The 144,179-nt window shown below is 47.9% G+C and overlaps 2 protein-coding genes across 4 annotated transcripts; one reads left to right on the top strand and one right to left on the bottom strand.

Moving 5' to 3' along the window:
* Positions 1-35,781: 35,781 nt before the first annotated feature.
* LOC134936496 (zinc finger protein 501-like) lies at positions 35,782-87,678 on the bottom strand. 3 transcript variants are annotated; one of them, XM_063931554.1, is made up of 5 exons: positions 87,181-87,678; positions 81,873-81,943; positions 61,161-61,287; positions 38,646-38,723; positions 35,782-37,194 (listed from the first exon to the last, which is right to left on the bottom strand). In XM_063931554.1, exons 2-5 carry the CDS (start codon positions 81,918-81,920, stop codon positions 35,900-35,902), a joined length of 1,548 nt encoding a protein of 515 aa, XP_063787624.1. In that variant the 5' UTR covers positions 81,921-81,943; positions 87,181-87,678; the 3' UTR covers positions 35,782-35,899. The 3 variants fall into 3 exon arrangements, with proteins under 3 accessions (XP_063787624.1, XP_063787625.1, XP_063787626.1); XM_063931555.1 differs by lacking the exon at positions 87,181-87,678 and adding an exon at positions 83,050-83,148; XM_063931556.1 differs by lacking the exon at positions 81,873-81,943 and having other exon boundaries at positions 87,181-87,677.
* A 97-nt stretch (positions 87,679-87,775) lies between these two features.
* LOC134936494 (oocyte zinc finger protein XlCOF6-like) lies at positions 87,776-133,816 on the top strand. Its single transcript, XM_063931553.1, has 4 exons — positions 87,776-87,880; positions 92,061-92,167; positions 120,710-120,797; positions 131,177-133,816. The coding sequence occupies exons 2-4, from the start codon at positions 92,096-92,098 to the stop codon at positions 132,793-132,795; spliced, it is 1,779 nt and encodes a 592-aa protein (XP_063787623.1). The 5' UTR covers positions 87,776-87,880; positions 92,061-92,095; the 3' UTR covers positions 132,796-133,816.
* Positions 133,817-144,179: the final 10,363 nt, after the last annotated feature.

Here is a 144,179-nt window from a genome sequence, read left to right as displayed (position 1 = left end):
TAGAAGATGAGCCTTCTGTAACCACCACAGGAGAGATACCCTTGTCCTTGGAGATAGGGTTATCCGCTGATGCATCTGAAGATGCGATCCGGACCATTTGTCCAGCAGATCCCACTGAAAAGTTCTTGCATGGAATCTTCCGAATGGAATCGCTTCGTAAGAAGCCACCATTTTTCCCAGGACTCTCGTGCACTGATGCACTGACACTTGTCCTGGTTTTAGGAGGTTCCTGACTAGCTCGGATAACTCCCTGGCCTTCTCCTCCGGGAGAAACACCTTTTTCTGGACTGTGTCCAGAATCATCCCTAGGAACAGTAGACGTGTTGTCGGAATCAGCTGTGATTTTGGGATATTTAGAATCCACCCGTGCTGACGTAGCACTACCTGAGATAGTGCTACTCCGACCTCTAACTGTTCCCTGGACCTTGCCCTTATCAGGAGATCGTCCAAGTAAGGGATAATTAATACGCCTTTTCTTCGAAGAAGAATCATCATTTCGGCCATTACCTTGGTAAAGACCCGTGGTGCCGTGGACAATCCAAACGGCAGCGTCTGAAACTGATAATGACAGTTTTGTATCACAAACCTGAGGTACCCTTGGTGAGAAGGGTAGATTGGGACATGGAGATAAGCATCCTTGATGTCTAGAGATACCATATAGTCCCCTTCTTCCAGGTTCGCTATCACTGCTCTGAGTGACTCCATCTTGAATTTGAACCTTTTTATGTAAGTGTTCAAAGATTTTAGATTTAAAATTGGTCTCACCGAGCCGTCCGGCTTCGGTACCACAAACAGCGTGGAATAATACCCCTTTCCCTGTTGTAGGAGGGGTACCTTGATTATCACCTGCTGGGAATACAGCTTGTGAATAGCTTCCAATACTGCCTCCCTGTCGGAGGGAGACGTTGGTAGAGCAGACTTCAGGAACCGGCGAGGGGGAGACGTCTCGAATTCCAATTTGTACCCCTGTGATACTACCTGCAGGATCCAGGGGTCCACTTGCGAGTGAGCCCACTGCGCGCTGAAATTCTTGAGACGGCCCCCCACCGTGCCCGAGTCTGCTTGCAGAGCCCCAGCGTCATGCTGAGGACTTGGCAGAAGCGGGGGAGGGCTTCTGCTCCTGGGAAGAGGCTGCATGGTGCAGTCTTTTTCCCCTTCCTCTGCCCCTGGGCAGGAACGAGCGGCCTTTTTCCCTCTTGCCCTTATAGGGACGAAAGGACTGGGTTTGAAAAGACGGTGTCTTTTTCTGCTGAGAGGTGACCTGGGGTAAAAAGGTGGATTTTCCAGCCGTTGCTGTGGCCACCAGGTCCGATAGACCGACCCCAAATAACTCCTCCCCTTTATACGGCAATACTTCCATATGTCGTTTGGAATCCGCATCACCTGACCACTGTCGCGTCCATAACGTTCTTCTGGCAGAAATGGACATCGCACTTACTCTAGATGCCAGGGTGCAAATATCCCTCTGTGCATCTCGCATATATAGTAATGCATCCTTTAAATGCTCTATAGTTAATAATATACTGTCCCTATCCAGGGTATCAATATTTTCAGTCAGGGAATCCGACCAAGCCACTCCAGCGCTGCACATCCAGGCTGAGGCGATCGCTGGTCGCAGTATAACACCGGTATGTGTGTATATACCTTTTAAGATATTTTCCAGCCTTCTATCAGCTGGTTCCTTGAGAGCGGCCGTATCAGGAGACGGTAACGCCACTTGTTTTGATAAGCGTGTGAGCGCCTTATCTACCCTAGGGGGTGTTTCCCAACGTGCCCTAACCTCTGGCGGGAAAGGGTATAGTGCCAATAATTTATTAGAAATCAGCAGTTTTTTATCGGGGGAAACCCACGCTTTATCACACACCTCATTTAATTCATCTGACTCAGGAAAAAATAAGAATTTACTTACCGATAATTCTATTTCTCGTAGTCCGTAGTGGATGCTGGGGACTCCGTCAGGACCATGGGGTTTAGCGGCTCCGCAGGAGACAGGGCACAATAATAAAAGCTTTAGGATCAGGTGGTGTGCACTGGCTCCTCCCCCTATGACCCTCCTCCAAGCCTCAGTTAGGATACTGTGCCCGGACGAGCGTGCATAATAAGGAAGGATATTGAATCCCGGGTAAGACTCATACCAGCCACACCAATCACACCGTACAACCTGTGATCTGAACCCAGTTAACAGTATGATAACAACGAAGGAGCCTCTGAAAAGATGGCTCACAACAAGAATAACCCGATTTTTGTAACAATAACTATGTACAAGTATTGCAGACAATCCGCACTTGGGATGGGCGCCCAGCATCCACTACGGACTACGAGAAATAGAATTATCGGTAAGTAAATTCTTATTTTCTCTAACGTCCTAAGTGGATGCTGGGGACTCCGTCAGGACCATGGGGATTATACCAAAGCTCCCAAACGGGCGGGAGAGTGCGGATGACTCTGCAGCACCGAATGAGAGAACTCCAGGTCCTCCTCAGTCAGGGTGTGCCCCTGACCAAGTAGCAGCTCGGCAAAGTTGTAAAGCCGAGACCCCTCGGGCAGCCGCCCAAGATGAGCCCACTTCCTTGTGGAATGGGCTTTTACTGATTTTGGCTGTGGCAAGGCTGCCACAGAATGTGCAAACTGAATTGTACTACAAATCCAGCGAGCAATCGTCTGCTTAGAAGCAGGAACACCCATCTTGTTGGGTGCATACAGGCTAAACAGCGAGTCAGATTTTCTGACTCCAGTCGTCCTGGAAACATATATTTTCAGGGCCCTGACAACGTTAAGTAACTTGGAGTCCTCCAAGTCCCTAGTAGCCGCAGGTACCACAATAGGTTGGTTCATGTGAAAAACAGAAACACCTTAAGGAGAAATTGAGGACGAGTCCTCAATTCTGCCCTGTCAGAATAAAAAATTAAGTAAGGGCTTTTATATGATAAAGCCGCCCATTCTGACACACGCCTGGCTGAAGCCAGGGCTAATAGAATCTTCACCTTCCATGTGAAATATTTTAATTCCACAGTGGTGAGTGGATCAAACCAATGTGACTTTAGGAAACTCAAAACAACATTGAGATCCCAAGGTGCCACTGGGGGCACAAAAGGAGGCTGTATATGCAGTACCCCTTTTACAAACGTCTGAACTTCAGGCACTGAAGCCAGTTCTTTCTGGAAGAAATTCGACAGGGTCGAAATTTGAACCTTAATGGGCCCTAATTTTAGGCCCATAGACAGTCCTGTTTTCAGGAAATGTAGGAAAACTACCCAGTTGGAATTCCTCTGTAGGGACCTTCTTGGCCTCACACCACGCAACATATTTTCGCCCAATGCGGTGAAAATGTTTTGCGATTACATCCTTCCTGGCTTCGACCAGGGTAGGGATGACTTCATCTGGAATGCCCTTTCAGGATCCGGCGTTCAACTGCCATGCCGTCAAACGCAGCCGCGGTAAGTCTTGGAACAGACAAGGCCCCTGCTGGAGCAGGTCCTCTCTTAAAGGTAGAGGCCACGGTTCTTCCGTGAGCATCTCTTGAAGTTCCGGGTACCAAGTCCTTCTTGACCCATCCGGAACCACGAGTATCGTTCTTACTCATCTCCTTCTTATGATTCTCAGTACTTTTGGTATGAGATGCATAGGAGGGAACACATACCCTGACTGGTACACCCACAGTGTTACCAGAGCGTCCATCGCTATTGCCTGAGGGTCCCTTGACCTGGCGCAATATCTGTCTAGTTTTTTTTTTTTTTGTTCAGGCGGGACGCCATCATGTCCACCTTTGGTTTTTCCCAACGGTTTACAATCATGTGGAAGACTTCCCGCTGAAGTCCCCACTCTCCCGGGTGGATGTTATGCCTGCTGAGGAAGTCTGCTTCCCAGTTTTCCACTCCCGGAATTAACACTGCTGAGAGTGTTATCACATGATTTTTCGCCCAGCGAAGAATCCTTGCAGTTTCTGCCATTTCCCTCCTGCTTCATGTGCCGCCCTGTCTGTTTACGTGGGCGACTGCCGTGATGTTGTCCCACTGGATCAATACCGGCTGACCTTGAAGCAGAGGTCTTGCTAAGCTTAGAGCCTTGTAAATTGCCCTTAGCTCCAGTATATTTATGTGGAGAGAAGTCTCCAGACTTGATCACACTCCCTGGAAATTTTTTCCTTGTGTGACTGTTCCCCAGCCACTCAGGCTGGCATCCGTGGTCACCATGACCCAGTCCTGAATGTCGAATCTGCGGCCCTTTCATAGATGAGCACTCTGCAGCCACCGCAGAAGAAAACACCCTTGTCCTTGGAGACAGGGTTATCCGCTGATGCATCTGAAGATGCGATCCGGACCATTTCCCCAGCAGATTCCACTGAAAGGTTCTTGCGTGATATCTACCGAATGGGATCGCTTTGTAAGAAACCACCATTTTTCACAGGACCCTTGTGCAATGATGCACTGATACTTTTCCTGGTTTTAGGAGGTTCCTGACTAGCTCGGATAACTCCCTGGCCTTCTTCTCCGGGAGAAAACATCCTTTTCTGGACTGTGTCCAGAATCATTCCTAGGAACATTAGACGTGTCGTCGGAAAAAGCTGCGATTTTGGAATATTTAGAATCCACTCGTGCTGTCGTAGAACTACTTGAGATAGTGCTACTCCGACCGCCAACTGTTCTCTGGACCTTGCCCTTATCAGGAAAGCGTCCATATTTCTTTTAGGAAGAATCATCATTTCGGCCATTACCATGGTAAAGACCCGGGGTGCCGTGGACAATCCAAACGGCAGCGTCTGAACTGATAGTGACAGTTCTGTACCACGAACCTGAGATACCCTTGGTGAGAAGGGCAAAATTTGGACATGTAGGTAAGCGTCCCTGATATCCAGTGACACCATATCGTCCTGGTTCGCTATCACTGCTCTGAGTGACTCCATCTTGATTTGAACCCTTGTATGTAATTGTTCAAATCTTTTAGATCTCACCGAGCCGTTTGGCTTCAGTACCACAATATAGTGTGGAATAATACCCCTTCCCTTGTTGTAGGAGGGGTACTTTGATTATCACCTGCTGGGAATACAGCTTGTGAATTTTTTCCCAATACTGCCTCCCTGTCGGAGGGAGACGTTGGTAAAGCAGACTTCAGGAACTTGTGAGGGGAAGACGTCTCGAATTTCCAATGTACACCTGGGATACTACGTGTAGGATCCAGGAGTCCACTTGCGAGTGAGCCCACTGCGTGCTGAAACTCTTGAGATGACCCCCCACCGCACCTGAGTCCGCTTGTATGGCCCCAGCGTCATGCTGCGGACTTGGCAGAAGCTGTGGAGGACTTCTGTTCCTGGGAATGGGCTGCCTGCTGCAGTCTTCTTCCCTTTCCTCTAACCCTGGGCAGATATGACTGGCCTTTTGCCCGCCTGCCTTTATGGGTACGAAAGGACTGAGACTGAAAAGACTGTGTCCTTTTCTGCTGAGATGTGACTTGGGGTAACAAAAGTGGATTTTCCAGCTGTTGCCATGGCCACCAGGTCCGATGGACCGCCCCTTTATACGGCAATACTTCCATGTGCCGTCTGGAATCTGCATCACCTGACCACTGTCGTGTCTATAAACATCGTCTGGCAGATATGGACATCACATCTACTCTTGATGCCAGAATGCAAATATCCCTCTGCGCATCTCGCATATATAGAAATGCATCCTTAAAATGCTCTATAGTCAATAAAATATTGTTCCTGTCAAGGGTATCAATATTTTCAGTCAGGAAATCCGACCAAGCCCCCCCAGCGCTGCACATCCAGGCTGAGGCGATTGCTGGTCGTAGTATAACACCAGTATGTGTGTATATACTTTTTAGAATATTTTTCAGCTTCCTATCAGCTGGCTCCTTGAGGGCGGCCGTATCTGGAGACGGTAACGCCACTTGTTTTTATAAGCGTGTGAGCGCCTTATCCACCCTAAGGTGTGTTTCCCAACTCGCCCTCACTTCTGGCGGGAAAGGGTATACCTCCAATAATTTTCTATCGGAGGAAACCCACGTATCATCACACACTTTAATTTATCTGATTCAGGAAAAACTACAAGTAGATTATTCCCACCCTACATAATACCCTTATTTGTGGTACTTGTAGTATCAGAAATATGTAACACCTCCTTCATTGCCCTTAACATGTAACGTGTGGCCCTAAAGGAAAATACGTTTGTTTCTTCACCGTCGACACTGAAGTCAGTGTCCGTGTCTGTGTCGACCAACTGAGGTAAATGGGCGTTTTTACAAGCCCCTGACGGTGTCTGAGACGCCTGGACAGGTACTAATTTGTTTGCCGGCCGTCTCATGTCGTCAACCGACCTTGCATCGTGTTGACATTATCACGTAATTCCTAAATAAGCCATCCATTCCGGTGTCGACTCCCTAGAGAGTGACATCACCAATACAGGCAATTTGCTCCGCCTCCACACCAACATCGTCCTCCTACATGTCGACACACACGTACCGACACACAGCACACACACAGGGAATGCTCTGATAGAGGACAGGACCCCACTAGCCCTTTGGGGAGACAGAGGGAGAGTTTGCCAGCACACACCAAAAACGCTATAATTATACAGGGACAACCCCTTATACAAGTGTTTTCCCTTATAGCATTTTCACATATGTAATCATATCGCCAAATAAGTGCCCCCCCTCTCTGTTTTAACCCTGTTTCTGTAGTGCAGTGCAGGGGAGAGCCTGGGAGCCTTCCTCACAGCAGAGCTGAGCAGGAAAATGGCGCCGTGTGCTGAGGAGAATAGGCCCCGCCCCCTAAAACGGCGGGCTCTTCTCCCGGAGTTTGTGAGATCTGGCAGGGGTTAAATACATCCATATAGCCTCAAGGGCTATATGTGATGTATTTTAGCCATAAAAAGGTATAATACATTGCTGCCCAGGGCGCCCCCCCCAGCGCCCTGCACCCTCAGTGACCGCCGGTATGAAGTGTGCTGACAACAATGGCGCACAGCTGCAGTGCTGTGCGCTACCTTATGAAGACTGAAAGTCTTCTGCCGCCTGTTTCTGGACCTCTGGACCTCTTCAACTTCGGCATCTGCAAGGGGGGTCGGCGGCACGGCTCCGGGACGAACCGCAGGGTGAGACCTGTGTTCCGACTCCCTCTGGAGCTAATGGTGTCCAGTAGCCTAAGAAGCAAATCCATCCTGCACGCAGGTGAGTTTACTTCTCTCCCCTAAGTCCCTCGTAGCAGTGAGCCTGTTGCCAGCAGGACTCACTGAAAATAAAAAACCTAACTTAAACTTTTATTCTAAGCAGCTCAGGAGAGCCACCTAGATTGCACCCTTCTCGGCCGGGCACAAGAATCTAACTGAGGCTTGGAGGAGGGTCATAGGGGGAGGAGCCAGTGCACACCACCTGATCCTAAAGCTTTTATTATTGTGCCCTGTCTCCTGCGGAGCCGCTAAACCCCATGGTCCTGACGGAGTCCCCAGCATCCACTTAGGACGTTAGAGAAACCACTGGTAGTTTTTTCACACCCCACATAATACCCTTTTTTGTGGTACTTGTAGTGTCAGAAATGTTCAATGCCTCCTTCATTGCCGTGATCATGTAACGTGTGGCCCTACTGGACATTACGTTTGTCACGTCACCGTCGACACTGGATTCAGTATCCGTGTCAGGGTCTGTGTCGACCATCTGAGGTAACGGGCGTTTTAACGCCCCTGACGGTGTCTGAGACGCCTGAACAGGCACTAATTGATTTGTCGGCTGTCTCATGTCGTCAACAGTTTTTTGCAAAGTGCTGACATTGTCACGTAATTCTTTAATTACTACCATCCAGTCAGGTGTCGACTCCCTAGGGGGTGACATCACTAACACAGGCAATTGCTCTGCTTCCACATCATTTTCCTCCTCATACATGTCGACAATCGTACCGACACCCAGCACACACACAGGGAATGCTCTGATAGAGGACAGGACCCCACTAGCCCTTTGGGGAGACAGAGGGAGAGTTTGCCAGCACACACCAGAGCGCTATATATATATATATATATATATATATATATATATATATATATATATATATATATATATATATATATATATATATATATATATACAGGGATAACCTTATATAAGTGTTACTCCCTGTTATTGCTGCTGTATTATATATTAGCTGCCAATAGTGCCCCCCTCTCTGTTTTACCCTGTTTCTGTAGTGCAGGACTGCAGGGGAGAGTCAGGGAGCCGTCCTTCCAGCGGAGCTGTGAAAGAAAATGGCGCTTGTGTGCTGAGGAGAAAGGCTCCGCCCCCTTCAAGGCGGCCTTTTCTCCCGCTTTTTTCAGGAAACTGGCAGGGGATAAATGCATCCATATAGCCCAGGAGCTATATGTGATGCATTTTATTTAGCCATATAAGGTTTTTATATCATTTTTATTGCGTCTCAGGGCGCTCCCCCCCAGCGCCCTGCACCCTCAGTGACCGGAGTGTGAAGTGTGCTGAGAGCAATGGCGCACAGCTGCAGTGCTGTGCGCTACCTTATTTGAAGACAGGAACGTCTTCTGCCGCCGCTTTCTCCGGACCTCTTCGCTCTTCTGGCTCTGTAAGGGGGCCGGCGGCGCGGCTCCGGGACCCATCCAGGCTGAACCTGTGATCGTCCCTCTGGAGCTAATGTCCAGTAGCCAAGAAGCCCAATCCACTCTGCAGTCAGGTGAGTTCGCTTCTTCTCCCCTTAGTCCCACGATGCAGTGAGCCTGTTGCCAGCAGGACTCACTGAAAATAAAAAACCTATTTAAACTTTTACTTCTAAGCAGCTCAGGAGAGCCACCTAGCTTGCACCCTTCTCGTTCGGGCACAAAAATCTAACTGAGGCTTGGAGGAGGGTCATAGGGGGAGGAGCCAGTGCACACCAGCTAGTCTAAAGCTTTTACTTTTTGTGCCCAGTCTCCTGCGAAGCCGCTATTCCCCATGGTCCTTACGGAGTTCCCAGCATCCACTAGGACGTCAGAGAAATAGGAATTTGGTACCTACCGGTAAATCTTTTTCTCGAAGTCCGTAGAGGATGGTAGGGTCCACATTAGTACCATGGGGTATAGAAGGGTCCACCAGGAGCCATTGGCACTTTAAGAGTTTGAGATTGTGGGCTGGCTCCTCCCTCTATGCCCCGCCTACCAGACTCTGCCAAAGGAAACTGTGCCCGAGGAGACGGACATCTTCGATAGAAGGATTATACACAGATAGTGGTGAGATTCGTACCAGCTCACACATACAAGGCACGCCAAGCCAACGAAGCTTGAACACTCGGCAACTGCTGAAACATTAACTTACCAAGTAACAAAGCAGTACTCCACTAAAACAAAGTTGTACTGAACCAAATAACGTTTGCAGGAAAACGAAGCGCTGGGCAGGCGCCCAAAATCCTCTACGGTCTACCAGAAAAGGATTTACCGGTAGGTACCAAAATCCTATTTTCTCTTACGTCCTAGAGGATGCTGGGGTCCACATTAGTACCATGGGGATGTACCAAAGCTCCCAGAATGGGAGGGAGAGCTCGGAGGCTCCTGCAGAACGGATTGACTGAACTTCAGATCATCAGAGGCCAAAATATCGAACTTGTAAAACTTTGCAAACGTGTTCGACCCAGACCAAGTTGCATTTCGGCAAAGTTGCACTGCCGAGACACCCCGGGCAGCTGCCCAGGAAGACCCCACCTTACGAGTAGAGTGGGCCTTGACAGATTTTGGACACGGCAATCCTGCCGTAGAATAAGCATGCTGGATAGTGAACCTAATCCAGCGAGAAATAGTCTGCTTAGAAGCAGGACACCCAATTTTCTTGGGATCACATAGGACAAACAGAGAGTCCGACTTTCTGTGGCGAGAAGTTCTCTTCACATATATCTTCAGACCCATTACAACATCCAAGGACTTTGATGTAATTGAGGAGTCAGTAGCCACTGGCACCACAATAGGTTGGTTGATATGAAATGCCGACACAACCTTCAGAAGAAACTGCTGATGTGTTCTGAGCTCAGCTCTATCTTCGTGGAAGATCAAGTAAGGGCTTTTGCACGATAAAGCCCCCAATTCAGAAACACGTCTAGGAGAAGCTAAGGCCACCAACGTGACCGCCTTCCATGTAAGAAATGTAACCTCAACCTCCTGTAGAGGTTCAAACCAATCCGACTGGGAGGAACTGCAACACCACGTTAAGGTCCCAAGGCGATGTAGGTGGTACAAAGGGAGGTTGGATGTGCAGAACTCCCTTCAAAAAAGTCTGAACCTCAGGGAGGGCAGCCAATTGTTTCTAAAAGAAAATGGATAGGGCCGAAATCTGGACCTTCACAGATCCCAACCTCAGGTCCATATCCACTCCTGCTTCCAGGAAGAGGAGAAAACGTCCGAGTTGAAACTCCACCGTAGGAAACTTCTTGGACTCACACCAAGAGACATATTTCTTTCAAATACGATGGTAATGTTTAGACATTACTCCTTTCCTAGCCTGAATCAGGGTAGAAATGTCCTTCTTCGGAATGCCCTTCCGAGCAAGTATCAGGCGCTCAACTTCCATGACGTCAAAACGTAACTGCGGTAAGTCTTGATAGGCGAACGGCTGCAGCAGGTCCTCCCAAAGAGGCCTTGGTTCTTCTCGTAGAAGATACAGAAGGTCCGCGTACCAAGCCCTTCTTGGTCAGTCTGGGGCAATGAGGATCGCTTGAACCCTTGTTCTCCTTATGAGCTTTAGGATTCTTGGGATGAGTGGGAGTGGCGGAAACACATACACTGACAGGAACACCCACGGAGACACCAGGACGTCCACTGCCTCTGCCTGTGGGTCTCTTGACCTGGAACAATAACGCTGAAGCTTCTTGTTGAGACGAGAGGCCATCATGTGTATTTGGGGTAAACCCCAAAAGGTCTGTTATTTCCTTGAACACCTCCGTATGGAGACCCCACTCCCCTGGATGGAGATCGTGTCTGCTGAGGAAGTCTGCTTCCCAGTTGTCTACTCCCGGAATTAAGATGGCTGACAGCGCCAACGCATGCTTTTCTGTCCAGAGGAGTATTCTTGTGACCTCTGACATTGCCGCTCTGCTCTTTGTTCCGCCTTATCGGTTTATGTAAGCCATTGTTGTTACGTTGTCCGACTGTACTTGAATGGCCCGATTTCTTAGAAGAGGGTCCACCTGAAGAAGACCATTGTAGATGGCGCTCAGTTCCAGGATGTTGATGGGCGGGCTTGACCACCTTCCTTGGAAGGTTACTCCTCGAGTGACTGCTCCCCAGCCCCGAAGGCTGGCATCCGTGGTTAGAAGGACCCAGTCGTGTATCCCGAACCTGCGGCCCTCCAGAAGGTGAGGCAATTGGAGCCACCAGAGGAGTGAGATCCTGGCCTTTGGCGACAGACAAATTCTCTGGTGCATGTGGAGATGAGATCCTACCACTTGTACAGGAGATCCAGTTGGAAGGTCTGAGCATGGAACCTCCCATAATGGAGAGCCTCGTAAGAGGCCACCATCATTGCCAACAGGCGAATGCATTGATGAACCTACACCCAGGCTGGCTTCAGGACAACTCGGACCATAGCTTGCATCACCAACGCCTTTTCCTGCGGAAGAAACACCTTTTGAACGTCCGTATCCGGGATAATTCCCAGAAAGGACAACCTCTGGGTTGGTTCCAAATGTGACTTTGGAAGGTTCAGAATCCAACCATGACTCCTGAGGAGGTGTGGTGTGAGAACAATGGATTGCAGCAGCTTCTCCTTGGACAATGCTTTTATCTGCAGATCGTCCAGATATGGAATGATATTCACACCCTGTTTGCGGAGGAGAACCATCAATTCCACCATCACCTTGGTAAACACCCTTGGTGTTGTGGAGAGGCCAAATGGAAATGACAGTCCAGCAATGCGAAGTGGAGATAAGCCTGATGCGGCAGCCAGATCGGAATGTGGAGGTATGCATCCTTGATATCCAGTGATACCAGAAATTCTCCCTCTTCCAGACCTGATATCCCCGCCCTGAGAGACTCCATCTTGAACTTAAACTCCTTTAGAAAGGGGTTCAATAATTTCAGGTTCAGAATGGGCCTGACCGAACCATCCGGTTTCGGTACCACGAAAAGGTTCGAATAGTAACCTTTGTTCTGCATGTGAGGTGGTAATGGCACAATGACCTGTGCCTACACCAGTTTTTGGACAGCGTCCTGTAGTACAGTGCTGTCTGCCAACAGAGTTGGTAAGCCTGATTTGAAAAAATGATGAGGGAGACTTTGAAATTCCAGCCTGTATCCCTGGGATACAATATCACCCAGGGATCCAGGCCGGACGATACCCAGACGTGACTGAAGTGTCTGGCTCCCACTGGCCCCATCTCCAGACCGCGCGGTCCACGTGCATGCGGAGGACTTTGGTGTACCTGAAGCAGGCTTTTGCTCCTGAGAACCTGCAGACTTGTCTTTCAGCAGGTTTTATGGTAGAATCCATGAATCATGTATATTGCGTAAATATAATGAGACATCATCCCTATCCATCGTATCCAAATCCTCAAGTAAGGTAGCCGACCACTTTACCATTGCCTTTGCAATCCATGTGGTAGCAATAGTGGGACGTAATAGGACCCCTGAAGCAGTGTACATTGATTTAAGCGTGTTATCAATTTTTCTATCAGCCGGCTCCTCTAAGGCAGTAGATCCTGGAACAGGCAAAACCACCTTCTTTGAGAGTCTGAACACAGATGCGTCAACAATCGGCGGGTTTTCCCATTTTTTCCTATACTCCTCAGGGAAAGGAAATGCCACCTGGACCCTTTTAGGGACCTGATATTTTTTCTCAGGGTTTTCCCATGCTTTTTCAAATATAGCATTCAATTCTTTTGATGCAGGGAAGGTTAGCAAGGCTTTTTTATTTTCAGTGAAAAAAGCCCCCTCAACATGCTCAGGTGTGGTATCAATAACATTCAACACATCCCTGATAGCCTCCATCAACAATTGCACCCCCTTTGCAAAAGATGAGGACCCCCGCAACACATCCCCATCACCGTCTGTGGTGTCAGAATCAGTATCCGTGTTGTCTTGTGTGACCTGCACAAGCGCACGTTTGTGGGGGTATACAGGGGGCGTCGTGAGGTACCAAAAACCGGCCATACTACCATAGATCTCTGTAATACCTGGGTTGCACATTCATTACTTGCAAGCCTGTCAGAAATCTGAGAAATCCAAGATTTGATAGAGGAAAACCACTCCGGTTCACTTGCTGGTATCTGTGCTAAACCAGTGCTATCCTGATTACATGGAATGGGATCTTCCTGGGAGGATAAATCCTCTGCAGCATATGACACAGTGTTCCTGGACATTTGCTAAAGGAGACCACCAAACACTCCACACACACACACACACACACACACACACACACACACACACACAGGTGAGGGCAGAGTCGTCCCCGGCCCCAAGAAAAAGACAGAGATTGGAGCCAACCCACACACAGCACTTTTAACAAAGGGAGACCCCTTTTCAGCACTGACTGTGCACCTAAATAGGACACACAGTCTTATTACAGCCTCCCCTCCCTTCTACATCCCCCTGGTACCGTGTACAGATAGCTGGAGTTGCTGTGGAGGGACCTGTTCTTCCTCTCAGCGCTGTGCAGGCAGGAAAATGGCGCTGGAACGCTGCTGGGTCTGCTCTGAGAAGCTCCGCCCCCGTAATGGCACATTCTTCATAGATTATACTGGCCTGAGGAAAATATGCTGGCTGAGATCCGTGGACCCAGACAGGCTCCTGGACCAGTGTAGGGGGTAAGCGCTGGCCCAGGGCGCCCCTCACAGCGCCGCACCATGTGCCGCTGAGCCTTCACAGGAGCGTTGCGCTCCCTCCCAGCTGCCGCCATATTCACACCGCCCCCCCCGCTTGCTAGGGGGGGTGAGCACAACAAAGCCCCTTGCGAGCTCACTGCATTTGCCACGTTTGCGGGGTTGGTGGCTCGATGAGCTCACCACAGGTTCTATTTCCACCCTATGGCTGTCGTGGACACCCACAAACAGGAATAGACACTGTGGTTCGGCATTCCGTCGGCCGGCATTTTGAGCACTTGGGATTCCGGCATCGGTGTGGTGACCACCGGTCACATGACCGCATCTGTATATGTACATAATGAATAGTTCTTATAAATATAAAGTCCAGGGCCTATATACACAGCAATAAATAAAAAGAATACATAGAATAGAAGATTATTTTGCACAATGGGGGTCATTCCGAGTTGATCGCTCGCTAGCTGTTATTTGCAGCTGTGCAAACACATTTTCGCCACCCACTGGGGAGTGTATTTTCGCTTTGCAAGAGTGTGAATGCATGTGCAGCCGAGCTCTGCAAAAACAGTTTGTGCAGTTTCAGAGTAGGTCTGAACCTACTCAGCGCTTGCGATCACTTAGCCTATTCGTGTCTGAATTTGACGTCATACACCCGCTCAGCGAACGCCCAGCCACGCCTGCGTTTTTCCAAATACTCCCTGAAAACGGTCAGTTGACACCCAGTAATACCCCCTTCCTGTCAATCACTCTGTGGCAGCCAGTGCGAAAGAAAAGCTTCGCTAGAACCTGTGCAAAACCACATCGTTCGTTGTACCTGTACGCCGCGCATGCGCATTGCGGTACATACGCAGAAATGCCTATTTTTTTGCCTGATCGCTGCGAACAACGGCAGCTAGCGATCAACTCGAAATGACCCCCAATGTATCCAAATTACGTGTCATCAATTAGGAGAATCCGGGAATAAAGGCGGAATTGAAGCCTAAACGGAGTTGTGAGCACTATTACGGGAAAGATGGAAGATTAAAGTTCATACTTTTATCCCCTATAATTTACATTAATAATGTAAAATCTCATTGGGAAAACACATAGCGATATAAGCAACTGATTTGGACAACAATATTATGTTATATAAGCAGCTGTGTGCATCTTGTAACAGTTTGTATCAGTTAAAAAGTAATTACCTGGCCAGATGTAATTCTAGGATGTCTGATTGCTAGTTTGTCAAACCTCAACGTTCCCCATCCACAAATAATATTCAGTTTATAATCAAGAGCCAGACACTGTATAAGTAATACCCTCAGCAAATCCATGTCTTGACAGTTGGCTTCCAGGACACAGAATGTTGACAGTGTCATAAACACGAGAGAGAGAGATGATGTCATAATCATTCAACTTCTGAGACATAATGAAATTAATGGTCAGCCCACATAGTAACTGCAGTATACAAGTAACATGAAAGGGAAAGTGTCTAGCGTCTTATATTTAGTAATCAGCGGGTTGTCAAAGCCACCAATCAGTGGCAGGTTTAACAGATAGAGGCCATCATTCAGCATGGATCGCTACGGAGACAAAGTTTGATTGTCTCAAAACTGCTAAAACTCGCATGTGAAGAGCCGGCCTGAAATGGTAAAAGATGCCCAACGATGCGATTGCAACTCTGCATATGCATTCGCAGAATTGCGATACATATGCAGAAACAGAGGGGCAAATGTATTAACCTGGAGAAGGCATAAGGAAGTGATAAACCAGTGATATGTGCAAGGTGATATAGGCACCAGCCAATCAGCTCCAATATGTAAATTAACAGTTAGGATCTGATTGGCTGCTGCCTTCATCACCTTGCACATATCACTGGTTTATCACTTGCTTATGCCTTCTCCAGGTTAATACATCTGCCCCAGAGTACCATCGACTATTGCGGTTGACCCATGCCTACTCAGAAATATGCATATGCAGTCGCACTGGCGCATATTTTTAATCGTATATATATTTTTAATCGCATATTTACTTGCATATATATTCAGGGGGTATCAGATATACCTCCAGAAAACGGTCATGACTCACCTGCGTTTTCCCAACCACTCCCCACAAATGCCAGTCACTTCCTGTCAATCAATGTGTAATCACATCTCACTGAGCCTGCAAATGCACGGAATTCGAAATTCTGCCTTCATGCATAGAAACATAGAATTTGACTGCAGATAAGAACCACTTGGCCCATCTAGTCTGCCCTTTTTTTTTTAACCATATTTTTATCTCAAAACTTATTTGATCCTTATTTCTTTGTAAGGATATCCTTATGTCTATCCCATGCATGTTTGAATTGCTCTACTGTCTTAGCCTCTACCACCTCTGATGGAAGGCTATTGCACTTGTCCACTAACCTTTCCGTGAAGTCATTTTCCCCTCATATTTCTCCTGAACACCCCCCCCCCCCCCCCCCCCAGCCTCAGTGCATGTCCTTGTGTCTTATTGCTTTTCTTCATTTGTTTCCCTCCTGGACTGTGTTAAAACCCTTGATATATTTGAAAGTTTCTGTCATGTCCCCCTTTTCCCTTCTCTGCTCCAAACTATACATATTGAGATTTTTTAGTCTTTCTGCGTATGTTTTGTGATGTAGGCCATGCACCATTTTAGTTGCACTTCTTTGTACAGTCTCTAATGTATTAATATCCTTTTGAAGATATGGCCTCAAGAATTGAACACAGTATTCTAGATGAGGCCGTACCAATGACCTATACAGTGGCATTATTACTTCTTTCTTTCTGCTGCCGATTCCTCTCCCAATGCAGCCAAGCATCTCAGTCTTCCTCATTGCTTTGTTACATTGCCTTTAAGTCAACTGAAATAGTGACTCCTAGATCCCTTTCCTCCTCAGTAGTTTCCAGTATTGTGCCATTAATACTATATTTAGCCTTTGGATTTTTGAGACCCAAGTGCATGATTTTGCATTTTTGGGCATTAAACTGTAATTGCCACACTCTTGACCATTCCTCTAGTTTACCTAATGCCATTTGCAATGTCACCAATAAAGATATTAAAAAGCACTGGTCCAAGTACAGATCCCTGGGGTACTCAACTGGTAACATTTCCCTCCTGTGAATGCACTCCATTTACCACAACTCTGTTTTCTATCCTGCAACCATTATTGAATGGATTATTATCCATTCAATAATCCTAGTATCCAATCCCAAGCTTCCAAGTTTATTTAGCAGTCTGCGATGTGGAACAGTGTCAAAGCTTTACTAAAGTCTAGATCAGCTATATCCACGGCTCCACCTTTATCCACCACTTAGTTACACAGTCAAAAAAGTCAATAAGATTTGTTTGATATGATCTCCCCCCAGTGAATCCATGCTATTTGGGATCCTGTAAATTGCTGGATTTGAGATGATCTACAACTATTTCTTTTAAGAGTGTTTCAATCAATATGCAATATGTTCGCAGTCCTTGCCCTGTCTGGCGACGTTCAGCCAATTTGCATTTTTGCAATTAAGCGATCCATGCTGAACGCCATTATTTTGGCCGCGTGTCAGGTTTCCGGTGCTGGTATTTCGACTGCCAGCATGCTGAACGTTTCCCCACCAGATAAAGGGCTGACTCTACCATCACCGGACACACATGGTTGCAGTAAAAGATGCTAAAGCAGTCGCAGTAGAGTGCAACTCTAAATTAGGCCCTGAATAAATAAGATTTTACTCACCGGTAAATCTATTTCTCGTAGTCCGTAGTGGATGCTGGGTACTCCGTAAGGACCATGGGGAATAGACAGGCTCCGCAGGAGACTGGGCACTCTAAAGAAAGATTTAGGACTACCTGGTGTGCACTGGCTCCTCCCCCTATGACCCTCCTCCAAGCCTCAGTTAGGACACTGTGCCCGGAAGAGCTGACACAATAAGGAAGGATTTTGAATCCCGGGTAAGACTCATACCAGCCACACCAATCACACCATATAACTCGTGATAGGAACCCCGGTTAACAGTATGATAACTATGGAGCCTCTGAACAGATGGCTCGCAATAACAACCCGATTTTTGTAACAATAACTATTTACAAGTATTGCAGACAATCCGCACTTGGGATGGGCGCCCAGCATCCACTACGGACTACGAGAAATAGATTTACCGGTGAGTAAAATCTTATTTTCTCTGACGTCCTAGTGGATGCTGGGTACTCCGTAAGGACCATGGGGATTATACCAAAGCTCCCAAACGGGCGGGAGAGTGCGGATGACTCTGCAGCACCGAATGAGAGAACTCCAGGTCCTCCTCAGCCAGGGTATCAAATTTATAAAATTTTGCAAACGTGTTTGCCCCTGACCAAGTAGCAGCTCGGCAAAGTTGTAAAGCCGAGACCCCTCGGGCAGCCAGCCAAGATGAGCCCACCTTCCTTGTGGAATGGGCTTTTACAGATTTAGGCTGCAGTAGTCCCACCGCAGAATGCGCCAGCTGAATAGTGCTACAAATCCAGTGTGCGATAGTCGGCTTAGAAGCAGGTGCACCCAGCTTGTTGGGTGCATATAAAATAAACAGCGAGTCAGTATTCCTGACTCCAGCCGTCCTGGAAATATAAATTTTCAGGGCCCTGACTACGTCCAGAAATTTGGAATCCTCCAAGTCCCTAGTAGCCGCAGGCACCACAATAGGTTGGTTCAAGTGAAAAGCTGATACCACCTTCGGGAGAAACTGAGGACGAGTCCTCAATTCTGCCCTATCCATATGGAAAATCAGATAGGGGCTTTTACAGGACAAAGCCGCCAATTCTGACACACGTCTGGCCGAAGCCAGAGCCAACAACATAACCACTTTCCACGTGAGATATTTTAAATCCACAGTCTTAAGTGGCTCAAACCAATGTGATTTCAGAAACTCCAAAACCACATTGAGATCCCAAGGTGCCACTGGGGGCACAAAAGGAGGCTGAATATGCAGAACTCCCTTGACAAAAGTCTGAACTTCAGGCAGTGAAGCCAGTTCTTTCTGGAAGAAAATCGACAGGGCCGAGATCTGGACCTTAATGGACCCCAATTTGAGGCCCAACGTCACACCTGCTTGCAGGAAATGCAGGAATCGACACAGTTGAAATTCCTCTGTTGGGGCCTTCTTGGCCTCACACCAAGCAACATATTTTCGCCAAATGCGGTGATAATGTTTTGCGGTGACATCCTTCCTGGCCTTGAACAGGGTAGGGATGACTTCCTCCGGAATGCCTTTTTCCTTTAGGATCCGGCGTTCAACCGCCATGCCGTCAAACGCAGCCGCGGTAAGTCTTGGAACAGACAGGGCCCCTGCTGCAGCAGGTCTTGTCTGAGCGGCAGAGGCCAAGGGTCCTCTGCAAGCATCTCTTGAAGCTCCGGGTACCAAGCTCTTCTTGGCCAATCCGGAGCCACGAGAATAGTTCTCACTCCTCGCTTTCTTATTATTCTCAGTACTTTGGGTATGAGAGGTAGAGGAGGAAACACATAAACCGACTGGTACACCCACGGTGTCACTAGAGCGTCCACAGCGATCGCCTGAGGGTCCCCTGACCTGGCGCAATATCTTATTAGCTTTTTGTTGAGGCGGGACCCAATCATGTCCACCTGTGGTTTTTCCCAACGGTTTACCAGCATCTGGAAGACTTCTGGATGAAGTCCCCATTCTCCCGGGTGGAGGTCGTGCCTGCTGAGGAAGTCTGCTTCCCAGTTGTCCACTCCCGGAATGAACACTGCTGTCAGTGCTAACACATGATTTTCTGCCCATCGGAGAATCCTTGTGACTTCTGCCATTGCCCTCCTGCTTCTTGTGCCGCCCTGTCTGTTTACATGGGCGACCGCCGTGATGTTGTCTGATTGGATCAGTACCGGCCGATTCTGAAGCAGGGGTCTTGCTTGGCTTAGGGCATTGTAAATGGCCCTTAGCTCCAGAATATTTATGTGAAGCGAAATCTCCTGATTTGACCACAGTCCTTGGAAATTTCTTCCCTGTGTGACTGCACCCCAGCCCCGAAGGCTGGCATCCGTGGTCACCAGGACCCAGTCCTGTATTCCGAATCTGCGGCCCTCTAGTAGATGAGCCCTCTGCAGCCACCACAGCAGCGACACCCTGGTTCTTGCCGACAGGGTTATCCGCTGTTGCATCTGGAGATGGGACCCGGACCATTTGTCCAACAGGTCCCACTGGAAAGTCCTTGCGTGGAGCCTTCCGAATGGAATCGCCTCGTACGAAGCTACCATTTTTCCCAGGACTCGTGTGCATTGATGTACCGACACCTGTCCCTGTTTTAGGATGTCTCTGACTAGAGATGACAACTCCTCGGCTTTTTCCACTGGAAGAAACACTCTTTTCTGGTCTGTGTCCAGAATCATTCCCAGGAACAGAAGACGTGTCGTCGGGACCGGAGAAAATATATAACAAGTATATATATGGGCGCTGTGATGAGTGTGTTTTCCCTAGCAGCTGAAAAGATAAGCGGTAGTCAAACCCTTGAGAAAACAAGAAGAGAAGAAAATATACAGCGCTACTTGACACAGTATAATCTAAAAATAATAAGATTTTACTTACCGATAAATCTATTTCTCGTAGTCCGTAGTGGATGCTGGGGACTCCGTCAGGACCATGGGGATTAGCGGCTCCGCAGGAGACAGGGCACAAAAATAAAGCTTTAGGATCAGGTGGTGTGCACTGGCTCCTCCCCCTATGACCCTCCTCCAAGCCTCAGTTAGGATACTGTGCCCGGACGAGCGTACACAATAAGGAAGGATATTGAATCCCGGGTAAGACTCATACCAGCCACACCAATCACACCATACAACTTGTGATCTGAACCCAGTTAACAGTATGACAACGTAGGAGCCTCTGAACAGACGGCTCACAACAAGAACAACCCGATTTTTTTGTAACAATAACTATGTACAAGTATTGCAGACAATCCGCACTTGGGATGGGCGCCCAGCATCCACTACGGACTACGAGAAATAGATTTATCGGTAAGTAAAATCTTATTTTCTCTAACGTCCTAGTGGATGCTGGGGACTCCGTCAGGACCATGGGGATTATACCAAAGCTCCCAAACGGGCGGGAGAGTGCGGATGACTCTGCAGCACCGAATGAGAGAACTCCAGGTCCTCTTTAGCCAGGGTATCAAATTTGTAGAATTTTACAAACGTGTTCTCCCCCGACCACGTAGCTGCTCGGCAGAGTTGTAATGCCGAGACCCCTCGGGCAGCCGCCCAGGATGAGCCCACCTTCCTTGTAGAATGGGCCTTGACAGATTTAGGCTGTGGCAGGCCTGCCACAGAATGTGCAAGTTGAATTGTGCTACAAATCCAACGAGCAATCGTCTGCTTAGAAGCAGGAGCACCCAGCTTGTTGGGTGCATACAGTATAAACAGCGAGTCAGATTTTCTGACTCCAGCCGTCCTTGAAATATATATTTTCAATGCCCTGACAACGTCCAGCAACTTGGAATCCTCCAAATCGCTAGTAGCCGCAGGCACTACAATAGGCTGGTTCAGGTGAAACGCTGACACCACCTTAGGCAGAAAATGAGGACGCGTCCGCAGTTCTGCCCTGTCTGAATGGAAAATCAGATATGGGCTTTTATACGATAAAGCCGCCAATTCTGACACTCTCCTGGCTGAAGCCAGGGCCAGTAGCATGGTTACCTTCCATGTAAGATATTTCAAATCCGCCGATTTGAGTGGCTCAAACCAATGGGATTTGAGAAAATCCAAAACTACATTAAGGTCCCACGGAGCCACTGGGGGCACAACCGGGGGCTGTATATGTAGTACTCCTTTTACAAAAGTCTGGACTTCAGGAACTGAAGCCAATTCTTTTTGGAAGAAAATCGACAGGGCCGAAATTTGAACCTTAATGGACCCCAACTTGAGGCCCATAGACAATCCTGTTTGCAGGAAATGTAGGAATCGACCCAATTGAAATTCCTCCGTGGGGGCCTTCCTGGCCTCTTACCACGCAACATATTTTCTCCAAATGCGGTGATAATGTTGTGCAGTCACCTCCTTCCTGGCTTTTACCAGTGTAGGAATGACCTCTTCCGGAATGCCTTTTTCCCTTAGAATTTGGCGTTCAACCGCCATGCCGTCAAACGCAGCCGCGGTAAGTCTTGGAATAGACACGGTCCCTGCTGAAGCAGGTCCCGTCTTAGAGGTAGAGGCCACGGATCTTCCGTGAGCATCTCCTGAAGTTCCGGGTACCAAGTTCTTCTTGGCCAATCCGGAGCCACGAGTATCGTTCTTACTCCCCTTTGCCGTATGATTCTCAGTACTTTTGGTATGAGAGGCAGAGGAGGAAACACATACACTGACTGGAACACCCACGGCGTTACCAGAGCGTCCACAGCTATTGCCTGAGGGTCTCTTGACCTGGCGCAATACCTGTCCAGTTTTTTGTTGAGGCGAGACGCCATCATGTCCACCTTTGGTTTTTCCCAACGGTTCACAATCATGTGGAAGACTTCTGGATGAAGTCCCCACTCTCCCGGGTGTAGATCGTGTCTGCTGAGGAAGTCTGCTTCCCAGTTGTCCACTCCCGGAATGAACACTGCTGACAGTGCTATCACATGATCTTCCGCCCAGCGAAGAATCCTTGCAGCTTCTGCCATTGCTCTCCTGCTTCTTGTGCCGCCCTGTCTGTTTACGTGGGCGACTGCCGTGATGTTGTCCGACTGGATCAACACCGGCTGACCCTGAAGCAGGGGTTTTGCCAGGCTTAGAGCATTGTAAATCGCTCTTAGCTCCAGTATATTTATGTGAAGAGATATCTCCAGGTTTGACCATACTCCCTGGAAGTTTCTTCCCTGTGTGACCGCTCCCCAGCCTCTCAGACTGGCATCCGTGGTCACCAGGACCCAGTCCTGTATGCCGAATCTGCGGCCCTCTAACAGATGAGCACTCTGCAACCACCACAGAAGAGACACCCTTGTCCGTGGCGATAAGGTTATCCGCTGATGCATCTGCAGATGCGATCCGGACCATTTGTCCAGCAGATCCCACTGAAAAGTTCGTGCGTGGAATCTGCCGAATGGAATCGCTTCGTAAGAAGCCACCATCTTTCCCAGGACTCTTGTGCATTGATGCACAGACACTTTTCCTGGTTTTAGGAGGTTCCTGACAAGTTCGGATAACTCCTTGGCTTTCTCCTCCGGAAGAAACACCTTTTTCTGAACCGTGTCCAGAATCATTCCCAGGAACAGCAGACGTGTTGTCGGGGTCAACTGAGATTTTGGAAAATTCAGAATCCACCCGTGTTGTTGCAGCACTACTTGGGTTAGTGCTACTCCGTCCTCCAGCTGTTCTCTGGACCTTGCCCTTATCAGGAGATCGTCCAAGTAAGGGATAATTAATACGCCTCTTCTTCGCAGAAGAATCATCATTTCGGCCATTACCTTGGTAAAGACCCGAGGTGCCGTGGACAATCCAAACGGCAGCGTCTGAAACTGATAATGACAGTTTTGCACCACGAACCTGAGGTACCCTTGATGTGAAGGGCAAATTGGGACATGCAGATAAGCATCTTTTATGTCCAGGGACACCATAAAGTCCCCTTCTTCCAGATTCGCTATCACTGCTCTGAGTGACTCCATCTTGAACTTGAATTTTTGTATGTACAGGTTCAAAGATTTCAGATTTAGAATAGGTCTTACCGAGCCGTCCGGCTTCGGTACCACAAATAGTCAAGGTACCCCTCCTACAACAGGAAAAGGGGTATTACTCCACACTATCACCTGCTGAGAAAACAGCTTGTGAATGGCTTCCAATACCGTCGCCCTGTCTGAGGGAGACGTTGGCAAAGCAGACTTTAGGAACCGGCGAGGGGGAGACTTCTCGAATTCCAACCTGTAACCCTGAGATACTACCTGCAGGATCCAGGGGTCCACCTGTGAGCAAGCCCACTGCGCGCTGAAATTCTTGAGTCGACCCACCACCGCTCCTGAGTCCGCTTGTAAAGCCCCAGCGTCATGCTGAGGGCTTTGCAGAACCCGGGGCGGTCTTCTGTTCCTGGGAAGGAGCTGCTTGCTGCCCTCTCTTACCCTTTCCTCTGCTTCGGGGCAGATATGACTGTCCTTTTGCCCGCTTGTTCTTATAGGACCGAAAGGACTGCGGCTGAAAAGACGGTGTCTTTTTCTGTTGGGAGGGGGTCTGAGGTAAAAAGGTGGATTTTCCGGCAGTTGCCGTGGCCACCAGATCCGATAGACCGACGCCAAATAATTCCTCCCCTTTATACGGCAATACTTCCATATGCCGTTTGGAATCCGCATCACCTGACCACTGTCGCGTCCATAAACTTCTTCTGGCAGATATGGACATCGCACTTACTCTCGATGCCAGAGTGCAAATATCCCTCTGAGCATCTCGCATATAAAGAAAAGCATCCTTTAATTGCTCTAAAGTCAATAAAATACTGTCCCTATCCAGGGTATCAATATTTTCAGTCAGGGAATCCGACCAGACCACCCCAGCACTGCACATCCAGTCTGAGGCGATGGCTGGTCGCAGTATAACACCAGTATGTGTGTATATACTTTTTAAGGTAGTTTCCAGCCTCCTATCAGCTGGATCCTTGAGGGCGGCCGTATCAGGAGACGGTAACGCCACTTGTTTTGATAAGCGTGTGAGCGCCTTATCCACCCTAGGGGGTGTTTCCCAGCGCGCCCTAACCTCTGGCAGGAAAGGGTATAATGCCAATAACTTTTTTGAAATTAGCACTTTTCTATCTGGGTTAACCCACGCTTCATCACATACATCATTTAATTCCTATGATTCAGGAAAAACTACAGGTAGTTTTTTCACACCCCACATAATACCCCTTTTTGTGGTACTTGCAGTATCAGAGATATGTAAAGTCTCCTTCATTGCCGTGATCATATAACGTGTGGCCCTACTGGAAAATACGTTTGTTTCTTCACCGTCGACACTAGATTCAGTGTCCGTGTCTGGGTCTGTGTCGACCGACTGAGGTAAAGGGCGTTTTACAGCCCCTGACGGTGTCTGAGACGCCTGGGCAGGTACTAACTGGTTTGCCGGCCGTCTCATGTCGTCAACTGAATTTTGTAATGTGCTGACATTATCACGTAATTCCATAAACAAAGCCATCCATTCCGGTGTCGACTCCCTGGGGGGTGACATCACCATTACCGGCAATTGCTCTGCCTCCACACCAACATCGTCCTGATACATGTCGACACACGCGTACCGACACACAGCAGACACACAGGGAATGCTCTATTGAAGACAGGACCCCACTAGCCCTTTGGGGAGACAGAGGGAGAGTTTGCCAGCACACACCCAAGCGCTATAATATATATGGGAACAACCCTATATAAGTGTTGTATCCTTATAGCAGCTTAAATATAGTAATATCGCCAAAAAAGTGCCCCCCCTCTCTGTTTTACCCTGTTTCTGTAGTGCAGTGCAGGGGAGAGTCCTGGGAGCCTTCCTCACAGCGGAGCTGAGCAGGAAAATGGCGCTGTGTGCTGAGGAGAATAAGCCCCGCCCCCTATTTCGGCGGGCTCTTCTCCCGGAGTTTGTGAGATCTGGCAGGGGTTAAATACATCCATATAGCCTCAAGGGCTATATGTGATGTATTTTTAGCCATAAAAAAGGTATTATACATTGCTGCCCAGGGCGCCCCCCCCCCAGCGCCCTGCACCCTCAGTGACCGCTGTGTGAAGTGTGCTGACAACAATGGCGCACAGCTGCAGTGCTGTGCGCTACCTCATGAAGACTGAAAAGTCTTCTGCCGCCTGTTTCTGGACCTCTTCAATCTTCGGCATCTGCAAGGGGGGTCGGCGGCGCGGCTCCGGGACCGGACTCCATGGCTGGGCCTGTGTTCGATCCCTCTGGAGCTAATGGTGTCCAGTAGCCTAAGAAGCCAATCCATCCTGCACGCAGGTGAGTTCACTTCTCTCCCCTAAGTCCCTCGATGCAGTGAGCCTGTTGCCAGCAGGACTCACTGAAAATAAAAAACCTAAAAACTTTTTCTAAGCAGCTCTTTAGGAGAGCCACCTAGATTGCACCCTGCTCGGACGGGCACAAAAACCTAACTGAGGCTTGGAGGAGGGTCATAGGGGGAGGAGCCAGTGCACACCACCTGATCCTAAAGCTTTATTTTTGTGCCCTGTCTCCTGCGGAGCCGCTAATCCCCATGGTCCTGACGGAGTCCCCAGCATCCACTAGGACGTTAGAGAAATATGTATTTAATGTAAAAGGTTGTAAATATAATTACTTTTATACAATTAAAAATCTACACTCTAAGGTGTAGTATGTCTCAATAATGACTTCAGGTGGACTTAGGATCTATTAATACTGACATTAAGTAAACTAGGCACTCATTAGTATGATAAAACCAGCACAAACACAGTCATAATGATGGACCAGATGTAAATTAGTTCATCCAATTGGATGTGATTACCAAGTCTGTGTTCCGTTTAAAAAGGATCCCGTGGAATATGAGTCCGTATGGCAACGGCAATATTGTTGGGGTCCTGGTTCACAGTTCACTTGGAACTCCGTGTTCCATAAAGTGGATCCTCCTATAGATGTCGTAGGCAATGGCAATGCCGGTAGGGGTCCTGGTTCACGGAGGTAAAGATGGAAGCAGAGGTCCTGACTGCAAGTGATGGCGTAATGGTAGTGCTGGTCAGCATGTGTCCACACAGGTCTTTGCCTGTACCACAAATCTGAGGTACTCCTGGTGAGGAGGGTAAATGGGGACATGGAGGTACGCATCCTTGATGTCCAGGGAGACCATGTAATCCCCCTCGTCCAGGCTTACAATAACCGCCCTGAGCGATTCCATCTTGAACTTGAACCTCTTGATATAAGTGTTCAAGGATTTTAGATTTAAGATGGGTCTCACCGAACAGTCCGGTTTCGGTACCACAAACATTGTGGAATAGTAACCCTTTCCTTGCTGAAGGAGGGGTACTTTGACAATCACTTGCTGTGAATACAGTTTTTGAATAGCCACCAACACCGCCTCCCTGGCGGAGGGAGTTGCCGGTAAGGCAGATTTTAGGAAACGGCGGGGGGGGGGGGAGAGACGTCTCGAATTCCAGCTTGTACCCCTGAGATATTACTTGAAAAACCCAGGGATCCACTTGTGAGAGATCCCACTGAGCGCTGAAATTCCTGAGCTGGGCCCCCACCGTCCCCGGGTCCGCCTGAGCAGCCCCAGCGTCATGCTGTGGACTTACCGGACGCGGGGGAGGACTTCTGCTCTTGGGAACTAGCTGTGTGTTGCAGCTTTTTTCCTCTACCTTTGCCTCTCGGCAGAAAGGATGAGCCTCTAGCCCTCTTGCTTTTCTGGGGCCGAAAGGACTGTACCTGATAATACGGTGCTTTCTTTTGCTGTGGGGCAGCCTGTGGCAAAAAGGTCGATTTCCCAGCAGTAGCTGTGGACACGAGGTCCGAAAGACCATCCCCAAACAGTTCCACCCCTTTATAGGGTAAAACTTCCATGTGCCGCTTAGAGTCGGCATCGCCAGACCATTGCCGAGTCATAACCCCCTTCTGGCGGCAATGGACATAGCGCTTATTCTTGATGCCAGTCGGCAAATATCCCTCTGTGCATCACGCATGTATAAGACTGCATCTTTTATATGCTCAATCGTCAGCAAAATATTGTCCCTATCCATGGTATCAATATTATCCGACAGGGAATCTGACCACGCAGCAGCAGCACTGCACATCCAAGCTGATGCAATCGCTGGTCGCAATATAATGCCCGTGTGTGTGTAAATAGCTTTTAGGGTAGCTTCCTGCTTTCTATCAGCAGGTTCCTTCAGGGTGGCCGTATCCGGAGACGGTAGTGCCACCTTCTTTGATAAGCGTGTCAGCGCCTTATCTACCCTAGGGGGTGTTTCCCAACGTGACCTATCCTCTAGCGGGAAAGGGTACGCTGCCAATAACCGTTTTGAAATTATCAATTTGTTATCGGGGGAAGTCCACGCTTCCTCACACACCTCATTTAATTCCTCAGATGTAGGAAAAACTACAGGTAGTTTTTTCTCACCAAACATAATACCCTTTGGTACCTGGGGTATTATCAGAAATGTGCAAAACATTTTTCATTGCCTCAATCATGTAACGGGTGGACCTATTGGAGGGTACACTAGTCTCATCATCGTCGACACTGGAGTCGGTATCTGTGTCGACGTCTGTATCTGTCACCTGAGGTAGCGGGCATTTTAAAGCCCCTGATGACATTTGAGACGCTGGAACAGGCACAAGCTGTGTAGCCGGCTGTCCTATGTCGTCAAACCTTTTGTGTAAGGAGTTGACACTTTCACGCAAATCCTTCCATAAGTCCAACCACACAGGTGTCGACCCCGCAGGGGGTGACATCACGTTCACAGGCATTTGCTCCGCCTCCACATCATTTTCCTCCTCATACATGTCGACACAGCAGTACCGACACACAGCAGACACACAGGGAATGCTCTTACAGAGGACAGGACCCCACAAAGCCCTTTGGGGAGACAGAGGGAGAGTATGCCAGCACACACCAGAGCGCTATATATCACAGGGATATCACCTAATAAAACGTGTTTTCCCCTTATAGCTGCATAATATATTTATACTGCGCCTAATTTGTGCCCCCCCTCTCTTTTTTACCCTTTTCTGTAGTGCAGGACTGCAGGGGAGAGCCAGGGAGCTTCCTTCCAGCGGAACTGTGAGGGAAAAATGGCGCCAGTGTGCTGAGGGAGATGGCTCCGCCCCTTTTTCGGCTGGCTTTCTCCCGCTATTGTAAAAGTTCTGGCAGGGGTTAATAAGCACCCATATAGCCCCTGGGGCTATATATGGTGCCAGTTCGCCAGCCAAGGTGTTAATATTGCTGCTCAGGGCGCCCCCCCCCCCCCCAGCACCCATCAGTGACCGCAGTGTGTGGTGTGCATGAGGAGCAGTGGCGCACAGCTGCAGTGCTGTGCGCTACCTTGGAGAAGACAGAAGTCTTCAGCCGCCGATTTTCCGGACCTTTCTGGCTCTGTAAGGGGGACGGCGGCGCGGCTCCGGGAACGGACGACGAGGTCGGGTCCTGTGTTCGATCCCTCTGGAGCTAATGGTGTCCAGTAGCCTAAGAAGCCCAAGCTACCACCACTTAGGTAGGTTCGCTTCTTCTCCCCTTAGTCCCTCGATGCAGTGAGCCTGTTGCCAGCAGGTCTCACTGAAAATAAAAAACCTAACATATACTTTCTTCCTAGGAGCTCAGGAGAGCCCCTAGTGTGCATCCAGCTCGGCCGGGCACAGAAATCTAACTGAGGCTTGGAAGAGGGTCATAGGGGGAGGAGCCAGTGCACACCAGGTAGTCCTAAATCTTTCTTTAGAGTGCCCAGTCTCCTGCGGAGCCCGTCTATTCCCCATGGTCCTTACGGTGTACCCAGCATCCACTAGGACGTCAGAGAAATAGGATTTTAAATACCTACCGGTAAATTCTTTTCTCGTAGTCCATAAGGGATATTGGGGACAGATTAGTACAATGGGTATAGACTGTCTAAAGGAGCCATTGCACTTTACCTAGAACTGAGCTGTAGGAGGAGGCATAGAGGGGAGGAGCCAGCACACCCAGTTGAAAAAATGTAAACAGTGCCCGAAGGAGAATGACATACTTGAGAGAAGGAACATAACAAAAAGTGTGGTGAGATTGTCACATCAGCACACCAATATATAACTTAGCCAGCAACATCTGGCAACATTAACAGCAACCGCTGAAGAGGAACACATAACAGAGAACCTGCAGAAAGTCACCGCACAGAGGCCGGCGCCCAATATCCCTTATGGACTACGAGAAAAGGATTTACCGGTAGGTAATTAAAATCCTATTTTCTCCAGCATCCATAAGGGATATTGGGGACAGATTAGTACGACGGGGACATCCCAAAGCTTGCAGAATGGGCAGGAACGTGCAGAGACATCTGCAGTACCGCCTGCCCAAACTGGGTATCCTCTTTGATCAGGGTTTTAAACTTGTAAAACTTCAAAAAGGTGTTCTTCACCGACCAGGTAGCAGTTTGGCATAGTTGTAGAGCCGAGACTCCACGGGCAGCCGCCCAGGAAGAGCCCATTGATCTTGTAGAGTGGGTCTTCAGAGACTGTGGAACCGGTAAGGCTGCCGACGCATAGGCCTGGTTGATAGTAAGCCTAATCCAACGAGCAATAGACTGCTTAGAAGCAGCGCAACCCTTTTTCTGCGCATCATAGAGCACGAACAAGGAATCCATTTTACTGATCAGAGCAGTCCTTTTGATATAAATTTTCAAGGCACGCACAACATCCAATGCCTCCGGAGGAGCAGAAGTGTCAGAACTGGAAGGAATCACGATAGATTGATTCAAGTGAAGCGTGGAGACCACCTTCGGCAGGAACTGCCGTCTAGTCCGGACCACTGCTCTGTTTTCGTAAATGACCAAGTATGGACTTTTGCACGACAAGACCCCCAATTCTGAGACAGCCTAGCAGAGGCCAGGGCCAGTAACATCACCATTTTCCACATGAGGTACTTATCTTCTACTGTCGTCAGAGGTTCAAATCAGGAGGACTGTAGAAAACGAACACTACATCCAGATCCCAAGGTGCCGTAGGCGGCACAAATGGAGGTTGTATGTGAAGCACCCCTTGCCAGAAGGCCTGAAGTTCTGGCAAGAGAGCCAACTTCTTCTGGAAGATGGAAAGAGCTGAAATCTGGACCTTAATGGATCCCAGACGTAAGCCTTTATCCACTCCAGCCTGCAGGAATCGTAGGAACCTTCCCAAGTTGAATTCTGTAGAGGAAAATGTGCGTTCCTCGCACCAAGAAACATATCTCCGCCAGATATGATGATAGTGTTTTGACGTCACAGGATTTCTGGCTTGCACCATAGTGGCAATGACCTTTTTGGAAAGCCCTTTGTGAGCTAGGATGTTCCGCTCAACTTCCATGCCATCAAAAGAAACCGCCGTAAATCTGGGTAGACGAACGGTCCTTGTTGAAGAAGATCCCTTTCAAGCGGTAGAGGCCAAGGGTCCTCTACGGACATGTCCAGAAGAGCCGTGTACCACGTTCTTCGGGGCCAATCCGGGGCAATCAAGATTGCTTCCACTCTTTGAGGTCTGATCCGCTTGTGCACCCTTGAGATCAGCGGAATCCGAGGAATCAGGTAGACCAGCTGGTAAGGCCAAGGTGATGTCAGCGCATCCATTGCGCTCACCTGCGGGTCCCTGGTTCGTGAGCAATAGCAGCGAAGCTTCTTGTTGAGACGAGAGGCCATCAAGTCGATCTGTGGGCGTCCCCACCTGTCTTTAATTTGCTGAAATACCTGAGGGTGTAGTCCCCACTCCCCCAGATGGAGGTCGTGGCGACTTAGGAAGTTCGCTTCCCAGTTGTCCACCCTTGGAATGAAGATTGCGGACAGTGCTCTTGCATTTCTTTCTGCCCAAAGGAGTATTCTTGACACTTCTCGCATGCAGGCCTTGCTTTTTGTCCCTCCTCGTCGATTGATGTACGACACCACCGTGGCGTTGTCCTACTGCACCTGGATCGCCTGATCCTGGAGTAGAGGGGATGCCTGAATCGCAGCATTGTAGATAGCCCGAAGTTCCAGAATGTTGATCGGACTAAGGGCCTCTTGGGCAGACCACCTGCCCTGCAACTGTGCCCCCTGGGTGACAGCTCCCCATCCTCTCAGACTCCCATCAGTCGTGAGGAGGATCCAATCCTGAATCCCAAAGTGTCGACCTTCCAGCAGGTTGGAAGACTGTAGTCACCTCAGGCCTGAGGTGACAGCTGAATCATCCGGTGCATCTGAAGATGGGAACCAGACCACTTGTTCAGGATGTCCAATTGGAACGGTCTGGCATGAAACCTTCCAAATTGAATCACCTCGTACGAGGCCTCTATCTTTCCCAACAATTTTATGCAAAGCTGAATGGAGACTCGAGCAGGTCAGTGCAACATGCGAACCATTTCTTGAAGTGTTCTTACTTTGTCCTCTGGGAGGAACACTTTCTGTGCTACAGTATCCAGTAGCATCCCCAGAAACAGGAGCCATTGAGACGGTTCCAGGTGGGATGTCTGCAGTTTGAGAATCCACCCGTGGTGTGACAGAAGTTGGATAGTGCGATCTATATGGAGCAATAGAAGCTCCCTGGAGCTTGTTTTTATCATGAGATCGTCCAGGTATGGAAGAACATTGACCCCCTGGACCCAGAGTTGAAACATCATTTCCGCCATCACCTTCGTGGACACCCTCAGAGCTGTAGACAGGCCGAAGGGTAACGCCTGAAACTGGTAGTGATAATTTAGCAGGGCAAACCTCAGAGAGGCCTGATGAGGAGGTCAAATTGGGATATGTAGGTAAGCGTCCTTCATATCCAGTGACACAAGGAGTTCCTGTTGTTCCAGGCCTGCAATCACCACTCTCAAAGATTCCATCTTGAATTTGAAAACCTTCAGATAAGGATTCAAGGACTTCAGATTCAGAATGGGTCTCAAACTTATGAACAGACTGGGACTGGACAAACTTGTTGATGGCCAGCAGTAGCGTACCACGCATATTTTCTAAAGCTGGTAAGCTTGATTTGAAAAATCGTTGAGGGGTGGGGGGAGTACCGTCGAACTCCAGCTTGTTACTCTGAGAGATAAGGTCCTTTACCCAAGCATCTTGGCAGGAACCGTCCCAGATGTGGCTGTAGTGACGTAACCGAGCTCCCACCACGTGATCCCCTCGGGGTGGGTGGGCACCATCATGCTGAAGTCTTTGCGGAAGCGGAGCTGGTGTTCTGGTCCTGAGATTCGGCAACGGCTGGTTTCTTAGGTTTACCTCTGGAGCCTCTAGCTGCGTTGGAGGCTCCTCTGGCCCTAGATCGAAATCTGGAGGACCGAGAGGACTGAGTAGACACTGAGTAATCACTGTATTGTAGCATTTCGTATGCAGATACAGTCGCACAGAGTATATATGCATGCCGTATATCATTTTAATCAGCAGACGCTACTTGTGCATCCTAGCCACACAGTAATGCAAATAAGACGCAGTTTCATTCAACAAAGGCCCCCAACGTTAGCAGATCTGCCAGCTGACTCACACCAGGCATCTCCTGCTGCATGGCTTATTGAGGAAAGATGTATGAGGACGCACCTGTATCCAAGCAGAGGCAGAGCTCAGTGTTAGCGGCCAAGTGATTGCTGTGTGCGGGTTGGTTTTGCAGTAGTGTTCGGCATATGTGTAAGGAGCATTATGTGTCTTGTATAAATGCATTAATAATGTGAGGCATATGTGAAAGGGACATTGTGTGTGTCATTATGTGTATAAGGGCATTAATTAATGTGGGGCATATGTGTAAGGGACATTATGTGTATAAGGGCATTAATAAAAGTTGGCATAATGTGTAAAAGGCGCATTATGTTTATAAGGACATTAATAATGCATGTAATATGTGTAAGGGCATTACGTGTGGTATTGTGTGTATAAATGCATTACGAATGTGTATAAGGTGCTTTACTGTGCGGCGTAACGTATATAGAAAGGGCACTACTGTGTGGTGTAAATGTGAATAGCAATTCAGTGTGATGTGAATAAGACACTACTGTGAGGAGTAACGTATATAAGGTAAAGTGATACTACTTTGTGATGTAACGTGAATAAGGAACACTATCGCATGATAAAAAGTGAATAAAGTTGCACTACTGTGTGGCGTAATTTGAATTGGGGGTACTATTGTGCGCCCATGCCCCTTCCCAGCAAGAACACACCCATTATGAGGCTGAAGGCGCGCACTTTTCCTATTTAACATATAGGGGGTAGGAACACCAAAATAAGGACTGCTATGAGGTGATGGTGCAGGGTCAGAGGCAGAACTATCGGCGGTGCTAGGGGGCACCAGCCAAAATCTTGCCTAGGGCATCATATTGGTTAAGGCCAGCTCTGGGTCCCGGTTAGGTACGTCTAGCAGGTGGAGCTCCCGAAGGGAGAACCATGGATTTTGCAGCAGTAACTTTGGAAATCCATGCGTCCAATTCACCTCCAAAGAGCCATTCACATGTGAAGGAAAGAGATTCCACATTACGTTTGGAGTTAGCATCAGCAATCCACTGACGCAACCATATGGCTCTGCGCGCAGATACAGCCATAGCTGTGGTCCTAGAATTAATATTGCCTATTTCTTTAAGGGAGTCACAGAGGGATTCAGGAAAGTAACAGTATTAACTAAGGTCATATCACCCGAAAGACCTTCCTTAATTTGATTAGCCCAGGAATGAATTGCATGCGTCATCCAGCAACCTGCAATGACTGGCGTTTGAGCAACACCTGCAGCAATGTAAATAGATTTCAGAGTGGTTTCAAGTTTCCTATCTGCCGGGTCCTTTACCGTAAAGGAGCCCGGAGCAGGGAGTACCGCCTTTTTAGAAAGGCGAGAGACTGAGAAGTCTACTGCTGGAGACTCCTCCCAGAATTTCCTGCTTTCAGGGGCAAAGGGGAATGCATGCAAAAACCATTTTGACACCGGATATTTCTTATCTGGAGTCTTCCAGGCTATTTTAAGTCAGTCATCCAATTCCTTGGAAACAGGAAATGTGACTGTCAGTTTGTCTTGTGGGAGGAAAAATGACTTCTGAGTAGTAGCTTCCTCCAGGGGGAGCTTTAACACATCCCTAATAGCCAATATGAGGGGTTCAATACCCTGGGTAGGGGTGGAATCCCCACTGGGGTCCACATCATTCCCATCATCCTGTATATCTGTATATCATCATCAGTATCCGACTGCTGTAGTGCAGGTAGAGCACGTTTTTGTGCACCTGTTGCGGGGGCGGGGGGGGGGGGGGGACGTATAGCAGTTAGACTTGCCACTGCTTGTTGCAGTTCCCGAGTCTTATTTGCATTTGCAGTGAGCTGAGATGACATATCAGACATCATAGTTTTGATAGCCCCCAACCAGGAGGGCTCTGGACTCTCCCCCACATTATCTGCATTCTGAGATGACGGACTACACTGCTCACATGATATTGAGCCAGTTGAACTAGGAGAGAATCTAGCATTACATACACTGCATGACTTCTGTTTTACCATTGTGAATCAGAAAAGCAGGTATAATATACATACAGCACAGCCTGATATTGATATATTGCAAGCCTGCCTATTGCATGTGAAAGGAGACACAGGAGAGAGGACCCCAACGCCCCAGTGAGGCCGTCAGCGTTTTTATGTGTAAACGCAGTGAGACTGTAGTATGATAAAATCCCTCAGAGGGATGTTATTGTGCACTAGTATAGCGCTCTCCCCCTCTACACCCGGTAGCAGCGATCCAGGGACTGTTTGGAGGAGCTGTGGAGGCTGCTGCTATGCAGAAAAAGGCGCCAAAATGCAGCTGAGCCAGCTTTCGTGTACCTCCGCCCCCCGCCATGGCGTCGGAGCTACTTCTGTATATTTATATTGCCTATGTCTCCCAATATGTACAACCTCACATAAATGCTTGGTTTACTATATTTAGCCAGTCTCACGCAGGGGCTATAGCGGTTTCCCCCCAGGAGGAACCCGTACGCCACACCCGCACTTTCAGCCGCACAGTAAAACTGGGGGACCTCCGGTTTGTACTCACCGCCGATGATCACCTTCAGGCAGCGTTAGGGGTGTGCAGCGTGCTGCGGCTGCAACAGCCAAGGCGCCATGCCCCACTGAACAAACAGCCCCTCAGGACGGTGGTCCTGCAGCGGGGAAGCGGCTCTGCACCTCAAGAGGCCGGTGACCAAACCCCCCCCCCAATACTCCTACGGCGCAGGTATGCTGTTGCCCAAACAGCATACCGAAATAAATAAAACTTAAAAAGAAAATGAAGAAAAACTCTGGAGCTGCAGAGATGTGCATCCTCTCAAGAGGGCACTTTTTTCTAAACTGAGCTGTAAAAGGAGCCAGCACACCCAGTTGAAGAAATTTAAAGTGCACTGGTTCCTTTAGACAGTCTATATCCATCGTACTAATCTATCCCCAATATCCCTTATGGATGCTAGAGAAATACTGTATTTAAAAGTCCCATATTAGCATAATTTAAATAAAGATTTTATTTGCCTTTAGCAATATGTTACAAGAGTCAAATACAGACAAGAAGAGACATTTTCTAATGACTAGGAACACATATGGAACAAGCAAGAGTATTGCTGTCTACATCACTGCACTTTTGTTGTGAGTTCTCTCATGTTTAACCAGAACGGAGCTGTAAGTGAAACTCTTGCCGCACTCTGCACATGTGTACGGCCGCTCCCCTGTGTGAGTCCGCTGGTGTTTAACAAGTGATGAGGTTTGTGTAAAACGTTTCCCACAATCAGAACAAGAAAATGGTTTCTCTCCTGTATGAGTCCTTTGGTGATTTACAAGGGCAGATGTCTGAGAAAAGCTTTTCCCACATCTTCCGCATGAATATGGCTTTTCTCCAGTATGAATACGGACATGCTTCACTAGAGCTGAGCTGTGAGAGAAGGTTTTACCACAGTCCTTGCAAACATAGGGACGCTCCCCAGTGTGTGTTCTATGGTGGTTAGCCAAAGCAGACTTGTCCATGAAGGTCTTCGGACACTGGTTGCAGGCGTACGGCTTCTCCCCAGTGTGAGTTCTCTGGTGTTTTAGTAGAGCTGAACTTTCTGTGAAGCTTTTCCCACATTCCTGGCAAGCATACGGACCCTGTCCGGTGTGAACCCGTTGGTGCCGTACCACATGTGACCTGCGGATAAAACACTTCCCACACTGAGTACAGGAGTAGGGCTTCTCTCCTGTATGTGTCCTCAGGTGGGTGAGAAGATTGGAGCTCTGAGCAAACCTTTTCCCACACTTACTACAGATGTATGGACGCTCGCCCGTGTGTGATCGCTGGTGTCGAACAAGATGTAATCTGCATATAAAGCTTTTCTCACAATCACTACAGGTGTATGGTTTCTCGCCTGTGTGGGTTCTCCTGTGTATAACAAGCTGGGAGCTGTCCACGAAACTTTTTCCACATTTGCCACAGAAATATGGCCTCTCGCCCATGTGGATTCTTTGGTGCCGAAGAAGATGTGTACTGCGGTTGAAACATTTCCCACAGTCAGTGCATGTGTAATGCTTCTCAGGGAGGTGACATTTACAATCCGCCAGAAATTCAGACTTGGAGGTGCCAGACGCATTCCATGTAATTCCTTTATACTGGCCACTTATAACATCACTATGTGACTCTGTAAGACCTCTTGTGTCATTGTTATAGAAACGTTGGATGAACAGAGGTCTAAACTCTATATTCAGGTCTTCCCGCATTGTATTATCTGTATGGGAAGAAGACAAGTCTGTTCCATTCCATACCTCTAATGGGCTACCCTGTTTGTTGCAACAAGTGCTTTCTACTGTCCAGTATCTGGTGTAGGTCTTCTGCTCCTCCAAATACACCGGCAAGCACAACTGCTCCTCTTTAATCTTGATAGGTTGACGATCTGTAAAAGAAAAATATATAAAAGTTTGAGGCACTTCTGTCTTTCTATATCACTGTGATATGAGCTCCCGTCCTTTCCACTACACTGATCCATTTTCCATCCGAGTTGTTCGCTCGCTAGCTACTTTTAGCCGTCGTGCAAACGCATAATCGCCACCCACGGGTAGGTGGGGGGGGAGGGGGAGTGTATTTTCGCTTTGCAAATGTGCGATCGCATGTGCAGCCAAGCGGTACAAATTTTTTTTTTGCAGTTTCTGAGTAGGTCTGAACTTACTCAGCCATTGCAATCACTTCTGCCTGTCCGGTCCCGGAATTGACGTCAGACACCCGCCCTGCAAACGCTTAGACACGCCTGCGTTTTCCCTACCACTCCCAGAAAACGGTCAGTTGACACCCATAAACGCCCTCTTCCTGTCAATCTCCTTGCGACTGGTTGTGCGAATAAATTCGTCGCTAGAAGCATTGCACAGCAACGATGCTGTTGGTACCCGTACAACGCGGGTGCGCATTGCGGTGCATACGCATGCGCAGTAGAAACCCGATTGCTGCGAAAATAGTCAGTGTGCAATCAACTCGGAATGACCACCCATGTGCAGTGCAGGTGGAGCAGATATAACCTGTGCAGAGAGAGTTAGATTTGGGTGGGGTGTGTTCAAACTGAAATCTATATTGCAGTGTAAAAATAAAGCAGCCAGTATTTACTCTGCACAGAAACAATATAACCCACCCAAATGTAATTCTCTCTGCACATGTTACATCTGCCCCCTGCAGTGCAATATGGTTTTGTAAATTAGAGAACAATTTTGCTGCTGCGATCAGGCCTGAATTAGACCCTCAATCATCACGAGTGATCAGAGCACCGACTCCCATGAGCCCACCACACTCATCCCTTTACTGTTCCGAACATTCCCATCAGACTTCGGACGCCCCATAGGAGCAGAACATCTGGGTTGAGACACAAACAAACCATGTTGCAGGAGGTGCAAATACATTTATTTATTTGTTTGCATGTATGGTGAATACTGGCTGCTTTTGAATGGAGCCCACAAATACTGGACAGCTTTATTTTTACACAGAAGTTTAGATTTGTGTTTTGACACAACCCTCTAAAATCAAAATCTCTCTGCACATCTTATATCTGGCCCAACAGCAGCGCAGAATGGTTCTGCCTGAATCAGCTCAATATACTCTAATAGAAAGCAACTCTTCATTATTTTTTCTAGATTTTTATTCCTCTGGTTCACATCAGTGCAATGCAAATGTATCAACAAGGTCCAAGTGAAGCAACGAATTGTAGCCTTAATTTAAATACTGGAAATTATTGTAGGATATAGAAGCACTTTTGTATTAAAACAGTGATAAAATGGCAAAACTGACGTTATGAATACATTTACCTTTGGATCAACGTGAAAATACACAGGTCAGCCAATACCTTTATATCTGACCACTCACCCGTACATGTGGTAATGCCATATAACTCTTGGCCCTTTTGAATTCTCAATATAATTTCTGGCTTCTCCTGGATAAAACCTGTTTGGGCAAACAAAATATTTAGTCACATAGTATATATTAGTCTTTAGTTATACCAGTATGACTAGAACACCAGATACCTCTAAAGAAAAAGAGTAAAAGAAAAACATCCATTAATATTCAGTTCTAGATTTTTCTTTTATGGTGTAAACTGTATAACAATATTCGCACAATAGGACACTACATTTATACTAGTGTATAATAGCTCATTTTTCTCTTACGTCCTAGAGGATGCTGGGGACTCCGTAAGGACCATGGGGGTATAGACGGGCTCCGCAGGAGACATGGGCACTCTAAGACTTTAGATGGGTGTGAACTGGCTCCTCCCTCTATGCCCCTCCTCCAGACCTCAGTTAGATCCTGTGCCCAGAGGAGACTGGGTGCACTGCAGGGGAGCTCTACTGAGTTTCTCTGAAAAGACTTTTGTTAGGTTTTTTATTTTCAGGGAGCACTGCTGGCAACAGGCTCCCTGCATCGTGGGACTGAGGGGAGAGAAGCAGACCTACTTAACTGATAGGCTCCAGAGGGTCGGAACACAGGTGTCGTCCTCGCTGTTCGTCCCGGAGCCGCGGCGCCGTCCTCCTCACAGAGGATAGAAGCCGGGTGAGTATAAGAAGAAAGAAGACTTCACAGGCGACAGAAGACTTCAGATCTTCAGTGAGGTACCGCGCAGCGTTCACGCTGCGCGCCATTGCTCACACACACACACACACACACACACACAAGGCACAGCAAGGGTGCAGGGCGCAGGGGGGGGCGCCCTGGGCAGCAATAATTACCTCAAATAACACTGGCACAGGTATCAGATACTGCAGTGGCAGTATATTACAAAACCCCCGCCAGTATAAAAAACTTGAGCGGGACCGAAGCCCGCCGTCGAGGGGGCGGGGCTTGATCCTCCAGCACTAACCAGCGCCATTTTCTCCACAGCAAGCTGCAGAGCTGCTGCTCCCGGACTCTCCCCTGCTGAACCAAGTAACAGAGGGCAAAAACGAGGGGAGGGGGGGGGGGGGGGGGGGCGCATATTTATTTGGCGCAAAAGAGTGTATAATATATCTATATAAAGAGCGCTGTACAGACTGGGACTTTGTTTCCAGTGTCCAGTGGCGCTAAGTGTGTGCTGGCATACTCTCTCCCTGTCTCTCCAAAGGGCCTTATTGGGGGGCTGTCCCCATATTTGTATATCCCAGTGTGTGTGGGGGTGTCAGTACGTGTGTGTCGGCATGTCTGAAGCGGAAGGCTCGTCTAGGGAGGAGGCAGAGCAGATGATTGTGGTGTCTCCATCGGCACCGCAGACACCTGATTGGTTGGATATGTGGAATGTTTTAAATGCAAATGTGACGTTATTACATAAAATATTGGACAAAGCAGAGTCCAGGGAAAAAGCAGGGAGTCAATCCATGGATTTGACTGTGTCACAAGGCCCTTCGGGGTCGACTATGATGATGCAAGGTTACACCCAAGGGTGGCCGAGAGTATTCATTATATGATTTTTGCAATAAAAGATGTTTTGCATATCACAGAGGACCCCTCCGTACCTGACACGAGGGTCTGCATGTTTAAGGAAAAGAAACCTGAGGTAACGTTTCCCCCATCTCATGAGCTGAACGCTTTACTTGAAAAAGCTTGGGAAACTCCAGACAAGAGACTGCAGATTCCCAAGAGAATTATTATGGCGTATCCTTTCCCCTCACAGGACAGGTTACGGTGGGAATCCTCGCCCACGGTGGACAAGGCTTTGACGCGCTTGTCCAAAAAGGTGGCGCTACCGTCTCCAGACACGGCAGCCCTCAAGGATCCTGCTGATCGCAGACCGGAAACTACCTTAAAATCAATTCATACACATACGGGTGCCCTGCTCAGACCGGCAGTAGCATCGGCATGGGTGGGTAGCGCAATTGCAGCGTGGGCAGATAACTTGTCATCTGACAGACACCCTAGATAAAGATAGCATTTTGTTGACCTTGGGTCACATTAAGGACGCAGCGTTATATATGAGAGAGGCTGCGAGAGATATTGGGCTGTTGGGTTCAAGAGTCAATGCCATGGCAGTTTCGGCTAGAAGGTCCCTGTGGACCCGCCAATGGACAGGTGATGCCGATTCAAAGAGACATATGGAGACTTTACCTTACAAGGGTGAGGTTTTATTTGGGGAGGGACTCGCGGACCTGGTTTCCACAGCTACCGCGGGTAAGTCTTCTTTTTTGCCCACAGCAAAAGAAAACACCTTAATATCAGATGCAGTCCTTTCGGTCGCATAAGTTTAGAAAGGGTTGGGGCTCTTCCTTCCTCGCCAGAGGTAGAGGGAAAAGAACGCCTGCTACGGCTAGTTCCCAGGAACAAAAGTCCTCCCCGGCCTCTACAAAATCCACCGCATGACGCTGGGGCTCCGCTGAGGGAGTCCGCACCGGTGGGGGCACGTCTTCGACTCTTCAGCCAGGTCTGGGTTCAGTCGGATCTGGATCCTTGGGCGTTCGAAATTGTATCCCAAGGCTACAAACTGGAGTTCGAAGAAGTGCCTCCTAGACGATTTTTCAAATCGGCTTTGCCAGCTTCTCCCCCAGAGAGGGAAATAGTTTCAGCTGCCATACAAAAGCTGTGTCAACAGCAAGTGATTATCAAGGTTCCCCTAATGCAACAGGGGAAGGGGTATTATTCAACCCTATTTGTGGTCCCGAAGCCGGATGGCTCGGTTAGACCCATTCTGAATCTAAAATCCCTAAACCTGTATTTGAAAAGGTTCAAATTCAAGATGGAATCTCTCCGGGCAGTGATCTCCAGCCTGGAAGGGGGGGATTTTATGGTGTCGCTAGACATAAAGGATGCATACCTTCATGTCCCCATTTATCCCCCTCATCAGGCGTACCTGAGATTCGCTATACAGGATTGTCATTACCAGTTTCAGACGTTGCCGTTTGGGCTTTCCACGGCCCCGAGAATTTTCACCAAGGTAATGGCGGAAATGATGGTGCTCCTGCGCAAGCAAGGAGTCACAATTATCCCATACTTGGGCAATCTCCTGATAAAGGCAAGATCAAGAGATCAGTTACTGAGAAGCGTGTCTCTCTCCCTGAGAGTACTACAACAACACGGCTGGATTCTAAATCTACCAAAGTCGCAGTTGGTTCCGACAACTCGGCTGTCCTTTTTGGGCATGGTTCTGGACACGGAAAAAAAGAGGGTTTTTCTCCCAACGGAAAAAGCCCAGGAACTCCAGAACATGGGGGGTAATTCCAAGTTGATCGCAGCAGGAAATTTTTTAGCAGTTGGCCAAAACCATGTGCACTGCAGGGGGGTGGGGCAGATATAACATGTGCAGAGAGAGTTAGATTTGGGTGGGTTATTTTGTTTCTGTGCAGGGTAAATACTGGCTGTCAGTTCATCAATGCACTCGAGTATTGGGAAAGATGGTGGCGGCCTACGAGGCCATTCCGTTCGGCAGGTTCCATGTGAGAACTTTTCAGTGGGACCTTCTGGACAAGTGGTCAGGGTCCCATCTACAAATACATCATAGGATAAGCCTGTCCCCCTTGGCCAGGGTATCTCTCCTGTGGTGGCTTCAGAGTGCTCACCTTCTAGAGGATCGCAGGTTCGGCATTCAAGACTGGGTTCTTGTGACCACGGACGCGTGCCTCCGAGGATGGGGAGCAGTCACACGAAGAAATTTTCAGGGAATATGGTCAAGCCAGGAGGCTTGTCCACACATCAATGTGCTGGAATTAAGGGCCATATACAACGGCCTACAACAAGCGGAGAATCTTCTTCGAAACCTACCCGTTCTGATTCAGTCAGACAACGTCACAGCCGTGGCGCATGTAAACCGCCAAGGCGGGACAAGGAGCAGAGCAGCAATGGCGGAAGCCACCAGGATTCTTCGCTGGGCGGAAAATCATGTAACTGCTCTGTCAGCAGTCTTCATTCCGGGAGTAGACAACTGGGAAGCAGACTTCCTCAGCAGACACGATCTCCATCCAGGAGAGAGGGGACTTCATCAAGAAGTCTTTGCAGAGCTAACAAGTCGTTGGGGACTTCCTCAAATAGACATGATGGCGTCACGCCTCAATAAAAAGCTTTGGACGTATTGTTCCAGGTCGAGGGACCCTCAGGCAGTGGCGGTGAACGTCCTAGTGACACCGTGGGTGTTTCAGTCAGTCTATGTGTTCTCTCCACTTCCACTCATCTCAAAAATATTGAGAATCATAAGACGAACAAGAGTGCAGACAATACTCATTGTTCCAGATTGGCCTCGAAGGGCCTGGTATTCAGATCTTCAGGAAATGCGCACAGAAGATACGTGGCCTCTTCCTCCCAGGGAGGACCTGTTGCAACAGGGGCCCTGTGTGTTCCAAGACTTACCGCGGTTACGTTTGACGGCATGACGGTTGACAACCAAATCCTAGCTAGAAAAGGTATTCCGGGGGAGGTCATCCCTACTCTAATCAGAGCTAGGAAGGAGGTAACGGCGAAACATTATCACCGTATCTGGAGGAAATATGTATCTTGGTGTGAAGCCAAGAATGCTCCTACGGAAGATTTTCAGCTGGGTCGTTTTCTCCACTTTCTACAGACAGGGGTGGATATGGGCCTTAAGTTAGGCTCCATTAAGGTGCAGATTTCGGCCTTATCTATATTCTTTCAGAAGGAATTGGCTTCTCTCCCAGAAGTCCAGACTTCTGTAAAGGGAGTGCTGCACATCCAACCTGCTTTTGTGCCCCCAGTGGCACCGTGGGACCTTAACGTGGTGTTACAGTTCCTTAAGTCACACTGGTTTGAACCTCTTCAAACGGTTGAATTAAAATGTCTCACTTGGAAAGTGGTCATGTTGTTGGCCTTGGCATCTGCGAAGCGGGTGTCCGAATTGGCGGCTTTGTCTCACAAGAGCCCCTATCTGATTTTCCATGTGGATCGAGCAGAGTTGAGAACTCGTCCTCAATTTCTACCTAAGGTGGTTTCGTCGTTTCATATGAACCAACCTATTGTGATGCCTGTGGCTACGGGTGACTTGGAGGATTCCAAGTCCCTTGATGTAGTCAGGGCCTTAAAAATTTATGTAGCCAGGACGGCTCGAGTTAGGAAAACAGAGGCACTGTTTGTTGGCTGCATACAGGACAAAGTTGGCGCTCCTGCTTCTAAACAGACTATTGCTCGCTGGATCTGTAACACGATTCAGCAGGCTCATTCTACGGCTGGATGGCCGTTACCTAATTCGGCAAAGGCTGATTCCACTAGGAAGGTGGGCTCTTCTTGGGCGGCTGCCCGAGGCGTCTCGGCATTACAGCTTTGCTGGGCAGCTACTTGGTCGGGTTCAAACACTTTTGCAAAATTCTACAAGTTTGGTACCCTGGCTAATGAGGACCTCATGTTTGCTCAATTGATGCTGCAGAGTCATCCGCACTCTCCCGCCCGGTCTGGAGCTTTGGTATAATCCCCATGGTCCTTACGGAATCCCCAGCATCCTCTAGGACGTAAGAGAAAATAAGATTTTAAACCTACCGGTAAATCTTTTTCTCCTAGTCTGCAGAGGATGCTGGGCGCCCGTCCCAGTGCGGACTATTTCTGCAAGGCTTGTGTATAGTTGTTGCTTACATAAGGGTTATGTTACAGTTGAGATCAGTCTCTGGCTGATGCTGTTTTGTTCATACTGTTAACTGGTTTCGTATTTTCCATGTTGCACGGTGTGGAGGGTGTGGGCTGGTATGTATCTCGCCCTTAGATTAACAAAAATCCTTTCCTCGTACTGTCCGTCTCCTCTGGGCACAGTTCTTTAACTGAGGTCTGGAGGAGGGGCATAGAGGGAGGAGCCAGTTCACACCCATCTAAAGTCTTAGAGTGCCCATGTCTCCTGCGGAGCCCGTCTATACCCCCATGGTCCTTACGGAGTCCCCAGCATCCTCTACAGACTAGGAGAAAAAGATTTACCGGTAGGTTTAAAATCTTATTTTTTATTGAATTAAGAAGGTGACAACTGAACCAATATAATCAAATATAAATGGTTGAATCGACAGATAATCCAGTCTTTTTCTTTGAAAATGTTCTTCATAGGGGGGAATTCAATTGCAGGCGGGATTTTTTTTAAAACATTGGGGCAGATGTATTAACCTGGAGACAGCATAAGGAAGTGATAAACCAGTGATAAGTGCACCAGCCAATCAGCTCCTGTTAATTTACATATTGCAGCTGATTGGCTGGTGCGTTTATCACCTTGCACTTATTACTGGTTTATCACTTCCTTATGCAGTCTCCAGGTTAATACACCTGCCCCCTAATTCTTTATTCTATTTTACAAGGTGTAGTGTAAAAGAGAATTAAGGCTCTGCATCCTATCCAAACAAAGTAAAAACTAAAGGCGGCCACACACTAGCCGATGTTTAAATGTCATTGGTGAACGAGGGGGCGTGGCCACGGCAGCAACGGAGTAGGGAGCGGATCTCGGGAGCTCCCCGAACAAACAGATCCTAACACCCATCCTGACCCTCCTGGTGAGCCTGCCCGGGCTGCATACCTCCCCTGTGCTGCTGTGCGCTGCGGGACACCGTTTACTGCGGACTCCGGGACTCGAGGGACGGCGCCGGCTGACTTCCGGCCCTGCGGCCTAGGCCTCCTCTGGATCCCCGGCCTCGATTTCGGCGCCCTCGGCCGCGGAACGACCGGAGCTCGAGCGACGGGGTGACGTCGCCCACGGACACCCTAGGAGGACTGGGGGGTTGAGGCTGCCTCTCCTCTCCCTCATGGTCTGCGGCCCGGAGCCCTAACACCCGGAGAAGAGGGGAGAAATAACAGGTACTTCTGTGGAAGGGGAAGAGACATGCGGCCATTTTGAGAGAAGGGAAATTGATCTCCATGCTTGGAAGGGCTGCTTTCATCTGTGCTGCCCAGTGATTTATTTAGCTCACAGGATCCTATACTGTATACTGATCTCTCCTAATACTACCCTCCTAATAACTATGCTAATACCTATCTGAGATTGGAGACAAAATCAGCTATCTACATTGCACGGCCCTTCCAGTATAATATACAGGAACTGCATATAGTTCAGATCTGCCTACACTGCTGTGCTGCATCAATTACCCACAGTGTATTACGCACCATCATCCTACTTTAATACTCTGACATATTGACTGGACGCGGTCGATTCCCGCCACTGATCATACGCGGCCTGGCTACGTCCGTCATCTAGCCAAAATCCTACATTATAACCTTACTCTGGGAAGAGTGTGACTGCTCCCGCTCAGCATGGTGGGGGGCGGCCGGAGTGCGGCCGCGGCCAAACTTGAAAAATTTACCAGACAACCCAACCCTAGGGCTGCACCGGCTCCTTCTCATGAAGCCTCTCCAACGCACTCGACCTCCCCGCCTGAGACAGCGGTTGATTCCCCGGAAGCAGTGGGGGCGCCGTCTATTCAACAGGTGCTGGAGGCTATAGCCGGCAGTGAACAACGTCTCTCCGATAAGATGGAAAAGGTGCAGTGCGATCTCTCCCTGCTCCGCCAAGATGTACAGCGTATCCGAGAGCGAGTGGGTGAGGCGGAGACAAGGGTCTCCAACCTGGAAGATCTATGTGGCCCCCTTAAGCAGTCTGTATCTGGGGTGACCCAGCAGGTCTCCTCACTTCAAACCAAGCTCCTGGACATGGAGGGACGGCTGCGTAGGAACAACGTTAGATTCGTAGGCCTGCCTGAAAAAGAAGAGGGTTCACAGCCGGAGGAATTCCTCGAATCCTGGCTCAAAGAACTGTATGGCGCTGAGTCCTTTACGGCCCATTTTACGGTGGAGCGTGCACATAGGATACCATCTCGGCCTTTACCCCCAGGTGCCCCTCCTCGCACCTTCATCGCTAAATTCCTGCACTATAAAGACCGTGACTCGGTTCTCCGCTTAGGTCGCACGAAGGGCCCGCTGGTCCGCAATGGAGTCAGGGTTTCGGCCTTCCCGGACTTTGCCGCAGACGTCCAGAAGGACCGTGCCCAGTTTATGCCCATTAAAAGACGGCTGCGAGACCTCAACATTTCATACTCTATGCTGTTTCCCTCAAGGCTCCGAGTCGTGGCGGATGGGGAGACCAAGTTTTTCAACTCCCCTAGAGAGGCGGCCCAATGGCTGGACAGATATGCACCGGGAGCTCGGCAACTGGCTCCGGAGTGATCTCCTATGAAGACAGTCCGGTGCCTGGTCTACCGGAGGCTTGATCACGGTTCGGGGAGCCCCCTCTCTTTGCTCTTTGCATTGGTGGCTCAAGACTTGTACGGCCAAGCGGAGTTGGTTAGAGAGGTTGGAGGTTCAGTTTAGAATCTAGCCTTCCTAGCGCTTGGTAGTTAGCTGATTGTTCGGGATATAAGTATGCCGAAGTTTGGGGTGGTATACGGGGAGGGAATGGTTAATTGGGAAGCTGATAGTTGCGCTACCTTTTGCTGTTTTTGGGGTTTTATTTTTTTCTTTAGTTTGTTATTTTTCTTATTCAAGTATTTACTGAGGCAAGGATGTTTCATATTCAGATGCTATGGCTTACAACGCAGGGCTCATATATGTCATGTTTTATGGGTATTGATAATGCTTATACTCAAAATGTATTTTGGGAGAGGTCCATCCGGGAGGTGTATAGAGCTTGTAGGGGGTCATGATTGATCTGAAAATTCTAGCATGGAATGTTCGAGGTCTGAATAATAATATCAAACGTTCTTTGATACTAAATATGATTAAGAAATATGACCCGGATATTGCATGCCTCAGTGAGACCCACTTGGAGGGACATAGGTTACTGTCCTTACGGCGGGCCTGGGTGGGCTGGGCATATCATGCCTCCCACTCCTCCTTTTCTAGGGGTGTCTCTGTTCTGATTAAGAAGACAGTGCAATTCGAGTTGATATCGATTAAAACTGACCCGTATGGAAGATATGTATTTATAGAGTGTAAGCTGAACTCCCAGCCCTATTACATCTTAGCAGTGTATGTCCCCCCTCCTTTCTCATATAATGTACTGCAACAAGCTGCGTCCTTCATAGCCCCCTCCCCTAATACCCCAGTGATTTGCGTGGGAGATTTTAATAACGTCCTGGATCTGTCTATGGACCGATGGCATTCCCCACAGGCTGCGATGGTGGGAGGTGGTCCTACCAAGTTTGCGGATTTTCTCAATAGTTTGCAATGGGTAGATGTGTGGCGACTTCGTCACCCTGCGGTTCGTCAGTTCTCCTGCTTCTCCAGCACTCATGGCTCCTTCTCCAGAATTGACCTGATGCTGGTGTCCCCCACCCTCGTCCCTAGGATAATTGACGTCCACTACGAGGCTCGAGGGGTCTCTGACCACTCCCCTCTGATGATGACTATCGCTGTGGACAGTCAGAGGGGGCACTCCTATTGGAAACTGCACCCCTCTTGGCTGACCCAGCTCGGGAACTGCGATGACTTGGAGACTCAATGGGAGGGGTACTTTGGCGACAATGTAGGGTCTGCCCCGGGTACAGTAGTTTGGGACTCGTTTAAGGCGTTCTTGAGAGGCTCATATATTGGACGAATAGCGGCTCATAAAATGGCCTCTAGGGAAAGAGAACAGGCCCTTGAAAAAGATGCTAGAGACCTAGAGTCCCAATATTTGTCTGACAGCGCCCCCGAGACAAAGACACGATGGCTGGTGGCTCAGTCAGTTTGGTTGGCCCACCTGTCTGATAGAAACTCTCGCTCCCTTCTTTTCAAAGCTACAAATGTATATATGCAGGCTGATAGGACGGGGGGCCTCCTGGCCCGCCTTGTACATTACGATCGGCCTGGGACCACGATCACTCAAATGTCCGGAGCGGATGGCTCCTTTGTTGACACCACTCCGGACATTGCGCTGTTATTCCGATCATACTTTTCTGAGGTTTATAATTCACAGTTGCAGCGCTCTACTTCTGATCTTTCGTGCTACATGGGGGGCGTTCCGCTGCCTGCGCTCTCCTCCGAGGCCTGCGAGATGCTGGAGGCACCTTTGGCGCTTGAGGAGGTGACTGCGGCCATCGGTATGTCCCCTAATGGCAAGGCTCCGGGATGTGACGGAATTCCCTCCGAGGTGTACAAGAATCATATTGATTTTTTTGGCCCCAGGCTACATGCCCTGTACTTAGATATATTTGCCAGTAACGATCTCCCCCCCTCCATGTCAGAGGCAGTTATAATAGTGATCCCAAAACCCGGTAAAGACCCTAAATCTCTAGACTCCTATAGACCGATTTCCCTGATTCCCACCGATGCCAAGATCCTGGCAAAGATATTGGCAATACGGCTCAACACAGTGATATCCTCCCTCATTCACCCGGACCAGACTGGCTTCATGCCAGGAAAGTCCACGTCTATCAATTTACGTAGATTACATACCATTTTACAGCTCCCACACGAATCCCCTTCTGACTCGGCTGTGGTCTCGCTGGACGCGGCCAAGGCCTTTGACAGTATTGAGTGGGCTTATTTGTGGGAGGTCTTGGCTCGTATGGGATTTGGACCCAACTATATAAAATGGATTAAACTATTGTATCAACATCCGAGTGCCAGGATCTTGGTGAATGGCTATGTATCCCCATCTTTTCAATTGACCCGAGGTACTAGACAGGGTTGCCCTCTGTCCCCTACGCTGTTTGCCTTGGCCATTGAGCCCCTGGCATGCTTGATTAGATCGCACCCAGATATTGTGGGAATATGTACAGGATCACGTGAGGATAGGATAGCTCTCTATGCCGATGACATGTTGTTGTTTTTGCAGGATTACGCCAAGTCAATGCCCATCCTGCTGCGTGTGATAGAAAGCTTTGGAGATTATTCGGGCCTTAGAATTAACTGGCCTAAATCTTACATTATGCCAGTCATAGGCCCCCCTCCTGCTGTTTCCAGAATCCCCCTACCATTGAGATGGACGGTACAGTTTAAGTACCTTGGAATCCAAATAACTAACGACCCTTCTGATTTTGTCCCCCTGAATCTGGAACCGACCATGCAGTGGGTCATGGGCAAATCCAAGACTTGGTGTAAGCTTCCACTAACGGTCTCTGGCAGGGTTAATCTCATTAAAATGATTATACTGCCCAAACTCCTATATATCATTCTCCAATCCCCGGTATATATCTATCCAATATTTTTTAGAAAATTGAACAGCGTTCTGTCCTCACTGATCTGGGCTAATAAAAGACCTAGGATACAGCTAAATACCCTTACCAGACAGAGATCTGACGGCGGCCTGGCTCTACCTAACTTTTAGGTATATTACTTCGCTGCTCAGCTGACTCATATCACTATATGGGCACAGAACTCTGAGACTGACTCTTTGCATTGTGAGTTTATCCGCTGTTATTTTCCCCACCTCTCTCCTATGCAGGTGTTACTGAGTGGGAGCATAGCTAGGTTTCTTCCCCCTATCATTTTTCAGGCCCTAAAGATTTGGCGGGCCCTGAGAGACCTCTTGAGATATGACGACCTAGACCCGGATACCCCCTTGTGGTACTCTGACTGGCTCCCTGAACTGCATGCACTTGAGGGGCGGGAGGTGTGGGCCCCTAGATCGGTGATCTCTGTCTCTCAACTATATCTAGATAATACACTAAAATCCTTTCAACAACTGAGGGATGAGTTTGACCTGCCCAACTCCTACTTCTTCAGATACCTCCAGCTTCGTCATGCCCTCCAGACCCAATTTACTGAATCACCCCCGCGAATCCTCCCATTCCCCATCAAGACATTTGTGACCACTTTGGGTCAGGCTAAGATGGTCTCACTTGCGTATGGATATCTTCTTACCAAGCTCCATGAGGACCCTTTGACACGTCTCCGTGGAAAATGGGAGGAGGATTTGGGTCCAATAGATGAGGAGGACTGGGTCCTCGCTTTAGAATACCCTGCTAAGGTTACCAAATCCCTTAGATATCAGCAGATTCAATTCTTCATTTTACACAGAACATATATGACTCCAGCTAGGCTGGCTACATTCGGGACGGGTAGATCTAATCTCTGTCCTAAGTGTGGGGGGGCGGTGGGAACATACTGGCATCTAGTATGGGACTGCCCGAGGTTGAGGGTGTTCTGGTCGGGGGTCGGGTCAATTCTGGAGAGTACGGGAGTGCCTGGCGAACTGCTTACCCCACAATTCTGTATATTGGGAATGGGGTGCCTTGCTCCTGAGTCTGTTTCAATGGGTCTCTATGCTCTAAATGTATGTGCCTTGGCTAAGGTTTGCATTGCAAGACTGTGGATGGCCCCCAAAGGACCATTAATATCTGCACTTAGGGCCTTAATTAATGACACCATAACTAAGGAAAGATATGTCTACATGAAGCAAAACGCAACAGCTAAGTTTGAAAAAGTCTGGTCTCCATGGCTAGATTCTCCCCACTCTCATCCTGTTCCCCAGATACAGTAGACACTGAAGTGCAAGCATGTCAATAAATTACTATGCCTGAAAGCGTACTGAGATGTGACGGTTGGGCCCTGCGAGCCCAAATACTTACACACGTGTATGACTAGTGGAGCTCTGAATCAGATTACTCCTTTTTAAATTGCCTTCCTTGCCCTTCTCTTTGGTTGTTTGTTAGTTTTTTATAAGTTTAGAATACGGGTTTAAATATAAAAAATAATGAGGACTAATATAGTTGGGTGCGGATTTTGTAGACCATGAGACTCTGAACATTAGGAAATCCTTGTATACATCTTTATTGAAAATATTCTGATATCTCATTGATGTAAAATATGAGTAAAACATGGCTCTGACTCATGTGAATGTATGTAATGTTTGAGATATGATTATGTCCTGCAATGTCTGTACCTTTAATCTCCAGACTACTTAATAAAAATTACTTTATTAAAAAAAAAAATGTCATTGGTGAACGACTATATAGTTGAACGATATGGCGTTGAACGATATAATGTGTACACACTTAACATTATCATTCAACGATAACATTCAGTGACGTCACCGCCGGCATTCCCGAACATGCAGCTCAGTCCGACATTGACGGGTTGAGTTGCATGTAAGCTCAATATTGGTGAACGCTGAACGACGCGTGGAAGCGCGCATCGTTCACCAATATTCGATTTCAGGCTAAAAATAAACGATAATGACATAAATGTCATTATCGTTTATTTTTTTAGCCAGTGTGTACTCCCCTTAAGTCTGAAGTTAGCTAACAGTTAAATTAACCTAATATTACAAACAGGAGAGTAGCAACAGGTCCTAAGAGTAGCAACATCTCCTAACTGTCATTTTTCAAACACAGCATGTAATATGGCAGTTAGAAGCCGTTTGGTTGGTACATTATCACCGTGCTAGTTATCACTCTCCAAGGCTTGATAAATGGGAGCCTAATGTCACAACTGAGGGCCTGAGCTGACGGGAGGCAGCCACAGTTGTAGGGGCTGAGATGTACCGGAACCTGGGAGGTTGTATCAGACCCCTGGACATGTAAGTAACATGAATAATAACTGCCCGAAGGCGTGACCACGACAACTTGGATAAAAGTCAATGATGTTTATTATGACAACTCCGCAACACAGCAGCAGTAAAAGAAAACGTAAAAGTCAGCAAAGAATAAATACAGTTCCTGGGTACTACAGGATGGCAAGAGCCACAGGGCACTGGTAGTGTGAGATAGTTCTTATGATCTTCTAGATGGAAAGTCCTTACCAGGCCCGACTGTAGCAATGGAGATAACCCAGGATTGTGCCAGCTGGTGTTCCAGGAAAAGCTGGGTTGCTGAAGATAAAACAGCTGCTGTGGATACTGGCTGGAACCAGACTGTTGTTAGCACGGAGTGGATACTGGCTGGAACCAGTTAAATAATAAATGAACTTGGGAGCGATGAAATATGAACTGAAATGTAGAACTTGAGAGCGGAGAAATAATAATACCGGTGGAGAGTGGTAAAGTGTAGAAAGGACACCGGCCCTTTAAGGGAAGCTGTACTCTGCTGGAAGCTGAGCTGGAAGCAGGTAATGTTGTAGCTGGAAACAGATGAATCCACAATGGATTGGAGAGTCAGGCTACACCGCAGGTGGAATGCTGGTGCGGGTCTCTATGGTGGAAGTCTTGAGACAGGAGCTGGAACCTGGAAGACAATCACAGGAGAGAGACAAACAGGAACTAGGTTTGACAACCAAAGCACTGACGCCTTCCTTGCTCAGGCACAGTGTATTTATACCTGCAGCAAGGAAGGGATTGGCTAGGCAATTATGCAGATTATCAATACTGAGAACAGATTGGTGGAAATGATCAGCTGACAGAATCCAAGATGGCTGCGCCCATGCAGACACTTGGAGGGAAGTTTGGTTTGTAATCCATGTGGTAATGAAAACAGTAATGGCGGCGCCGGCCACCGGAGACAGGAGGCGCCAGGCTGACAGATGCACATCCAACCACGCGGACACAGCGGAGGCCGCGGCTGACGTAATCGCCACTCAGACACTCTGCATGCAGAAGTTCAGGGACGGCGGCGGAGGCCGCGGGAGACGCCATGCCAGGTGTAATATGGCGTTTACTGTGACAGCGTCCCAGAGTGACAGGAGAGGATACAGGAATGTACACATCAGGATAACAGATGGGATCCGGTCCTGGAGCGCTGAGCCAGCCTTAGGAGGCATCTGATGGGTAAGAAATGGCGTCCAGATACCCGGATCGTGACAGCACCCCCCCCTTTAGGAGTGGCCCCAGGACACTTCTTTGGCTTTTGAGGAAACTTGGAATGGAATCTCCGGACCAAGGCAGGAGCATGGACATCAGAAGCATTGGTCCATGAACGTTCCTCAGGACCATAACCCTTCCAGTCAATAAGATATTGTAGTTGACCGTAACGGTGACGTGAGTCCAGGATCTTGGCCACTTCATACTCAACGCCTCGTTGAGTTTGGACTTTCGGAGTTGGAGGAAGTGAGGAATGAAACCGATTCAAGATCAGCGGTTTCAACAGGGAAACATGGAATGTCCTGGGTATTTTTAAGAAGGGAGGCAACTGGAGTCTGTAAGCAACAGGATTAATGACTTGTTCAATCTTGAAAGGACCGATATAGCGAGGTGCAAACTTCATACTGGGAACTCTTAACCTCAAATTCTTCGTGGATAACCATACCCGATCACCCACCTTGAGAGCAGGAACTGCTCGACGCTTCTTATCCGCAAACTTCTTGTACCTGAACGATGCCTTGAGCAGAGCTGATCGTACGCTCTTCCAGATATTGGCAAACTGATGCAAGGTGATATCCACTGCGGGAACAGAAGTTGCTGGAAGCGGTTGGAACTCAGGGACTTTAGGGTGGAATCCAAAGTTAGTGAAGAATGGTGTTGAAGCAGATGAAGAATGATACTGGTTGTTATGACAGAACTCGGCCCAGGGAAGTAATTGAACCCAGTCATCTTGAGAGGAGGACACATAGATGCGGAGGAAGGCCTCCAAGTCCTGATTCACCCTCTCGGTTTGACCATTGGTCTGAGGATGGTAAGCCGTGGAAAACTTTAGCTTGACTTGGAGGACTTGACATAAACTTCGCCAGAATTTGGCTGTGAATTGAACTCCTCGATCTGAGATAATTTCTTCAGGAAGACCGTGGAGTCGGAAGATCTCTTGTATGAATACTTGAGCCAACTTGGAAGCTGACGGAAGACCGGTGAGAGGAATGAAGTGTGCCATCTTGGTGAACCGGTCAACTACCACCCAGATGGTATTGAACTTGTTGCACATGGGTAAGTCTGTAATGAAATCCATCGACAAGTGGGTCCATGGTCGACGGGGAACGGATAGTGGAACCAGTTGCCCCGCAGGCGACTGGCGGGATACTTTATGTTGGGCACACTTTGGGCAAGATGCAATAAACTCCAAGACGTCCTTTTTCAGAGTTGGCCACCAATAGGACCTAGAGATAAACTCCAGGGTTTTTTGGATACCTGTATGTCCGGCAAAACGGGAAGCATGGGCCCAATGCATGAGCTTCTTCCTTAGCATCGGCTTCACAAAACTTTTCCCTGATGGGGGCGTAGAGTCCATCCCTACCGTGGAGAATGCCAACGGATTTATAATAGGATGCTTGTCTGAAGACTCTGACTCATTTTCTTGCTCCCATGAGCGGGAAAGGGCATCGGCCTTGCGATTCTGAGAGCCCGGACAGAACTGGAGTTTAAAGTCGAACCTGGAAAAGAAAAGTGCCCATCTGGCCTGACGAGGGTTGAGACATTGTGCGCCCTTCAGGTATAAAAGGTTCTTGTGGTCTGTAAGTATGGTGATTGAATGAGAAGCTCCCTCCAACAGATACCTCCACTCTTCTAGAGCGAGCTTGATGGCTAGCAACTCCTGGTCGCCAATGGCATAGTTGCGCTCAGCTGGGGAGAACTTCCGGGAGAAGAAACTGCAAGGGTGTAAATGGCCATCTTTAGCCCTCTGAGATAACACCGCTCCTACTCCAACGGAGGAGGCATCCACCTCTAAGATGAAAGGAGAGTCGATGTCAGGCTGTTTCAGAACAGGCGCAGAGATGAACCTTTGTTTTAAAAGATGAAATGCTTGCATAGCTTCTTCAGACCACTTGGACGGGTTAGCACCCTTCTTAGTGAAAGCAGTAATAGGCGCCACAATGGTGGAAAAGTCTCGTATAAACTTTCGGTAATAGTTGGCGAACCCTAAGAACCTCTGGACCCCTTTGAGGGTTAAGGGTACCGGCCAATTTTGGATTGCTTGTAGTTTCTCAGGATCCATCTCTAGTCCGGAACCGGACACAATGTACCCTAGAAACGGAATGGACTTGACTTCAAAGACGCATTTTTCTAATTTGCAATAGAGATGATTGACACGGAGACGGGACAGAACCTCTTTAACCCAAAAACGATGTTCCTCTAAATCGTTGTCAAAAATGAGGATATCGTCTAGATAGACCACGACATGACGGTATAGAATGTCTCTGAAGATCTCATTGACAAAATGCTGGAAGACAGCTGGAGCATTGCTCAATCCGAAGGGCATGACGAGGTACTCATAATGTCCGTCACGGGTGTTAAAGGCGGTCTTCCACTCGTCACCCTCACGGATCCGGATGAGATTGTATGCACCTCGCAAGTCCAGCTTTGTAAAGATGGTAGCTCCGCTAACTCTGTCAAAGAGCTCAGTAATCAGGGGTAAAGGATAACGGTTCTTGATGGTAATGTCGTTCAAACCTCTGTAGTCGATGCACGGCCGCAGACCACCATCTTTCTTTTTTACAAAAAAGAAGCCTGCGCCGGCTGGAGAAGAAGAAGGTCGAATGAACCCCTTTGCTAGGTTCTCTTTAATATATTCCTCCATAGAATGCGTCTCAGGCAGAGACAACGGATAAGTTCGGCCTCGAGGTGGAACCTTCCCTGGAACGAGATCAATTGGACAGTCCCATTCTCTATGAGGAGGAAGGATATCAGCAGAAGCTTTACTGAACACATCCGTGAAATCTTGATATGGAGGAGGTGGAACATCAGACGACCTGGGGGAGGAAGAACAGACAGGCAATACTTTAAACAAACATGTCTCAGCACAGGAGGAACCCCATGCCAGGATTTGCGTAGTCGTCCAATCAATTGTAGGATTGTGAAGACGGAGCCATGGAAGGCCCAGGACCACAGGATGTGTGGCTCTTGGAATCACTAAAAAAGAAATAAGTTCGGAATGAAGAACTCCCACTCTCAGACGAACTGGTAGAGTCCTTAAAGAAATAACTGCATCAAAAATTTTGCTGCCATCCACGGCAGTTAAAGAAATGGACGAAGGAAGTCTCTCGGTGGGTAGGGACCACCGTTTAACATAGGCTTCGGTAATAAAGTTCCCAGCTGCTCCGGAATCAAGGAGGGCAATGACGTTCCGATAACGTTGAGCAACTTGAAGCGAGACTGGGAGATTACAATCTTGAGGAGATGGAGAGGAGATCATTACTCCTAGCCGGCCCTCTCCTTGGCGAGCTAGGATTTGGAGTTTCCCGGACGTTTGGGACAGGCATTAATGGTGTGAGACGGAGCTGCACAATAGAGACAGAGAAACTCGGAGAGACGTCTTCGGCGCTCAGCAGGAGTTAAACGGGAACGGCCAAGTTGCATGGGCTCATCTTTAGATGGTGACAGTTGACGAGGAGGAGGAGCAGAAGATTTTGGAGCAGATGATCTTCCACGCTCAGTTGCTCTCTCTCTGAAACGTAAATCAACTTTCGTGCAGAGTGAGATTAGCTCATCTAACTTAGAAGGTAAGTCTCTGGTAGCTAACTCATCTTTAATACGCTCAGATAAGCCATGCCAGAATGCAGCATACAGGGCCTCGTCGTTCCATGCCAGTTCGGATGCCAGGATCTGGAACTGTATCAGATATTGTCCTACAGTACGTGACCCCTGGCGTAAACGGAGAATCTCGGATGAAGCTGAGGTTACCCGGCCTGGCTCGTCGAAGATGCGCCTGAATGTTGACACGAAGGCAGTGTAGGAAGATAGCAGGGTGTCGGACCTCTCCCATAACGGTGATGCCCAATCAAGGGCTGAGCCACTGAGAAGAGAAATAATGTAGGCAATTTTTGTACGGTCACTGGGAAAATTGCCAGCTTGTAGCTCAAACTGAATCTCACACTGGTTGAGAAATCCCCTGCAGAATCTTGGAGATCCGTCAAATTTTGCTGGCGTTGGAAGATGAAGACGTGGAGCAGAAATGGGTAAGGTGGGTGGGGTTATAGCTGGAGTCACTGTGGTTGACGCACCAGACGCGCCTGATCCACGGAGAGTTGTCTGAATCCCATCCAGCCGAGTAGAGAGATCCTGGAGACAGCGGATGATGTGGCCCTGTGCAGCCTCCTGATGTTCTAGTCGGGCTGCCAGTTCTTGCATCGGCCTGGCCGCTTGATCCTGGTCTCCGGCTGGATTCATTAGGTCAGTGCTTACTGTCACAACTGAGGGCCTGAGCTGACGGGAGGCAGCCTCAGTTGTAGGGGCTGAGATGTACCGGAACCTGGGAGGTTGTATCAGACCCCTGGACATGTAAGTAACATGAATAATAACTGCCCGAAGGCGTGACCACGACAACTTGGATAAAAGTCAATGATGTTTATTATGACAACTCCGCAACACAGCAGCAGTAAAAGAAAACGTAAAAGTCAGCAAAGAATAAATACAGTTCCTGGGTACTACAGGATGGCAAGAGCCACAGGGCACTGGTAGTGTGAGATAGTTCTTATGATCTTCTAGATGGAAAGTCCTTACCATGCCCGACTGTAGCAATGGAGATAACCCAGGATTGGCCAGCTGGTGTTCCAGGAAAAGCTGGGTTGCTGAAGATAAAACAGCTGCTGTGGATACTGGCTGGAACCAGACTGTTGTTAGCACGGAGTGGATACTGGCTGGAACCAGTTAAATAATAAATGAACTTGGGAGCGATGAAATATGAACTGAAATGTAGAACTTGAGAGCGGAGAAATAATAATACCGGTGGAGAGTGGTAAAGTGTAGAAAGGACACCGGCCCTTTAAGGGAAGCTGTACTCTGCTGGAAGCTGAGCTGGAAGCAGGTAATGTTGTAGCTGGAAACAGATGAATCCACAATGGATTGGAGAGTCAGGCTACACCGCAGGTGGAATGCTGGTGCGGGTCTCTATGGTGGAAGTCTTGAGACAGGAGCTGGAACCTGGAAGACAATCACAGGAGAGAGACAAACAGGAACTAGGTTTGACAACCAAAGCACTGACGCCTTCCTTGCTCAGGCACAGTGTATTTATACCTGCAGCAAGGAAGGGATTGGCTAGGCAATTATGCAGATTATCAATACTGAGAACAGATTGGTGGAAATGATCAGCTGACAGAATCCAAGATGGCTGCGCCCATGCAGACACTTGGAGGGAAGTTTGGTTTGTAATCCATGTGGTAATGAAAACAGTAATGGCGGCACCGGCCACCGGAGACAGGAGGCGCCAGGCTGACAGATGCACATCCAACCACGCGGACACAGCGGAGGCCGCGGCTGACGTAATCGCCACTCAGACACTCTGCATGCAGAAGTTCAGGGACGGCGGCGGAGGCCGCGGGAGACGCCATGCCAGGTGTAATATGGCGTTTACTGTGACAGCGTCCCAGAGTGACAGGAGAGGATACAGGAATGTACACATCAGGATAACAGATGGGATCCGGTCCTGGAGCGCTGAGCCAGCCTTAGGAGGCATCTGATGGGTAAGAAATGGTGTCCAGATACCCGGATCGTGACACCTAAATCCTTATCACACTCCTTATCTTTTCATAACACGTATTTGTATGTCTGTGTCAGTCTAAATTTGAACCTCTAATTTTCACTGTTACATTCAACCCAACTGTGATTGAATATCACAAGATTTTATCTATTAACATATTAAAAATTACATTTTATTAAGTCTCATTGTGCGAATCACACAGTATTTTTTTCTTTTTGCTTGTTTGATGACCATCGTTAACTCAAGATTAGAAGTAGATAAAAGGTAACTACAAGTTAAGTCTCCCTTATCCAAAATGTTTGGGACCAGAAGAATTTTGAACATTGGATTTTTATTGTATTGTTTCATACACACACTATGAAGATAATTTTACACAATATTTGCAATAAGTTTGTGCATTAAACAAATATTGTGAACACTGAACCATCAGAATATGAATGTCAATTGAGTATAAGGTCTTTGGGATAATTTACCCTACTAGACTTCACTAATACAGGGTGAACATCCACTGTGCTTAACACAAAATAAATCTAAAGAATGTTGTGGGGAAGGCAATACCATCCCCCTAACTACAGATGTTTTCCCCCTCATTATTATTATCATCATCATTTATTTATATGGCGCCACAAGGTTTCTGCGGCGCCTAACAAAGTACATAAACAAATGGGCAAAACAAGAAAACAATGACTTACAATACAAGACAATGTAGGACAAATACAGGGTATATGAACATTGCTGCATCAGGGGAAAGGACACTGAAATAATCATCAGGGAGGCAGAAATAGAGAGTTAGGCGCCGTTGTAGGGAGTCTGAAGTAGAAAATAGTCTAAGAGAGGGAAAAGCACAAAAGGGGAGAGGGCCCTGCTTGTGATAAGATGATTGGGTTTGATGAAGAAGTGGGTCTTAGAAGGCATTAATAAATGACATGCACACTGTGATGTAATGTACCATAAAACGTGTCTTTGGAAAAGCTGTGCTACTCTTGGGAATACAAATTCCACAAAGACTTTGCCAAGTGCGATCAGCTTCTGGTTGGTGTAGGATGCAGGGCTACGTATCCAGAGAACAGGTCCTGCTCCGCTGGAAGAGCAGCAATGTCATTGCTATATACATCAATAGTAATTCAGGCTTCTTTGTTGTGATTGTGGGGACATGTTACCTACTTAAATTCATGAAGCCACCACTTTAAGCGGACATGAAGAGAGATAGGCAGCCACACAAGGAGAGAACTCCTAATCAAGGAATAGAAGAGGAAGCACCAGCACCCTGTACCAGTTACTAGTGTGGAAATTAAAGCAATAATAAAAGGCTTTACCTCCAGGCTTTCAGGGATCTTGAAGTGAGAATAACCATTGAAGTTTGTTGTCATTCACTCCAAGTATAGTGGAAGTGTGTACTGACAAACGCAGGATGACATTGAACCAAAACAGGTGCCTTGTTGGCAGCAAAGGGGGACAGGAGTGGATTGCTAATGGACTGTGCCAACTCTTTACAGTCAGTGAGTATTTGGTGGCCACCTGGGAGTGGCTGGTAACAGCAGGTTGGTGAATAAAGGTGGGTACACACTGGCCGATATATCGGCCATTCTCTTGAACGGCCGATATATCTCGGGTCCGTCGGCCAGTGAGTACAGGCGATACGTCTGTGAACTCCGTCGTTCACAGACGTATCGCACTGGCCCCGCAGCAAAGTCGTAGGCCAATATATCTACCGATATATTGGCGCGTCGCTGTGTGTGTACGGGTGGTCGGCCTACCGCCCGTACATATGCTGTTGCAGCCGGCGGTGATTGACAGCTGAACTGGGCGGGCGTGCGTACACGCCCGCCCAGTTCATGACGTCAGTCCCCGACGGATCGGGCAGTGTGTATGCTCAACACACTGCCCGATCTGTCCATAGATATATCTGCCGATCAACTGATCGGCAGATATATCTACCAGTGTGTACCCACCTTAAGTCGTACTGTCACATACATATGTAGCAAATACTGGATACATCCCAGCTGAGACTCTCTCTAATGCAATCAGCATTTCTCCTTCCACCAAATACCAATAGTGGCATTGCTTTGTATATAAATGCCTAGCATTGGCCAGTATTTGATTTATGTTTTCTAGGTGTGATAGTGGGGTCTGTACTAAAGGCAGACATAAGCAGCGGCCTCATGCGCTGAAAAAAATTACTCAGGCGCTGTTCATTATTAATAATAATTCATCTGGTATCATCATTAGAGTTGAACACTGTTAGTTCATTAACCAGCCTTACCCAGAGATAAGAGTGTGCGGTAATTCTCCAACATGACATCCATGTACAGCAGCCTCTGCCCTACTCCGATACAGCCCCACTCCTCTTCTGAGAAATACACAGCCACATCATCAAACCCAATGGGAGCCTAAGACAAACAAAATAAGGATTTACTCACCGGTAATTCTATTTCTCGTAGTCCGTAGTGGATGCTGGGGACTCCGTAAGGACCATGGGGAATAGCGGGCTCCGCAGGAGACTGGGCACAACTAAGAAAGAAATAGGACTACCCGGTGTGCACTGGCTCCTCCCTCTATGTCCCTCCTCCAGACCTCAGTTAGGAAACTGTGCCCGGAAGAGCTGACACAATAAGGAAGGATTTGAAATCCCGGGTAAGACTCATACCAGCCACACCAATCACACCGTACAACTCGTGATACTATATCCAGTTAACAGTATGAATAACAACTGAGCCTCACGAACAGATGGCTCATAACAATAACCCTTTTAGTTAAGCAATAACTATATACAAGTTTTGCAGACAATCCGCACTTGGAATGGGCGCCCAGCATCCACTACGGACTACGAGAAATAGAATTACCGGTGAGTAAATTCTTATTTTCTCTGACGTCCTAGTGGATGCTGGGGACTCCGTAAGGACCATGGGGATTATACCAAAGCTCCCAAACGGGCGGGAGAGTGCGGATGACTCTGCAGCACCGAATGAGCAAACTCAAGGTCCTCCTCAGCCAGGGTATCAAACTTGTAGAATTTAGCAAATGTGTTTGAACCCGACCAAGTAGCAGCTAGGCAAAGTTGTAAAGCAGAGACCCCTCGGGCAGCTGCCCAAGAAGAGCCCACTTTCCTCGTGGAATGGGCTTTTACAGATTTAGGATGCGGCAGTCCAGCCACAGAATGTGCAAGTTGAATCGTACTACAGATCCAGCGAGCAATAGACTGCTTAGAAGCAGGAGCACCCAGCTTGTTGGGCGCATACAGGATAAATAGCGAGTCAGTTTTCCTGACTCCAGCCGTCCTGGAAACATAGATTTTCAGGGCCCTGACTACGTCCAGCAACTTGGAATCCTCCAAGTCCCTAGTAGCCGCAGGCACCACAATAGGTTGGTTCAAATGAAAAGCCGATACCACCTTAGGAAGAAATTGGGGACGAGTCCTCAATTCCGCCCTATCCATATGGAAAATCAGATATGGGCTTTTACATGACAAAGCCGCCAATTCTGACACACGCCTGGCCGAAGCCAAGGCCAACAGCATGACCACTTTCCACGTGAGATATTTTAGTTCCACGGTTTTAAGTGGCTCAAACCAATGTGACTTAAGGAAATCCAACACCACGTTGAGATCCCAAGGTGCCACTGGGGGCACAAAAGGGGGCTGAATATGCAGCACTCCTTTAACAAACGTCTGAACTTCAGGCAGTGAAGCCAGTTCTTTTTGGAAGAAAATCGACAGAGCCGAAATCTGGACCTTAATGGAACCTAATTTGAGGCCCATAGTCACCCCTGACTGTAGGAAGTGCAGAAATCGACCCAGCTGAAATTCCTCCGTTGGGGCCCTTCTGGCCTCACACCACGCAACATATTTTCGCCATATGCGGTGATAATGGTTTGCGGTCACCTCCTTCCTAGCTTTAATCAGCGTAGGGATGACTTCCTCCGGAATGCCCTTTTCCTTCAGGATCCGGCGTTCAACCGCCATGCCGTCCAACGCAGTCGCGGTAAGTCTTGGAACAGACAGGGTCCCTGCTGCAGCAGGTCCTGTCTGAGCGGCAGAGGCCATGGTTCCTCTGATATCATTTCTTGAAGTTCTGGGTACCAAGCTCTTCTTGGCCAATCCGGAACAATGATTATAGTTCTTACTCTTCTCCTTCTTATTATCCTCAGTACCTTGGGTATGAGAGGAAGAGGAGGGAACACATAAACCGACTGGTACACCCACGGTGTCACTAAAGCGTCCACAGCTATTCGCCTGAGGGTCCCTTGACCTGGCGCAATATCTTTTTATCTTTTTGTTGAGGCGGGACGCCATCATGTCCACCTGTGGCCTTTCCCACCGGTGTACAATCATTTGGAAGACTTCTGGATGAAGTCCCCACTCTCCCGGGTGGAGGTCGTGTCTGCTGAGAAAGTCTGCTTCCCAGTTGTCCACTCCGGGAATGAACACTGCTGACAGTGCTAACACATGATTTTCCGCCCATCGGAGAATCCTTGTGGCTTCTGCCATCGCCATCCTGCTTCTTGTGCCGCCCTGTCGGTTTACATGGGCAACCGCCGTGATGTTGTCTGACTGGATCAGCACCGGCTGGTGTTGAAGCAGGGGTCTTGCCTGACTTAGGGCATTGTAAATGGCCCTTAGTTCCAGAATATTTATGTGTAGGGAAGTCTCCTGACTCGACCATTGTCCCTGGAAGTTTCTTCCCTGTGTGACTGCCCCCCAACCTCGAAGGCTGGCATCCGTGGTCACCAGGATCCAGTCCTGTATGCCGAATCTGCGGCCCTCTAGAAGATGAGCACTCTGCAGCCACCACAGCAGCGACACCCTAGCCCTTGGAGACAGGGTTATCAGCCGATGCATCTGAAGATGCGATCTGGACCACTTGTTCAACAGATCCCACTGAAAGATCTTTGCATGGAACCTTCCGAATGGAATTGCTTCGTAAGAAGCCACCATCTTTCCCAGGACTCGCGTGCAGTGGTGCACCGACACCTGTTTTGGTTTTAGGAGGTCTCTGACTAGAGATGACAACTCCTTGGCCTTCTCCTCCGGGAGGAACAATTTTTTCTGTTCTGTGTCCAGAACCATCCCCAGGAACAGTAGACGCGTTATAGGAACCAGCTGCGACTTTGGAATATTCAGGATCCAGCCGTGCTGTTGTAGCACTTCCCGAGCTAGTGCTACTCCGATCAACGTCTGTTCCCTGGACCTCGCCTTTATAAGGAGATCGTCCAAGTACGGGATAATTAAAACTCCCTTTTTCCGAAGGAGTATCATCATTTCGGCCATTACCTTGGTAAATACCCTCGGTGCCGTGGACAGACCAAACGGCAACGTCTGGAATTGGTAATGACAGTCCTGTACCACAAATCTGAGGTACTCTTGGTGAGGATGGTAAATGGGGACATGCAGGTAAGCATCCTTGATGTCCAGTCCAGGCTTGCAATCACCGCCCTGAGCGATTCCATCTTGAACTTGAACCTTCTTATACAAGTGTTCAAGGATTTTAAATTTAAAATGGGTCTCACCGAACCGTCCGGTTTCGGTACCACAAACATTGTGGAATAGTAACCCCGTCCTTGTTGAAGGAGGGGTACCTTGACTATCACCTGCTGCGAATACAGCTTGTGAATTGCCTCCCTGTCCGGGGGAGCCGTCAGCAAAACAGATTTGAGGAAACGGCGAGGGGGAGACGTCTCGAATTCCAGCTTGTACCCCCGAGATACTACTTGTAGAATCCAGGGATCCACCCGTGAGCGAGCCCACTGGTCGCTGAAGTTCTTGAGACGGGCCCCCACCGTACCTGGCTCCGCCTGTGGAGCCCCAGCGTCATGCGGTGGACTTAGAGGAAGCGGGGGGAGGACTTTTGTTCCTGCGAACTGGCTGTATGCTGCAGCTTTTTCCCTCTACCTCTGCCTCTGGGCAGAAAGGACGCGCCTCTAACCCGCTTGCCTTTCTGGGGCCGAAAGGACTGTACCTGATAATACGGTGCTTTCTTTGGCTGTGAGGGAACATGGGGTAAAAATGCTGACTTCCCAGCTGTCGCTGTGGAAACTAGGTCCGAGAGACCATCCCCAAACAACTCCTCACCCTTGTAAGGCAAAACTTCCATGTGCCTTTTAGAATCTGTATCTACTGTCCACTGCCGAGTCCACAATCCTCTCCTGGCAGAAATGGACATTGCGTTTATTTTAGATGCCAGCCGGCAAATATCCCTCTGTGCATCTCTCATGTATAAGACTGCGTCTTTAATATGCTCTACAGTTAGCAATATAGTGTCCCTGTCTAGGGTATCAATGTTTTCCGACAGGGAATCTGACCACGCAGCTGCAGCACTGCACATCCATGCTGAAGCAATAGCCGGATAATTCCTGAGTGTGTATATACAGACTTCAGGATAGCCTCCTGGTTTCTATCCGCAGGCTCCTTTAGGGCGGCCGTGTCCGGAGACGGTAGTGCCACTTTTTTTGACAGACGTGTGAGCGCTTTATCCACCCTAGGGGATGTCTCCCAACATGACCTGTCCTCTGGCGGGAAAGGGTACGCCATTAGTAACTTTTTAGAAATTATCAGTTTCTTATCGGGGGAAGCCCACGCTTCTTCACACACTTTGTTTAATTCATCAGATGGGGGAAAAACCACTGGTAGCTTTTTCTCCCCAAACATAATACCCTTTTTAGTGGTACTGGGGTAATATCAGAAATGTGCAACACATTTTTCATTGCCGTAATCATATAACGAGTGGCTCTATTTGAATGTACACTAGTCTCATCGTCGTCGACACTGGAGTCAGTATCCGTGTCTGCCATCTGAGGTAGTGGGCGTTTTAGAGCCCCTGATGGCTTTTGAGACGCCTGGGCAGGCACGGGCTGAGAAGCCGGCTGTCCCACATCTGCTATGTCGTCAAACCTTTTATGTAAGGAGTTGACACTGTCGCGTAATTCCTTCCACATGTCCATCCATTCAGGTGTCGACCCCGCAGGGGGTGACATCACATTTATCGGCACCTGCTCCGCCTCCACATAAGCCTCCTCATCAAACATGTCGACACAGCCGTACCGACACACCACACACACAGGGAATGCTCTGAACGAGGACAGGACCCCACAAAGTCCTTTGGGGAGACAGAGAGAGAGTATGCCAGCACACACCAGAGCGCTATATAATGCAGGGATTCACACTACACAAGTGATTTTACCCTATAGCAGCTATATATATATTATTTGCGCCTAAATTTAGTGCCCCCCCTCTCTTTTTTTACCCTATGGAGTCTGGAAACTGCAGGGGAGAGCCTGGGGAGCGTCCTTCCAGCGGAGCTGTGAGAGGAAATGGCGCCAGTGTGCTGAGGGAGATAGCCCCGCCCCTTTTTCGGCAGACTTCTCCCGCTTTTTTATGGATATTTTGGCAGGGGATTTTACACATATATAGTCTTAATGACTATATTATGTGTTATTTTGCCAAGCAAGGTACTCATATTGCAGCCCAGGGCGCTCCCCCCCAGCGCCCTGCACCCATCAGTGACCGGAGTGTGTGGTGTGCCTGGGGAGCAATGGCGCACAGCTGCAGTGCTGTGCGCTACCTTGATGAAGACCGGAGTCTTCTGCCGCCGATTTCCAGGAACGTCTTCTTGCTTCTGGCTCTGCAAGGGGGACGGCGGCGCGGCTCCGGGACCGGACGACCGAGGCTGGGCCTGTGTTCGATCCCTCTGGAGCTAATGGTGTCCAGTAGCCTAGAAGCCCAAGCTAGCTGCAAGCAGGTAGGTTCGCTTCTCTCCCCTCAGTCCCTCGTAGCAGTGAGTCTGTTGCCAGCAGATCTCACTGAAAATAAAAAACCTAAAATATACTTTCTTTTCTAGGAGCTCAGGAGAGCCCCTAGTGTGCAACCAGCTCGGCCGGGCACAAAATTCTAACTGAGGTCTGGAGGAGGGGCATAGAGGGAGGAGGCAGTGCACACCGGGTAGTCCTATTTCTTTCTTAGTTGTGCCCAGTCTCCTGCGGAGCCTGCTATTCCCCATGGTCCTTACGGAGTCCCCAGCATCCACTAGGACGTCAGAGAAATGTTCATTACTAGACATGGGAAGTAAAGAGACGGCTAAGAGGACCGGAGAAGGCAGGGGCCACGTCCTGCTCTCTCTTCCAGAAAACTGAGAGGACGATGTCAGGAGTCTGGATAATGCCATGCCAGGCTCACACTGGCCAGGCTCTCTGTATATGGCTTTACAGCCCAAGAACATAAATCTTAAGGGACATTTATATTATTATGATCATAAAAGTGAAAAAGACCTCTCCAAAATAAAGTGAACGGCCGTGGAGGGAGCGCGGCTCGCAGCTGGACATGGGAGGGAGATTAATGAAGGACAAAGTGATGGCAGAAGTGTACAAGTATTGGTTGTAAGAGGGTAGAGAATACAATGTATATATGTCACAATAATACCATTCTGCCATTACCAAATTAACATTGACATTAGTTCTGTTTGACACTAAGGGGTATATTTACTAAGGTGTGAGGTTTCTTTAGAAGTGGAGATGTTAGCCATAGCAACCAATCAGATTCCACTAAATATTTATCTTGCAGCTTCTAGAAGATAATAGCTAGCAGCCAATTGGTTGCTATGGGCAACATCTCCACTTATAAAAATACTCACATCTTAGTAAATATACCTGTCAAAGTCGAAAAATATCATGATTCACCATTGCCTTGTACTAACCCAAATGCTCATGCCCGCTGCTCGTACATTCAGTCTGCTGTACGTGCACATGTCCGCAAAGTGCGTACGCTCGCTCCGGCGAGTACGCGCGGTATATGCATATATACGGTAGAGTTTATGTGCGTCTGGCAAGCGACTCGATCGCTACATATTCAACAAATATAATGTATTTTGTAGGCAATATTCCCTTTTATAATATCTGTAAGTATGTTTAGTGTAACTGGTTCATGGACAAAGGAATTCCTCTTTACATGATACGAAGGGTCAGACAGGGTCTGAGCGGTGGTGTTTAGTACCTAACTAAAGAGTATTTTATTAGAAACATTCCGGTGTTGGTTAGGTAGAGATTCATCGCTCCTGCGTATAGTTATGTCTATAAGTAGTTTATGGACATTTACTGTATTTGCGGTTCATTATCCATGCGGCGGGAATCCTGAGAATCCCTCCCATCTGAGCAGTTTGAAATAGTCACAACCCACCTGTTCAAACTAACCTATGACCTTTTGTTATAATGCGAAGACAGGTTTCTGTGTCCAATGAACAATAAGATTATAGGACCTTTGTAGTGTACTGTAGGTTGTGTATATAAGGCCCACTGTCCCCTGACCGGCCAGTACTCTCTCTCATCAACAATTATCAGTCGGATAATTGGAGGACTGGATCCGGTTGCGCTAGCGAGTGTTTCCCCGTATGGTATGTTTCTCTGTGGCCACTTTTGTTACCCATTTAAATGTATGCCATTCATTCTCATTCTATGTATTTGTATTTTCGATCATTTGCTAATGTTTGTATTTATGTCTAGATATTCTGTTTAGGTATTAATGTTAGTGTTGGAGTGTATAAGCTGTTAACTGTTTTCCCCTTTTTACGTACTAAATATCGTCAGTAAAGGTTTTGGAACCTTAGCAAAGAGTGTGTGTTTCACTAGTTAGTATAAAGGTTTCCGAGCGTCTCAGCCGCTCAAACAGCTTTCACATAATAGAGGTTAATCAGCGTTACATTGTGTTAACATTACAAGACCAAGGTTTACAGTATAAGTATATCCCTTCAGTGTGTTGCATACAAGGTTTACTGTGTGTCATCCTGTGAGCGTCAGCGCCGCTCGCATCCCGATCTCGCGGTACAGCGTCCGCTACGCTAATAGCGTAGCATTACGGTACTCGGACCGCCTATAGCGTGCTCGATACCAAGCGTAAGCCGTGAGCGAACGTGCCGCTCGTGCGTCTCGACCACGGCTTAGCGTCTGCTACGCTAAGTGCGTACCATTACGGTGCTCCATACGCCAATTACGTACTGAGTCTCTTACCAGTGTATAGTGAACGTTATAAGATAAATAATTAGCTTTATCAATTGAGGGCTCGTCCGGTCCACCTCATATCCGAAATCAGGCGAAAACAGGCAGACTTTATCGATCAGCAAAGGGCGGGAAAGGTAGTATCCCCTGTATCCGTGCTTGTGGTTGGGGATACAATAGTAGTGCTGATCGGATAAGCATCTGCGTCTGCTTTGCCTGGTTTGTAAGGATGCTGGTGGAATCCGAGGAAGGTAAGAACATACAGCTATTGTTTTAAATCTTATTTTTTTTTTTTGTGTGTGTGTGTTTTCTCTCTCTCTCTCTGTTTGGCGCCAATTGCGCACACAATACATACACACACACCTGTATTTTTATTTTGTGTATTTTCGCATAGTCACTCTTGTTGCCATTAGAATTGATTGTTAGATGTACTGAGGAAATTTGGTGTATCTGGACTTTATGCGTACGTGTCTCGGGCAACGTGCGAGATTACGTACGTGACGCAAAGGCGTACACACGTGGCGTATATTACGCAACCTGCGTACGGATACGCCCACTGAAACTCAGATCACATGATAGCACTGTTTTAGTGTGGGTGGTATAATAGCCATCTGATAATAGCACAGGGTTGTTCAGTTGCCAAAAAGTTTAGTTTAAAGTGAACCTTTTTCTATTGCAAAACCCAGGAATTAAACTACTACCTGTATGAAAGGAATTTCTGTACAGAAAGATTAGAGTGTATATGAATGAACAGGAGTGAGTGTGGAAATAAAGGTATTTTTTTTTTGTGAGCCCAGAAATCGGGATCCCGTCGGAGACCACATCAGGTGAGTGGACACTTGGTGGCGTGGGACTGGCTTGCCCGCGTTAACATTATAAAAAGGTAAAGGAGCAAGTAGTATTCGCAATAAAAAAAAAAAGAATTGCGAAGGTTAAAGCGCAGCCCAGGGGGTTGGTGTAGTACCCATATAGACACAAGTTGAGCTCCGGCTGAAGGTTTCACAGCCTAAACAACCGATTCCGCTGGTCGTAAGGCGTATAAATAATAGTTATTTATACGAAGTGCGACTGTACCGCACGTAATTGTGTGCATTAGTTTGTTACCTTGATATCCATTAACAATTTATTGTGGGATCATAAACGCTATTTGTACATTCTAACGTGATTTGTGTAGGTGTTTGTTATTTTAAGGGAGTTTCGCTGTTCACTCAGGAAATCTCCAACAACCAATATTTACTGGGGAGGGTAGCATACTCCCACACGCCCCAGTAAATAGAAGTCCAATAGGGGCGTAAGTGAGTGAAGGCACTAGTTGAACTTTCACCGTCGCCTTACCGAGGGGAACTTGGTTTGTTTTGTAAGAATTTGCTAAAACAGCAATATCTGCAAACAATGGGGGCCAGTTGCTCAAAGAAGGGACGTCCAACAAGGGTTCACGTTGGTATTTGTTGGCCCAAAGGGTCAGCACGGTATATAATGTGTGAGAAATACGGATCACACACACAGGTATTATGCAAAGAATGGGAACGAATGACTGAGAATGATGGGGAACAGTTTCCCCGGGTGGGCAGTTTGAATCCTGAGGTATTGCAGAATCTAAGAAAAAGGATAGGTCTAATAAAGTCTGCAAAGCAGAGGATAAGACATTATGATTGTTTACAGGTATGGCAACAAGAGAGTGAAATACAACAGGAATTAGCTCAAAAAGCAAATTCACATCCTGGTAGAAGTCTGATAGCAACGGCACCACCACCGTATATAGCAGGGGAAAAAGTGGCTGCAGAGAATGGCATACGGGTACACGAAAAGGGTGCACTTAACCAATGTAGTAGTGATAAGAGTAAAATGAATATTAATGCAAATGTTGATGCTAACCCGTGCAAGTTGTATCCCATTTTAAACTTCCCTCAGGAATGCGACCAGGAAGATGAGCCCACTACGATTTCAGCTCTCTCTCTAGCGGCCACCATAAACGATACTTCAGTGGGCACGGCCCAACCAGTAAGAGCGGTAGCGAAGGCCCATAGTGCAGGGACAGGTGAGGTTGTATCTAAAGGTAAGTACGGCACTGTACACTATGCTGAAAATGTTACATCACACAGTGAAGAATCAACCCAGAGTGAGGTAATTGATCTTAATCCTGTCAGGGTGATAGCGGTCCCCAATGGGAAGACCGACGCAAATGGAGTCACACCCATAAGGAATATTGCAATGCATTGTCCTTGGTCCCGGGCAGAATTAAGAACAATTTTGTCTGAATTTCCTGATCCCAGAAAAGATCTAGCCGTATGTCAGAGGTTCATTAAAGACCTAGGTAACTCCACTGAACCTAACAACAAAGATTGGTGGACACTACTGCGGGCATGCTTGCCCTCTAGTATTGACCCTGTAAAATTCATTACGGATTGTAAATTAGATGCTGAGGTAGCTCTCACTGACGAGTACAATCAGGAAAATGTCAAACAGATCAATCTGCAGTTAGGAGTATACTTCCCAGCCGTTGTTAAATGGAACAACATTTTCTCCATTAAACAAATGGAAGGGGAAGCTGCTTCTGACTATTTCCACCGGGCACTGGAGGAAATGGCTAGATATACTGGGATCATGGACATTGAGGCAAATGTACATCATAGAGAGGTAGCGGTGTCCGTATTGATGGACGGTTTAAAAGAAGTATTAAGGAATAGGGTACAAACCACTCAACCTAACTGGAGAGGTATGTCGGTGGCCACCTTAAGAGAGACTGCTGTCGGGCACGACAGGAACATCACAAGACGCAGGGAGTCACAGGGTGATAAGCTGATGGAAATAAGTATCCAAGCCCTTACAACAAGGCCGCCTCAGTCTAAATCTCAGACCCCTGGTGGTAAGCCGTATATGGTAAAATGTTACAATTGTAGCCGGGAAGGACATTTTGCACGTAACTGCACCAATAGAAACTCACACAATGTATATCGACCCCCTAGACCAGAGCATGACACACAGTATGACACACGTAGATGGGATCAGGGACCGCAGAGACGGAGTTATGAGCCACATGCAGGGGAAACGAGAAGGTACCCACCGAAAAGAGACTGGCAAGTCTCCAATAATTCCCAGTTACCTCCCTCACAAATTGTAGCAACAAATGCGCTGCGGGAGGGTCTAAATTCACACTAGGGATGGGGCCACACCTGTAGTCTGCAGCCAGTGAAATTAATTGCGAGCCTTGGAAGTGAACCCGAGGTCACAATTGATGTAGCTGGTAGATCTCTACCTTTCCTTGTAGATACGGGGGCGGCCAAGTCAGTGATAAATTCAACAGTGGGTATAAAGACCACTGGTAAGACAATTCCAGCCATGGGAGTAACAGGAGTAGTACAACACTACCCTTTAAGTAAACCTGCAGAGATTACGATAGGGCCTTTGCATACCAAGCATTCTCTTCTGCTGGCTGCATCGGCTCCGACTAATCTCCTTGGGAGAGATTTACTGTGCAAAATGGGATGTGTCATATATTGTACTCCTGAAGGTGTGTTCTTGGACATACCTGAGAACCACGCTCAGGAAGTGCAGGATATATTAGACACCCCACAAAGACTAATGTCACACACTGCTGTTGTAAATAGTAGTGATGAGCGAGGTTCGGTTTTACTCGGTTTTACTCGGTTCTCAAAACGGCATCTTATTGGCTATCCAAAACACGTGACATCCGTGAGCCAATAAGATGCCGTTTTGAGAACCGAGTAAAACCGAGTAAAACCGAACCCGCTCATCACTAGTAAATAGGTGTCCGTCCGAGGTAGAGGAAATGATTTCCCAGATACCGGAATCACTTTGGACCAAGGATGGACAAGACACTGGATTAATGGCAAATGTATCCCCAGTAGTTGTACAAGTAAAAGATGGTAGGATAGCTCCAAAAAATCCCACAATACCCTCTGAAGCCAGAGGTGGAGTTAGGAGTTTACCCTGTAATAGAACGCTTGCTACAACAGGGCATTCTGGTAAGGACGTCCAGCACTGCCAATAGTCCCATCTTCCCTGTTAAAAAGAGCGGGGGGAGGGGTTACAGATTAGTGCAGGATCTAAGGGGGATCAACAAAATAGTTGAGTCAATTCCCCGTAGTGCCAAATCCAGCTGTCATCCTTATGCAAATCCCTCCCACTGCCAAATTTTTCACTGTGATTGACCTCTGCTCCGCCTTCTTCTCGGTACCTCTGCACCCCGACAGTCAATACTTATTCGCATTTACATACAGAGGAGTTCAGTACACCTGGACTCGTTTACCACAAGGTTTCATTGATAGTCCAAGTATTTTCTCACAGGCCTTGCATGATTGTTTACAGTCTTTTCAACCTGAGAGCGGATCAATATTAATACAGTATGTAGATGACCTACTGCTGTGTTCAGATTCGCTTGAATCGTCCCTGAGAGATACGAAACAACTCCTGTTTCATCTTTCAGACACCGGACACAAGGTTTCCAAAGATAAGTTACAATTATGCCAGACCAGGGTGAAGTATTTGGGACACTGCCTGACACAAGGACTGAGACACCTCACCGCTGATAGAATTCAAGCAATTCATGACATGACTCTGCCACAAACCCAGCAACAGATTAGAACGTTTTTAGGAATGTGTGGGTATTGCCGTAACTGGATCCCAGGTTTTTCCATACTGGCCTTGCCTTTGCAGGAGATGGTCTCCTCAAACAAACCAGATAGGATTACGCACACAGATGAGTCTGAACTGGCGTTTCAGAAACTCAAGCAGTGCCTAACGCAGGCACCAGAATTAGGCATGCCAGATTATGGAAATCCCTTTGAGCTGTACGGAACAGAGAGTGCTGGGTGCGCGGCAGGTGTCTTAACCCAAAAGCATGGTGATGCCAGCAGGCCGGTAGCCTACTATAGCGCTCAGCTAGACACGGTAGCGCGATCCCTCCCCACATGCTTGCGAAGTGTTGCAGCGATAGCATTGCTAGTAAGTAAAAGCGAAGATGTAGTGCTAGGACACAACCTCACAATTCATACACCACATGCAGTGTCAGCCTTACTGAATTCAGCCCAAACCAGACTCGTCTCATCAGCGCGGTTTACAAGATGGGAATTGGCGTTAATGGCCCCCGTAAACATCACCATTAGGAGATGCAGCGCATTAAATCCTGCAACGTATCTCCCAGGTGTGCCTGGACAGGCACAAAGGGTGGAGGATGAGAGTGATGGTGAAGGAGGATTTAGTAAAGACAATGACACACATGATTGTATGGAATATTTGACCCAAAATTTCACGGCAAGGCCTGACATCAGTGACAACCCACTGGAAGATGTAGATTTCACTTTCTACACTGACGGTATTTGTCACAGACAGACGGACTCGGGAGACTTGTGTACTGGATACGCAGTCGTAGATGACCAAGGTAACATAGAAGCGGAACCCCTAGGCCCACCACACTCAGCACAAGTTGCTGAGCTGGTTGCCCTAACCAGAGCATGCGAATTGGCTAAAGGCAAGTCAGCCAATATCTACACGGATTCTAGGTACGCCTTCGGAGTAGTCCATGATTTCGGGGCCCTATGGCGCCTCAGAAATTTCATGACGGCAGCTGGCACACCCGTAGCGCATGCAGCCCACATCAAAAGACTTCTAACAGCTATACAGGAACCCGACAGAGTGGCTGTTATCAAGCGTAAAGCTCACACGTATAGCCAAGACCCGATATCACTTGGTAACAGCCGAGCAGACGAAGCTGCTAAATCAGCAGCCAGTACCCCTATACAGACAGACAGCACACAACTGATGGTATTTAATACTGTAAACACACAGAAATTATATGAAATGCAAAATTTGTGTTCACCACAAGAAAAGGCAGTTTGGAGGTCAAAAGGATATGGCCAGGAGTCCTCAGGACTCTGGACAGATGGACAGGGTAAGCCAGTGGCACCCAGAGCATACCTTCCAAGTCTAGCGGAAGCGGCACATGGGCTGACTCATCTAGGCAAAGAAGGAATGTGTAAGTTGGTAAGAGCTTATTGGTGCGCTCCAGGATTTTCTTCTCATGCGGGTAAAAGAGCGATGACATGTCTCACCTGCTTGAGGAAGAATATTGGAAAGGCAATACCAACAGAGCCATCCCACATCCCTCCTACAGATGGTCCTTTCCAGGTAATACAAATTGATTTCATACAATTACCACCTTGTAGAAATTTAAAATATGTATTGGTTTGTATTGACGTGTTCTCAAATTGGGTCGAAGCATTTCCCGCGGCCACAAATACCGCTGTGTTTACTGCAAAGAAAATTGTGCAGGAATTTGTGTGCAGGTATGGTATCCCTAGAATCATTGAGAGTGATAGGGGCAACCATTTTACAGGTGAAGTTTTTCAAGCAATGTGTAAGTTAATGGGAATTAATAGTAAGCTGCACACTCCGTACCGCCCCCAGGCGAGTGCGAAAGTGGAAAGAGTAAACAGCACTATTAAAAACAAATTAAGCAAAGTAATGGCTGAAACAGGATTGTTGTGGACCGAAGCTTTGCCAATCGTATTATACAGCATCAGAACCACTCCCAGGTCCCCTCTTAATCTGTCTCCTTCTGAAATTCTGTTTGGTCGACAATCCCATGTTATGATTAACCCCCAGGATGATTTGAAATGTAACAATGAAGTAACCGTAAAGTATTTGGTTAAGATGAGTAAGCAATTAAGGAATCAGAATGATAATCTAAAGTTGGTAATTCCTGATCTGCCAGACAGTAATTGTCATGACATTGAACCTGGGGATTATGTGATGATACGGAATTTTCTATGCTCAGGTTGCCTTATTGACAGATGGGAAGGACCATATCAAGTCTTATTAACCAGCACAACAGCATTGAAGGTTGCCGAGAGAGAGACTTGGGTTCATTCGTCTCATTGTAAAAAGGTTGCTGACCCAGAGAGGTCCCGTGATAAAGTACAGACGGTAGAGGTTGTATCACTGGAGTGTCTGTTCCGGGAAGGTTGAGACGACACCTGAGCGCTGAGAATAATAAGACCGGAAGCGGTTGTCGAGCCAGATTTCTTTTTCCCTTTTGTTATTTTCTCCAGTTCCCATCTCCCTCCTATTCTCCTCCCCCCTTCTTATTTTTCTCCTTTCCCTCCTCTAAGATGGACTTGCCCCAAGAGACTGTGATCCGGATCTTCCTGTTGACCCTATTGTTGACCAGAGCAGTCTGTTTCGGTGAGAGTACCATGGAGGTCGAGAAAGGATCTGGAATGGGTTCTGACTACCAGGATGGAGGCGTAGATTTCCTAGAGCAACACAATCACCGAGCAAAGGCGAGTATCAGAAAGCGATCTGGTAGCATTGACAATAGAAGGAATTGTGAAGGATTGTTAGCTGAAGAGAACTGCATCTGTAGGCATTGTGACAATATAGTTGAGGATGGGTGCATCAAGAAATGTCAGTCCAGTTTTAATATCCACATGGACCGGCATCCATTGAGTGACTATCACTCCATAGTGGGTAAAGTGTTAAACCAGACAGACTGTTGGGTATGCTCTCAAGTATCTCAAGGTCATAGCAAATCAGGACTAGTACCATTCCCTTTAACGATAGGAGAGGTACTTGAGTTAAGCGGTGGGAGGCCGGTGGACAAGAGATTTAATATCTCTAGTCCTCCTAGTTTGAAGCTCCACCAATATCATGTGGATAGGTCCTTAGTATGCTTTAACATTTCCAATCCCCGAAAGCCAGGAAATTGGGAAGTGTCATGGAGTAATCAAACCATGACATTTTCATATAGAGCCGATAGAATGCCCATAGACACAGAGCTTATACGCCAGATAGCCGACAGTGGAATATTTTTCCGGTATAGATACACTCTAGGAAGTAGGACCATGCGAGTTGGAGAAGTATCACCAGGATACTGTGCACATATCATACAATCGGATACGTGTACTAGACAGATGGGAGAATTAGGGTTAGGAGATTTCACATGGAAAGTTTGTAACATGGTTATGTCATACTCCGTCCCATATGTTCTCCCCGATGATGCATATTTCATATGCGGGAGGAAGGCGTATAAGTGGCTTGCCCCAAACTCAGAAGGATTGTGTTACATTGGAAAAGTACTGCCTGAAGAAATTACTGAATCCCATAACAAAATGAAAGATATTCACCGTGGTGCCCAAGCTCCTTATACTCACACTCACTACGAGCACGTCGTTAAACGGCACCTGATAGGAAGGACAGAGCATCCGGCCTCTGATTTGATCCATGAATCCACCGGGATTCAATTCCTACTCGCGTTAGATATCACTCGTACCGCCAGAGGAGTGATAAATTATAGATATATATCTGCGCTAGCAAACTTGTTAGACAATATCACCGAAATGTATGACGACACGTTCAGGTACACTGGGAGAGAGTTACAAGCCTACAAAACAGAGCTGGTTCAGCATAGGATGATTCTCAATTATCTCACAGCAGTGACAGGCGGGTATTGTGTTACCCTAGCAACTCAATATGGAGTAAAGTGCTGCACGTATATTACAAACAGCACTGAGAACCCGGCCGAGGTCATAGACCAAAAGATGGATGACATTTTGCAATTAAAATTGGAGTTCCGAAGGAAACACAATCTCACACTCGCTGCTGTGGGTAATGAGCTGACCAGTTAGGTGTCATTTTTGAACCCACGAAATTGGTTCTCTGGTTTAGGAGAATGGGCCCAAGGTATTATAATGGATGTAGGGAAATTTCTCTTGTGTATTCTGGGAGTCGTCATATTGGTTGGTCTGATATTTAGATGCGTTCGGACTTTAACGAAGTGTAAAGGTAGTACCAGAGTGAGGAGTCTGAGGAGCGAGGACACTAATAACAACAACAACTAATTTAATTTATGACCCAACGATAGAGACAATGTTGTGATGAAAATGTGATTCCACGGTCCGTTTCTTTCACCCGTTTCTCCTTTGTTTTCCTCCAAGGTACAAAGACATCCGCTTGGAAGAAGAATTTGACAACTTCTTTTATACAGACCATTGATGAACTATGTCACAGACCCCCCCAATATCCCTAGTGACTTTAACTTTTTACGGAAGCCCAAATACTTTAGAGACTGTAATTTTATGGACATTGGAAAAGCTTTTGTCGCCATTTATAGCAAAAGCACCGAGAGACATCAGACAACATGTACATCAAGACAAGACACCAGACAAGACCTCAATCGGCGAATGCATACTAAACTCACATAGTTTATGACTGCATTTATAACAACTGCTTCTTATCCTCATTTCTACAACCTTCAGGTAATGACACACATAGTCGACAGGGAATATAGACACATATATCAGCATTCACATGTTCCCCCCATTCATGTATCATCAACTAAATGTGCTCCCCCATTTGTTGCAACCAAAAGCCGAAAAGAGCTCGGAAAAGTTTGACAGCCCATCCACAGACCCTTAATACGGGATAAGAAGGATTCAAATGTATACTTTGCAATACTTCGAAGCTTGATTTAAAACACGTACGGCACGATGATACATGACCCCTCAGACATGGATTCATACACACATGCTTCTACTATCTCACTAGGATATACCTTTCCCACCTTCTCCTCTCTTCCTTTTACCCAATCATAAAAAGGTATTTACATGATGACATATATTTTTCTGTTTGAACGGTTTTAGGAAGTGGCAGTTATTTGATGACTGCCAAAGGGTGGACTGTCAAAGTCGAAAAATATCATGATTCACCATTGCCTTGTACTAACCCAAATGCTCATGCCCGCTGCTCGTACATTGTCTGCTGTACGTGCACATGTCCGCAAAGTGCGTACGCTCGCTCCGGCGAGTACGCGCGGTATATGCATATATACGGTAGAGTTTATGTGCGTCTGGCAAGCAACTCGATCGCTTCATATTCAACAAATATAATGTATTTTGTAGGCAATATTCCCTTTTATAATATCTGTAAGTATGTTTAGTGTAACTGGTTCATGGACAAAGGAATTCCTCTTTACATGATACGAAGGGTCAGACAGGGTCTGAGCGGTGGTGTTTAGTACCTAACTAAAGAGTATTTTATTAGAAACATTCTGGTGTTGGTTAGGTAGAGATTCATCGCTCCTGCGTATAGTTATGTCTATAAGTAGTTTATGGACATTTACTGTATTTGCGGTTCATTATCCATGCGGCGGGAATCATGGGAATCCCTCCCATCTGAGCAGTTTGAAATAGTCACAACCCACCTGTTCAAACTAACCTATGACCTTTTGTTATAATGCGAAGACAGGTTTCTGTGTCCAATGAACAATAAGATTATAGGACCTTTGTAGTGTACTGTAGGTTGTGTATATAAAGGCCACTGTCCCCTGACCGGCCAGTACTCTCTCTCATCAACAATTATCAGTCGGATAATTGGAGGACTGGATCCGGTTGCGCTAGCGAGCGTTTCCCCGTATGGTATGTTTCTCTGTGGCCACTTTTGTTACCCGTTTAAATGTATGCCATTCATTCTCATTCTATGTATTTGTATTTTCGATCATTTGCTAATGTTTGTATTTATGTCTAGATATTCTGTTTAGGTATTAATGTTAGTGTTGGAGTGTATAAGCTGTTAACTGTTTTCCCCTTTTTACGTACTAAATATCATCAGTAAAGGTTTTGGAACCTTAGCAAGGAGTGTGTGTTTCACTAGTTAGTATAAAGGTTTCCGAGCGTCTCAGCCGCTCAAACAGCTTTCACATAATAGAGGTTAATCAGCGTTACATTGTGTTAACATTACAAGACCAAGGTTTACAGTATAAGTATATCCCTTCAGTGTGTTGCATACAAGGTTTACTGTGTGTCATCCTGTGAGCGTCAGCGCCGCTCGCATCCCGCTCTCGCGGTACAGCGTCCGCTACGCTAATAGCGTAGCATTACGGTACTCGGACCGCCTATAGCGTGCTCGATACCAAGCGTAAGCCATGAGCGAACGTGCCGCTCGTGCGTCTCGACCACGGCCTAGCGTCTGCTACGCTAAGTGCGTACCATTACGGTGCTCCATACGCCAATTACGTACTGAGTCTCTTACCAGTGTATAGTGAACGTTATAAGATAAATAATTAGCTTTATCATACCCCTAAGTTAAACGTCAATAACTAGAATTATTAGTTTAACTTAAGTAGAATTTTACACAAATGGTTACTTTCTTGAAAGAAAAGTTTATAGGCAAAAACTCTTCTCCATCATTCGTGGGATAGTTATACTGCATGTATTTAGTGCCCTCCTGCACACAATTTATGATACAAGAAAATCTACGAGGTATCCGTAAAGGTGAATTTCCTGCTAGTTGCTGCATGCCCTATATGACCCACTCTGCCCTACAATTATGACATTTACTATTAAATGAGCAATCTCACGGTATACCGTAATGCAGGATATTATCCCAGGGTAGTGTCTTATTGCTTCTTACATCCAGACGCACTGACTGTATGTTGATTGGATTTCAACAAATACGTTTTTTTCCTAATGTCCAATATAATAGAGTGTAAATAATAGCTTTATTTGAAATATACAGAAACAAATAAAATGTCCTAAAATGTTAATGTTCCTATAATGTTCTTGCCACCAGAGTACTCTGAAGAAGTTGTACTACACATGTGAAATAAATCCCAGCCATACAGCAGGCAGCCTCTGGCTAGAGATCACTATAGGGGATGCAGTTAAAATGCCGGCTGTCGGGATCTCGGCGTTCAGGGTACAAACGCCAAAATCCCGACAGCCGAAATCCCAGCGCACCAGGACTATTCTCACTCATGATTGTCCACAACACCCATAGAGTGGGAATAGATCCTGTGGAGAGCGCAGCGAGCCACCGGGCCCGCAAATGGACTTAGTACTCGCCCCACTGCAGGCATTCTGGTGGGTGGGATTGCCACTGTCGGGATATTGACAGACGGCATCCCACCTGCCGGGATAACATATGTAACCCAACTATGGTGGTCATTCAGAGTTGATCGTTCGCTGTGCAGCGATGTGGGGAAAAAAATGGCAATTCTGCGTATGCGGCGCAATGCGCACGCGTGACGTACTATTGCAATGAACGATGTAGTTTTACACAAGGTCTAGCGAAGCATTTGAGTCGCACTGCTGGCCGCAGATTGATTGACATGAAGTGGGCGTTTCTGGTTGTTTACTGAACGTTTTCAGGGAGTGTTCGAAAAAATGCAGGCATGCCAGGAAATACGCAGGCGTGGCTGGGCGAACGCAGGGCGTGTTTGTGACGTCAAAACAGGAACTGAATAGTCTGAAGTCATCGCAAGCGCGGAGTAGGTTTTCAGCTACTCTAAAACTGCACACAAAAAAAACTTTGTAGCCGCTCTGCGAACCTTTCGTTCGCACTTCTGCTAAGCTACAATACACTCCCAGTGGGAGGCGGCATAGCGTTTGCACGGCTGCCAAAAACTGCTAGCGAGCAATCAACTCGGAATGACCACCTATAGTATGTGTGTAGTCTCAGGCTCCCTGTTACAGTGGAAAAATGTGTGGAATAGTCGAGGCAAGTGTCAGTGCGCTTCTCGGATTTATAACAGGCCTAAGGTAACGTGAGAGTACCCCTATTGTACTCAAGTGTCGAATATTCTTACAGTGGAAAAGTTCCTCTCTGGTTTATGAGGGGGGGGGGGTTAACATTGTCTGTTATTATTTGAGTTAAGGTTACAGTTTACCTGCAAAGTAACACTAAATTGCGTGGTCTCATTTATACAATGATTAATTAGAAGCCATGACATTTCAAGATCAACAGTTTGGTCTTTTCCATTAAGACTATGCTTGGAAAATCGTACTGCATGGGCAAAGCAATGACAGCCACATCAGCCAGAGTTAGAACCTGCTAATCTTCATTTTGACTCCAATGTCAACCTATTCAAAAATGTAACTTTCAAAGAATCTGAAACACAAACTAATGAAATCTAATTATGTGTGTTCTGCCACAGAAACTTGTCTTTGCTGGAACAGAACATTTTGCTGTTCTAACACGTTACCTCTTGTAACAAAGAGTCTATCTGCATCTTCAGCTTGGACCTCAACATCTAGTAACACGTTAACCTGTCATCTAGAGAAAAAGAAAACAATGTTTCAGAAGATGAAATAAAGTTGAATCATAAATATGGGCGGTCTTCAAATGATATATCACTCCCAATCTCCTTTCCAAAGTGATCCCCATTACCGTGCATATCGCACCTATAGTAATCAGGTTTAGCTGCGTTAAGGGTTTTGTGGCCTTGCTACCCTGGGGATAGCAAGCTGAAATGATTATACCACGCCCGTCAGCAGAAACAGAACGGGTGTGGATAGGGGTAAAAAGAATTGAATACCGCCCTATGGCCCTCATTCTGAGTTGATCGCTCGCTAGCTACTTTTTGCAGCCATGCAAACGTATAGTCGCTGTCCACGGGGGGAGTGTATTTTCGCTTTGCAAGTGTGCGATCGCATGTGCAGCTGAGCGGTACTAAAATGTTTTTTGCAGTTTCTGAGTAGGTCTGAACTTATTCAGCCCTTGCGATCACTTCAGCCTATCCTGTCCCGGAATTGATGTCAGACACTCGCCCTGCAAACGCCTGGACACGCCTGCTTTTTCCCTACCACTCCCGGAAAACGGTCAGTTGACACCCATAAATGCCCTCTTTCTGTCAATCTCCTTGCGATCGGTTGTGCGAATGGATTCATCGCTAGAAGCATTGCCCAGCAACGATACTGTTTGTACCCGTACGCGTGCGCATTGCAGTGCATACGCCCCACTCCTCTTCTGCGAAAAACAGCAGCGAGTGATCAACTCGGAATGAGGGCCTATATGTACAGATATATTGGATGTAGCATTGGTACCGGACAGCACTGAGGTTATGAGTTTAATTTGTGACCAGAACCAAGGGGGTACACTAGTTTCCTCCCACCCCCAAAAAAAACAAGTGGTAGATTGGCTGCAGACTAAAATGATAGCCTAATATGTGAGTGTGTGCGCTTGTGTGTAAGGGAATTTATACTGCAAGCACCAATGGGGCAGTAACCATGTCAATGAAAAGCATTCTCTGTACAGTGCTGTATTATCACAGTCAGGAGGTTTGTCCTATACTCTATCCTTTGATATAAGCAATTGCACATGAAAAGGGTGCAGCAAAGTGGGACACTTGTAATTTGATGGTGTTCGGATGGTTAGCTTACTTAAACACTGAAAGCTGCACTGCCCCTGCCCCTTTATTGCTGCTGTTCCCTGCATCGGGGGAACATCTTGGTGACCCATTGAAGGTTGACTCTGTGCCTCAGATGTGGCTCGCTCGGTCCCTCCCCTCCCCCTGGCTGCTGCTAGGCAACAAAGCAGATTGCTTGCTGCAATTGGCTCTTTGACACTGTGAAAACCAATCAGAGCACAGCTCTTGCCACTGCAGCAGCAGCAGCAGCAGCGATGAGGAGCCTGGCTGTGTCACTCTCCTCCATGTACGTGGTGTCATTCAGGTAACTGGGCGCAGCATCACTCAGGTTACTGGAGGGGTGGCTGTGTCCAATGCTGCAGCTGCTCCGCCTCTTCTTGTAATAGCCCATGTCTGGTCTGGGCCCCACCTTCAGTCCCACACCTAGCCCGCCCTCATTAAGCAACGGTGTGGCCTATTGCGCATGCGCAAACATCACGATGGATTTTCCATTGAACGCTTTTAATGTGATGGTTTCCTACTTATTGCATCGGAACAGTCGATGGCGGAAGCCCATCCACCATTCGATGATGGGCTTCCGATGTCCATTTCTACCCTGGTGGCACTCCCCCTGATGACTAATTAACAATAGCTTTACTGGATATATCCTCATACCTCCCTTTATCGACGGGGGTCAACTGACCATTAGCTTTTTCCTTCCATTGTTGACTCTTGTTTCGAGATTCAATTATGTTTTTGCCAATACTAGTGTTAAACTACATGTTTCTAGAGAGGACGAGTAATATGGGTAGGAAAATAGCATAACAATTACTCTACGTACACCTCAAACAATTACTAATTTATAAAAAATAAATAAAAATCAGTAAGTGTAAATATGCACAATTTTTGCAAATTACAAATAGCCTGTTTTGAAAACAAAAAGAAACAAGAAAGAAGAAGAACAAGAACATTTCCCTGTCCTCCCGGCTGTTCAGAATTCCCCCGACGGTTCTGAGCGACAATAGGTGGGTCATCGGGATTGCTTTTGCGGATATTCCCATCAGAATCAGAGTTCTGAGTTGCAAAATCCTTGTCACTACTCTCTGCATCAGATTTAGATTCCTCCCATCCGGACTGGGCAGGAGTAATGTCACGTCTAGTGTTCCCTCCAGGATTTTAGCAGGGCAGGGTGCTGAGGTGCCAGGCAGATTGTGCGCGCTCGGAAAGGTGGTGTGTCTGGGAAGGGGGCGCGGCACCACAGGCTTCACTGTTGGGGGCGGTCCAGCCCCATCAACATCACTAATGAAGGCGTGCCTTAGCGGTGGCGTCACTGATGGGGGCGTGCCCAGCACCAACAGAGAGGCCCAAGTGCTCCTTTTAATGTGAATAGATGCCATGCGCAATCTGTTCACACGGCCGCATGCTGTTTTATCAGGGTGCCACTTTTCCCTTTACAGATCGGTCAGGGTGCGGTGCCCCTGCTAAAACAGCCTAGCGTGAAAACTACTTGTCGTATGTGTGGCATGTTGACGCCCCGAAGCAGGCAGAAGTACTGAGTGAGATTATTGGATACTGCGGGTAGCGGGAATGCGCTTATCCACGGTAATCCAAAACTGTGCACGAGGTAAGAATAAAAAACAACTTGTATACCTCATACACAATTGAATTTGCCCCATAGATTGATCCAGAACTGTTTGGCCGTCCTTATTCTATATAGACAGATACCAATTAAATTTATGTAATAGTTATTTTTGAGGCATATATATATATATATATATATATATATATATATATATATATATATATATTGTTGTATAAGTTAATACAATCAGCACATTAAACAGAAGACTGGTGTTCACTCTAGCACCCTGCAACTAATCAGTGAGGAAGGCATATTTTAATTTTGAAGGGCAAAATTTGATCTGTGACGTATTGTTACAGCTATAGTAGCGATACATCACATCTAACATTTTGCCCTTCAAAATTAAAATATGCCCTCCTCACTGATTAGGTGCAGGGTGCTAGAGTGAACACTAGAAGACTTAGGGGGTCATTCCGAGTTGATCGCTCGCTAGCTACTTTTAGCAGCCGTGCAAACGCATAGTCTCTGCCTACAGGGGAGTGTATTTTCGCTTTGCAAGTGTGCGAACGCGTGTGCAGCCGAGCGGGACGAAAAAGTTTTTTGCAGTTTCTGAGTAGCTCTGGACTTACTCAGCCCTTGCAATCACTACAGTCTTTTTGGTCCCGGAATTGACGTCACGCCCTGCAAACGCCTGGACACGCCAGCATTTTTCCAAACACTCCCAGAAAACGCCCTCTTCCTGTCAATCTCCTTGCAATCGGCTGTGCGAATGGATTCTTCGTTAAATCCATTGCCCAGCTACGATCCGCTTTGTACCTGTACGACGTGCCTGCGCATTGCGGTGCATACGCATGCACAGTAGTAACCTGTTCGCTGCGCTGCGAAAAACGGCAGCGAGCGATCAACTCGGAATGACCCCCTAATAGTGGAGTTTGGTGGAGCCCCTGTGGGAGGAGCAAAACGCGTCAAAAGCTTTACGTTTGGACCCCTGCTGGAATTGGACCCGTACTTTTCATCAGCTGCATATTTCATTTGCAGTTTGAAATATTATCGGGAGGAGAGAAGCCGCTCATCGGTGCCCGCAAACGGCACGTAGAGGTGTGGACTCGTGGAGCATTAAAGTTGAGCAGGACAAGTTACAGCAGGTGCCAGCGCAGGTGCCGGTTTCCCCATAGCCAGAGATCATCTTGGCAAACATCCGGACTTCTCCCTGCTGACATCATTTGCTCAAACCTCACGTAAGATTCCGATTAGAGCGGCTCTCATAGTGTATTGTGCTGCGCTGGATGGTCATTTTCAAAGGAACTATGATACAAAGTGACTATTCATGGATAATCAACTAATTTACGGGTTCCACTAGCAGCTGCATTTGATTTATATTGGACTTTTATATACGTATTTAGTCATTTGCTTATAGAGTTAGTTCATACACTTCTGTGCACAGTATATGCTCAAGTCCACCTCCTTATAGCGGAAAGTATATATACTCGTTATTTTAGATTCAAAGATTTTCTTAGTATTAATACCGGTCTTGTTTTATAATCTGTGATTATTCATGTATTAATAAATAATTTTAATCTAATATAGGAGTTGGTATTATTGTCAGCCATATCATATATATTTTTAGTATAGCGCAAGAGAGTAAAAGTTGGAGTTCTGTGGTTGATTGCATCTGGGTGGTCCAGTGCAATGAGATTGATTTGCTAACCCCAGGTCATAAACCCTCCTGCGGCTGATTTGTATTGACATCATCCAAAAGGAATTTTTTAAATTATATGTTATTAGCGCCTGATAAAAAGGTTTTTTCTGAGCTTGGTGGGTTAGTATGGTCACAGACAGGTATAGATGTAAGTAGGTGTACTGTATACATGTGTAGGAAACAGTCCACCTGTAAAGTGTAATTTAAATTAAAAGTGTATGAACTTGTGTTATTGTCATACACATTACATAGAAATAAAATAGTAAAGTGTATAGGGATCCGGTCTTTAGGTCGACCGCTATTGGTCGACATGCATTAGGTCAACATGGTCTAGATGTAGACATGGAAAAAGGTTGACACGAGTTTTCACATTTTTTTTACTTTTTCATACTTTACGATCCACGTGGATTACGATTGGGAATCTTGCCCGAAGCATGGCGAGCTAAGCAAGCCATGCGAGGGGACGCAGTGCACTAATTGGGTCTCCCGGTCACTTTATTAAGAAAACAACACAAAAAAAAAAAAAAAATGTAAGAAACTCATGTTGACCTTTTTTCATGTCGACCTAATGACCGTGTCAACCTATTTCAGGCGTCAAACAACAGTGGTCGACCTAATGACTGTCGACCACATGATCCACACCCAGTGTATCTGAGGTTGTCGCGATGCCCGGCTAAACACTTTGAGGATGAGTGACCCTACAATGCATAGACAAACAAGTGAAGCACACTTACACATGCCAACTACACAGAGCAGAATATATGCCAAATTCAATGCACACACTGAACACTGAGAGCAAGATCGCAGAGAAACCAAAAGATAAAGATGTATTCACTGTATGATGCCACTGACACCTATCAGACGACTAATGCATGTACACTCACCCGCTCACACGGCGCAGGCATGTCTAGTTACAGGGTCACACTGCACAGCATTTGCAGTTACTCCCTGTTACTCAGGAACAGAACCGGCGGGGAGCCACAATCCGTGCACGGATTGGCTGGAGGATGGGTGTTGCTGGGACTTGTAGTCCTGTGACAGTGACTGGAACACCCCCCCAGCTACTCGCAGCAGCACACCCGCTTCATGACTGCAGCGGAGCATAGCGCCGTGCCCTGGCTGCCCATCCCCGCTTCTCACGGGATAAATCACTACACAGCCTGCGCTGCACCAGAAGCTGCCGTTACCGGGATGATCGCTGCTGCTGGGCTCTATCTGCACAAGAGGCTACTGGGAATCGTTGTTCCCCGATCAGTGACCAACATATCGCTGTACAGCAGGAGAACTACAACTCCCTTGCTGCAGCGCTACCCATGTGACGCAAGGAGACAGCAGCGTCTACCCTTCTCAGCATTGTGGGTGTTGTAGTCTTAGCAGCTGCGGTAGGGCGAGGGTTGGCCAATCATAGCTGAGAATGGAAGACCCGGATTCACTGACAGGACTACGACTTCCGGAACAGTGATCTGCCTGCTGACGTCACACACTATAGCATCCAATTGTAGCGCTCATTTCCGGCCACACCCCTTTCCCCTTCCCACACAACACAAAGGCAATCCCCAGCAGCTGCAGCAGTAGCAAGAGCAGGTAAGGCATCAGCAGCGGCAACAGTGGCTCATCTCTGGCTGCTGGCAGCTGCACGGCCTATGGCTCTGCTCATTCATTCCGGCACATGTCCACCTGCTGCATGCATCTCATTCCTGCAATCTCGGATATGTCATATGCCCTTATCTTATTGCTATGGTCATTATCTCTCGCCACGCTTTGGTAAATCTGCCCCTACATGTGTTTATATTACACCATGTTGTGTAACACTGGTGGAAACAGCTGCAAAAAATAACACAAAGAAACAAACTAAAGCTAAGTGTAATAACTGATGGTAATATAGCTGGGCATCGCTAAATTCACAAGTTGTGATAAGTTCATGGTGGATGATAGCATGATGTCACATACATCTTTACAGTGACACAGTGATGACGTTTTGGTTTTATAACAACACAAGAGCAACAGGAAAAAGCTCTCCCTGCATTGCGGAGTGGGGTGGTCTTCAGTTTGCCGGCTGTTGGGATTCCGGCGCCAGTATACTGACACTTTTTCTCCCTCTTGGGGGTCCACGACCCCCTGGAGGGAGAATAGATAGCGTGCGCCCCCATGCCCGCAGCGTGGCGAGCCCGCTCATTTGCTCTCGCCCAGCTGTCGGTATGCCGGCAGTCAGGATTCCGACGCCGGTATGCTGGTCGCCGGGAGCCCGGCCGCTGGCATACCCTACTACACCCGCGGAGTGCTCTCACAATTCTCTTACAGTCATGATATTTTTATTTTGTTTTTGTCAACATCATTCTGTTAAATTGTGTCCCAAAGTCATAGACATTGTAATGGTCCAGCCCCTTTATTCTTCTCGCCTTTATCTATGTAAGGAAAATACAATGATTCATATTACACTGCTCTGTGCACTCTCCAAGACTGCTACAGATAACTGCCCTGTGTGTGTGTTTGTACACACACATGCATACCCAGCTGGGTATGGATCATAGCATAGAATGACAGTCACTAGGTCGACCACTATTGATCGACAGTGACTAGGTCGAGACCTGAAATAGATCGACATGGAAAAAAGTTGTCATGAGTTTAAAAAAAAATAAAAAATTAGGTGTCGTTTTCATCGTAAAGGGACCAGGAACCCCAATTAGTGCACTGTGTCACTTCGCTCGCCATGCTTCGGCCAAGGTTCCTCGCTGTGCTCGGCACAGGTTACCGTTCCCAAATGTAGTCCACGTGGATTGTAAAGTATGAAAAAGCCCAAAAATGTGAAAAACTCACGTAGACCTTTTTCCATGTCGACCTATAGACCATGTCGACCAATAGTGGTCATCCTAATGAGTGTCGACCTAAAGACCGGATACCCAGCTACATATATGGAGGGATAGAAGGAATTTGATACTAGTGCTAGAGCAGTGGTTCCTAAACTCTGTCCTCAAGGAGCAATAACAGGCCATGTTTTCCAGGTAACCCGGCAGGTGCACTGTGTATCACCATTAACAATCCACAGGTGACCTGGAAAACATGAACTGTTGGTGTTCCTTGAGGACCAAGTGGGAGATGTACTATTATTACCGTTCTATTGTTATTTAGCAGGACCTGCTTTATTATAAAATAATTTCAAAATTAGCTGCACAATTTGATTAGAAAAAAAAAAAAGCTTATCTGAATTGCAATCTTCACAACAAACATGCGACCATCAACTTTTCAGGATGCTTCTCCAATAGCTCATACAAGCTCCTTAGGGGTCTATTCATAAAGAGTGGGGAAGTGAGCCAGTGGAGAAGTTGCCCATGGCAACCAATCAACGGCTACGTGTAATTTTATAGAATGCACTTGATAAATGTTACTTCAGTGCTGATTGGTTGCCATGGGCAACTTCTTCACTGGCTCATTCTCCACTCTTTTCACTGCTTCATGAATAGACCCTCAAGTCTCTAGAGTGGGGGTGGGCAAAATACGGTATACGGCCCGCGAACCGATCCTTCCCGGCCAGCTGCCTCCCACCACTGAGCAATGACAAGTGGCCCGACTGGCTGCTTGTCATTGCCCTACAATAGATTCAAGCCGCGGCCGCCGCTGAGTGTGGCGAGAACAGGTCACTGTGTGCAGCTGGAGAAACCCCCCCTTATGGACCAAGTTTTTTTGTGGACAGAGGCAGCAGAGTTCTTCACCCATTGCGCGGGCTGCTCGTCTGGCCGAAAGGCGCTGCAGGCACTCATCAGCAGCGGGCACTTGGAAGCTGCGGGTGCTCGGCACTGGCAGGGGAGGTGGACATTCAGCAGAGACGGGCTGCAGGATTTCGGCAGTCACGGCATTGGCGGGAGATAGCAGGCGCATACAGCAGGAGCTGCGGGACCACAGTAGTGAAGACAGCGACATGGGAGGCAGGCACCATCAGCAGCTGGACCTCAGCAGCGCTGGCAGGTGGCGGGGAAGGCAGGCACTGGCAGCGGTGGGAGCGCAGATGCCTAAGGGTGCATGTGTTTTTACATATGTGAGTATGTATAATATAATTATACATAGAGAGAGAGAAAGTAACTGTCGCTTATACCCCTTTCACACCAAAAATGCAGGGGTCTTACCCGGGAATACGGTCCCTGGATCATGCAGGGACATTCCTGGGTAAGACCCCTTGCATACCGCAGTCAGCAGCCCGGCATATTGCCGGGTTGCTGACGTCAACGGTGACGCGGTGGGGGCAGCGCAAGAGATCTCATCATCTCCAAGCACCGCCTGCTACATAGAGAGTGAACGGGAGCCGGGGCACATTGATCCGGCTCCCGTTCACACTGACCAGGTTCCCGGGAAGATCCCGGGACCAACCCTGGTCGATTGCAGGGTTGAAATGCCGGGGTGGGTTCCCGGGAAGATCCCGGGACCAACCCTGGTCGATTGCAGGGTTGAAATGCCGGGGTGGGAATCCCGGGATTTTGACCCTGTACCCTTTCACACTGAGAAATTTCCCGGGTTGGTGCGCGTTCATGTGTTTTAACCCGAGAAATTTTGGTCTGTGTGAAAGGGGTATTAGTGTATCCATTACAATTACTGACTGAAAAGTCCTGGGAGTGCAGTCAATAGTGTGTGTGTGTACACACACACACACACACACACACACACACGATACTTTCAGCATACTGGTGTTGGGATGCTGGTAGTCAGAATATTGACATCAGGATCCCAACATGGATCAAAATGCTGGCGCTGGAATCCCGACTGCTGGCATCCTGAACGTAAGTATGCCAGGGCTCCTTAGTGTCAGGCAGGGAAGGTTAGGTTTAGGCACCAACGGGGGGGATTGGGCGTTAGGGTAAGGATGCAGGAAGTGTGTGTGAGTGTTTGTGTGTTTATGTATATATATGTGTGTGTGTGTATGTATATATATATATCTATATCTCACATACTGTATCTGGAGTAGAAACCCCCCTTTAGAAATCCTGTGTTTGCCCCTGGGGTGTACTATAGCTGGATGCAGTGGACGGAAAAACCTGGTAGATGTCGAGCATCGGGCGGAGACTCTAAGTTGGGGGTGGAGCCAATGAGTGTGCGGCTCTCGAATATTCACTTGAAAGTGTTAAGTGGCCCTCCAGCTGAAATAATTGCCCACCCTTGCTCTAGAGAATGTATGTCAGTGTGGGAGGTAGCCCTTGTGTTTTGTCTCCCACTTTTGATATCTTTTTTTTACATTTTTTTTAATACCTTGGTCGCTACCTCAAGTTACCTGACCAATCATGTCAGAAATCAATAAAAACAGTGATTTGTTATGGCAGTCCTGTATGGGTTATAATATCTTGGAGTGAATATGACCCCTTATGAGTATACTTGATTTTTTTCCCGTTTATATATTCCTCCTATATTCCTGCCCCAGCATCCCGCTTTCTTGTCGCTGCATTAAGCCTATCATTGCTGACTGATGCCATGGTTAATATACAACCTGCAAAATGTCTCATTCTATTCCTGTGGCTTAAGATTGTCGTAGCCCTGCAAATAAATGTACAGGCAAGTGATTCTGTCAGGTTAATATGCAGGTGCTCTCACATGGTAACTCCCATGAAAGAGCGACTGTCACAAAGAGCAGCCATGATCCTTCCAGAGGCAAGAATGATGAAAGTAACTTTACAATTTATTATTTTTTTTCATCCTTTCTCCAAACACTGATTAATTAAAAAAACAAATAATATACAGATCTACATAGATAGATATTCTGATTTGCTCGCTTTCTGTGCAGTTGTCTCCCTGCTGGTGAAAATTCACACTTTCAAGATGTCGGACATTGATCCCAGCCCTGCAGATGAGCAGACGTCGGAAGATGAGTGCTCACAGGACAGCAATGAGGTGAGGAATTGGAGTATATGTGCTGCGTCCTGGGCCAGAAGGTTACTGTTTTACAGAAATATTTGTGAGAAAAATCATAGTTAGAAATATAGACTATAGAGAACAACTAAAGTCAAGATTGAACATTAGCATGTGAAGGAAGTTATCCTTAGTATTCACTCTAGGATTTGGGCAGGGCGCCGGACTGTGAGGGGTACAAGTGTGTGAGCGGCCGGAAAAGGGGCGTGGCCACGCAAAATAGGGGGCGTGATCATTTCACGTAATAAAAGTGGGCGGTTCAGCCCACAGACTATAAAACAGGGGGCGTGGGCGGCCGGCGGCGTCACTGTTGGGGGCGTGCCCAGCACCTACGGAGGTGCTGGGCTTCCCCCTATCTCTCTCACAGCGTGAATGGATGCCGCGCACATGCGCACGGCATCTTTACAAACTTGGAGGACAGGAAGCAGGCGGCTGTTCTAGCAGGGCGCCGCAGAAAGGGCAGGGCGGATTTTGCCCTTAAAAAATCGGGCAGGGCGAGGCGCCCTGCTAAAACAGCCTAGCATGAACACTATAACTAACGGGGTGGAAATACAGTACAAGCATCTTGCAAGTGGTGATGGCAGGGAATCGCTGTGTTCTACTGACAGACGGGATGATGCCGATCAGTATACCGACAGCGGCATCCCGTCTGTCTGAATCCCGGCAGTGAGGCATCAAGTCCCCTCGTGGGCTTGTGCGCTCGCCACGACGAGAGACCCCGACAGCCGGTATTTTAACTGCATCCCCGATGGCAGCATTGCAGTAGTTCTAAACTGGGCTTTGTGTAAGGGCTTGAAAAAAATGCGTCGAATGAGTTTTCTTTATGTCATTCTAGTTGATGTTTCTATTTGTACTGACCACGTGTACTTATAAAATAGAGCTGTTTGCATATTTTGTGAGTTGAAGCAATATTCGTGTGAATACAGCCTGTCACGAGGGATCTTAGTCTTCACTCTTGGCTGTTTTAGCAAGGTGCCGCGCCCTGCCCAATTTTTACACGGCCGGTCCCAGTCTACCATGCCCCCCTTTTCGAGAGCGCGCACCTTAGTGCCCTACCCTGCCTGCAGCCTAACAGGGAAGAGTGTTTTCATTAATGCACAAGCAGCTCCTAGTGAATTAAAGATTGTTATATTCTACAGAATAAATAAATTTGCACCTTGGCAAACTCATGTTGCACTGCATTTGGGGCACATTTAAAATGGGATATACAAACTCAAATGTAAACTTGGGTGTAAAAAGAAAACTAACCAGCATTTGTGTGAGTACATGCAAAAGCAGACAGTAATTACCCTGCATGTAATATGGCATTTCCAGGTTAAAAATTACTTGATTTTTATATATATATATATATATATATATATATATATATATATATATAAAACCAACCATATCTTCCGGCACTCCCGACTCCAGTTTAACTTGCTCTGGTGCCCTCCTCTGGGGTCAATACCCCTGATATGCAGAAATACACTGGAATAGGCGGCACTCAGAGACTGCTTGACCAAAGGTTAAACGTGCAAAAAAAAGCCCCTAAGGGCGTGCTTTATTGTGACGTTTCGGGGATGGTCTGAAGAAGGGGAAGCATCCCCGAAACGTCACAATAAAGCACGCCCTTAGGGGCTTTTTTTGCACGTTTAACCTTTGGTCAAGCAGTCTCTGAGTGCCGCCTTTTCCAGTGTGTGTGTGTGTGTGTATATATATATATATATATATATATTTCTCTAACGTCCTAGTGGATGCTGGGGACTCCGTAAGGACCATGGGGAATAGACGGGCTCCGCAGTAGACATGCGCACTTTAAGATAGAATTTAGATTCTGGTGTGCTCTGGCTCCTCCCTCTATGTCCCTCCTCCAGACCTCGGTTTGAGACTGTGCCCGGACGAGCTGGGTGCTGTTCAGCGAGCTCTCCTGAGCTTGCTGTGAGAAAGTATTTTGTTAGGTTTTTTATTTTCAGGGAGCTCTGCTGGCAACAGACTCCCTGCATCGTGGGAAGAGGGGAGAGAAGCAGCCCTACTCTCTGAAGATAGGTCCTGCTTCTTAGGCTACTGGACACCATTAGCTCCAGAGGGATCGTACACAGGATCTCACCCTCGTCGTCCGATCCCAGAGCCGCGCCGCCATCCCCCTCGCAGAGCCGGAAGACAGAAGCCGGGTGAGTATGTGAAGCAAGAAGACTTCGAAATTGGCGGCAGAAGACTCCGTTCTTCACTGAGGTAACGCACAGCACTGCAGCTGTGCGCCATTGCTCCCACACACCTCACATACTCCGGTCACTGTAAGGGTGCAGGGCGCAGGGGGGGGCGCCCTGGGCAGCATATGGACCTCTTTTGGCAAAAGTACACATATATACAGTTGGGCACTGTATATATGTATGAGCCCCCGCCAAGAAAATGCATATTTGAGGGGGACAGAAGCCCGCCGTCGAGGGGGCGGGGCTTCTCCCTCAGCACTCACCAGCGCCATTTTTTCTCCACAGCTCCGCTGAGAAGAAGCTCCACAGGCTCTTCCCTGCAGATCACGGTAGAAAAGGGTAAAAAGAGAGGGGGGGCACATAAATTAGGCGCAAAAACACAATATACAGCAGCTACTGGGTTAACATTAAGTTACTGTGTTATTCCTGGGTTATAGCGCTGGGGTGTGTGCTGGCATACTCTCTCTCTGTCTTTCCAAAGGGCCTGGTGGGGGAACTGTCTTCAAAAAGGGCATTCCCTGTGTGTGTGGTGTGTCGGTACGCTTGTGTCGACATGTCTGATGAGGAAGGCTATGTGGAAGCAGAGCGGGAGCAAATGAATGTGGTGTCTCCGCCGACGGCGCCGACACCTGATTGGATGGATATGTGGAAGGTTTTAAATGATAATGTTAATTCCTTACATAAAAGGTTAGAAAAAGCTGAAACCTTAGGACAGTCAGGGTCCCAACCCATGCCTGATCCTATCTCGCAGAGGCCGACAGGGTCTCAGAAGCGCCCACTATCCCAAATTGTTGACACGGACACCGACGTGGATTCTGACTCCAGTGTCGATTACGATGATGCAAAGTTACAGCCAAAATTGGCTAAATCCATCCGTTATATGATTATAGCAATTAAGGATGTGTTGCACATCACATAGGAAACCCCAGTCCCTGACAGGAAGGTACATATGTATGGGGAAAAGAAGCCGCAGGTAACTTTCCCCCTCACACGAGCTCAATGAGTTATGTGAAAAGGCTTGGGAATCTCCAGATAAAAAACTGCAGGTTTCCAAAAGGATTCTTATGGCGTATCCTTTCCCGCCAACGGACAGGTTACGCTGGGAATCCTCACCCAGGGTGGACAAAGCTTTAACACGCTTGTCCAAGAAGGTAGCCCTGCCGTCACAGGATACGGCTACCCTCAAAGATGCTGCGGATAGAAAACAGGAGGGTACCCTGAAGTCCATTTATACACATTCAGGTACCTTACTGAGGCCGGCAATCGCGTCGGCCTGGGTGTGTAGTGCTGTAGCAGCATGGACGGACACCCTATCTGAGGAACTTGATACCTTGGACAAGGATACTATATTATTGACCCTGGGGCATATTAAAGACGCTGTCCTTTATATGAGAGATGCTCAAAGAGACATTAGCCTACTGGGTTCTAGAATAAATGCTATGTCGATTTCTGCCAGAAGGGTCCTGTGGACTCGGCAATGGACAGGTGATGCCGACTCAAAAAGGCACATGGAGGTTTTACCTTACAAGGGTGAGGAATTGTTTGGGGAGGGTCTCTCGGACCTGGTCTCCACGGCTACTGCTGGAAAGTCAAATTTTTTGCCATATGTTTCCTCACAGCCTAAGAAAGCACCGTATTACCAAATGCAGTCCTTTCGATCACAGAAAAACAAGAAAGTCCGTGGTGCGTCCTTTCTTGGCAGAGGTAGAGGAAAGAAGCTGCACAACACAGCTAGATCCCAGGAACAGAAGTCCTCCCCGGCTTCCACAAAATCCACCGCATGACGCTGGGGCTCCACAGGCGGAGCTAGACCCGGTGGGGGCGCGTCTCCGAAATTTCAGCCACAAGTGGGTTCACTCCCAGTTGGATCCCTGGGCAATAGATATTGTGTCTCAGGGATACAAGCTGGAATTCGAAGAGATGCCCCCTCACCGATACCTCAAATTGGCCCTGCCAGCTTCCCCCCATGAGAGGGAAATAGTGTTAACTGCAATTCACAAATTGTATCTTCAACAGGTGGTGGTCAAGATTCCCCTCCTTCAACAAGGAAGGGGTTATTGTTCGACCATGTTTGTAGTACCGAAACCGGACGGTTCGGTCAGACCCATATTGAATTTAAAATCCCTGAACATGTACCTGAAAAGGTTCCGGTTCAAGATGGAATCGCAAGCCTGGAAGGGGGGGATTTTTTTGGTGTGTCTGGACATAAAGGATGCATACCTTCATGTCCCCATTTATCCACCTCATCAGGCGTACCTCAGATTTGTGGTACAGGATTGTCATTACCAATTTCAGACGTTGCCGTTTGGTCTCTCCACGGCTCCGAGAATATTTACCAAGGTAATGGCGGAAATGATGGTACTCCTGCGGAAGCAAGGGGTCACAATTATCCCATACTTGGACGATCTCCTCATAAAAGCGAGATCAAGAGAGCAGTTGCTGATTAGCGTAGCACTTTCTCTGAAGGTGTTACGGCAACACGGCTGGATTCTAAATATTCCAAAGTCGCAGTTGGTTCCTACGACTCATCTGCCTTTCCTGGGCATGATTCTGGACACAGACCAGAAAAGGGTTTATCTCCCGATGGAGAAAGCTCAGGAACTCATGACACTGGTCAGGAACCTATTAAAACCAAAACAGGTGTCAGTGCATCACTGCACTCGAGTCCTGGGAAAGATGGTGGCATCATACGAGGTCATTCCCTTCGGCAGGTTCCATGCGAGGACCTTTCAATGGGACTTACTGGACAAATGGTACGGATCACATCTTCAGATGCATCGGTTAATCACCCTATCCCCCAGGGCCAGGGTGTCTCTCCTGTGGTGGCTGCAGAGTGCTCACCTTCTCGAGGGCCGCAGATTCGGCATTCAGGACTGGTTCCTAGGGACCACGGATGCAAGCCTCCGAGGGTGGGGAGCAGTCACACAGGGAAGAAATTTCCAAGGTCTGTGGTCAAGTCAGGAGACTTGCCTTCACATCAACGTCCTGGAACTAAGGGCCATATACAACGCCCTACGTCAAGCGGAGACCCTGCTTCGCGACCAACCGGTTCTGATTCAGTCAGACAACATCACCGCTGTGGCTCATGTAAACCGACAAGGCGGCATAAGGAGCAGGGTGGCGATGACGGAAGCCACCAGAATTCTTCGCTGGGCGGAGAATCACGTAAGCGCACTGTCAGCAGTGTTCATCCCGGGAGTGGACAACTGGGAAGCAGACTTCCTCAGCAGGCACGACCTCCACCCGGGAAAGTGGGGACTTCATCAGGAAGTCTTCGCGCAGATTGCAAGTCGGTGGGAACTGCCACAGGTGGACATGATGGCATCCCGCCTCAACAAGAAACTACAGAGGTATTGCGCCAGTTCAAGAGACCCTCAGGCGATAGCTGTGGACGCCCTGGTGACACCGTGGGTGTTCCAGTCAGTCTATGTGTTTCCTCCTCTGCCTCTCATACCCAAGGTGCTGAGAATCATAAGAAAAAGTGGAGTGCGAACAATACTCATTGTTACGGATTGGCCAAGAAGGACTTGGTATCCAGATCTGCAAGAAATGCTCACAGAGGACCCGTGGCCTATTCCTCTAAGACAGGACTTGTTGCAACAGGGGCCCTGTCTGTTCCAAGACTTACCGCGCTTGAGTTTGACGGCATGGCGGTTGAACGCCGGATCCTAGCGGAGAAGGGTATTCCAGATGAGGTCATTCCTACGCTGATAAAGGCTAGGAAGGACGTGACCGCTCAACATTATCACCGTATATGGCGAAAATATGTTGCTTGGTGTGAGGCCAGGAATGCCCCTACGGAGGAATTCCAGCTGGGCCGTTTCCTGCACTTCCTACAGTCAGGAGTGACTTTGGGCCTAAAATTGGGTTCCATTAAGGTCCAGATTTCGGCCCTATCCATTTTCTTTCAAAAAGAGCTGGCTGCTTTACCTGAAGTTCAGACGTTTGTAAAGGGAGTGCTGCATATTCAGCCCCCTTTTGTGCCTCCAGTGGCACCTTGGGATCTTAACGTGGTGTTGAGTTTCCTGAAATCCCATTGGTTTGAACCACTCAAAACGGTGGAATCGAAATATCTCACGTGGAAGGTGGTCAAGCTACTAGCCTTGGCTTCGGCTAGGCGTGTGTCAGAATTGGCGGCTTTGTCACATAAAAGCCCCTATCTGGTTTTCCATGCGGATAGAGCAGAGTTGCGGACCCGTCCACAATTCCTGCCGAAAGTGGTTTCATCTTTTCATATAAACCAACCTATTGTGGTGCCTGTGGCCACTACTGACTTGGAGGATTCCGAGTTGCTTGATGTGGTCAGGGCTTTGAAGGTTTATGTAGCCAGAACGGCTAGGGTCAGGAAAACAGAGTCTTTGTTTGTCCTGTATGCTTCCAACAAGCTTGGTGCTCCTGCTGCAAAGCAGACTATTGCTCGCTGGATCTGTAGCACGATTCAGCAGGCTCATTCTGCGGCTGGATTGCCGCTGCCAAAATCAATTAAGGCCCATTCCACTAGGAAGGTGGGCTCTTCTTGGGCGGCTGCCCGAGGGGTCTCGGCATTACAGCTGTGCCGAGCGGCTACTGGGTCAGGTTCGAACACTTTTGCAAAGTTCTACAAGTTTGATACCCTGGCTGAGGAGGACCTTGTGTTTGCTCAATCGGTGCTGCAGAGTCATCCGCACTCTCCCGCCCGTTTAGGAGCTTTGGTATAATCCCCATGGTCCTTACGGAGTCCCCAGCATCCACTAGGACGTTAGAGAAAATAAGATTTTACTTACCAGTAAATCTATTTCTCGTAGTCCGTAGTGGATGCTGGGCGCCCGTCCCAAGTGCGGACTTCTTCTGCAATGCTGGTATATAGTTATTGCTTAAATAAGGGTTATGTTATAGTTGCAACAGGGTTGACCTGTTGCTCTGTTGTTGTTCATGCTGTTGACTGGGTATGTTTATCTCAAGTTATACGGTTTGATTGGTGTGGCTGGTATGAATCTTGCCCTGGGTTACCAAAATCCTTTCCTTGTACTGTCAGCTCTTCCGGGCACAGTTTCTCTAACTGAGGTCTGGAGGAGGGACATAGAGGGAGGAGCCAGAGCACACCAGAATCTAAATTCTTTCTTAAAGTGCCCATGTCTCCTGCGGAGCCCGTCTATTCCCCATGGTCCTTACGGAGTCCCCAGCATCCACTACGGACTACGAGAAATAGATTTACCGGTAAGTTAAATCTTATTTTATATATATATATATATATATATATATATACAGGTTGAGTATCCCTTATCCAAAATGCTTGGGACCAGAGGTATTTTGGATATCGGATTTTTCCGTATTTTGGAATAATTGCTTACTTTAATGAGATATCATGGCAGTGGGACCTAAATCTAAGCACAGAATGCATTTATGTTTTATATGCACCTTATACACACAGCCTGAAGGTCATTTTAGCCAATATTTTTTATAACTTTGTGCATTAAACAAAGTGTGTATACATTCACACAATTCATTTATGTTTCATATACACCTTATATACACAGTCTGAAGGTCATTTAATACAATATTTTTATTATTAAATATTATTTAGTATTAAACAAAGTTTGTGTACATTGAGTCATCAGAAAACAAAAGTTTCACTCTCTCACTCTCGCTCAAAAAAGTCTGTATTTCGGAATATTCCGTATTTCGGATATTTGGATATGGGATACTCAACCTGTGTATATATATATATATATATATATATATATATATATATAAAAAATATACTTACAAACAATATGGCTCCCTGGTATGGACTGGCTAGTCACCTCCAAGAGTTTTTGTTTGTTTGTTTTTTTGCACAGATTCAGCATTTGGTACCGTACCTTGAAAAAAACGCCTGTAAGGCATTGAAAGTAAACGTCGGCTCTATTGCACAACGCTTACTTGTTTGTAATGCACTGAACTGTTATGGATTTCTAAAAGTTTGATCGTTTTCAAAAAACCCGTGGAGTGCCGCCTGGTTCCTAGTTCTTGGAGGTGACTAGCCAGTCCATACCAGGGATCCATATTGTTTGTATATTCCGTTTTAAGGAGGGCACCCCGGTGGCTGTATATACAAAGAGTGCCTGCTACCCCTTTCTGCTTTATATTTATATATATATATATTTATTTATTTTTTGCTGTGTTCCGGAGTCGGAATCATCCCAATAATATTAATAAAGTATTGTTGACCAAGGCCAAAAACAAAGGCTAGCACAACAGGTTGGTAGTGGTACAAGACAGGCCAGGGATGGGTGAGGAGTACTAAGCTAATGTTAGCACTACAGGAGTGAGGATTATCAGCATTGTGCATTATTTACTGGAGAATATATAACATTAAATATGTGTTGCATTTATTTAATTGCCCTACATTCATATACTGTACTTAGTAACTATTAAGGGGAGATATTCAGGATGCCTACAGTCACTATGTTGACAGTGTGGTGCCAGTATCCTGAACCAGGTGTAATGCTACTTACAGTATTCTAACCATGCAGGTATTATAACTTTAAATATGCTCCTAAAGGGGCATCTTTAAATTTCTAATGTCCACACGGTTAAAATGCTTTCAGTAGCATTACAACTGGCGCCGTCTTTTGCGTGTCTACATACTGTTGACATAGTGACTGTAGACATGTAGTATGTATTGATTAATAAGTAAGTCACTACATTTTCTTAGGCCATTTTAATAACTCCGTTCACAACATTGTAAGGACTGTTTCTGTCCAAAGAAGAGTATGGAACTGCAGGTGGGGCAGATGTAACATGTGCAGAGTCTGAGTTAGATCTGGGTGGGATGTGTTCAAACTGAAATCTAACTTGCAGTGTAAAAATAAAGCTGTCCAATATTTGTGGGATACATTCAAAAGCAGCCAGTATTTACCATGCACAGAAAAAATATAACCCACCCAAATCTAAATTTCTCAGCACGTTACATCTGCCCCACCTGCAGCGCAACATGGTTTTACCCAGTTGTGTGCTTTTGGCTTTTTTTGCAACTCTGCATCAGGCCCTCCGTAGTTAACCCATCCTGCTGTCATAGTCATTACCTAAACAACTATTATTATGTTAATGAAATCATATATTGCACAGATTTAATTACACAAAGATTCAATTTGTAGTCCATATTACCAGTTTTCTCTTACGTCCTAGAGGATGCTGGGGACTCCGTAAGGATCATGGGGTATAGAGACATGGGCACTATAAAGAATTTTAGAATGGGTGTGCACTGGCTCCTCCCTCTATGCCCCTCCTCCAGACCTCAGTTAGATCCTGTGCCCAGAGGAGACTAGAGGCACTACAGGGGAGCTCTCCTGAGTTTCTCTGAAAAAAATAATTTTGTTAGGTGTTTTATTTTCAGGGAGCACTGCTGGCAACAGGCTCCCTGCATCGTGGGACTGAGGAGAGAGAAGCAGACCTACTTAAGTGATAGGCTCTGCTTCTTAGGGTACTGGACACCATTAGCTCCAGAGGGTCGGAACGCAGGTCTCACCCTCGCCGTTCGTCCTGGAGCCGCGCCGCCGTCCTCCTCGCAGAGCCGGAAGATAGAAGCCTGGTGAGTATAAGAAGAAAGAAGACGTCAAAGGCGGCTGAAGACTTCAGATCTTCTCTGAGGTAACGCGCAGCGGTAACGCTGCGCACCATTGCTCCCACACACAGCGGACACTGAAGTGCGCAGGGGGGGGCGCCCTGGGCAGCAATTTTAAACCTCTTGGGACTGGCTAATGATAATATAGGGGCTGCAGAGGCACTATATGGTAAAATCCCCCGCCAGTATGGAAAAATAGAGCGGGACCGAAGCCCGCCGCTGAGGGGGCGGAGCTTGGTCTTCCAGCGCCATTTTTCCCACAGCACACTGCAGAGAAGCTGGCTCCCCGGACTCTCCCCTGCTGACAGAGGGCAAAAAAGATGGGGGGGGGGCACGTTTTATTGGCGCAGTGAGTGTATATTGATATAAAAGCGCTGTTTTTGTCTGGAAATTGGTTTCCAGTGTCAGTTGGCGCTGGGTGTGTGCTGGCATACTCTCTCTCTGTCTCTCCAAAGGCCCTTATTGGGGAATTGTCTCCATATAGATATATCCCTGAGTGTGTGGGGTTGTCGGTACGCGTGTGTCGGCATGTCTGAAGCGGAAGGCTCTTCTAAGGAGGAGGTGGAGCAGATGATTGTGATGTCTCCGTCGGCGACGCCGACACATGATTGGATGGATATGCTGAATGTTTTAAATGCAAAGGTGTCTTTATTACATCAGAGGTTGGACAAAGCAGAGTCCAGTGATAGAACAGGGAGTCAATCCATGACTTTGGCTGTGTCACAGGGCCTCAGAAATGTCCCCTGTCCCCAGTAGCAGGCACTGATACCGACACGGATTCTGATTCCAGTGTCGACTACGATGATGCGAGGTTACACCCAAGGGTGGCCAAAGGCATTCATTATATGATTATTGCAATAAAGGATGTTTTACATATCACTGATGACCCCTCTGTCCCTGACAAGAGGGTACACATGTTTAAGGAAAAGAAACCTGAGGTAACCTTTCCCCCATCTCATGAACTGAACGCGTTATTTGAAAAGGCTTGGGAAGCTCCAGACAAGAAACTGCAGATTCCCAAGAGAATTCTTATGGCGTATCCTTTCCCGACACAGGACAGGGTACGGTGGGAATCCTCACCCAGGGTGGACAAGGCGTTAACGCGCTTGTCCAAAAAGGTTGCGCTGCCATCTCCAGGCAAATCTACGTTTTTACTTTGTTTCCCCACAGCGAAAGAAAACACCACAATATCAGATGCAGTCCTTTCGGTCGCATAAATCCAGAAGAGGTCGGGGCTCTTCCTTCCTCGCCAGAGGTAAGGGAAGAGGGAAAAAGCAGCCTGCTACGGCTAGTTCCCAGGAGCAGAAGTCCTCCCCGGCTTCTGCCAAATCCACCGCATGACGCTGGGGCTCCACTGAGGGAGTCTGCGCCGGTGGGGGCACGTCTTCGACTCTTCAGCCAGGTCTGGGTTCAGTCAGTCGTGGATCCTTGGGCAATGGAAATTGTATCCCAAGGCTACAAGCTAGAGTTCGAAGACATGCCTCATCGCCGATTTTTCAAATCGGCTCTACCAGCTTCTCCCCCAGAGAGGGAGATAGTTTTAGCTGCGATTCAAAAACTATGTCAACAACGAGTGGTGCCGAGTTTCTCCAAGGTCATCAGGGGAAGGGGTACTATTCAACCCTATTTGTGGTCCCGAAACCGGATGGCTCGGTCAGACCCATTCTAAATTTAAAATACCTAAACTAGTACTTGAAAAAGTTCACATTCAAGATGGAATCGCTCCGGGCAGTTATTTCCAGCCTGGAGGGGGGGGGATTTTATGGTGTCACTGGACATAAAGGACGCGTACCTTCATGTTCCCATATATCCCCCTCATCAGGCGTACTTGAGATTCGCTGTACAGGACTGCCATTACCAGTTTCAGACGTTGCCGTTCTGGCTGTCCACAGCCCCGAGGATTTTCACCAAGGTAATGGCGGAAATGATGGTACTCCTGCGCAGGCAGGGAGTCACAATTATCCCGTACTTGGACGATCACCTGATAAAGGCGAGATCAAGAGGTCAATTGTTGGAAAGCGTGGTGCTCTCCCTGAGAGTGCTGCAGCAACACGGCTGGATTCTGAATCTACAAAGTCACAGTTGGTGCCAACAACGCGGCTATCGTTCTTAGGCATGATTCTGGACACGGAACAAAAGAAGGTTTTTCCCCCAATGGAAAAAGCCCAGGAACTCCAGAACTTGGTCAGAGACCTGTTGAAACCGAAAAGAGTCAGTCCATCAATGCACTCGAGTGCTGGGGAAGATGGTGGCGTCCTACGAGGCCATCCCCTTCGGCAGGTTTCATGCCAGGACTTTTCAGTGGGATCTTCTGGACAAGTGGTCAGGGTCCCATCTTCATCTTCATCAGAAAATCAGCCTGTCCCGCAGGGCCAGGGTGTCTCTCCTGTGGTAGCTACAGAGTGCTCACCTTCTAGAGGGTCGCAAGTTCGGCATTCAGGACTGGGTTCTGGTGACCACGGACGCGAGCCTCCGAGGATGGGGAGCAGTCACACAAGGAAGAAACTTTCAAGGACTATGGTCAAGCCAGGAGGTTTGTCTTCACATCAATGTACTGGAATTGAAGGCCATATACAACGGCTTGCGTCAATTGGAGAATCTTCTTCACGACCTACCGTTTCTGATTCAGTCAGACGTCACAGCCGTGGCTCATGTAAACCGACAGGGCGGAACAAGGAGCAGAGTGGCAATGGCGGAAGCCGCCAGGATTCTTCGCTGGGCGGAAAATCATGTAAGCGCTTTGACTGCAGTCTTCATTCCGGGAGTGGACAACTGGGAAGCAGACTTCCTCAGCAGACACGATCTCCATCCAGGAGAGTGGGGACTTCATCAAGAAGTTTTTGCAGAGATAACAAGTCGTTGGGGACTTCCTCAAATAGACATGATGGCGTCACGCCTCAACAAGAAGCTTCGGAGGTATTGTGCCAGGTCGAGGGATCCTCTGGCAGTAGGGGTAGATGCCCTGGTGACACCGTGGTTGTTTCGGTCGGTCTATGTGTTTCCTCCTCTTCCACTCATCTCAAAGATTTTGAGAATCATAAGACGAAAAAGAGTGCGGACAATTCTCATTGCTCCGGATTGGCCTCGGAGGGCCTGGTGTTCAGATCTTCAGGAAATGCTCACAGGAGATCCGTGGCCTCTTCCTATCAGAGAGGACCTGTTGCAACAGGGGCCCTGCGTGTTCCAAGACTTACCGCGGTTACGTTTGACGGCATGGGGGTTGAACGCCGAATCCTAGCTGGAAAAGGCATTCCGGAAGAAGTCATCCCTACTCTGATGAGGGCTAGAAAGGAGGTGACGGCGAAGCATTATCACCGTATCTGGAGAAAGTATGTATCTTGGTGTGAGGCCAAGAATGCTCCTACGGAAGATTTCCATCTGGGCCGTCTTCTCCACTTTCTGCAGACAGGAGTGGATATGGGCCTGAAATTAGGCTCCATTAAGGTATAGATTTCGGCCCTATCAATTTTCTTTCAGAAGGAATTGGCTTCTCTCCCAGAAGTCCAGACTTTCGTAAAGGGAGTGCTGCACATACAGCCTCCTTTTGTGCCTCCAGTGGCGCCATGGGATCTTAACGTGGTGTTACAGTTCCTAAAGTCTCACTGGTTTGAACCTCTTCAGACAGTGGAATTAAAATTTCTCACTTGGAAGGTGGTCATGTTGTTGGCCTTGGCGTCTGCAAGGAGGGTATCCGAATTGGCGGCTTTGTCTCACAAAAGCCCCTATCTGATTTTCCATGTGGATAGAGCAGAATTGAGGACTCGTCCTCAATTTTTGCCAAAGGTGGTTTCATCTTTTCATATGAACCAGCCTATTGTGGTGCCTGTGGCTACGGGGGACTTGGAGGATTCCACGTCTCTTGATGTAGTCAGGGCCTTAAAAATTTATGTAGCCAGGACGGCTCGGGTTCGGAAAACAGAGGCTCTGTTTGTCCAGTATGCAGCCAACAAGATTGGCGCTCCTGCTTCTAAGCAGACTATTGCTCGCTGGATCTGTAACACGATTCAGCAGGCTCAATCTACGGCTGGATTGCTGTTACCGAATTCGGTAAAAGCCCATTCCACTAGGAAGGTGGGCTCTTCTTGGGCGGCTGCCCGAGGCGTCTCGGCATTACAGCTTTGCCGAGCGGCGTCTTGGTCGGGTTCAAACACTTTTGCAAAATTCTACAAGTTTGATACCCTGGCTAATGAGGACCTCATGTTTGCTCAATTGGTGCTGCAGAGTCATCCGCACTCTCCCGCTCGTTTTGGAGCTTTGGTATAATCCCCATGGTCCTTACGGAGTCCCCAGCATTCTCTAGGACGTAAGAGAAAATAAGATTTCTCTATCGTCCTAGTGGATGCTGGGGTTCCTGAAAGGACCATGGGGAATAGCGGCTCCGTAGGAGACAGGGCACAAAAAGTAAAGCTTTTCCAGATCAGGTGGTGTGCACTGGATCCTCCCCCTATGACCCTCCTCCAGACTCTAGTTAGATTTTTGTGCCCGGCCGAGAAGGGTGCAATTCTAGGTGGCTCTCATAAAGAGCTGCTTAGAGAAAGTTTAGCTTAGGTTTTTTATTTTACAGTGATTCCTGCTGGCAACAGGATCACTGCAACGAGGGACAGAGGGGAGAAGAAGTGAACTCACCTGCGTGCAGGATGGATTGGCTTCTTGGCTACTGGACATCAGCTCCAGAGGGACGATCACAGGTACAGCCTGGATGGTCACCGGAGCCGCGCCGCCGGCCCCCTTGCAGATGCTGAAGTAAGAAGAGGTCCAGAATCGGCGGCTGAAGACTCCTGCAGTCTTCTAAAGGTAGCGCACAGCACTGCAGCTGTGCGCCATTTTCCTCTCAGCACACTTCACACGCAGTCACTGAGGGTGCAGGGCGCTGGGGGGGGCGCCCTGGGAGGCAAATGTAAACCTATATAAAGGCTAAAAATACCTCACATATAGCCCCCAGAGGCTATATGGAGATATTTAACCCCTGCCTGTATTCACAAAATAGCGGGAGACGAGCCCGCCGGAAAAGGGGCGGGGCCTATCTCCTCAGCACACGGCGCCATTTCCTCTCACAGCTCCGCTGGTCAGGACGGCTCCCAGGTCTCTCCCCTGCACTGCACTACAGAAACAGGGTAAAACAGAGAGGGGGGGCAAATTTAATGGCAATATCTTGATATATATAAAGCAGCTATAAGGGAGCACTTATTATAAGGCTATCCCTGTCATATATAGCGCTTTTTGGTGTGTGCTGGCAGACTCTCCCTCTGTCTCCCCAAAGGGCTAGTGGGTCCTGTCTTCGTTTAGAGCATTCCCTGTGTGTCTGCTGTGTGTCGGTACGTGTGTGTCGACATGTATGAGGACGATATTGGTGTGGAGGCGGAGCAATTGCCAAATATGGGGATGTCACCTCCTAGGGGGTCGACACCAGAATGGATGCCTTTATTTATGGAATTACGGGATAGTGTCAACACGCTAAAGCAGTCGTTTGACGACATGAGGCGGCCGGACAATCAATTAGTGCCTGTCCAGGCGCCTCAAACACCGTCAGGGGCTGTAAAACGCCCTTTGCCTCAGTCGGTCGACACAGACCCAGACACAGGCACTGATTCCAGTGGTGACGGTGACGAATCAACCGTATTTTCCAGTAGGGCCACACGTTATATGATTTTGGCAATAAAGGAGGCGTTACATTTAGCTGATACTACAGGTACCACTAAACAGGGTATTATGTGGGGTGTGAAAAAACTACCTATAGTTTTTCCTGAATCAGAAGAATTAAATGACGTGTGTGATGAAGCGTGGGTTGCCCCTGATAAAAAGCTGATAATTTCAAAGAAATTATTGGCATTATACCCTTTCCCGCCAGCGGTTAGGGAGCGCTGGGAAACACCTCCTAGGGTGGACAAGGCGCTAACACGCTTATCAAAACAAGTGGCGTTACCTTCTCCTGAGACGGCCGCACTTAAAGATCCATCAGATAGGAGGATGGAAAATATCCAAAAAAGTATATACACACATGCAGGTGTTATACTACGACCAGCTATAGCGACTGCCTGGATGTGCAGTGCTGGGGTAGTTTGGTCAGAGTCCCTGATTGAAAATATTGATACCCTGGACAGGGACAATATTTTACTGTCGTTAGAACAAATAAAGGATGCATTTCTTTATATGCGTGATGCACAGAGGGATATCTGCACACTGGCATCACGGGTAAGTGCTATGTCCATTTCGGCCAGAAGAGCTTTATGGACGAGACAGTGGACAGGCGATGCGGATTCAAAACGGCATATGGAAGTTTTGCCGTATAAAGGGGAGGAGTTATTTGGAGTCGGTCTATCAGATTTGGTGGCCACGGCTACAGCCGGGAAATCCACCTTTCTACCTCAAGTCACTCCCCAACAGAAAAAGGCACCGACTTTTCAACCGCAGCCCTTTCGTTCCTTTAAAAATAAGAGAGCAAAGGGCTATTCATATCTGCCACGAGGCAGAGGTCGAGGGAAGAAACAGCAACAGGCAGCTCCTTCCCAGGAACAGAAGCCCTCCCCGGCTTCTACAAAAGCCTCAGCATGACGCTGGGGCTTCTCAAGCGGACTCGGGGACGGTGGGAGGTCGTCTCAAAAATTACAGCGCGCAGTGGGCTCACTCGCAGGTAGATCCCTGGATCCTGCAGATATTATCTCAGGGGTACAGGTTGGAATTAGAGACAGATCCACCTCGCCGTTTCCTGAAGTCTGCTTTACCAACGTCCCCTTCCGAAAGGGAGACGGTTTTGGAAGCCATTCACAAGCTGTACTCTCAGCAGGTGATAGTCAAGGTACCTCTTCTACAACAAGGGAAGGGGTATTATTCCACTCTATTTGTGGTACCGAAGCCGGATGGCTCGGTAAGGCCTATTCTAAATCTGAAGTCCTTGAACCTGTACATAAAGAAGTTCAAGTTCAAGATGGAGTCACTCAGAGCAGTGATAGCGAACCTGGAAGAAGGGGACTTTATGGTATCCTTGGACATCAAGGATGCGTATCTCCACGTTCCAATTTACCCCTCACACCAGGGGTACCTCAGGTTCGTTGTACAAAACTGTCACTATCAGTTTCAGACGCTGCCGTTTGGTTTGTCCACGGCACCTCGGGTCTTTACAAAGGTACTGGCCGAGATGATGATTCTTCTTTGAAGAAAAGGCGTATTAATTATCCCATACTTGGACGATCTCCTAATAAGGGCAAGGTCCAGAGAACAGCTAGAGATGGGATTAGCAATATCTCAAGAGGTGCTAAAGCAGCACGGATGGATTCTGAATATTCCAAAATCCAAATTAATGCCGACAACTCGTCTGCTGTTCCTAGGGATGATTCTGGACACGGTTCAGAAAAAGGTTTTTCTTCCCGAGGAAAAAGCCAAGGAGTTATCCGACCTGGTCAGGAATCTCCTAAAACCAGGAAAGGTGTCTGTACATCAATGCACGCATCTTCAGATGCACCTGCGGATAACCCTGTCTCCAAGGACAAGGGTATCTCTTCTGTGGTGGTTGTAGAGGGCTCATCTATTGGAGGGCCGCAGATTCGGCATACAGGATTGGATCCTGGTGACCACGGACCCCAGCCTGAGAGGCTGGGGAGCAGTCACACAAGGAAGAAACTTCCAGGGAGTGTGGTCGAGCCTGGAAAAGTCTCTTCACATAAACATTCTGGAACTAAGAGCAATCTACAATGCTCTAAGCCAGGCGGAACCTCTGCTTCAAGGAAGACCGGTGTTGATCCAGTCGGACAACATCACGGCAGTCGCCCATGTAAACAGACAGGGCGGCACAAGAAGCAGGAGTGCAATGGCAGAAGCTGCCAGGATCCTTCGCTGGGCGGAGAATCACGTGATAGCACTGTCAGCAGTGTTCATCCCGGGAGTGGACAACTGGGAAGCAGACTTCCTCAGCAGACACGATCTTCACCCGGGAGAGTGGGGACTTCATCCAGAAGTTTTCCACATGCTAATAAACCGTTGGGAAAGACCAATGGTGGACATGATGGCGTCTCGCCTCAACAAAAAACTGGACAGGTATTGCGCCAGGTCAAGAGATCCGCAGGCAATAGCTGTGGACGCGCTGGTAACACCTTGGGTGTACCAGTCGGTGTATGTGTTTCCTCCTCTGCCTCTCATACCAAAGGTATTGAGAATCATACGGCAATGCGGAGTAAGAACGATACTAGTGGCTCCGGATTGGCCAAGAAGGTCTTGGTACCCGGAACTTCAAGAGATGGTCACGGACGATCCGTGGCCTCTACCTCTAAGACAGGACCTGCTTCAGCAGGGACCGTGTCTATTCCAAGACTTACCGCGGCTGCGTTTGACGGCATGGCGGTTGAACGCCAGATCCTAAAAGGAAAAGGCATTCCAGAAGAAGTCATTCCTACCTTGATTAAGGCAAGAAAGGAAGTCACCGCGAAGCATTATCACCGCATTTGGCGGAAATATGTTGCGTGGTGCGAGGATCGGAGTGCTCCGACGGAGGAATTTCAACTGGGTCGTTTCCTACATTTCCTGCAATCAGGATTGTCTATGGGTCTCAAATTGGGATCTATTAAGGTTCAAATTTCGGCCCTGTCAATATTCTTCCAAAAAGAATTGGCCTCAGTTCCTGAGGTCCAGACTTTTGTCAAAGGAGTACTGCATATACAGCCTCCTGTGGTGCCTCCGGTGGCACCGTGGGATCTAAATGTAGTTTTAGATTTCCTCAAATCCCATTGGTTTGAACCACTAAAAAATGTGGATTTGAAATATCTCACATGGAAAGTGACTATGTTACTGGCCCTGGCGTCCGCCAGGAGAGTATCTGAACTGGCGGCTTTATCTTATAAAAGCCCTTATTTAATTTTCCATTCGGATAGGGCAGAGCTGCGGACGCGTCCGCATTTTCTCCCTAAGGTGGTATCAGCGTTTCACCTGAACCAGCCTATTGTAGTGCCTGCGGCTACAAGCGACTTGGAGGACTCCAAGTTGTTGGACGTTGTCAGAGCTTTAAAAATATACATTTCAAGGACGGCTGGAGTCAGAAAATCTGACTCGCTGTTTATACTGTATGCACCCAACAAGTTGGGTGCGCCTGCTTCTAAGCAGTCGATTGCTCGTTGGATTTGTAACACAATTCAACTTGCACATTCTGTGGCAGGCCTGCCACAGCCTAAATCTGTTAAGGCCCATTCCACAAGGAAGGTGGGCTCATCTTGGGCGGCTGCCCGAGGGGTCTCGGCATTACAACTCTGCCGAGCAGCTACGTGGTCAGGGGAGAACACCTTTGTAAAATTCTACAAATTTGATACCCTGGCAAAGGAGGACCTGGAGTTCTCTCATTCGGTGCTGCAGAGTCATCCGCACTCTCCCGCCCGTTTGGGAGCTTTGGTATAATCCCCATGGTCCTTTCAGGAACCCCAGCATCCACTAGGACGATAGAGAAAATAAGAATTTACTTACCGATAATTCTATTTCTCGGAGTCCGTAGTGGATGCTGGGCGCCCATCCCAAGTGCGGATTATCTGCAATACTTGTACATAGTTATTGTTAACTAATTCGGGTTATTGTTTAGGGAGCCATCTTTCAGAGGCTCCTCTGTTATCATACTGTTAACTGGGTTTAGATCACAAGTTGTACGGTGTGATTGGTGTGGCTGGTATGAGTCTTACCCGGGATTCAAAATCCTCCCTTATTGTGTACGCTCGTCCGGGCACAGTACCTAACTGGAGTCTGGAGGAGGGTCATAGGGGGAGGAGCCAGTGCACACCACCTGATCTGGAAAAGCTTTACTTTTTGTGCCCTGTCTCCTGCGGAGCCGCTATTCCCCATGGTCCTTTCAGGAACCCCAGCATCCACTACGGACTCCGAGAAATAGAATTATCGGTAAGTAAATTCTTATTTTTAAACCTACTGGTAAATCCCTTTCTCCTAGTCCGTAGAGGATGCTGGGCGCCCGTCCCAGTGCGGACTAAATTCTGCAAGACTTGTATATAGGTTTTGCTTACATAAGGGTTATGTACAGTCAGAGCCGGCCATAGGCATAGGCAAACTAGGCAATTGCCTAGGGCATTTAATATGCCTAGGGGCATCAGCAGCTTCTGCTGATTAAAATGATATGCGGCATGCCTATATTCTGTGTGTAGCATTTCATATGCAGATACAGCCACAGTCTCACACGGTATATAGGCATGCTGCATATCATTTTAATCAGCAGAAGCTGCTTGTGCATCCTAGCCACATAGCAATAAATAAAGGTGCTCAACGTTAGCATTGAGGCAAGATTTATGAGGACACATCTGTAGCCAAGCAGAGGTCACAGTGTTAATGGCAGTGTGAGTGCTGTGTCCATGTGAGTGGGTTGGTTGTGCAGTAGTGTTCAGAATATGTGTAAGGAGCTTTATGTTTGTCATGTAAAAATGCATTAATAATGTGCAAGGGGCACTATGTGTATCATTATGTGTATAAGGGCATTACTAATGTGCGGCATATGTGTAAGGGACATTATGTGTAAAAGGGCATTAATAAAGGTTGTCATAATGTGTAAGGTGCATTATGTTTATAAGGCCATTAATAATGTGTCTCATATGTGTAAGGGGCATTACTGTGTGGCATTATGTGCATAAGGTGCTCTACTATGTGGCGTTGCGTATAGAAAGGTCACTACTGTGTCGTCTAATGTGAATAAAGAGCAATACGGTGTGGTGTAATGTGAATAAGGAGCAATTCAGTGTGATGTAATGTGAATAAGGGGCTCTACTGTGAGGAGTAACGTTTATAAGGTAAAGTGATACTACTGTGGGATGTAAAATTAATTATGGACACAATTGCATGATCAAATGTGCATGAAGTTGCAGTACTGTGTGGCGTAATTGGGGTTACTATTGTGTGGCCATGCCCCTTGCCAGCAAAAACACACCCCTTTTTGGGGCTGTGCGGCAAATGTGCGAACTATTCTTATTTAAAATATAGGGGGGTACAAACACCAAAATAAGGACTGCTATGGGTGAGGGGTGATGGTGCTGGGAAAGAGGTGCAAGCTCAGAGGCGGAACCAGCGGTGGTGCTAGGGGGCACCAGCCAAAATTTTGCCTAGGGCATCATATTGGTTAGGGCCGGCTCTGTGTACAGTTTTGATCAGTCTTGGGCTGATGCTGTTTTGTTTCATACTGTTAACAGGTTAGTATATTCCATGTTATACGGTGTGGATGGTGTGGGCTGGTATGAATCTTGCCCTTAGATTAACAAAATCCTTTCCTCGTACTGTCCGTCTCCTCTGGGCACAGTTTCTCTAACTGAGGTCTGGAGGAGGGGCATAGAGGGAGGAGCCAGTGTACACCCATTCTAAAGTTCTTTATAGTGCCCATGTCTCCTGCGGAGCCCGTCTATACCCCATGGTCCTTACGGAGTCCCCAGCATCCTCTACGGACTAGGAGAAAAAGATTTACTAATAGGTTTAAAATCTTATTATTTATATTTCTGCAGCGGGTTACACTGGTATTCCACAGGGAATATCGGGGTGTAGAGTTGGATCTTGATCCGAGGCACCAACAGGCTAAAGCTTTGACTGTTCCCAGGATGCACTGCACCACCTCCTCTATAGCCCCGCCTCCAGGCACTGGAGCTCAGTTTGTAAGTTTGTGCCTGCAGTGCATGCAGCTAACAAGTGGGGCTGCGCTAGGCAGCCCTGAAAAGAGCTTTTTTTTTTTTTTAAAGACAAAAGAATACTTCAAGGGCTGCAGCACAGGCATGTCAATCTGACATTCTGTGCTGCGGCACCATCGCTTCCCTCAGCGGCGCTGCATACTCCCGCGCCCTGGTTGCCGGGTACTTGCAGCGGAGGCTCTCCGGTTCCTTTAAGACACACATCACCGCGGCTGCTCTCCTGGATAGCGTGGCTGCACTTCAAGGAGGAGGAAAGAGGGTCCCCTAGCTGGGACCCACCGATATCGCGATCCGGTCGCGGTCCCAGGAGATGGACCGTGCCGCTGGCGTGGACACTGTGGCCGTGCAGGGACCCCACTATATCCACCAGGGCAGGGAGCACAGGTCAGATTTACTAAAATCCGTTTAACATAAGCTCCATAGGACCCGGTGGTGAAGTCCAGCAGAGGGGATAAGGCGGTGACCTATAGCCCCTCCCCCAGCTCCAGGCTCCATCTACAGCAGGTGTCCCTGCCCTGGAGCTGCATCTCTCTCCCTCACTCCCTGTCAGCGTTTGGGCGCCATTTCACAGAGCTGCGCTGATTCTGGGCATGCTGGGCACTGTTTTCTCTGTAAAGCTGCCTGTCTCATCAGCGCTGTGCATTTACAGGACACTTAAGTATTGTACATGTCGTTTAGACATCGTTAGTTAAGAACAAGTGCACTCTATATGAATAATTAGTACAAGTGTTCTGTGATATACATCCAGTGTTTACTGTGCATTGTTATATCTGTATACATACATAGCTATATGTAGTATTACTAGTCCAGTACAGTTTTATTGATTATATGTAATCATTTCTGCATTGTACCTGTGACTGTGTGTGCCTATAGCTGCTGTGTGAATTCTTTTCTGTGTATTACACATATTGCTATCACTATATTCTGTACCCTGGGGATCTAAGTGCGTCAGGGTCTCATATACCATATAGTGTTCCACAGGATATACGGTTTAGTATTTTTCACTGTGTGTTTCAGTCACCTGATACCGCTTAAATCCTCTGTTTTGCTGTGAATTTGTGGTCACATAACACAGGTTTTTTTTGTCAGGTATTGTGTTTGTCTGGCTTTATTGTACTATTACGCACTACTGCTACATTCCCAATAATGTCGGCTACACAGGGCGGGAAATTCGCAGACGCTCCTGCATCATGCAGTGCTGACGTCACAGATTTATCTGAGGAAAAGATTTCTGCTGAGGGTTCAGGTAGTGAGTGTTCTGCCTCCCCCTAGTCAGCCCGCAGCATCTATGGCACATCAAGTCCCACCTTGGGCTGCATTTTCCAATATGCTGACTACGCTTGTAACACGACTTACGCCCCCTGTGGGACCTCCTGTGCCATTACTGCTACATATTGTCCCTGTGGTTAATCCACCATGGGCGGATACTCTGTCAACCCAGTTACAGCAATTAAATTAGTCCTTGGTTAAACAAAAACTTAACCCTCGCCCTACTGGGACCAAAGGGTCATCTAAGCGGGCCATTTCTTCCTCACAATCTACTAATATTTTGGATGATTCCGATTCGGATGGGCAATATACTGATCCATCAGACGCTGATACTGCTGCTTCTGATGATGATTCTACAACGCAGGTTGATGTCCCTGACCTAGTGGAGGCTATCAAGCTGATTCTTCAGATTGATGATGACATTGACCCTCCTGACACGTCTAAGAAACCTGATAAGTTCAAACGTCAGAAGGTTACTAAATCAGTTTTACCACATTCTGACCATTTTATTGACATACGTCAATAATCCTGGTCTTCTCCAAGAAATAAATTTTCCCTTTCTAAAAATATGTTAGCTTTTTATCCTATTTCTGCGGAGTTGAGTAACAAGTGGGAAACCCCGCCATCAGTGGACTCGCATGTAGCCCGTCTTGTGGTGTCACCTACTCTGCCTGTCATCACCATCACCTCGCTGAAGGAACCGACAGATAAGTGTGTGGATGGTTGCTTGAAGTCTATTTACACCCTTACAGGTGCTGTACATGGGCCCACTATGGCAGCCTCTTGGGCTGCAAAAGGCATTGAAGCATGGGTTCAAGCTATTGAGGTAGAGCTACCTCTTAATTTTTCTGACACTTCCAGACAATATCTGTCATATATTACCACAGCCTCCCATTATATTCAGGAGGCGGCCTCTGATGCAGACGTTATGGCGGCTAAGGCATCTACTACGTCTATCCTAGCTTGCCAAATGCTGTGGTTACGGTCCTGGTCGGTGGACCTGGACTCTAAGAAGACCTTGGAGGTGCTCCCTTTTAATGGTGACATCCTATTTGTGGAGGATCTGAACAAGATTGTGACCGACTTGGCGTCGGCCAAGATTGCGTTTCTCCCAAGTACTAATTCTTCGGCTTCGAAGACTAAGAGTACTACTTTTCGTTCCTTTCACCCTCCAGGTAAAGCAAAGGGTCAGGCGTACCCGAGACAGTCTCGCACTTCCAAATCCTCTAAGCCGAAACCTAAACGTTCTTAGGCTGTCCGTCAGCCTGCTTCCAAACCAGACAAGCCTGCTGCAAGACGGGGCGGGCCTCCCCCTGGGGGGACCCCAGGGTGGGAGGCCGACTTGTGCAGTTCGCCCAGGTATGGTTAAGGACCGCTTCAGATGCATGGGTGCAGGAAGTGGTCTCTCACGGGTACGCGATCTTCTTCAGGAGACGTCCCCCTCACCAGTTTTGCTCAACGGTTATCCCTTCGGATACGTTAAAAGCACAAACTCTACATTTGGTTGTGCAATCCCTACTGGATACTGGAGTGATTATGCCGGTGCCTCTGTCTCAGAGAGGCAGGGGATATTATTTGATGCTGTTTCTGGTTCTGAAGCCGAGTGGATCCTCCCGACCTATACTCAACCTCAAATCTTTGAACAAATTTGTCAGGGTATCCAAATTCCGTATGGAAACCCTGCGCTCTATTGTACTGGCTTTGGAACCCAAGGATTATATGGTATCCCTGGACATACAGGATGCTTACCTACACATACCTATTGCCATATCGCATCAGCAATATCTGCGGTTTGCTATTGGCAATCTACATTATCAATTCCAAGCCATACCTTTCGGACTGACCACGGCTTCTCGGATCTTCACCAAGGTCATGACGGCCCTTCGTCGTCGTTAAGGTATCAGGATCCTGCTATATCTGGACAACTTGTTGATCCTGGCGAACTCCCCAGAGGTTCTTCTCCGTCATCTGGAACTGACGGTCCAATTCCTACAAGCCCACGGGTGGCTCATCAACTGGAAGAAATCCTCGCTAGTCCCTGCTCAGAGCATGGTGCACCTGGGGGCGTTACTGGACACACACAACCAACGTTTATTCTGGTCACCAGCGAAGGTCCTGAAACTTCAGGTCAGAATCAGATGCTTCCTCTCTCGTCCAAGAGTGTCAATACACTCGGCAATGCAAGTACTAGGCCTCATGGTGTCGGCTTTCGACATGGTAGAGTACGCTCAATTTAATTCCCGCCCTCTACAGAGGTTAATCCTTTCCAAGTGGGACGGCCTGCCTCACCGGATCAGGTCTCAAATGATCTCCTTGACTCCGGAGGTCCGTCTGTCACTAAGCTGGTGGCTACAGGACCAACAATTGAGCAGGGGTCGTCACTTCTGGATCCCCAACTGGGTCCTCCTAAGGACGGATGCCAGTCTGCAAGGTTGGGGCGCGTTGTTGGAGCAACACTCTCTTCAAGGTCGGTGGACCAGGGAGAAATCTTTCCTCCCGATAAATATTCTGGAATTGCGGACAGTGTTCAATGCGCTGAATCTTGCCCTGCCTCTGGTACAGAACAGGCCTGTTCAAGTACAGTCAGACAACGCCACCACGGTGGCGTACATAAATCATCAAGGCAGCACTCGAAGCCGCATGGCAATGATGGAAGTGTCAAAAATCCTTCAGTGGGCGGAACTCCATCTGCCAGCCATATCTCAGTGTTCATTTCGGGAGTCCTCAACTGGGAAGCGGACTTCCTCAGTCGTCAGGACGTACACGCCGGGGAGTGGAGTCTTCATCCGGAAGTCTTTCAACTCCTAGTGGACAAGTGGGGCCTACCAGATGTAGACCTGATGGCGTCTCGACACAATCATAAGGTTCCGGTCTTCGGAGCAAGAACAAGGAATCCTCAAGCACTGGCAATTCCATGCAACTTTCGGCTGCCATACGTGTTCCCTCCGGTGTCTCTTCTGCCCAGGGTGATCCGGTAGTTTAAGCAAGAAGGAGGCATACTACTTGTAGTTGCTCCAGCGTGGCCCAGACGTCATTGGTTCTCAGACCTGCAGGTTCTCAAGATAGAGCGTTCTCTTCTACTTCCTCAACGTCCAGACCTCCTCGTTCAGGGCCCTTGTGTCTACCAGGACCTGTCACGACTGGCTTTGACGGCGTGGCTTTTGAAGCTTCCGTACTGAGGGCCAAAGGATTCTCTGAGGCAGTCATTCAAACTATGTTAAAAGCCTGTAAACCGGCTTCGGCTCGGATTTATTATAGGGTCTGGAATTCTTACTTCTCCTGGTGTGCTACTAAGAATTATGCTGCATACAAGTTCAGCACTGCCAGACTTTGGGCTTTTCTTCAACAAGGCCTGGACTTAGGCTTTCGTTTGGCCTCCCTCAAGGGTCATATATCTGCCTTGTCGGTGTGGTTTCAGAGAAAATTGCGTCTCTTCCTGACGTTCATACTTTCACTCAGGGTGTTTTACGGATTCCGCCTCCCTATGTCCCTCCTGTGGCTCCATGGGATCTGTCTGTTGTTCTTAATGCCCTGCAAGAATCTCCATTTGAACCTCTTGACGCTGTGGACCTTAAATGCCTTACGCTTAAGGTCGTTTTTCTGCTGGCTATTGCCTCTGCTGGGAGGGTGTCAGACTTAGGCGCTTTGTCCTGTCGTCCACCCTTTCTGATTTTTTACCGTGACGGTGCAGTTCTTAGAACTCGCCCTGGTTATCTACCCAAGGTAATGTCATCTTTCCACCTTATTTAAGAGTTTGTGGTTCCGGCCTTTATCTCTCCTGGTTTGTCTTCCAAAGAGCGGTCTTTGGATGTGGTACGGGCTCTCCGTATATATGTGGAGAGGACTGCCTCGAACAGGAGGTCAGATTCTCTTTTTATCCTTTTTGGTTTTCACAAACGTGGCTGTCCTGCGAATAAACAAACTTTGGCCAGATGGATTAAAATGGTGATTGCACAAGCCTATGCGCAGGTTCCCAGCTTCTGCTGCTATTAATGCTCATTCTACTCGGTCTGTTGGACATTCTTGGGCGGCCCGCCGTGGCACGTCCCCAGAACAATTGTGCAAGGTGGCTACGTGGTCCTCAGTGAATACGTTCATCAGGTTCTATGCCTTTGATACTTCCACCTCCCAGGATGCTTCCTTTGGATGCCGGGTTCTTGTACCCGCTACTGTGCGTCCCCTCCCATGAGGAACTGCTTTAGGACATCCCCGATGTTATTCCCTGTGGAATACCAGTGTACCCTGCTGCAGAAAAGGAGATTTATGGTAGACTTACCATAGTTAAATCTCTTTCTGCGAGGTACACTGGATTCCACAGGGCGCCCACCCTGACACACTTAGCTTCTTTGGGTTTGTATGGCATTAGCCGCTGGTACCTTCTCCTGTCGTGAGAATGTGGTTCTATGTGGCTAACATCTGCCGTCTCTATTTTACCTGCTACTGCATTGGACTGGTTAACGAAACTGAGCTCCAGTGCCTGGTGGCGGGGCTATAGAGGAGGTGGTGCAGTGCATCCTGGGAACAGTCAAAGCTTTAGCCTGTTGGTGCCTCGGATCAAGATCTAATTCTACACCCCGATGTTATTCCGGGATGTGGTCAAGATCCCGCCGGACAGGATCCCTGTGGTCGGAATACCGACACCAGGATCCCGACCGGCACAATCCCGACATATTCTCCCTCTGTGGATGTCCACGACACCCATAGAGGGAGAATAAATTAGTGTGCCCGCAGCGTGGAGAGCGCAGTGAGTCCGCAAGGGGCTGCGTTGCGCTCGCCCCCCTTTCAAGATTGTGCCAGTCGGGATCCCTGTGTCTGTATTCCGGCGGGATCTCGTACTGATTCTGTTATTCCCCACTAGACTAAATAAAATAAATCCTGAGATCTCCACTCAGTGCTGGTGTTGTGAGATGGATATGGGAACAGTTTTTTACGTATCTGGTGGAGCGGTCAATAAACGGATTCCCTTATGGAAAGAGGTTGTGTTTTTTGACTCTGTTGGTAGTGTGGCTACATTTGTTCTCTTGCACTTTTAATACATTGGGCAGACTAGCCAAGGACTCATTGATACCTACAGCTAACCAGGCTGTTACAATTAACCCATAGTTTGCAAAAGAATATAAACAGAAAAGACTGGTGAACATAAGAGAGGTGTGAGACACAGCAGTAGTCTAGATAGAATGCATGTAAAACACTTTGTCATTCATTAAGTTGTTGGAAATAGAGGCATTGGAGTAAAAGGTTTGGCATAAGAACTCCACAGCTCTGCTCTCTTTGACAAACTGGTCACTTTAGTTCTTGGCTTCTTTCAGTTGGAAAGGAACTGTCTCAGACCCCTAATGGGCATCGTGGGAATTGCACTTCTGGGATTTCATCCAGTTGCTACAGTTTTCAAAATACCTCACATCTAAAGGTGGGTACATACTAGGCGATGTGCTCTATGAGCGACGTCTCCTAGTGTGTTCCCTTCCCTGCCAGGGCGGTCGGCGGCAGTGCATACACACTAAGCAATATGACGACCATATCGCTCAGTGACGTTACGCAACGGCCGTGCCATGCATGCAACTTCTATACGGCAGTCCAAATTGAGCTGCATGCATGGCCAACAGCGAGGGTCGTTAACGACCCACGGGGCCACGCTACGCTCGCCGTCGGCAGCATACACACTTGCCGAGAAATTAAATGATGTCGCTCCAAAAGGGAGAAAATGAGCAACGTTGTTTCTTTCTCGGCAAGTGTGTATGCACCTTTATTGTTTAGAACATTAAATGGGTAAAGATATGTCACATGTCACTGTAGGTGTTTCATTTCTTTTAACAGCCTCTAATTTCTGTAGATTCCTGTGACTTATTATGAAGAAAGACATTCCCCAGAATCTGCAAACAAAAAAAATACTGCAGGATTTGATGATGATTCCAATAAAGGTAATTCTTGTTTTAGATTTTGCACTTAAAAATCAACAATAATTTGTTGTTGTTTAGGGAGGTTATTCCAAAGCCAGTACACATGTGGGTTCCGACTCTGACATTTACCAACTGGTCAAAAGTTCCCCAGTGACACTATCAAGGTTGACTCTGGCTTGATGTAGCACATATGCTGGTTTATGTGATTAACCATCCCCTGTATACTGTAATATGGACAATCATTTCACATTCAAACAGGTATATGCTTTTCTCATAAAGATATTTTAGTTGGAAAAAAATTTAAATACCACCAAAGATGCTGTATCACATTCTAAGAAGAGTAACATAAAATAACCTTACTGTGCACAAGGATAATGTTTTTAGGGTTTACACCTAAAGCTATGAACAAAGGTAGTAACTCTTGTCTAGTGTGTATGGACCATAAGACGACGTTGCTCTGCGAGCGTCGTCGTCTAGTGTTTCCCATCCTGGCCGGGCAGTCGGCGGCCGCCCGTACACACTGAACGATATGACCGCTCAAATTGCTCAGTGACGTCACGCAGCCGCCGGCTGTGCATGCAGCTCCTGGACGACAGTCCAGGATGAGCTGCATGCACTGCCGACAGCGATGATCGTTGCCGACCCGTGGGGACGCGCAGCGATCGTCGCTGGCGCCATACACACTGGCCAAGAAAATGAGCGAAGTCGGTCATTTTCTTGGCCAGTGTGAATGGCACCAGCGACGTTTGATGCGTGTCCACGCGGGTCGTCAATGATCGTCGCTGTCGACAGTGCATGGTGTGTATGGACTTTTACTGTAGGTTTGACAGATTTTCAGTTCGGACATCATCCTGCTTTTAGCATGTGCCAAAAATCAGAAAGCTGTCACTCGGAGTGCAAGTTGCTATTCCTTACTGATCACGTTGGTGCCAGCCTAGTGGGAATTGTAATCTGCAGCCAGTATTGTCTTGAATACACCTTGTTTCTCCTTCCACTAATCCCGGTTTCAGTTCTTATACCTCCCACAGCTTCCAAGCTGGTACCTTCTCTCTGGGTAATGGTGGGACAGAAGGTCATAGGTCCTGTTATCTGGAGGGACCAGTACAGGGAGGAAATTCTGCCTTTTGCCCTTATTGCCCCAAGTCCCACTAGTGATTCCAACGCTTTTTAAGATATTGATTCGAGGATCCAGTATCACTAAATACGATACTATATCAAAGCACTGTTTGACATGGATAGGGCCACTTTTTTAGCTCTTTTGGAGTTCAACGGACAGAGATAGCTCAGGTTACAGGATGGCTCTTGTAGGTTCTGGGAGAACATGGTTGGATCACAAACGAAAAGAAAAGCTATCCATGTGTAAGTCAAAGCTACATTTATATATTTGTACACCATTCAGAGGAAAGTGTTTCAGTCGCACTGCTGGCCGAAGAGTGATTGACATGAAGTGGGCGTTTCTGGGTGGCAACTGACCGTTTTCAGGGAAGGTTCGAAAAAATGCAGGCGTGCCAGGAAAAATGCAGGCGAGGCTGGCAGGGCGTGTTTGTGACGTCAAAACAGGAACTGAACAGTCTGAAGTGATCGCAAGCTAGGAGTAGGTTTGGAGCTACTCAAAAAATGCACAAAATAAATTTGTAGCTGCTCTGCGAATCTTTCGTTCGCGCATTTGCTAAGCTAACATACACTCCAGAGCGATGCGGTACTGGTATACAGAAAATTTGGTAACCCATATGGACTGGCCAGCTCACAGATCTTAACCCCATTGCAAACCTCTGGAATGAATTGGAGGAACAAGTGCATTCTAGACTGACTGGACCTTCTTCAGTGTCGCAGTTGATCACTGTTCTTAAGGCAAAAAATACCGCCTGCTGTTGTCCAGAAACCTGTAAACAGTTTGCCAAGAAGGGTGTCTGGAGTAATCACTGCACGTGGTGGACATATAAAGTACTGATGTCTATAAAATCTCACTGATCTAGTTGCTTGTCAAATCACTTTTGACTACACAGTGTAATATTAAGAGTAAAGCCAGGCCTGTTTTGCACTTAATATTAGTGTTGCTTTAAATTGTAAAGTCAAACCCACCTAGAAGTTTTGGTTTGCCAAATCCACTGCATTGTACAGTATATATACACCTAAGTAGCAGTGATGTAGACCTTACCCTGTTAGCCACACAAAGCATGATTCTCTCAGACGTTAAACCCCTTGCAGTGGAAAAGTCAGGGTTGCTTCCGCCACAAAGTAGTAATTCTACAAAGTAGAATTCATTATGGGTCATTTATCAAACTGACCAAATGTTAGGACTTGGCAAGGACTAGATGATTGCTTATTAGGACAGTGATTTTCAACAATTTTCAACTCGCGGCACACCAAACCGGATTTTTAAAATGCCAAGGCACACCATCAGTTCCCCACAACCACCAAGGGGGGGTGGGGGCGGGTTTGGGGAAATACACATTGGCCTCCAGAGAAACAAAACACATATTGGCCCCCTCAGCAATTTAAACACATTGGCCCCCACAGTATTTGCAGCACCCACTGGCCCCCACAGTATTTGCAGCACCCACTGGCCCTCAAAGTGATTGCAGCAAATATTGGCCCCCATGGTAATTGCAGCACATTGGCCCCCTTGGTAATTGTAGCATACATTGACCTCCACGGTAATTGCAGCATACATTGATCCCCATGATAATTGCAGCACAAATTGGCCCCCACGGTAAATGCAGAACACACTGGCCCCACGGTAATTGCAGCACATATTGGCCCCCACACTAGTTACAACACACATTGGCCACCACAGTAACAATAAATACAAATTTACAGGAACCTACTGTGCTTGAGTAGGTTAGTTGATCTGTAGCTGTGGAGGAGGCAGGAGTTGTGTACGGTCTCCCTCCTTCAGCGGTGCAGCCAGCGGTGAGGAGCTAGGACACAGGAGCAGCACTGGGCGGGCAGGTGACACTGAGGAGTACTGGGCGGGCAGTCGACGTAGCGTGCTTGTGTAACCCATGAGTCACGCTGCTGCTCCATACAGGTCACGGGCCAGGCTGCATCTGGGCTACCCGGAAGAGCCTAGTGCCGCCCGAGCCCGACATTCTGGATTAAAGTGAGGCAGCGGCAGGGTTATGCAGCGGGCATCTCTGGCGGCACACCTCAGAACCGCTTGCGGCACACCAGTTGAAAAACGCTGTATTAGGAGAACCACTAGATTTGCAACCTCTATCCTTTCATATTTATTTAAATATCACTGGAAAGCACAATATCGCATATTTTTTTGTGTGGGTGCAATTCATTATAAATAAGGAACAATTCAATACTGGATATTCACAAAATATGTTCCTAGTCTCTAAATTTGAATATAACCTTTGTTCTTTATTACCATTTATTTTCTGTTTATAACAGGCATCTACAGTGTCTAAAGTGGAGTTAGTATATAGAGAAAATTTCCCTCTGGTCTGATAATCTCATGAAACCTTTACATGTTTATTTTTGGATGTTATTAGTCAGTGTTTACGTTTAGTGCATTCTAAGTAAGGTTCTTTGGACTGATCATATGAGTATTTGTCGTACTACTAGTTACCAGCCCTGTCAAAATGACGGAGCTGCTGCGGGAGCCAGGCACAACACTGGAATTGCCGGCCAGCGCACCATATAGATGTGGAGCAGCGTTAGCCGTTTATTATATAGGATATGTGTGTTTCTGTATATCAAATTCCTATTTCTCTAACGTCCTAGTGGATGCTGGGGACTCCGTCAGGACCATGGGGAATAGCGGGCTCCGCAGGAGACAGGGCACATCTAAAAAGCTCTTTTGGTCACATGGTGTGTACTGGCTCCTCCCCCTATGACCCTCCTCCAGGCTTCAGTTAGGTTTCTGTGCCCGGCCGAGTAGGGTGCAACCTGGATGGCTCTCTTATAGAGCTGTTTAGAAAAGTCTTTTTTAGGTTTAAACTAATCAGTGATTCCTGCTGGCGACAGGATCACTGCAACGTGGGACTTAGGGGAGAGACTTGCAACTCACCTGCGTGCAGGAGGATTGAAGTCTTAGGCTACTGGACACTGAGCTCCAGAGGGAGTCGGAACACAGGTCAGCCTGGGGTTCGTCCCGGAGCCGCGCCGCCGATCCCCCTTACAGACGCTGAAGACGGCGGAGACGGAGGTCCGGTGACAGGCGGCAGAAGGCTTCTCAGTCTTCATAGAGGTAGCGCACAGCACTGCAGCTGTGCGCCATTGCTGTCACACAGATCACTGACCTAGTCACGGAGGGTGCAGGGCGCTGCTGGGGGCGCCCTGGGCAGCAATATAAATACCTAATTTGGCAAAAGAAATACACCACATATAGCCATTAAGGCTATATGTATGTATTTTAACCCAGGCCAGTATTAAAAAACCGGGAGGAAAAGCCCGCCGAGAAAGGGGCGGAGCTTATTCTCCTCAGCACACAGCGCCATTTTCCCTCACAGAAAGGCTGAGGGGAAGGCTCCCATGCTCTCCCCTGCACTGCACTACAGAAACAGGGTTAAAACAGAGAGGGGGGGCAATGATTTGGCGATATAAATATATATTAAATGCTATAAGGGAGGAACACTTATATAAAGGTTGTCCCTGTATAATTATAGCATTTTGGTGTGTGCTGGCAAACTCTCCCTCTGTCTCCCCAAAGGGCTAGTGGGTCCTGTCCTCTATCAGAGCATTCCCTGTGTGTGTGCTGTAGGTCGGTACGTGTGTGTCGACATGTATGAGGAAAATGTTGGTGAGGAGACGGAGCAAATTGCCTGTAATAGTGATGTCACTCTCTAGGGAGTCGACACCGGAATGGATGGCTTACTTATGGAATTACGTGATAATGTCAACACGCTGCAAGCCGGTTGACGACATGAGACAGCCGGCGGACAAATTAGTATTGGTCCAGGCGTCTCAGACACCGTCAGGGGCTTGTAAAAACGCCCATTTACCTCAGTCGGTCGACAGACACTGACACGGACACTGACCCCAGTGTCGACGGTGAAGAAATAAACGTATTTTTCCTTTAGGGCCACAAGTTACATGTTAAGGGCAATGAAGGAGGTGTTACATATTTCTGATACCACAAGTACCACAAATAAGGGTATTTTGTAGGGTGGGAATAAACTACTTGTAGTTTTGCCTGAATCAGATAAATTAAATGAAGTGTGTGATGATACGTGGGGTTCCTCCGATAGAAAGTTATGGGCGGTATACCCTTTCCCGCCAGAAGTAAGGGCGAGTTGGAAAACACACCTTAGGGTGGATAAGGCGCTCACACGCTTGTAAAAAATGGCGTTACCGTCTCCAGATACGGCCGCCTCAAGGAGCCAGCTGATAGGATGCTGGAAAATATCATAACAGTATATACACACATACTGGTGTTATACTACGACCAGCAATCGCCTCAGCATGGATGTGCAGCGCTGAGGGGGCTTGGTCGGATTTCCTGACTGAAAAATTTGGATACCCTTGACAGGGACAAGTTTTTATTTACTATAGAGCATTTTAAGGATGCATTTCTATATATGCGTGATGCGCAGAGGCATATATTGTATTCTGGCATCAAGAGTAAATGTGAAGTACATATCTGCCAGACGAAGACACGACAGTGGTCAGGTGAGGCAGATTACAGACGGCATATGGAAGTATTGCCGTATAAAGGGGCGGTCCATTGGACCTGGTGGCCATGGCAACAGCTGAAAGATCCACCTTTTGTTACCCCGAATCACATATCGGCAAGAAAGGACACAGTCTTTTCAGTCTCAGTCCTTTCGTCCCCATACGGGCAGGCGGGCAAAGGCCAGTCATATCTGCCCAGGGGTAGAGGAAAGGGAAGAAGACTGCAGCAAGCAGCCCATTCCCAGGAACAGAAGCCCCTCACAGCTTCTGCCAAGTCCGCAGCATAACGCTGGGGCCGTACAAGCGGACTCAGGTGCGGTAGGGGGTCATCTCAAGAGTTTCAGCACGCAGTGGGCTCACTCGCAAGGGAACTCCGGGATCCTACATGTGGTATCCCAGGTGTACATTAGAAATTCGAGACGTCTCCCCCTCACACATTTCACAGGCTGTATTCCCAGCAGGTGATAATCAAAGTACCCCTTTTACAGAAGGGGGTAGTATTCCACACTATATTGTGGTACTGAAGCCAACCGGCTCGGTGAGATCTGAAATATTTGAACACTTACATACAAGCGTTCAAATCAAGATGGAGTCACTCGGAGCAGTGATAGCGAACCAGGAAGAAGGGGACGATATGGTGTCACTGGATATCAGGGACGCTTACCTACAGGTCCAAATTTGCCCTTCTCACCAAGGGTACTTCAGGTTCCTGGTACAGAACTGTCACTATCAGTTCAGACGCTGCCGTTTGGATTGTCCACGGCGCCCCGGGTCTTTACCAAGGTAATGGCCGGAATGAGGAATTTTCTTAAAAGAAACATGGACGCTTTCCTGATAAGGGCAAGGTCCAGAGAACAGTTGGAGGTCGGAGTAGCACTATCTTAAGTAGTGCTACTACAGCACGAGTGGATTCTAAATATTCCAAAATCGCAGCTTTTTCCGACGACACGTCTACTGTTCCTAGGGATGATTCTGGACACAGTCCAGAAAAACGTGTTTCTCCCAGTGGAGAAAGCCAGGGAGTTATCCGAGATAATCGGGATCCTCCTAAAACCAGGAAAAGTGTCAGTGCATCATTGCACAAGAGTCCTGGTAAAAATGGTGGCTTATTACGAAGCAATTCCATTCGGCAGATTTCCCGCAAGAACTCTTCAATGGGATCTGCTGGACAAATGGTCCGGATCGCATCCTCAGATGCATCAGCGGATAACCCTATATCCAAGGACAAGGGTGTCTCTCCTGTGGTGATTACAGAGTGCGCATCTTCTAGAGGGCCGCAGATTCGGCATTCAGGATTGGATGCCGGTGACCACGGAGGCCAGCCTGAGAGGCTGGGGAACAGTCACACAGGGAAAAAATTTCCAGGGAAGTGTGATTAAGTCTGGAGAATTCTCTCCGCATAAATAAGCTTAGAGCAAATATATAATGCTCCAAACTTAGCAAGACCTCTGCTTCAAGGTCAGCCGGTATTGATCCAGTGGGATAACATCACGGCAGTCGCCCACGTAAACAGAAAGGGCGGCACAAGAAGCAGGAGGGCAGTGTCAAAACTGCAAGGATTTTTCGCTAGGCGGAAAATCATGTGATAGCACTGTCAGCAGTGTTCTTTCCGGGAGTGGACGACTGGGAAGCAGACTTCCTCAGCAGGCATGACCTCCACCCGGGAGAGTGGAAACTTCATAGGGAAGTTTTTCAGCATGATTGTGGACCGTTGGCAAAGACCAAAGGTGGACATGATGGCGTCCCGCCCGAACAAAAAACGGGACAGGTATTCCGCCAGGTCTTGACACCTTCAGGCGATAGCTGTGGATGTTCTGGTAACACCGTGGGTGTACCAGTCAGTGTATGTGTTCCCTCCTCTGTTTCTCATAACCAAGGTATTGAGAATTATAAGACATAGAGGAGTATGAACTATACTAGTGGCTCCGGATTGGCCAAGAGGGACTTGGTACCCGGAACTTCAAGAGATGCTCACAGAGGACTAAGGGCCTGGGGAGCTAAGAAGGGACTTGCTTCAGCAAGTACCATGTATATTCCAAGACTTACCGCGGCTGCGTGTGACGGCATGGCGGTTGAATGCCGGATCCTGAAGGGAAAAGGCATTCCATAAGAGGTCATACCTACCTTGGTCAAAGCCAGGAAGGAGGTGACCGCACAACGTCATCACCACATGTGGTGAAAATATGTTGCGTGGGTAAGGCCAGGAAGGCTCCACGAAGGAAATTTCAACTAGGTCGATTTCTGCACTTCCTGAAAACAGGAGTGTTTTGAGCCTCAAATTGGGGTTCATTAAGATTTAAATTTCGGCCCTGTAGATTTTCTTCCAGAAAAAATTGACTTCAGTTCCTGAAGTCCAGATTGTAAAGGGTGTATTGCATATACAGTTTTTTTTTGTGCCTCTAGGGGCACCGTGAGATCTCAACATAGTGTTGGGATTCCTTAAAATCATATTGGTTTGAACCGCTCAAATCTGTGGATTTGAAATATCTCACATGGAAAGTGACCATGCTGTTGACCAATATCTCACATGGAAAGTGACCATGTTGTTAGCCCTGGCCTCGGCCAGGCGATTGTCAGAATGGGCGGTTTTGTCTTACAAAAGCCCATATTGAAATTTTCCATTTGAACAGGGCAGAACTCGGACTCGTCTCCAGTTTCTTCCTAAAGGGGTGTCAGCGTTTTCACCTGAAACAACCCATTGTGGTGCCTGCGGCTACTGGGGACTTGGAGGACTCCAAGTTACTAGACGTTGTCAGGGCCCTAAAGATAAATATATATATATATATATATATATATATATATATAGTTAGGACGGCTGGAGTCAGAAAGTCTGACTTGCTGTTTATATTGTATGCACCCAACAAGTTGGGTGTTTCTGCTTCTAAGCAGTCTATTGCACGCTGGATTTGTAGTACAATTCAGTTTGCACATTCTGTGGCAGGCCTGTCACAGTCGAAATATGTAGATGCCCATTCCACAAGGAAGGTGGCATCATCCTGGGCGGCTGCCCGAGGAGTCTCGGCATTATAACTTTGCCGAGCAGCTACGTGGTCAGGGGAGAACACGTTTGTAAAATTTTACAAATTTGATACTCTGGCTAAAGAGGACCTGGAGTTCTCTCATTCGGTGCTGCAGAGTCATCCGCACTCTCCCGCCCGTTTGGGAGCTTTGGTATAATCCCCATGGTCCTGACGGAGTCCCCAGCATCCACTAGGACGTTAGAGAAAATAAGATTTTACTTACCGATAAATCTATTTCTCGTAGTCCGTAGTGGATGCTGGGCGCCCATCCCAAGTGCGGATTGTCTGCAATGTTTGTACATAGTTATTGTTACAAAAAATCGGGTTATTACTATTGTTGTGAGCCATCTTCTTAGAGGCTACTTCGTTTTGTTATCATACTGTTAACTGGGTTCAGATCACAAGTTGTACGGTGTGATTGGTGTGGCTGGTATGAGTCTTACCCGGGATTCAAGATCCTTCCTTATTGTGTACGCTCGTCCGGGCACAGTACCTAACTGAAGCCTGGAGGAGGGTCATAGGGGGAGGAGCCAGTACACACCATGTGACCAAAAGAGCTTTTTAGATGTGCCCTGTCTCCTGCGGAGCCCGCTATTCCCCATGGTCCTGACGGAGTCCCCAGCATCCACTACGGACTACGAGAAATAGATTTATCGGTAAGTAAAATCTTATTTTCTCTCACTAGCCATAATATTAGTATAACTTCATTTATTTATATTGTGTTATTTATTTATTGTCATTTAGAGAGTGCACACATATTCTGCAGTTCTTTACAGACAATATTTCAGTTATTCCCACCAGTCCCTGACCTAGCGGAGCTTACAATTTATATTTCCTATACATATATATCCAATGTCTTTGGCCTAGGCTAAAACACAACGGGGGAAAGAAATTTCCTTTGTTTGGAGCACTCTTTTCTAGTTATTGACGTGATGAGTTAATATTAAAATTTTACATTTAATCTTATTAGATTTTTTATATATTTCCTGCAACATGCAAAAACACACACCTATACATACACACACACACACACACACACACACACACACACACACACACACACACACACACACACAGTTTCATACCTACCTGCATGTTTTTGGATTGTGAGAGGAAATCAGAGTACCCAGAGATAACTCATGCAAACACATGGTGAACATACAACCTCCACAAAGAAGGGGCTATGGTGGGAATCAAACACAAGACTTCGGTGCTGTGAGGCAGCAAACTAATTATTGTGCCACTATGATGCCTGTATACATAGCTACAGCATGCTCTTATGCCAGTGGTTCTCAAACTGTATGTCATGGCACCCCGGGGGCGCCTCAAGACACTTGCAGGGGTGCCCTGGGTTGGTAGTTCGGGACCAGTTAAAATGATTTATAGTCAATGTATATAGCCAAAACCAGCACTGGTGGCTGCCAATCATAAAATACAGTATGTGGAGAAACAGTAGCAAATATTGTCCCTCACCACACAATTAAACCAAAGGATGACAAATACTGTAAACACAATTTACTTAATTTAATATTTCTTTCTAAATTTCTCAATAAAAAACTTTGGCCTAGGGGTGCCGTGAAAAAAATTCTGATACTCTAGGTCGCCGTGATACATAAAAGTTTGAGAACCACTGCCTTATGCGCTTTACAATTGGATGGTCTCCTTTTTTCCATTTTAAGCCACTTTTACAATTGTCTTTTTAATTGGGGATTACTTTTATTTTAACATTATTGTGTTTTTGTGGGTTTTTCCCCACAGATTGTGTCATGATAAATGAATTAGGAGAGCCGTGTACAACATCCAGCCTGTTTCCAGAGATGGACAAGCCACCAGGAGAAAAATATGTCTACAACATACAAGACCACCCTGAGATGCCTTACACCAGAATGGCCGACAACTGCTACAGCATCTTCAATGCCATAGATCCCAAAACTGGAAGAGTAATGGAAATGACAACATATCTATGCATTGATTGTGGGAAAAGCTTTACGGACAGCGCCCTTTTTCAGAAGCACCAAAAGTCCCACATGGGGGAGAAACCCCATGCTTGTAATGTGTGTGGAAAATCTTTCTCCTATAACTCACACCTTGTCATCCATCAGCGAATTCATGCTGGGGAAAGACCTTTCTCATGCTCTTACTGTGCAAAGAGTTTTACCGATCGCCCGTCTCTGGTGAAACACGAGCGGATACACACAGGAGAGAAGCCCTTCAGTTGTACAGTTTGTGGGAAAAGCTTTACAGACCGGTCAAACCTAGTAAAGCATCACCGGATTCACACTCGTGAAAAATCTTTCACGTGCAGTGAGTGTGGGAAGAGTTTCACAGACCGGTCAAATCTTGTTAAGCATCAGAGGATCCACACAGGAGAAAAGTCTTTTGAATGCACAGAATGTGGAAAGAGGTTCACGGAAAACTCAACCTTGGTTGTCCATCGGAGAAGTCACACAGGGGAGAAGCCTTATGCCTGCAAAGAATGCGGTAAGACGTATTCCTGCAACTCGCACCTTATCGTGCACCAGAGAACTCACACCGGAGAGCGCCCATTCGTTTGCCGGGAATGTGGAAAGAGTTTCACCGACAGCTCAACTCTTGTGATACACCAACGAGTACACACTGGGGAGAAACCGTTTGTGTGTATGACGTGTGGAAACAGGTATACAAAGAAGTCAGCTATGGTGAAACATCAGAGGACTCACACTGGGGAAAAGCCATTCGGTTGCTCTCAGTGTGGAAAAAGTTTCATTGACAGCTCATCTCTGGTCAAACACCAGAGGACTCATACCGGTGAAAAACCTTTTGCTTGCATTCTGTGCGGGAGAAACTTTGCTGCCCGTTCCACTCTGGTGAAACATCAGAGGACTCACACTGGGGAAAAACCATACATGTGCACCGTATGTGGGAAATGCTTTTCTTGTAACTCGCACCTCATTGTACACCAACGTTTCCATACTGGCGAGAAACCATTTCCATGCACTGAATGTGGGAAAAGCTTTACAGATAGCTCAACTCTGGTCAAGCACCAGAGAATACACACAGGAGAAAGACCCTATGTGTGTAATTACTGTGGCAAAAGCTTTATAGACAACTCAACCTTGATTAAACACCAAAGAATACATACAGGCGAGAGGCCCTATTCTTGCAAGGTCTGTGCAAAGCGTTTTACAGATAGTTCAACACTGGTTAAACACCAAAGAATCCATACCGGGGAAAAGCCCTATACATGTAATGATTGTGGAAGAAGCTTTACTGATTGTTCCACCCTTATTAAACATCAACGAATTCACAGGAGAGGGGAACACCTAGCTAGCACCATAGCAGGGAACCCTGTCTCTAAACAGCCAGAGTCTGCCATGGACAAAAAAGTAAAGGTATAAAGGCGATGAGAAATTAATAGGAAACACACTTTTGTTGAACAGAAAATGGAAAGGACACCAGAAAAAAGTCCGTGTCTCATGCCTGAAACAAACAGATTTTGAGAACATGTGAATCTAGATCTCCTGACTTATCGCCCCATACATTCTTCACTGGGTAGATATCAGACTTACACATCTCTATGGTAATCTGCATGCCGGAAACTGATACTTGATACAATGAATCAAGCCAATATGAAAACCATATATACTTGTATGTATTAGGAGTATCCTTGACTCCCCTTTGTATTGTTGAAAATAATCCTGTGTCAAACACAAGGCTTGGAAGTGGCTGAGCCTTGTAACCCTGTAAGGAACATTTTGATGTCCCTGTTCTTGATCTCACATTTGCAATGAATGAATGTACTTTTCTGTGGGTTTTTTATTTCCTCTGTGAATTTGGTGATTGCCAGTATGTCAGAAATCAGTGTAACATTTCTGGATCATTTTCCTGGTGGTTTTAAGCATAAACTGGACAATAAATTATACCATGCGTTATTGACACTTAGGAGATGTTACCCGTAGCAACCAAACAGTATATAGCTATCATATATCTAGTGCAGTCTATGAAATGACAGCTGATTGGTGGCTTTGGACAACTTCTGCACTTTATCTCTCCTGAAGGTTTGATGCAGCCTTAAATGACATTATAAACTAGTCTACAGACATTGCCACCAGGAGTCAAGCAGTTCACTCATAGCGAAGGAGGAGGAGGCATTTGCGGCCACGTAAAGTAAAGTTAAACACATGTATTTGGTGCAAATAGTTAGAGCCTTAATATAAAGCTACAATACAGTGAAAAGCTGCTAAACCTGAAATCCAAGTTAAGTCAATGTGAAAACTCATCTTGTACTGTCCACAAATATATGCAATCTTCAAAAGGCTTAGACATATGTACAGTTTATATGTATATCAGTGCTAGTCGGTGTGCTCCTTTAATTTATTGAAATATGTATACAAGTAAATAAATCATTTAACAAATGTACTAAGATTATTATGTATGTGAAAATAAAAGCAAGCAAAGTGTGGCACTCTAAAATAAACAAATATAAGTAGGAGATTTTGGGCGGAATTCAATTGTTCCACCCACTCCTGGCCCCAATCGTGCCTGCCGGCAGCTATTCAAATGTTACTGCCGACGGGTGCAACATAAGCATTTCAGCTCGCTACCCCTGGGGGAGGCGAGCTGAAATGCATAAGAAGTGACCCGTTTGGGCATTACGCGGCTAAACCCGACTGCTATGATCGGGATAGGGGCAATAATGGGGTCAATTGAATATTGCCCTGCGATCTTCCGTCACTTAAGACGGGAGATTGGGCACGATATATCAATTGAATATCGCCCTTTGTGTACAGTGTTGCCATATGGGGATAAGATTGCCAAATTCAAGGCAGGTGGCGCCTTAATATTGGCAGTTGAGCTAACTGTTTCTTCTTGAATTCCCCCTTTTTTTTTTTTTTATCAATCTAACGATGTTACCTGCCTGGAATTCCCTCCGTTTCCAAATAGAGACATTGGACTGGTCCTGGTATGTACAAGTGATACTGGTCCAAGGAGTCAAAAGCTTTTTCAAAACCTTGTACAAAAAATAGATATGATATCATTAAAATTATTCTTTTGTCAAACTCACAGACTGGACATGGTCACACATTCAGCACTATCTGTTTAGGTGAATGTTTCTTGCATTATTTGCTACATACAGAAGAATGAACTAAAGAAGTGGGGGGTTGTCAGACCATTAATAGCCACTATTAATAGTTATAAGCTGTGAGCATCAAAATGACGACAGCATATCTGGTGGGATGTACACGTCCCACCTGCATATCTGGTGTTCTGAGAGGTAGAGGTCCCACCTGCATATCTGGTGTTCTGAGATGTAGAGGTCCCACCTGCATGTCTGGTGTGCTAAGAGGTAGAGGTCCCACCTGCATATCTGGTGTGCTGAGATGTACACGTCCCACCTGCATATCTGGTGTTCTGAGAGGTAGGGGTCCCACCTGCATATCTGGTGTTCTGAGAGGTAGAGGTCCCACCTGCATATCTGGTGTGCTAAGAGGTAGAGGTCCCACCTGCATATCTGGTGTGCTAAGAGGTAGAGGTCCCACCTGCATAACTAGTGACTGAGATGTACACATGCCAGCTACATATCTAGTGTGCTGAGAGGTAGAGGTTCCACCTGCATATCTGGTGTGCTAAGAGGTAGAGGTCCCACCTGCATATCTGGTGTGCTGAGATGTACACATCCTACCTGCATATCTGGTGTGCTGAGAGGTAGAGGTCCCACCTGCATATCTGGTGTGCTGAGAGGTAGAGGTCCCACCTGCATATCTGGTGTGCTGAGATGTACACATCCTACCTGCATATCTAGTGTGCTGAGAGGTAGAGGTCCCACCTGCATATCTGGTGTGCTGAGAGGTAGAGGTCCCACCTGCATATCCGGTGGGCTAAGATGTAGAGGTCCCACCTGCATATCCGGTGGGCTAAGATGTAGAGGTCCCACCTGCATATCCGGTGGGCTGAGATGTAGAGGTCCCACCTGCATATCCGGTGGGCTGAGATGTAGAGGTCCCACCTGCATATCCGGTGGGCTGAGAGGTAGAGGTCACACCTGCATATGCGTTGGGCTGAGATGTAGAGGTCTCACCTGCATATCCGGTGGGCTGAGAGGTAGAGGTCCCACCTGCATATCTGGTGGGCTCAGATGTAGAGGTCCCACCTGCATATCTGGTGGGCTCAGATGTAGAGGTCCCACCTGCATATCCGGTGGGCTGAGAGGTAGAGGTCCCACCTGCATATCTGGTGTGCTGAGATGTACACATCCCACCTGCATATCTGGTGTGCTGAGATGTACACATCCCACCTGCATATCTGGTGTGCTGAGAGGTAGAGGTCCCACCTGCATATCTGGTGTGCTGAGATGTACACATCCCACCTGCATATCGGGTGTGCTGAGATGTACACATCCCACCTGCATATCTGGTGTGCTGAGAGGTAGAGGTCCCACCTGCATATCTGGTGTGCTAAGATGTACACACCCCACCGGCATATCTGGTGTGCTAAGAGGTAGAGGTCCCACCAGCATATCTGGTGTGCTAAGAGGTAGAGGTCCCACCTGCATAATTAGTGACTGAGATGTACACATCCCAGCTACATATCTGGTGAGCTGAGAGGTAGAGGTCCCACATGCATATCCGGTGGGCTGATATGTAGAGGTCCCACCTGCATATCTGGTGTGCTGGGATGTACACATCCCACCTGCATATCTGGTGTGCTGAGATGTAGAGGTCCCACCTGCATATCTGGTGTGCTGAGAGGTAGAGGTCCCACCTGCATATCTGGTGTGCTGAGAGGTAGGGGTCACACCTGCATATCTGGTGTGCTGAGAGGCAGAGGTCCCACCTGCATATCTGGTGTGCTGAGAGGCAGAGGTCCCACCTGCATATCTGGTGTGCTGAGATGTACACATCCCACCTGCATATCTGGTGTGCTGAGATGTACACATCCCACCTGCATATCTGGTGTGCTGAGAGGTACACATCCCACCTGCATATCTGGTGTGCTGAGATGTACACATCCCACCTGCATATCTGGTGTGCTGAGAGGTACACATCCCACCTGCATATCTGGTGTGCTGAGAGGTAGAGGTCCCACCTGCATAATTAGTGACTGAGATGTACACATCCCAGCTACATATCTGGTGAGCTGAGAGGTAGAGGTCCCACCTGCATATCCGGTGGGCTGATATGTAGAGGTCCCACCTGCATATCTGGTGTGCTGGGATGTACACATCCCACCTGCATATCTGGTGTGCTGAGATGTAGAGGTCCCACCAGCATATCTGGTGTGCTAAGAGGTAGAGGTCCCACCTGCATAATTAGTGACTGAGATGTACACATCCCAGCTACATATCTGGTGAGCTGAGAGGTAGAGGTCCCACCTGCATATCCGGTGGGCTGATATGTAGAGGTCCCACCTGCATATCTGGTGTGCTGGGATGTACACATCCCACCTGCATATCTGGTGTGCTGAGATGTAGAGGTCCCACCTGCATATCTGGTGTGCTGAGAGGTAGAGGTCCCACCTGCATATCTGGTGTGCTGAGAGGTAGAGGTCACACCTGCATATCTGGTGTGCTGAGAGGCAGAGGTCCCACCTGCATATCTGGTGTGCTGAGAGGTAGAGGTCCCACCTGCATATCTGGTGTGCTGAGATGTACACACCCCACCGGCATATCTGGTGTGCTAAGAGGTAGAGGTCCCACCAGCATATCTGGTGTGCTAAGAGGTAGAGGTCCCACCTGCATAATTAGTGACTGAGATGTACACATCCCAGCTACATATCTGGTGAGCTGAGAGGTAGAGGTCCCACCTGCATATCCGGTGGGCTGATATGTAGAGGTCCCACCTGCATATCTGGTGTGCTGGGATGTACACATCCCACCTGCATATCTGGTGTGCTGAGATGTAGAGGTCCCACCTGCATATCTGGTGTGCTGAGAGGTAGAGGTCTCACCTGCATATCTGGTGTGCTGAGAGGTAGAGGTCCCACCTGCATATCTGGTGTGCTGAGAGGTACACATCCCACCTGCATATCTGGTGTGCTGAGAGGTAGAGGTCACACCTGCATATCTGGTGTGCTGAGATGTACACATCCCACCTGCATATCTGGTGTGCTAAGAGGTAGAGGTCCTACCAGCATATCTGGTGTGCTAAGATGTAGCGGTCCCACTTGCATATCTGGTGTGCTGAGAGGTAGAGGTCCCACCTGCATAATTAGTGACTGAGATGTACACATCCCAGCTACATATCTGGTGAGCTGAGAGGTAGAGGTCCCACCTGCATATCCGGTGGGCTGAGATGTAGAGGTCCCACCTGCATATCCGGTGGGCTGAGATGTAGAGGTCCCACCTGCATATCCGGTGGGCTGAGAGGTAGAGGTCACACCTGCATATGCGTTGGGCTGAGATGTAGAGGTCTCACCTGCATATCCGGTGGGCTGAGAGGTAGAGGTCCCACCTGTATATCCGGTGGGCTGAGATGTAGAGGTCCCACCTGCATATTTGGTGGGCTCAGATGTAGAGGTCCCACCTGCATATCCGGTGGGCTGAGAGGTAGAGGTCCCACCTGCATATCTGGTGTGCTGAGATGTACACATCCCACCTGCATATCTGGTGTGCTGAGATGTACACATCCCACCTGCATATCTGGTGTGCTGAGAGGTAGAGGTCCCACCTGCATATCTGGTGTGCTGAGAGGTAGAGGTCCCACCTGCATAACGAGTGACTGAGATGTACACATCCCAGCTACATATCTGGTGTGCTGAGAGGTAGAGGTCCCACCTGCATATCTGGTGTGCTAAGAGGTAGAGGTCCCACCTGCATAACTAGTGACTGAGATGTACACATGCCAGCTACATATCTGGTGTGCTGAGAGGTAGAGGCCCCACCTGCATATCTGGTGTGCTGAGATGTACACATCCCACCTGCATATCTAGTGTGCTGAGAGGTAGAGGTCCCACCTGCATATCTGGTATGCTAAGAGGTAGAGGTCCCACCTGCATATCTGGTGTGCTGAGAGGTAGAGGTCCCACCTGCATATCTGGTGTGCTGAGATGTACACATCCCACCTGCATATCTAGTGTGCTGAGAGGTAGAGGTCCCACCTGCATATCTGGTATGCTAAGAGGTAGAGGTCCCACCTGCATATTTGGTGTGCTGAGAGGTAGAGGTCCCACCTGCATAACTAGTGACTGAGATGTACACATCTCAGCTTCATATCTGGTGTGCTGAGAGGTAGAGGCCCCACCTGCATATCCGGCGGGCTGAGATGTAGAGGTCCCACCTGCATATCCGGTGGGCTGAGATGTAGAGGTCCCACCTGCATCTCCGGTGGGCTGAGATGTAGAGGTTCCACCTGCATATCCGGTGGGCTGAGAGGTAGAGGTCACACCTGCATATGCGTTGGGCTGAGATGTAGAGGTCCCACCTGCATATCCGGTGGGCTGAGAGGTAGAGGTCCCACCTGCATATCCGGTGGGCTGATATGTAGAGGTCCCACCTGCATATCTGGTGGGCTCAGATGTAGAGGTCCCACCTGCATATCCGGTGGGCTGAGAGGTAGAGGTCCCACCTGCATATCTGGTGTGCTGAGATGTACACATCCCACCTACATATCTGGTGTGCTGAGATGTACACATCCCACCTGCATATCTGGTGTGCTGAGATGTACACATCCCACCTGCATATCTGGTGAGCTGAGATGTACACATCCCACCTGCATATCTGGTGTGCTGAGAGGTAGAGGTCACACCTGCATATGCGTTGGGCTGAGATGTAGAGGTCCCACCTGCATATCCGGTGGGCTGAGAGGTAGAGGTCCCACCTGCATATCTGGTGTGCTGAGATGTACACATCCCACCTGCATATCTGGTTTGCTGAGATGTACACATCCCACCCGCATATCTGGTGTGCTGAGATGTACACATCCCACCTGCATATCTGGTGTGCTGAGAGGTAGAGGTCCCACCTGCATATCTGGTGTGCTGAGAGGTAGAGGTCCCACCTGCATATCTGGTGTGCTGAGATGTACACATTAGGGAGGCCAATCCCGGGATCGGGATCGGCGGGATCCCGGGATTTGGGCCCAAAAATGCCGGGATTTGAATCCCGGGATTGGAGCTTCCAATCCCGGGATTCAAGGGATTACAGTGCGCATGTGCGGGAGGGTGGGTGTAAATAATGACACTTATTATTAGGCGGGCGGCAGCCATGGACAAGCTGAACGCGGCAGCACTTCAAATGTAGCGCTGGCCGCCAGCCAATCAGAGCTGGCGGCTCGGCAGCCAATCAGGGAAGCTGCCGCAGCAGCGGCAGCCAATCAGGAGCCACTGCTGCGACCGCTTCCCTGATTGGCTACCGGTCCGCCAGCTCTGGTTGGCTGGCGGCCGGCGCTTCATTTGAGTTCAGTGAATCCATAGCTGCCGCGGCCGCCCGCCTAATAGTAAGTGTCATTACTTACACCCACCCTCCCTCTCGCGCCGCTACCAACCCTTCCGCGCCGCTACCTACATCCTCCCTCCCGCACCACTACCTACACCCACCCTCCCGCACTGCTACCTACCCCCTCCCTACCTCCCGCACCGCTACCTACACCCTCCCTACCTCCCGCACCACTACCTACACCCTCCCTACCTCCCGCACCACTACCTACACCCTCCCTCCAGCGCTGCTCCCTACAACCTTCACTGGTCCCTACTGCAATCCCAGGAATCCCGGGATTTACCGTTTTTCAATCCCGAATCCCGGGATTGGCCTCTCTAGTACACATCCCACCTGCATATCTGGTGTGCTGAGGTGTACACATCCCACCTGCATATCTGATGTGCTGAGAGGTAGAGGTCCCACCTGCATATCTGTTGTGCTGAGAGGTAGAGGTCCCACCTGCATATCTGGTGTGCTGAGATGTACACATCCCACCTGCATATCTGGTGTGCTGAGATGTACACATCCCACCTGCATATCTGGTGTGCTGAGATGTACACATCCCACCTGCATATCTGATGTGCTGAGAGGTAGAGGTCCCACCTGCATATCTGGTGTGCTGAGAGGCAGAGGTCCCACCTGCATATCTGGTGTGCTGAGATGTACACATCCCACCTGCATATCTGGTGTGCTGAGAGGTACACATCCCACCTGCATATCTGGTGTGCTGAGATGTACACATCCCACCTGCATATCTGGTGTGCTGAGATGTACACATCCCACCTGCATATCTGGTGTGCTGAGAGGTAGAGGTCCCACCTGCATATCTGGTGTGCTGAGAGGTAGAGGTCACACCTGCATATGCGTTGGGCTGAGATGTAGAGGTCCCTCCTGCATATCCGGTGGGCTGAGAGGTAGAGGTCCCACCTGCATATCTGGTGGGCTCAGATGTAGAGGTCCCACCTGCATATCCGGTGGGCTGAGAGGTAGAGGTCCCACCTGCATATCTGGTGTGCTGAGATGTACACATCCCACCTGCATATCTGGTTTGCTGAGATGTACACATCCCACCTGCATATCTGGTGTACTGAGATGTACACATCCCACCTGCATATCTGGTGTGCTGAGAGGTAGAGGTCCCACCTGCATATCTGGTGTGCTGAGAGGTAGAGGTCCCACCTGCATATCTGGTGTGCTGAGATGTACACATCCTACCTGCATATCTAGTGTGCTGAGAGGTAGAGGTCCCACCTGCATATCTGGTGTGCTGAGAGGTAGAGGTCCCACCTGCATATCCGGTGGGCTAAGATGTAGAGGTCCCACCTGCATATCCGGTGGGCTGAGATGTAGAGGTCCCACCTGCATATCCGGTGGGCTGAGATGTAGAGGTCCCACCTGCATATCCGGTGGGCTGAGAGGTAGAGGTCACACCTGCATATGCGTTGGGCTGAGATGTAGAGGTCTCACCTGCATATCTGGTGGGCTGAGAGGTAGAGGTCCCACCTGCATATCTGGTGGGCTCAGATGTAGAGGTCCCACCTGCATATCTGGTTGGCTCAGATGTAGAGGTCCCACCTGCATATCTGGTGGGCTCAGATGTAGAGGTCCCACCTGCATATCCGGTGGGCTGAGAGGTAGAGGTCCCACCTGCATATCTGGAGTGGTGAGATGTACACATCCCACCTGCATATCTGGTGTGCTGAGATGTACACATCCCACCTGCATATCTGGTGTGCTGAGAGGTAGAGGTCCCACCTGCATATCTGGTGTGCTGAGATGTACACATCCCACCTGCATATCGGGTGTGCTGAGATGTACACATCCCACCTGCATATCTGGTGTGCTGAGAGGTAGAGGTCCCACCTGCATATCTGGTGTGCTAAGATGTACACACCCCACCGGCATATCTGGTGTGCTAAGAGGTAGAGGTCCCACCAGCATATCTGGTGTGCTAAGAGGTAGAGGTCCCACCTGCATAATTAGTGACTGAGATGTACACATCCCAGCTACATATCTGGTGAGCTGAGAGGTAGAGGTCCCACCTGCATATCCGGTGGGCTGATATGTAGAGGTCCCACCTGCATATCTGGTGTGCTGGGATGTACACATCCCACCTGCATATCTGGTGTGCTGAGATGTAGAGGTCCCACCTGCATATCTGGTGTGCTGAGAGGTAGAGGTCCCACCTGCATATCTGGTGTGCTGAGAGGTAGAGGTCACACCTGCATATCTGGTGTGCTGAGAGGCAGAGGTCCCACCTGCATATCTGGTGTGCTGAGAGGCAGAGGTCCCACCTGCATATCTGGTGTGCTGAGATGTACACATCCCACCTGCATATCTGGTGTGCTGAGAGGTACACATCCCACCTGCATATCTGGTGTGCTGAGATGTACACATCCCACCTGCATATCTGGTGTGCTGAGAGGTACACATCCCACCTGCATATCTGGTGTGCTGAGATGTACACATCCCACCTGCATATCTGGTGTGCTGAGAGGTAGAGGTCCCACCTGCATAATTAGTGACTGAGATGTACACATCCCAGCTACATATCTGGTGAGCTGAGAGGTAGAGGTCCCACCTGCATATCCGGTGGGCTGATATGTAGAGGTCCCACCTGCATATCTGGTGTGCTGGGATGTACACATCCCACCTGCATATCTGGTGTGCTGAGATGTAGAGGTCCCACCAGCATATCTGGTGTGCTAAGAGGTAGAGGTCCCACCTGCATAATTAGTGACTGAGATGTACACATCCCAGCTACATATCTGGTGAGCTGAGAGGTAGAGGTCCCACCTGCATATCCGGTGGGCTGATATGTAGAGGTCCCACCTGCATATCTGGTGTGCTGGGATGTACACATCCCACCTGCATATCTGGTGTGCTGAGATGTAGAGGTCCCACCTGCATATCTGGTGTGCTGAGAGGTAGAGGTCCCACCTGCATATCTGGTGTGCTGAGAGGTAGAGGTCACACCTGCATATCTGGTGTGCTGAGAGGCAGAGGTCCCACCTGCATATCTGGTGTGCTGAGAGGTAGAGGTCCCACCTGCATATCTGGTGTGCTGAGATGTACACACCCCACCGGCATATCTGGTGTGCTAAGAGGTAGAGGTCCCACCAGCATATCTGGTGTGCTAAGAGGTAGAGGTCCCACCTGCATAATTAGTGACTGAGATGTACACATCCCAGCTACATATCTGGTGAGCTGAGAGGTAGAGGTCCCACCTGCATATCCGGTGGGCTGATATGTAGAGGTCCCACCTGCATATCTGGTGTGCTGGGATGTACACATCCCACCTGCATATCTGGTGTGCTGAGATGTAGAGGTCCCACCTGCATATCTGGTGTGCTGAGAGGTAGAGGTCTCACCTGCATATCTGGTGTGCTGAGAGGTAGAGGTCCCACCTGCATATCTGGTGTGCTGAGAGGTACACATCCCACCTGCATATCTGGTGTGCTGAGAGGTAGAGGTCACACCTGCATATCTGGTGTGCTGAGATGTACACATCCCACCTGCATATCTGGTGTGCTAAGAGGTAGAGGTCCTACCAGCATATCTGGTGTGCTAAGAGGTAGCGGTCCCACTTGCATATCTGGTGTGCTGAGAGGTAGAGGTCCCACCTGCATAATTAGTGACTGAGATGTACACATCCCAGCTACATATCTGGTGAGCTGAGAGGTAGAGGTCCCACCTGCATATCCGGTGGGCTGAGATGTAGAGGTCCCACCTGCATATCCGGTGGGCTGAGATGTAGAGGTCCCACCTGCATATCCGGTGGGCTGAGAGGTAGAGGTCACACCTGCATATGCGTTGGGCTGAGATGTAGAGGTCTCACCTGCATATCCGGTGGGCTGAGAGGTAGAGGTCCCACCTGTATATCCGGTGGGCTGAGATGTAGAGGTCCCACCTGCATATTTGGTGGGCTCAGATGTAGAGGTCCCACCTGCATATCCGGTGGGCTGAGAGGTAGAGGTCCCACCTGCATATCTGGTGTGCTGAAATGTACACATCCCACCTGCATATCTGGTGTGCTGAGATGTACACATCCCACCTGCATATCTGGTGTGCTGAGAGGTAGAGGTCCCACCTGCATATCTGGTGTGCTGAGAGGTAGAGGTCCCACCTGCATAACGAGTGACTGAGATGTACACATCCCAGCTACATATCTGGTGTGCTGAGAGGTAGAGGTCCCACCTGCATATCTGGTGACTGAGATGTACACATGCCAGCTACATATCTGGTGTGCTGAGAGGTAGAGGCCCCACCTGCATATCTGGTGTGCTGAGATGTACACATCCCACCTGCATATCTAGTGTGCTGAGAGGTAGAGGTCCCACCTGCATATCTGGTATGCTAAGAGGTAGA

The sequence above is a fragment of the Pseudophryne corroboree genome, chromosome 6 (assembly GCF_028390025.1).
Source record: "Pseudophryne corroboree isolate aPseCor3 chromosome 6, aPseCor3.hap2, whole genome shotgun sequence".
Taxonomy (NCBI): Eukaryota; Metazoa; Chordata; class Amphibia; order Anura; family Myobatrachidae; genus Pseudophryne; species Pseudophryne corroboree.
This window is presented reverse-complemented; position numbering and strand designations above follow the sequence as displayed.

Excerpts from the sequence above, each read along its gene's own strand:
- LOC134936494 (XM_063931553.1), top strand. The coding sequence starts at position 92,096 with ATGTCGGACATTGATCCCAGCCCTGCAGATGAGCAGACGTCGGAAGAT. Across the intron at positions 92,168-120,709 it reads GCTCACAGGACAGCAATGAG|ATTCCTGTGACTTATTATGA; the intron begins GTGAGGAATTGG and ends TAATTTCTGTAG. Across the intron at positions 120,798-131,176 it reads TGATGATGATTCCAATAAAG|ATTGTGTCATGATAAATGAA; the intron begins GTAATTCTTGTT and ends TTTTCCCCACAG.
- LOC134936496 (XM_063931554.1), bottom strand. The coding sequence starts at position 81,920 with ATGTTGAGGTCCAAGCTGAAGATGCAGATAGACTCTTTGTTACAAGAG. Across the intron at positions 61,288-81,872 it reads TAGACTCTTTGTTACAAGAG|GCTCCCATTGGGTTTGATGA; the intron begins GTAACGTGTTAG and ends TGTTTGTCTTAG. Across the intron at positions 37,195-38,645 it reads TGGCATTACCACATGTACGG|ATCGTCAACCTATCAAGATT; the intron begins GTGAGTGGTCAG and ends TTTCTTTTACAG.